Raw genomic sequence first — 144,179 nt, 5'->3', positions numbered from 1 at the left:
ATAAACAGCCCACTCCCCCGTAAGACACAGAACCTTACGTTTTGTATCGGTTAAACAGAAATGCTACAAATGTGAAAACGCACAAAAGCCTCTTTCCCAGCAAATATATTTTTCTTCTGTAGTTACATTACATGCATCACTCATTTTCCCTCCTACTGCCAAAAATGTCACCAGTTTTCACTGTCCTATTATAGAGATACGAAGACACTCAGAATTAATGGTTGTGCATTTGCTATCGCTTTGAAAATACATTTAGATGCACACACGTCCTTGTCATCTTCAGTTTTATCAAATGGTTCATGTGGCCTTCAATTCATAAAGCTTGGCTTCCCTGGTTTGAGGAAACTGATGCAATATTTTGTTATGTACAATACCTCGTTTTGTGACTGTGTTGCCTCCAGTTTCCCATTTCCCCCATATGTATACAGCATAAAGTCTTCACTAAGAAGCTTTCTGGAAACAAAAATAAACTACAGTTCTTTTAACAGTCTAGAAAGCAAGAAGAGTCAAGAATCTTGGTAAGTACTACATTCTGTTAGCACACTCATGCTAAATCATTATGAAAATCCACAGATGTGAAACAAGATACCTTAAAATGAGCTGCATTATTTGGAACATAAGTTTGAATTTTGAAACATTTTAACTAAAATACCCCTAGAGTAGGATCTGAACAGACCGCGTTGCATCAGGGCCTGGACTATTACAGGCTCAGGAAAGAGAAACAACAATAACAGACAAATTTCCTCAAATATAACATGTTTAACAACCCTCCCCCCCCCCCCCCCCCCCCAATAAAAAGCTAACACTGAACTGAATTTGAATTGTCCATAAGGATTTTCTGAAATGTACTATATTGTGCTGCTAATAAAAAATTAATTGAAATAAATTTCTTCATAACAAGAAAAAATATTACTCCCTTCTATTTGTATCATAACAGAGACAATGTTTAAGAGTAACTTTGTAATTACTACAATCTGCCATTTAAATGTTTTCCTCTGGGTTTTTTCAGTACAAAAATACTCCTCTGTATGCAATTAACTCCCAAGACGGTATGATTCCTTAGAACACTCCATCACATACTTATTTTTCTTCAGTTTTAGAAGATACGTTCCATTTCTGGTTTTAATTGAGTAAGAAAGATTGTCATCTGAATGCTCCTGGAAACAGAACAAAAGATACCACTTAATCAGGTGGTTTTTCTACTTGGTTGTGTCCCTTCCATGTTTTGTTGGAGAAGAGCAGTCCAGCTACTACGTATGATTTAAGTGTCTACCAAAACACAGATTCCTAACCCTCATGCCTTCTATATTTTGGCCTCAGCAGCACACTTTATGTTCTTCCCTGTGGAAAGTTTAAATTCTATTACCGTATAAATTTTCACTTGGAAGGCAGAAGGGCACAGCCCATGTATGCACTCCTTGTCCAATGACCACACCGTGTTTCCTGACACTCCTTATGTTAATCATTGGTAGCCGGATGAACAACTCACAGATTCTACCTTAATTGGTTTGCACAAAGATGACTAATGTTATTTCATTAACAGTCACTTCAGTAATGGACTCGTTACCTAGCACAAAAGAGAGTTACCTCAGAACTGAAGAATTAAGGCTCAGATCTTTCTCTTTTAACTCATTTGTTTAACTTGTGCGACTCTGTGGGACCGTTTCTACAAAGCAAGCACCAGCCCTTTAGGTGCTACATGGCTGAAATCCTCCGGTTATCCAAAGGCCAGGTTCCATGAGTAAAATAACACATACAGCATGGTTCAAGTTCAACATCTAATCCAGCTCAGAGGAAATGGAAATAGTCTTTATGTTCCTTCTCCCTCCTGTTTTATAAGGCTGTTAACAGCACTAGAAGCTTGAAAGGTGCTAGCTTGGACCGAAATCCCAGACATTTGGGGAACAAATATACTCAACACTAGTTGAAAACACTAAGAATCTAAAGAATGAGTGCAGGGCACATTTCTTCACAAAAATATGTATACTATACATTGCGTGTGTGTGTGTAATACAGGGCAGTATCAGGAAGAACAGCTACATCAGAAGAAAAAATCAGGTAGAATGACAAACCTCATGAAAAAATGGGTGATGTTTCTCTCTGCCTGTCAGACTTCGAGGAATAATTATTTCTAATGTAGAAAGTCTGGATGTCTGTTCAGAAGATACACCTAAAAAAAAAGTTTGAAATGTCTAAAGAATCAGAAAGGGTAAGTAAGCTGTTACGTTGGCAGCTGCACAGTGGTGATTGCCGAAAGACCATTCTAATCTGGCTGTAAATGGAGAAAGAGTAATTTCACCAGTACAGGACCTGACTGCCCATGCTTCAGTTTGGGCTGCTCTGTGCCAGAGCTCTTGGATTATGCTTGGAATGTCTCAGAAATCAACATTTTGATTCATGGCCATGTTAATCTTAATTTCTGAGTGTTTAAAATGTGGCCTCATGCCGTTTTGACTGTACTCAAGGTTACACCACTCCAAACAACTGATGTAAAGTGCTAAAACCTGCAAATTCAAGCAAAACTTTTCTTTAACAGGGTGTTCAAAACTGGCTGGCAATCTTGGCTTTGACTCTTGGTCTTAGTTACATTATAAGCTTGGATAATAGGTCAGACTCTTCTCATTCCTTCATATAGACAGTATCAAACCAAATAGATTAGTCTTTTAAAAAATAAACCCCTCAATGAATATGACACTAACATAATAGAGAATTCCAAGAACAAGAAAAATTAAAATAAAATAAATAGATGCCTTCCTGTATTCAGTGTATGTTTTGATAGTGACGAAGAAAGTTTAGGAATAGTCAAATTGATTAAAAAAAATTAACTTCAGGTTAAAGCTGGGTTCTTCTGAAGCACATAAAGAAACACTATCACATGATTTAAACAATCTTAATTCTCACTTATTCTGGATTATTAATTTTGTAATTTTGTCTATAATTTTCGAAACATTTTTTTTCTCCCATGACTTACGCTTTTAACCTGATGTATGACAAAAAAATTATACAGCTGCCATCTCTGTCCACCTATCCGTGCCATCACAGTAATTTTTTAAGTAGCTGGCCAGTTAAAATTAACTGCAAGAGATGCAAACATCTCAAATGGAATTCAGTTCCTTCAAGCTTTGTGAAATCACCTTGTTGGTGCCAGGAATACTGTGCTGATCCGTAAATCTACAGCAGGGCTCTCTAGGCGTGGCTGGCACAATGGACCTGGTGTAATTGTATGGTACAATTGTTTTCAATAGTGGGTCCAACTTTGCCAGGATATTTCAGAACTTGTTAGACAGATAATTGGAGAATATTGTATCTCCAGGAGAATAATTTCAGTCCCTAAATACACTGGGGGATGTTTCTTACTTTCTTCAACTACTTCGAGTTGCTGTTAGGTCCTGCACTTGCTCTTCTCCCTCTTGCTCATACTTCTACTTCTTTCGGCCCTTTCCTTGATTAAATCAACTCTCCCTTCAGCCCTCTCGTTCCACATAAATGCCTTTACTCGTATTCCTTCCCCCCTTGCCCTGAATGAGGAATACTTGCAGTTGTCCTCTGGATATAATTCTGCCGCCCACTGCATGTATAGTCTTGGCTCACCATGCTGCCTCCTGCCATCACCTAACGCTGCATTTTGTTTGTTCAAGTGACAGTCAAACCTTTGCAAAAGGTTTGTGGCCATTTAAATCATATCACAATTATCTCCAGAACATCATGCCAATGCAGGAAGCTAAACATGAGAAGTCTTCCACATATCTGGTTTCAGGTAAGTGGTTTTATAAAGTCAAAACCAACCTCCAGGGACTTTAAAAAAAATTGCGTGAAATTGAATTCATCTTCCTTTTTCTTGTCAGCTCATCAGTCTGGTTTGAGTGTTGACTTTAATCAGCGGAGACACAACTGTTGCTATTAAACAGGCCACAGAATCAACAACATGGGTTTTAACAACAAAAGTGGTTTCTTCCCTCTTAAATTGTTCTTTCATAAGGAAACAAAGAGATTTCTTCTCATTTATGGCAGTACAAACTCACCCTCAGCCTCCCACGTTCCTGTGAAAGGAATTCACAATTGCAAAGAAGCCACGTAATCACCCATTCAAAGTGGGGAGGAGGATTCTCCAGTGTAATGATGATCTCTACCTATCAGGTAACATCAGGGCTTTTATAAGCTAGCTGCAGGCTGCACATGTTTAACATTAAAGACTGCCATTGCAATCAAAATGTGGAAGTTGCTGTTAGTGAACAGGTCTGCAAAGAATATTGGCGCTCAGTATTTACTTCTGAATTTGCCCTTAATCTTCAATAATTTCACTACCTAAATAACACAATCCATTCTGCTTCATGAGTTAAATGTGTGTTGAGCTAGCAGTGGAAACGCAGTTCTAACAATTTAAATTCTGACACCTGAAAGCAGGTCTTTAATGTGCATCATAAAAATATCACTTTCTGAGAAATATTTCGGTTCTTACAGCTAAATCTAAAATCTGAAGACAAATCATAAATGGAAATGAGTTAATGAGGCTCTGAAACAGAACTGTAGGCATTTCCTTCACAATTCTGAAGAAGAAATCTTTTTCTACAGTCTGTACTATTGATGAAAGTGACAGTAACTGCAGTTGTCACCACCCGTGTCCTGTATGGAAGATGATGTATTTACCTACCTATACATCCTGGAGAAAAAAACCCACAACAAACACAAAGAGCTCAACTATAAAAAGGTTCAACACGTAATCTTTTCCAGACACCTTTTTCCCGAACAAGATTTCCTCAATTAGCAGGTCAGCTAATAGCCTAACAGCTGGGAAGAGCCATGACTCGATTTGAAAGGTGTGCATCGTTATGATCAGGACTAGAGCGTACAAGAAGACTTGGAGAAACTTTCTGAGTATGTAACAAAAGCTGCAACAGAAACGCGTTTTTGTTACGGGGCGTGCAACAGAAACGCGTTTTTGTTACGGGGCGTGCAACAGAAACGCCTTTCTGTTACGGGGCGTGCAACAGAAACGCCTTTCTGTTACGGGGCGTGCAACAGAAACGCGTTTCTGTTACGGGGCGTGCAACAGAAACGCCTTTCTGTTACGGGGCGTGCAACAGAAACGCCTTTCTGTTACGGGGCGTGCAACAGAAACGCCTTTCTGTTACGGGGCTCGCAACAGAACCGCCTTTCTGTTACGGGGCTCGCAACAGAACCGCCTTTCTGTTACGGGGCTCGCAACAAAACCGCGTTTCTGTTACGGGGCTCGCAACAAAACCGCCTTTCTGTTACGGGGCTCGCAACAAAACCGCCTTTCTGTTACGGGGCTGGCAACAAAACCGCGTTTTTGTTACGGGGCTGGCAACAAAACCGCGTTTTTGTTACGGGGCTGGCAACAAAACCGCGTTTTTGTTACGGGGCTGGCAACAAAACCGCGTTTTTGTTACGGGGCTGGCAACAAAACCGCGTTTTTGTTACGTGGCTCGCAACATAAACGCCTTTTTGTTACGGGGCTCGCAACAGAAAGGCCTTTTTGTTACGGGGCGTGCAACAGAAAGGCCTTTTTGTTACGGGGCGTGCAACAGAAACGCCTTTTTGTTATGGGGCGTGCAACAAAACCGCCTTTCTGTTACGGGGCGTGCCACAGAAAGGCCTTTTTGTTACGGGGCGTGCAACAGAAAGGCCTTTTTGTTACGGGGCGTGCAACAGAAACGCCTTTTTGTTACGGGGCGTGCAACAGAAACGCCTTTTTGTTACGGGGCGTGCAACAGAAACGCGTTTCTGTTACGGGGCGTGCAACAGAAACGCGTTTCTGTTACGGGGCGTGCAACAGAAACGCGTTTCTGTTACGGGGCGTGCAACAGAAACGCCTTTTTGTTACGGGGCGTGCAACAGAAACGCGTTTTTGTTACGGGGCGTGCAACAGAAACGCCTTTTTGTTACGGGGCGTGCAACAGAAACGCCTTTTTGTTACGGGGCGTGCAACAGAAACGCCTTTTTGTTACGGGGCGTGCAACAGAAACGCCTTTTTGTTACGGGGCGTGCAACAGAAACGCCTTTTTGTTACGGGGCTCGCAACAGAAACGCCTTTCTGTTACGGGGCTCGCAACAGAAACGCCTTTCTGTTACGGGGCTCGCAACAAAACCGCCTTTCTGTTACGGGGCTCGCAACAAAACCGCGTTTCTGTTACGGGGCTCGCAACAAAACCGCGTTTCTGTTACGGGGCTCGCAACAAAACCGCCTTTCTGTTACGGGGCTCGCAACAAAACCGCGTTTCTGTTACGGGGCTCGCAACAAAACCGCGTTTCTGTTACGGGGCTCGCAACAAAACCGCGTTTCTGTTACGGGGCTCGCAACAAAACCGCGTTTCTGTTACGGGGCTCGCAACAAAACCGCGTTTCTGTTACGGGGCTCGCAACAAAACCGCGTTTCTGTTACGGGGCTCGCAACAAAACCGCGTTTCTGTTACGGGGCTCGCAACAAAACCGCGTTTTTGTTACGGAGCTCGCAACAAAACCGCGTTTCTGTTACGGGGCTCGCAACAAAACCGCGTTTCTGTTACGGGGCTGGCAACAAAACCGCGTTTTTGTTACGGGGCTGGCAACAAAACCACGTTTCTGTTACGGGGCTCGCAACAAAACCGCGTTTTTGTTACGGGGCTCGCAATAAAACCGCGTTTTTGTTACGGGGCTGGCAACAAAACGGCGTTTTTGTTACGGGGCTGGCAACAAAACGCGTTTTTGTTACGGGGCTGGCAACAAAACCGCGTTTTTGTTACGGGGCTGGCAACAAAACCGCGTTTTTGTTACGGGGCTGGCAACAAAACCGCGTTTTTGTTACGGGGCTGGCAACAAAACCGCGTTTTTGTTACGGGGCTGGCAACAAAACCGCGTTTTTGTTACGGGGCTGGCAACAAAACGCCTTTCTGTTACGGGGCTGGCAACAAAACCGCGTTTTTGTTACGGGGCTGGCAACAAAACCGCGTTTTTGTTACGGGGCTGGCAACAAAACCGCGTTTTTGTTACGGGGCTGGCAACAAAACCGCGTTTTTGTTACGGGGCTGGCAACAAAACCGCGTTTTTGTTACGGGGCTGGCAACAAAACCGCGTTTTTGTTACGGGGCTGGCAACAAAACCGCGTTTTTGTTACGGGGCTCGCAACAAAACCGCGTTTTTGTTACGGGGCTCGCAACAGAAACGCCTTTTTGTTACGGGGCGTGCAACAGAAACGCCTTTTTGTTACGGGGCGTGCAACAGAAAGGCCTTTTTGTTACGGGGCGTGCAACAGAAACGCCTTTTTGTTACGGGGCGTGCAACAGAAACGCCTTTTTGTTACGGGGCGTGCAACAGAAAGGCCTTTTTGTTACGGGGCGTGCAACAGAAACGCCTTTTTGTTACGGGGCTCGCAACAAAACCGCGTTTCTGTTACGGGGCGTGCAACAGAAACGCCTTTCTGTTACGGGGCGTGCAACAGAAACGCGTTTCTGTTACGGGGCGTGCAACAGAAACGCCTTTTTGTTACGGGGCGTGCAACAGAAACGCCTTTTTGTTACGGGGCGTGCAACAGAAACGCGTTTCTGTTACGGGGCGTGCAACAGAAACGCCTTTTTGTTACGGGGCGTGCAACAGAAACGCCTTTTTGTTACGGGGCGTGCAACAGAAACGCGTTTCTGTTACGGGGCGTGCAACAGAAACGCCTTTTTGTTACGGGGCGTGCAACAGAAACGCGTTTCTGTTACGGGGCTCGCAACAGAAACGCGTTTCTGTTACGGGGCGTGCAACAGAAACGCCTTTTTGTTACGGGGCGTGCAACAGAAACGCCTTTTTGTTACGGGGCGTGCAACAGAAACGCCTTTTTGTTACGGGGCGTGCAACAGAAAGGCCTTTTTGTTACGGGGCGTGCAACAGAAACGCCTTTTTGTTACGGGGCGTGCAACAGAAACGCCTTTTTGTTACGGGGCTCGCAACAAAACCGCGTTTCTGTTACGGGGCGTGCAACAGAAACGCCTTTTTGTTACGGGGCGTGCAACAGAAACGCCTTTTTGTTACGGGGCGTGCAACAGAAACGCCTTTTTGTTACGGGGCGTGCAACAGAAACGCGTTTCTGTTACGGGGCGTGCAACAGAAACGCCTTTTTGTTACGGGGCGTGCAACAGAAACGCGTTTCTGTTACGGGGCGTGCAACAGAAACGCCTTTTTGTTACGGGGCGTGCAACAGAAACGCCTTTTTGTTACGGGGCGTGCAACAGAAACGCCTTTTTGTTACGGGGCGTGCAACAGAAACGCGTTTCTGTTACGGGGCTCGGAACAGAAACGCGTTTCTGTTACGGGGCGTGCAACAGAAACGCCTTTTTGTTACGGGGCGTGCAACAGAAACGCCTTTTTGTTACGGGGCGTGCAACAGAAAGGCCTTTTTGTTACGGGGCGTGCAACAGAAACGCCTTTTTGTTACGGGGCGTGCAACAGAAACGCCTTTTTGTTACGGGGCGTGCAACAGAACCGCCTTTTTGTTACGGGGCGTGCAACAGAAACGCCTTTTTGTTACGGGGCTCGCAACAAAACCGCGTTTCTGTTACGGGGCGTGCAACAGAAACGCGTTTCTGTTACGGGGCGTGCAACAGAAACGCCTTTTTGTTACGGGGCGTGCAACAGAAACGCCTTTTTGTTACGGGGCTCGCAACAAAACCGCCTTTCTGTTACGGGGCTCGCAACAAAACCGCGTTTCTGTTACGGGGCTCGCAACAAAACCGCGTTTCTGTTACAGGGCTCGCAACAAAACCGCGTTTCTGTTACGGGGCTCGCAACAAAACCGCGTTTCTGTTACGGGGCTCGCAACAAAACCGCCTTTCTGTTACGGGGCTCGCAACAAAACCGCGTTTCTGTTACGGGGCTCGCAACAAAACCGCGTTTCTGTTACGGGGCTCGCATCAAAACCGCCTTTCTGTTACGGGGCTCGCAACAAAACCGCCTTTCTGTTACGGGGCTCGCAACAAAACCGCCTTTCTGTTACGGGGCTCGCAACAAAACCGCGTTTCTGTTACGGGGCTCGCAACAAAACCGCGTTTCTGTTACGGGGCTCGCAACAAAACCGCCTTTCTGTTACGGGGCTCGCAACAAAACCGCCTTTCTGTTACGGGGCTCGCAACAAAACCGCGTTTCTGTTACGGGGCTCGCAACAAAACCGCGTTTCTGTTACGGGGCTCGCAACAAAACGGCGTTTTTGTTACGGGGCTGGCAACAAAACGCCTTTTTGTTACGGGGCTGGCAACAAAACCGCGTTTTTGTTACGGGGCTGGCAACAAAACCGCGTTTTTGTTACGTGGCTCGCAACATAAACGCCTTTTTGTTACGGGGCTCGCAACAGAAAGGCCTTTTTGTTACGGGGCGTGCAACAGAAACGCCTTTTTGTTACGGGGCGTGCAACAGAAAGGCCTTTTTGTTACGGGGCGTGCAACAGAAAGGCCTTTTTGTTACGGGGCGTGCAACAGAAAGGCCTTTTTGTTACGGGGCGTGCAACAGAAACGCCTTTTTGTTACGGGGCGTGCAACAGAAACGCCTTTTTGTTACGGGGCGTGCAACAGAAACGCGTTTCTGTTACGGGGCGTGCAACAGAAACGCGTTTCTGTTACGGGGCGTGCAACAGAAACGCGTTTCTGTTACGGGGCGTGCAACAGAAAGGCCTTTTTGTTACGGGGCGTGCAACAGAAACGCCTTTTTGTTACGGGGCGTGCAACAGAAACGCCTTTTTGTTACGGGGCTCGCAACAAAACCGCGTTTCTGTTACGGGGCTCGCAACAAAACCGCCTTTCTGTTACGGGGCTCGCAACAAAACCGCCTTTCTGTTACGGGGCTCGCAACAAAACCGCGTTTCTGTTACGGGGCTCGCAACAAAACCGCGTTTCTGTTACGGGGCTCGCAACAAAACCGCGTTTCTGTTACGGGGCTCGCAACAAAACCGCGTTTCTGTTACGGGGCTCGCAACAAAACCGCGTTTCTGTTACGGGGCTCGCAACAAAACCGCGTTTCTGTTACGGGGCTCGCAACAAAACCGCCTTTCTGTTACGGGGCTCGCAACAAAACCGCGTTTCTGTTACGGGGCTCGCAACAAAACCGCGTTTTTGTTACGGGGCTCGCAACAAAACGGCGTTTTTGTTACGGGGCTCGCAACAAAACCGCGTTTCTGTTACGGGGCTCGCAACAAAACCGCGTTTTTGTTACGGGGCTCGCAACAAAACCGCGTTTTTGTTACGGGGCTCGCAACAAAACCGCGTTTTTGTTACGGGGCTGGCAACAAAACGCGTTTTTGTTACGGGGCTGGCAACAAAACCGCGTTTCTGTTACGGGGCTCGCAACAAAACCGCCTTTCTGTTACGGGGCTCGCAACAAAACCGCCTTTCTGTTACGGGGCTCGCAACAAAACCGCCTTTCTGTTACGGGGCTCGCAACAAAACCGCCTTTCTGTTACGGGGCTCGCAACAAAACCGCGTTTCTGTTACGGGGCTCGCAACAAAACCGCCTTTCTGTTACGGGGCTCGCAACAAAACGGCGTTTTTGTTACGGGGCTGGCAACAAAACGGCGTTTTTGTTACGGGGCTGGCAACAAAACGCGTTTTTGTTACGGGGCTGGCAACAAAACCGCGTTTTTGTTACGGGGCTGGCAACAAAACCGCGTTTTTGTTACGGGGCTGGCAACAAAACCGCGTTTTTGTTACGGGGCTGGCAACAAAACCGCGTTTTTGTTACGGGGCTGGCAACAAAACCGCGTTTTTGTTACGGGGCTCGCAACAAAACCGCGTTTTTGTTACGGGGCTGGCAACAAAACCGCGTTTTTGTTACGGGGCTGGCAACAAAACCGCGTTTTTGTTACGGGGCTGGCAACAAAACCGCGTTTCTGTTACGGGGCTCGCAACAAAACCGCGTTTCTGTTACGGGGCTCGCAACAAAACCGCGTTTCTGTTACGGGGTTCGCAACAAAACCGCGTTTTTGTTACGGGGCTCGCAATAAAACCGCGTTTTTGTTACGGGGCTCGCAACAAAACCGCGTTTTTGTTACGGGGCTGGCAACAAAACGCGTTTTTGTTACGGGGCTGGCAACAAAACCGCGTTTCTGTTACGGGGCTCGCAACAAAACCGCGTTTTTGTTACGGGGCTCGCAACAAAACCGCCTTTCTGTTACGGGGCTCGCAACAAAACCGCCTTTCTGTTACGGGGCTCGCAACAAAACCGCGTTTCTGTTACGGGGCTGGCAACAAAACCGCGTTTTTGTTACGGGGCTGGCAACAAAACCGCGTTTTTGTTACGGGGCTGGCAACAAAACCGCGTTTTTGTTACGGGGCTGGCAACAAAACCGCGTTTTTGTTACGTGGCTCGCAACATAAACGCCTTTTTGTTACGGGGCGTGCAACAGAAAGGCCTTTTTGTTACGGGGCGTGCAACAGAAAGGCCTTTTTGTTACGGGGCGTGCAACAGAAAGGCCTTTTTGTTACGGGGCGTGCAACAGAAACGCCTTTTTGTTACGGGGCGTGCAACAGAAACGCCTTTTTGTTACGGGGCGTGCAACAGAAACGCCTTTTTGTTACGGGGCGTGCAACAGAAACGCGTTTCTGTTACGGGGCGTGCAACAGAAACGCCTTTTTGTTACGGGGCGTGCAACAGAAACGCCTTTTTGATACGGGGCGTGCAACAGAAACGCCTTTTTGTTACGGGGCTCGCAACAAAACCGCGTTTCTGTTACGGGGCTGGCAACAAAACCGCGTTTCTGTTACGGGGCTCGCATCAAAACCGCCTTTCTGTTACGGGGCTCGCAACAAAACCGCCTTTCTGTTACGGGGCTCGCAACAAAACCGCCTTTCTGTTACGGGGCTCGCAACAAAACCGCGTTTCTGTTACGGGGCTCGCAACAAAACCGCGTTTCTGTTACGGGGCTCGCAACAAAACCGCGTTTTTGTTACGGGGCTCGCAACAAAACCGCCTTTCTGTTACGGGGCTCGCAACAAAACCGCCTTTCTGTTACGGGGCTCGCAACAAAACCGCGTTTTTGTTACGGGGCTCGCAACAAAACGGCGTTTTTGTTACGGGGCTGGCAACAAAACGCCTTTTTGTTACGGGGCTGGCAACAAAACCGCGTTTTTGTTACGGGGCTGGCAACAAAACCGCGTTTTTGTTACGTGGCTCGCAACATAAACGCCTTTTTGTTACGGGGCGTGCAACAGAAAGGCCTTTTTGTTACGGGGCGTGCAACAGAAAGGCCTTTTTGTTACGGGGCGTGCAACAGAAAGGCCTTTTTGTTACGGGGCGTGCAACAGAAACGCCTTTTTGTTACGGGGCGTGCAACAGAAACGCCTTTTTGTTACGGGGCGTGCAACAGAAACGCCTTTTTGTTACGGGGCGTGCAACAGAAACGCCTTTTTGTTACGGGGCGTGCAACAGAAACGCGTTTCTGTTACGGGGCGTGCAACAGAAACGCGTTTCTGTTACGGGGCGTGCAACAGAAACGCGTTTCTGTTACGGGGCGTGCAACAGAAACGCCTTTTTGTTACGGGGCGTGCAACAGAAACGCCTTTTTGTTACGGGGCGTGCAACAGAAACGCCTTTTTGTTACGGGGCTCGCAACAAAACCGCGTTTCTGTTACGGGGCTCGCAACAAAACCGCGTTTCTGTTACGGGGCTCGCAACAAAACCGCGTTTCTGTTACGGGGCTCGCAACAAAACCGCGTTTCTGTTACGGGGCTCGCAACAAAACCGCGTTTCTGTTACGGGGCTCGCAACAAAACCGCGTTTCTGTTACGGGGCTCGCAACAAAACCGCGTTTCTGTTACGGGGCTCGCAACAAAACCGCCTTTCTGTTACGGGGCTCGCAACAAAACCGCCTTTCTGTTACGGGGCTCGCAACAAAACCGCCTTTCTGTTACGGGGCTCGCAACAAAACCGCCTTTCTGTTACGGGGCTCGCAACAAAACCGCGTTTCTGTTACGGGGCTCGCAACAAAACCGCGTTTTTGTTACGGGGCTCGCAACAAAACGGCGTTTTTGTTACGGGGCTCGCAACAAAACCGCGTTTCTGTTACGGGGCTCGCAACAAAACCGCGTTTTTGTTACGGGGCTCGCAACAAAACCGCGTTTTTGTTACGGGGCTCGCAACAAAACCGCGTTTTTGTTACGGGGCTGGCAACAAAACGCGTTTTTGTTACGGGGCTGGCAACAAAACCGCGTTTCTGTTACGGGGCTCGCAACAAAACCGCCTTTCTGTTACGGGGCTCGCAACAAAACCGCCTTTCTGTTACGGGGCTCGCAACAAAACCGCCTTTCTGTTACGGGGCTCGCAACAAAACCGCCTTTCTGTTACGGGGCTCGCAACAAAACCGCGTTTCTGTTACGGGGCTCGCAACAAAACCGCCTTTCTGTTACGGGGCTCGCAACAAAACGGCGTTTTTGTTACGGGGCTCGCAACAAAACGGCGTTTTTGTTACGGGGCTGGCAACAAAACGCGTTTTTGTTACGGGGCTGGCAACAAAACCGCGTTTTTGTTACGGGGCTGGCAACAAAACCGCGTTTTTGTTACGGGGCTGGCAACAAAACCGCGTTTTTGTTACGGGGCTGGCAACAAAACCGCGTTTTTGTTACGGGGCTGGCAACAAAACCGCGTTTTTGTTACGGGGCTCGCAACAAAACCGCGTTTTTGTTACGGGGCTGGCAACAAAACCGCGTTTTTGTTACGGGGCTGGCAACAAAACCGCGTTTTTGTTACGGGGCTGGCAACAAAACCGCGTTTCTGTTACGGGGCTCGCAACAAAACCGCGTTTCTGTTACGGGGCTCGCAACAAAACCGCGTTTCTGTTACGGGGTTCGAACAAAACCGCGTTTTTGTTACGGGGCTCGCAATAAAACCGCGTTTTTGTTACGGGGCTCGCAACAAAACCGCGTTTTTGTTACGGGGCTGGCAACAAAACGCGTTTTTGTTACGGGGCTGGCAACAAAACCGCGTTTCTGTTACGGGGCTCGCAACAAAACCGCGTTTTTGTTACGGGGCTGGCAACAAAACCGCGTTTTTGTTACGGGGCTGGCAACAAAACCGCGTTTTTGTTACGGGGCTGGCAACAAAACCGCGTTTTTGTTACGGGGCTGGCAACAAAACCGCGTTTTTGTTACGTGGCTCGCAACATAAACGCCTTTTTGTTACGGGGCTCGCAACAGAAAGGCCTTTTTGTTACGGGGCGTGCAACAGAAACGCCTTTTTGTTACGGGGCGTGCAACAGAAAGGCCTTTTTGTTACGGGGCGTGCAACAGAAAGGCCTTTTTGTTACGGGGCGTGCAACAGAAACGCCTTTTTGTTACGGGGCGTGCAACAGAAACGCCTTTTTGTTACGGGGCGTGCAACAGAAACGCCTTTTTGTTACGGGGCGTGCAACAGAAACGCGTTTCTGTTACGGGGCGTGCAACAGAAACGCCTTTTTGTTACGGGGCGTGCAACAGAAACGCCTTTTTGATACGGGGCGTGCAACAGAAACGCCTTTTTGTTACGGGGCTCGCAACAAAACCGCGTTTCTGTTACGGGGCGTGCAACAGAAACGCCTTTCTGTTACGGGGCGTGCAACAGAAACGCCTTTTTGTTACGGGGCGTGCAACAGAAACGCCTTTTTGTTACGGGGCGTGCAACAGAAACGCCTTTTTGTTACGGGGCGTGCAACAGAACTGCCTTTCTGTTACGGGGCATGCAACAGAAACGCGTTTCTGTTACGGGGCGTACAACAGAAACGCGTTTCTGTTACGGGGCGTGCAACAGAAACGCGTTTCTGTTACGGGGCGTGCAACAGAAACGCCTTTTTGTTACGGGGCGTGCAACAGAAACGCGTTTCTGTTACGGGGCGTGCAACAGAAACGCGTTTCTGTTACGGGGCGTGCAACAGAAACGCGTTTCTGTTACGGGGCTCGCAACAAAACCGCGTTTCTGTTACGGGGCTCGCAACAAAACCGCGTTTCTGTTACGGGGCTCGCAACAAAACCGCGTTTCTGTTACGGGGCTCGCAACAAAACCGCGTTTCTGTTACGGGGCTCGCAACAAAACCGCGTTTCTGTTACGGGGCTCGCAACAAAACCGCGTTTCTGTTACGGGGCTCGCAACAAAACCGCGTTTCTGTTACGGGGCTCGCAACAAAACCGCGTTTCTGTTACGGGGCTCGCAACAAAACCGCGTTTCTGTTACGGGGCTCGCAACAAAACCGCGTTTCTGTTACGGGGCTCGCAACAAAACCGCGTTTTTGTTACGGGGCTCGCAACAAAACCGCGTTTCTGTTACGGGGCTCGCAACAAAACCGCGTTTCTGTTACGAGGCTCGCAACAAAGCCGCGTTTTTGTTACGGGGCTCGCAACAAAACCGCGTTTCTGTTACGGGGCTCGCAACAAAACCGCGTTTCTGTTACGGGGCTCGCAACAAAACCGCGTTTCTGTTACGGGGCTCGCAACAAAACCGCGTTTTTGTTACGGGGCTCGCAACAAAACCGCGTTTCTGTTACGGGGCTCGCAACAAAACCGCGTTTCTGTTACGGGGCTCGCAACAAAACCGCGTTTTTGTTACGGGGCTGGCAACAAAACCGCGTTTCTGTTACGGGGCTCGCAACAAAACCGCGTTTCTGTTACGGGGCTCGCAACAAAACCGCGTTTCTGTTACGGGGTTCGCAACAAAACCGCGTTTTTGTTACGGGGCTCGCAATAAAACCGCGTTTTTGTTACGGGGCTCGCAACAAAACCGCGTTTTTGTTACGGGGCTGGCAACAAAACGCGTTTTTGTTACGGGGCTGGCAACAAAACCGCGTTTCTGTTACGGGGCTCGCAACAAAACCGCCTTTCTGTTACGGGGCTCGCAACAAAACCGCGTTTCTGTTACGGGGCTCGCAACAAAACCGCCTTTCTGTTACGGGGCTCGCAACAAAACCGCGTTTCTGTTACGAGGCTCGCAACAAAACCGCGTTTTTGTTACGGGGCTCGCAACAAAACCGCGTTTTTGTTACGGGGCTCGCAACAAAACCGCCTTTCTGTTACGGGGCTCGCAACAAAACCGCGTTTCTGTTACGGGGCTCGCAACAAAACCGCGTTTTTGTTACGGGGCTCGCAACAAAACCGCGTTTTTGTTACGGGGCTGGCAACAAAACCGCGTTTCTGTTACGGGGCTGGCAACAAAACCGCGTTTTTGTTACGGGGCTCGCAACAAAACCGCGTTTTTGTTACGGGGCTGGCAACAAAACCGCGTTTTTGTTACGGGGCTGGCAACAAAACCGCGTTTTTGTTACGGGGCTGGCAACAAAACCGTGTTTTTGTTACGGGGCTGGCAACAAAACCGCGTTTTTGTTACGGGGCTGGCAACAAAACCGCGTTTTTGTTACGTGGCTCGCAACATAAACGCCTTTTTGTTACGGGGCTCGCAACAGAAAGGCCTTTTTGTTACGGGGCGTGCAACAGAAACGCCTTTTTGTTACGGGGCGTGCAACAGAAAGGCCTTTTTGTTACGGGGCGTGCAACAGAAAGGCCTTTTTGTTAAGGGGCGTGCAACAGAAACGCCTTTTTGTTACGGGGCGTGCAACAGAAACGCCTTTTTGTTACGGGGCGTGCAACAGAAACGCGTTTCTGTTACGGGGCGTGCAACAGAAACGCGTTTCTGTTACGGGGCGTGCAACAGAAACGCCTTTTTGTTACGGGGCGTGCAACAGAAACGCCTTTTTGTTACGGGGCGTGCAACAGAAACGCCTTTTTGTTACGGGGCGTGCAACAGAAACGCCTTTTTGTTACGGGGCGTGCAACACAAACGCCTTTTTGTTACGGGGCTCGCAACAAAACCGCGTTTCTGTTACGGGGCGTGCAACAGAAACGCGTTTCTGTTACGGGGCGTGCAACAGAAACGCCTTTTTGTTACGGGGCGTGCAACAGAAACGCGTTTCTGTTACGGGGCGTGCAACAGAAACGCCTTTTTGTTACGGGGCGTGCAACAGAAACGCCTTTTTGTTACGGGGCGTGCAACAGAAACGCCTTTTTGTTACGGGGCTCGCAACAGAAACGCGTTTCTGTTACGGGGCTCGCAACAGAAACGCGTTTCTGTTACGGGGCGTGCAACAGAAACGCCTTTTTGTTACGGGGCGTGCAACAGAAACGCCTTTTTGTTACGGGGCGTGCAACAGAACCGCCTTTTTGTTACGGGGCGTGCAACAGAAACGCCTTTTTGTTACGGGGCGTGCAACAGAAACGCCTTTTTGTTACGGGGCTCGCAACAAAACCGCGTTTCTGTTACGGGGCGTGCAACAGAAACGCCTTTTTGTTACGGGGCTCGCAACAAAACCGCCTTTCTGTTACGGGGCGTGCAACAGAAATGCCTTTTTGTTACAGGGCGTGCAACAGAAACGCCTTTTTGTTACGGGGCTCGCAACAAAACCGCGTTTCTGTTACGGGGCTCGCAACAAAACCGCGTTTCTGTTACGGGGCTCGCAACAAAACCGCGTTTCTGTTACGGGGCTCGCAACAAAACCGCGTTTCTGTTACGGGGCTCGCAACAAAACCGCGTTTCTGTTACGGGGCTCGCAACAAAACCGCCTTTCTGTTACGGGGCTCGCAACAAAACCGCGTTTTTGTTACGGGGCTCGCAATAAAACCGCGTTTTTGTTACGGGGCTCGCAACAAAACCGCGTTTTTGTTACGGGGCTCGCAACAAAACGCGTTTTTGTTACGGGGCTGGCAACAAAACCGCGTTTCTGTTACGGGGCTCGCAACAAAACCGCCTTTCTGTTACGGGGCTCGCAACAAAACCGCCTTTCTGTTACGGGGCTCGCAACAAAACCGCCTTTCTGTTACGGGGCTCGCAACAAAACCGCCTTTTTGTTACGGGGCGTGCAACAAAACCGCCTTTCTGTTACGGGGCTCGCAACAAAACCGCGTTTTTGTTACGGGGCTCGCAATAAAACCGCGTTTTTGTTACGGGGCTGGCAACAAAACGGCGTTTTTGTTACGGGGCTGGCAACAAAACGCGTTTTTGTTACGGGGCTGGCAACAAAACCGCGTTTTTGTTACGGGGCTGGCAACAAAACCGCGTTTTTGTTACGGGGCTGGCAACAAAACCGCGTTTTTGTTACGGGGCTGGCAACAAAACCGCGTTTTTGTTACGGGGCTCGCAACAAAACCGCGTTTTTGTTACGGGGCTGGCAACAAAACCGCGTTTTTGTTACGGGGCTGGCAACAAAACCGCGTTTTTGTTACGGGACTGGCAACAAAACCGCGTTTTTGTTACGGGGCTGGCAACAAAACCGCGTTTTTGTTACGGGGCTCGCAACAAAACCGCCTTTCTGTTACGGGGCTCGCAACAAAACCGCCTTTCTGTTACGGGGCTCGCAACAAAACCGCGTTTTTGTTACGGGGCTGGCAACAAAACCGCGTTTTTGTTACGGGGCTGGCAACAAAACCGCGTTTTTGTTACGGGGCTGGCAACAAAACCGCGTTTTTGTTACGGGGCTCGCAACAAAACCGCGTTTTTGTTACGGGGCTGGCAACAAAACCGCGTTTTTGTTACGGGGCTGGCAACAAAACCGCGTTTTTGTTACGGGGCTGGCAATAAAACCGCGTTTTTGTTACGGGGCTGGCAACAAAACCGCGTTTTTGTTACGGGGCTCGCAACAAAACCGCGTTTTTGTTACGGGGCGTGCAACAAAACCGCGTTTTTGTTACGTGGCTCGCAACATAAACGCCTTTTTGTTACGGGGCTCGCAACAGAAAGGCCTTTTTGTTACGGGGCGTGCAACAGAAAGGCCTTTTTGTTACGGGGCGTGCAACAGAAACGCCTTTTTGTTACGGGGCGTGCAACAGAAACGCCTTTTTGTTACGGGGCTCGCAACAAAACCGCGTTTCTGTTACGGGGCGTGCAACAGAAACGCCTTTTTGTTACGGGGCGTGCAACAGAAACGCCTTTTTGTTACGGGGCGTGCAACAGAAACGCCTTTTTGTTACGGGGCGTGCAACAGAAACGCCTTTTTGTTACGGGGCGTGCAACAGAAACGCCTTTTTGTTACGGGGCGTGCAACAGAAACGCGTTTCTGTTACGGGGCGTGCAACAGAAACGCGTTTCTGTTACGGGGCGTGCAACAGAAACGCGTTTCTGTTACGGGGCGTGCAACAGAAACGCCTTTTTGTTACGGGGCTCGCAACAAAACCGCGTTTCTGTTACGGGGCGTGCAACAGAAACGCCTTTTTGTTACAGGGCGTGCAACAGAAACGCCTTTTTGTTACGGGGCGTGCAACAGAAACGCCTTTTTGTTACGGGGCGTGCAACAGAAACGCCTTTTTGTTACGGGGCGTGCAACAGAAACGCCTTTTTGTTACGGGGCGTGCAACAGAAACGCCTTTTTGTTACGGGGCTCGCAACAAAACCGCGTTTCTGTTACGGGGCGTGCAACAGAAACGCGTTTCTGTTACGGGGCGTGCAACAGAAACGCCTTTTTGTTACGGGGCATGCAACAGAAACGCCTTTTTGTTACGGGGCGTGCAACAGAAACGCCTTTTTGTTACGGGGCGTGCAACAGAAACGCCTTTTTGTTACGGGGCTCGCAACAGAAACGCCTTTTTGTTACGGGGCGTGCAACAGAAACGCCTTTTTGTTACGGGGCGTGCAACAGAAACGCCTTTTTGTTACGGGGCTCGCAACAAAACCGCGTTTCTGTTACGGGGCGTGCAACAGAAACGCCTTTCTGTTACGGGGCGTGCAACAGAAACGCCTTTTTGTTACGGGGCGTGCAACAGAAACGCCTTTCTGTTACGGGGCGTGCAACAGAAACGCCTTTTTGTTACGGGGCGTGCAACAGAACCGCCTTTCTGTTACGGGGCGTGCAACAGAAACGCGTTTCTGTTACGGGGCGTGCAACAGAAACGCCTTTCTGTTACGGGGCTCGCAACAAAACCGCGTTTCTGTTACGGGGCTCGCAACAAAACCGCGTTTCTGTTACGGGGCTCGCAACAAAACCGCGTTTCTGTTACGGGGCTGGCAACAAAACCGCGTTTCTGTTACGGGGCTCGCAACAAAACCGCCTTTCTGTTACGGGGCTCGCAACAAAACCGCGTTTCTGTTACGGGGCTCGCAACAAAACCGCGTTTCTGTTACGGGGCTCGCAACAAAACCGCGTTTCTGTTACGGGGCTCGCAACAAAACCGCGTTTTTGTTACGGGGCTCGCAATAAAACCGCGTTTTTGTTACGGGGCTCGCAATAAAACCGCGTTTTTGTTACGGGGCTCGCAACAAAACCGCCTTTCTGTTACGGGGCTCGCAACAAAACCGCCTTTCTGTTACGGGGCTGGCAACAAAACCGCGTTTTTGTTACGGGGCTCGCAATAAAACCGCGTTTTTGTTACGGGGCTGGCAACAAAACGGCGTTTTTGTTACGGGGCTGGCAACAAAACGCGTTTTTGTTACGGGGCTGGCAACAAAACCGCGTTTTTGTTACGGGGCTGGCAACAAAACCGCGTTTTTGTTACGGGGCTGGCAACAAAACCGCGTTTTTGTTACGGGGCTGGCAACAAAACCGCGTTTTTGTTACGGGGCTGGCAACAAAACCGCGTTTTTGTTACGTGGCTCGCAACATAAACGCCTTTTTGTTACGGGGCTCGCAACAGAAAGGCCTTTTTGTTACGGGGCGTGCAACAGAAAGGCCTTTTTGTTACGGGGCGTGCAACAGAAACGCCTTTTTGTTACGGGGCGTGCAACAAAACCGCCTTTCTGTTACGGGGCGTGCAACAGAAAGGCCTTTTTGTTACGGGGCGTGCAACAGAAAGGCCTTTTTGTTACGGGGCGTGCAACAGAAACGCCTTTTTGTTACGGGGCGTGCAACAGAAACGCCTTTTTGTTACGGGGCGTGCAACAGAAACGCGTTTCTGTTACGGGGCGTGCAACAGAAACGCGTTTCTGTTACGGGGCGTGCAACAGAAACGCGTTTCTGTTACGGGGCGTGCAACAGAAACGCCTTTTTGTTACGGGGCGTGCAACAGAAACGCCTTTTTGTTACGGGGCGTGCAACAGAAACGCCTTTTTGTTACGGGGCGTGCAACAGAAACGCCTTTTTGTTACGGGGCGTGCAACAGAAACGCCTTTTTGTTACGGGGCTCGCAACAAAACCGCGTTTCTGTTACGGGGCGTGCAACAGAAACGCCTTTCTGTTACGGGGCGTGCAACAGAAACACCTTTTTGTTACGGGGCGTGCAACAGAAATGCCTTTTTGTTACGGGGCGTGCAACAGAAACGCCTTTTTGTTATGGGGCGTGCAACAGAAACGCCTTTCTGTTACGGGGCGTGCAACAGAAACGCGTTTCTGTTACGGGGCGTGCAACAGAAACGCGTTTCTGTTACGGGGCGTGCAACAGAAACGCGTTTCTGTTACGGGGCGTGCATCAGAAACGCCTTTTTGTTACGGGGCTCGCAACAAAACCGCGTTTCTGTTACGGGGCGTGCAACAGAAACGCCTTTTTGTTACGGGGCGTGCAACAGAAACGCGTTTCTGTTACGGGGCGTGCAACAGAAACGCCTTTTTGTTACGGGGCGTGCAACAGAAAGGCCTTTTTGTTACGGGGCGTGCAACAGAAACGCCTTTTTGTTACGGGGCGTGCAACAGAAACGCGTTTCTGTTACGGGGCGTGCAACAGAAACGCGTTTCTGTTACGGGGCGTGCAACAAAACCGCGTTTCTGTTACGGGGCTCGCAACAAAACCGCCTTTCTGTTACGGGGCTCGCAACAAAACCGCGTTTCTGTTACGGGGCTCGCAACAAAACCGCGTTTTTGTTACGGGGCTCGCAACAAAACCGCGTTTTTGTTACGGGGCTGGCAACAAAACGCGTTTTTGTTACGGGGCTGGCAACAAAACCGCGTTTCTGTTACGGGGCTCGCAACAAAACCGCGTTTCTGTTACGGGGCTCGCAACAAAACCGCCTTTCTGTTACGGGGCTCGCAACAAAACCGCCTTTCTGTTACGGGGCTCGCAACAAAACCGCGTTTCTGTTACGGGGCTCGCAACAAAACCGCCTTTCTGTTACGGGGCTCGCAACAAAACCGCCTTTCTGTTACGGGGCTCGCAACAAAACCGCGTTTCTGTTACGGGGCTCGCAACAAAACCGCCTTTCTGTTACGGGGCTCGCAACAAAACCGCCTTTCTGTTACGGGGCTCGCAACAAAACCGCCTTTCTGTTACGGGGCTCGCAACAAAACCGCCTTTCTGTTACGGGGCTCGCAACAAAACCGCGTTTCTGTTACGGGGCTCGCAACAAAACCGCGTTTTTGTTACGGGGCTCGCAACAAAACCGCGTTTTTGTTACGGGGCTCGCAACAAAACCGCGTTTTTGTTACGGGGCTCGCAACAAAACCGCGTTTTTGTTACGGGGCTGGCAACAAAACCGCGTTTTTGTTACGGGGCTCGCAACAAAACCGCCTTTCTGTTACGGGGCTCGCAACAAAACCGCCTTTCTGTTACGGGGCTCGCAACAAAACCGCGTTTTTGTTACGGGGCTGGCAACAAAACCGCGTTTTTGTTACGGGGCTGGCAACAAAACCGCGTTTTTGTTACGGGGCTCGCAACAAAACCGCGTTTTTGTTACGGGGCTGGCAACAAAACCGCGTTTCTGTTACGGGGCTGGCAACAAAACCGCGTTTTTGTTACGGGGCTCGCAACATAAACGCCTTTTTGTTACGGGGCTCGCAACAGAAAGGCCTTTTTGTTACGGGGCGTGCAACAGAAAGGCCTTTTTGTTACGGGGCGTGCAACAGAAACGCCTTTTTGTTACGGGGCGTGCAACAGAAACGCCTTTTTGTTACGGGGCGTGCAACAGAAAGGCCTTTTTGTTACGGGGCGTGCAACAGAAAGGCCTTTTTGTTACGGGGCGTGCAACAGAAACGCCTTTTTGTTACGGGGCGTGCAACAGAAACGCCTTTTTGTTACGGGGCGTGCAACAGAAACGCCTTCTTGTTACGGGGCGTGCAACAGAAACGCGTTTCTGTTACGGGGCGTGCAACAGAAACGCGTTTCTGTTACGGGGCGTGCAACAGAAACGCCTTTTTGTTACGGGGCGTGCAACAGAAACGCCTTTTTGTTACGGGGCGTGCAACAGAAAGGCCTTTTTGTTACGGGGCGTGCAACAGAAACGCCTTTTTGTTACGGGGCGTGCAACAGAAACACCTTTTTGTTACGGGGCTCGCAACAAAACCGCGTTTCTGTTACGGGGCGTGCAACAGAAACGCCTTTCTGTTACGGGGCGTGCAACAGAAACACCTTTTTGTTACGGGGCGTGCAACAGAAACGCGTTTCTGTTACGGGGCGTGCAACAGAAATGCCTTTTTGTTACGGGGCGTGCAACAGAACCGCCTTTCTGTTACGGGGCGTGCAACAGAAACGCGTTTCTGTTACGGGGCGTGCAACAGAAACGCGTTTCTGTTACGGGGCGTGCAACAGAAACGCCTTTTTGTTACGGGGCGTGCAACAGAAACGCGTTTCTGTTACGGGGCGTGCAACAGAAACGCCTTTTTGTTACGGGGCGTGCAACAGAAACGCCTTTTTGTTACGGGGCGTGCAACAGAAACGCCTTTTTGTTACGGGGCGTGCAACAGAAACGCCTTTTTGTTACGGGGCGTGCAACAGAAACGCGTTTCTGTTACGGGGCGTGCAACAGAAACGCCTTTTTGTTACGGGGCGTGCAACAGAAAGGCCTTTTTGTTACGGGGCGTGCAACAGAAAGGCCTTTTTGTTACGGGGCGTGCAACAGAAACGCCTTTTTGTTACGGGGCGTGCAACAGAACCGCCTTTTTGTTACGGGGCGTGCAACAGAAACGCCTTTTTGTTACGGGGCTCGCAACAAAACCGCGTTTCTGTTACGGGGCGTGCAACAGAAACGCCTTTTTTTTACGGGGCGTGCAACAGAAACGCCTTTTTGTTACGGGGCGTGCAACAGAAACGCCTTTTTGTTACGGGGCTCGCAACAAAACCGCGTTTCTGTTACGGGGCGTGCAACAGAAACGCGTTTCTGTTACGGGGCGTGCAACAGAAACGCGTTTCTGTTACGGGGCGTGCAACAGAAACGCCTTTTTGTTACGGGGCGTGCAACAGAAACGCCTTTTTGTTACGGGGCGTGCAACAGAAACGCGTTTCTGTTACGGGGCGTGCAACAGAAACGCGTTTCTGTTACGGGGCGTGCAACAGAAACGCCTTTTTGTTACGGGGCGTGCAACAGAAACGCCTTTTTGTTACGGGGCGTGCAACAGAAACGCCTTTTTGTTACGGGGCTCGCAACAAAACCGCGTTTCTGTTACGGGGCGTGCAACAGAAACGCCTTTCTGTTACGGGGCGTGCAACAGAAACGCGTTTCTGTTACGGGGCTTGCAACAAAACCGCGTTTTTGTTACGGGGCTCGCAATAAAACCGAGTTTTTGTTACGGGGCTCGCAACAAAACCGCGTTTTTGTTACGGGGCTGGCAACAAAACGCGTTTTTGTTACGGGGCTGGCAACAAAACCGCGTTTCTGTTACGGGGCTGGCAACAAAACCGCCTTTCTGTTACGGGGCTGGCAACAAAACCGCCTTTCTGTTACGGGGCTCGCAACAAAACCGCCTTTCTGTTACGGGGCTCGCAACAAAACCGCCTTTCTGTTACGGGGCTCGCAACAAAACCGCGTTTCTGTTACGGGGCTCGCAACAAAACCGCCTTTCTGTTACGGGGCTCGCAACAAAACCGCCTTTCTGTTACGGGGCTCGCAACAAAACCGCCTTTCTGTTACGGGGCTCGCAACAAAACCGCCTTTCTGTTACGGGGCTCGCAACAAAACCGCCTTTCTGTTACGGGGCTCGCAACAAAACCGCGTTTCTGTTACGGGGCTCGCAACAAAACCGCGTTTCTGTTACGGGGCTCGCAACAAAACCGCGTTTTTGTTACGGGGCTCGCAACAAAACCGCGTTTCTGTTACGGGGCTCGCAACAAAACCGCGTTTTTGTTACGGGGCTCGCAACAAAACCGCGTTTTTGTTACGGGGCTCGCAACAAAACCGCGTTTTTGTTACGGGACTGGCAACAAAACCGCGTTTTTGTTACGGGGCTGGCAACAAAACCGCGTTTTTGTTACGGGGCTGGCAACAAAACCGCGTTTTTGTTACGGGGCTCGCAACAAAACCGCCTTTCTGTTACGGGGCTCGCAACAAAACCGCGTTTCTGTTACGGGGCTCGCAACAAAACCGCGTTTTTGTTACAGGGCTGGCAACAAAACCGCGTTTTTGTTACGGGGCTGGCAACAAAACCGCGTTTTTGTTACGGGGCTGGCAACAAAACCGCGTTTTTGTTACGGGGCTCGCAACAAAACCGCGTTTTTGTTACGGGGCGTGCAACAGAAACGCCTTTTTGTTACGGGGCTGGCAACAAAACCGCGTTTTTGTTACGGGGCTGGCAACAAAACCGCGTTTTTGTTACGGGGCTCGCAACAAAACCGCGTTTTTGTTACGGGGCTGGCAACAAAACCGCGTTTCTGTTACGGGGCTGGCAACAAAACCGCGTTTTTGTTACGTGGCTCGCAACATAAACGCCTTTTTGTTACGGGGCTCGCAACAGAAAGGCCTTTTTGTTACGGGGCGTGCAACAGAAAGGCCTTTTTGTTACGGGGCGTGCAACAGAAAGGCCTTTTTGTTACGGGGCGTGCAACAGAAAGGCCTTTTTGTTACGGGGCGTGCAACAGAAAGGCCTTTTTGTTACGGGGCGTGCAACAGAAAGGCCTTTTTGTTACGGGGCGTGCAACAGAAACGCCTTTTTGTTACGGGGCGTGCAACAGAAACGCCTTTTTGTTACGGGGCGTGCAACAGAAACGCCTTTTTGTTACGGGGCGTGCAACAGAAACGCCTTTTTGTTACGGGGCGTGCAACAGAAACGCCTTTTTGTTACGGGGCGTGCAACAGAAACGCCTTTTTGTTACGGGGCGTGCAACAGAAACACCTTTTTGTTACGGGGCGTGCAACAGAAACGCCTTTTTGTTACGGGGCGTGCAACAGAAACGCCTTTTTGTTACGGGGCTCGCAACAAAACCGCGTTTCTGTTACGGGGCGTGCAACAGAAACGCCTTTTTGTTACGGGGCGTGCAACAGAAACGCCTTTTTGTTACGGGGCGTGCAACAGAAACGCCTTTTTGTTACGGGGCTCGCAACAAAACCGCGTTTCTGTTACGGGGCGTGCAACAGAAACGCCTTTTTGTTACGGGGCGTGCAACAGAAACGCCTTTTTGTTACGGGGCGTGCAACAGAAACGCCTTTTTGTTACGGGGCTCGCAACAAAACCGCGTTTCTGTTACGGGGCGTGCAACAGAAACGCGTTTCTGTTACGGGGCATGCAACAGAAACGCGTTTCTGTTACGGGGCGTGCAACAGAAACGCCTTTTTGTTACGGGGCGTGCAACAGAAACGCCTTTTTGTTACGGGGCGTGCAACAGAAACGCGTTTCTGTTACGGGGCGTGCAACAGAAACGCGTTTCTGTTACAGGGCGTGCAACAGAAACGCCTTTTTGTTACGGGGCGTGCAACAGAAACGCCTTTTTGTTACGGGGCGTGCAACAGAAAGGCCTTTTTGTTACGGGGCGTGCAACAGAAACGCCTTTTTGTTACGGGGCGTGCAACAGAAACGCCTTTTTGTTACGGGGCGTGCAACAGAAACGCGTTTCTGTTACGGGGCGTGCAACAGAAACGCGTTTCTGTTACGGGGCGTGCAACAGAAACGCCTTTTTGTTACGGGGCGTGCAACAGAAACGCCTTTTTGTTACGGGGCGTGCAACAGAAACGCCTTTTTGTTACGGGGCGTGCAACAGAAACGCCTTTTTGTTACGGGGCGTGCAACAGAAACGCCTTTTTGTTACGGGGCGTGCAACAGAAAGGCCTTTTTGTTACGGGGCGTGCAACAGAAACGCCTTTTTGTTACGGGGCGTGCAACAGAAACGCCTTTTTGTTACGGGGCGTGCAACAGAAACGCCTTTCTGTTACGGGGCGTGCAACAAAACCGCCTTTCTGTTACGGGGCTCGCAACAAAACCGCCTTTCTGTTACGGGGCTCGCAACAAAACCGCCTTTCTGTTACGGGGCTCGCAACAAAACCGCGTTTCTGTTACGGGGCTCGCAACAAAACCGCATTTCTGTTACGGGGCTTGCAACAAAACCGCGTTTTTGTTACGGGGCTCGCAACAAAACCGCGTTTTTGTTACGGGGCTCGCAACAAAACCGCGTTTTTGTTACGGGGCTGGCAACAAAACCGCGTTTTTGTTACGGGGCTGGCAACAAAACCGCGTTTTTGTTACGGGGCTCGCAACAAAACCGCGTTTCTGTTACGGGGCTCGCAACAAAACCGCCTTTCTGTTACGGGGCTCGCAACAAAACCGCGTTTCTGTTACGGGGCTCGCAACAAAACCGCGTTTCTGTTACGGGGCTGGCAACAAAACCGCGGTTTTGTTACGGGGCTGGCAACAAAACCGCGGTTTTGTTACGGGGCTCGCAACAAAAACGCGGTTTTGTTACGGGGCTCGCAACAAAAAACGCGGTTTTGTTACGGGGCTCGCAACAAAAACGCGGTTTTGTTACGGGGCTGGCAACAAAAACGCGTTTTTGTTACGGGGCTTGCAACAAAAACGCGTTTTTGTTACGGGGCTTGTAACAAAAACGCGTTTTTGTTACGGGGCTTGTAACAAAAACGCGTTTTTGTTACGGGGCCTGTAATACCAGCTAGGAATGTTAGCAGGATTTCCAAGGTCTTGATCACACAATGACTTCTGTAGGATAGTCTCACACACCTACAGAAAGCAAAGAGTTGCATTCAGACACAGAGGTCTGTCCAATTGCAAATATATTGCAATTGCAGCATCTTTACAAAAAAGAAAAGGTAAATGAAAAATACTTATTTTACAAAGGACTAATTAAAAGAATTGACATTTGCAGTCATCCACATATATAATCAGTCAAAAATCCATTCTCAAAGCACACTATCTCTTTCAACATATGTGTATTATTGCATTCCATGCTGAATGAATGCCCTAATACTTACATTTGAATGACATTCCTATTCAATAATCCGTCTGCTCAAATGATGCTTCTAGCAACGGCTCTCAAGTTTAGTTTGATAGATCTAACTGGCTATGCCATCTTTCCAGGGACACCCCACCTTGGTGTTTTCCACAAGGATTTAGATGGACTTCTGTTTATCTTTGGCCTTTCTCAGGGAACATGGTGGGAAAAATGGCATGCCTAGGCTCACAATGTAGACTGCACAGAAGTTTTGAAGTTCAGAAGTCTTTTCTGGAGAAAGCTCCTGTCACATCAGTTTAGCAATTTTCCCATGAGGGTCTCCATTCAGACCTTCTTAGAGACAAATCAGGACAAAATGTACAGCTCTGTTGTTAAAGCAGGACATTTTTCTCAGCATATTTTATAATCTATTTCAAGAGTTTCTTCAGGATATGCATGTTTTGCAAGAGCTGTATAGACATCTACTGAAATGATATACATTTCAGGAATCAATACTGACATGCCTAGGCCATAAAATAAAAATAGGACAAATAACTTCAACTGAATCAAGTTTGTCTAATTTTTTGAAAGGTCTGATTTTATTTACATGTAAATATGCATTGCATTAAAGTTGTCAGCACTGACTATCTATAGTTCTTAGGCAAAAGCTAACAAAACAGTATTTGCTTACAATGAAATTAATAATAATAAAAAAGACATTAAATTTAATACACTCCAAGAAGAAAAATGAATAAGCACCCAAGCATAGTTAAATATGATTTTCTAACGAAGGCCATGTGTGATTTCAAGATGGCAGTGTATCAAGAGTTAAAAGACTGACAGCAAAGTTTGGTGGTGTACTAATTTGTATCCATTCTTGAAATGCAGCCTTTCACTGGAATTATTTTATCTTTACAACTCTCAGAACAAAAGGTCAAGAACAGAACAAGAATGAGGAGCTAGCATGGACCTTCCTGATGCCTATTGTAAATTAAAACATGGTTTTTTGCTTATACTTTTCAGGCTAGATGACAGTGTATTCACTCCAAACAACTATACAAGGCTCATCCCATTCCTATTATTTATCATATTTCTTGATATAGCTGGTAATTGCTATAGAACATTTTCCTACTGACTACCATACAGAACAATTTTGTTATAGTGTGTCCCTGTGATTTACAGTGTCTCAGTAGCTTTTTTTCTTGTCCTAGACTGTATTCTCTAGCTCAGAGAATATTCTGTGCCCTTGGACGCCCAATACACTGTTTTTCTGGTCCACTGGATCAAGTGCTACTTAATGTAAGGCATTCATTTGTTTAGTATTATTAAATAAACCCTCTCGCCCCCCCTAGATAAATATTCTGTGTTCATGGTAGTGGAAGAGTTAGCTGAAGGAGTGCATGAAATATTGCGTTTACCAAATTGCAAAGTACATTTGTAATGTGCAAATGTTTTTGCACCCTAGAAAAATTCTTCAAGCCAAATCTACATTGGCTGCTACAGAAGGTTGGCTTAATACCTAAAAAGAGAGGCCAGGGCACTTGTTCAAATGGATCCAGTACCCCTGGCTTTAGCACAGCTAGCACAAAGGAGATATAACCAGGCTGTGTTTTGAAAAGCAGCTGTGAAGTGAGGGGTTATGCAAAAGGCATGTATTCTGATTCTCATCTTGGCAGAGGTGACTTCCAGATCCTCAGTTCCATTGCACTCCACCTAAATAGATTCAAGCTACTTGAAATTTATGTGACTAGACCTAATTTTTCTCAAGCTAGCTGAACAGCCGTGATGAAACACAACACTAGTCATAGTAATATTATCTTCATTGTGTGTATCTTTAGCTTCCATGTCACATGCTATAGAATTTGCTTTTTGTTTGCCATATTAACATGGTCTTCTATTGGTTGTGTCATTTCATCTTTACTGTCTACAATACAGGCAACACGGGATTTCTGAAATTATACTTTATAAATTTTGTCTTCCTTGTACACACACTTGTAGCTGTATCACACTGTTCTACCAGATAAACTTTGAAGTTCAGTGCTAACTTGTCTGCTTGCACAGAAAAACCTGGTTTACATTCACATTTTTCAAAGATACAATTAGTGTGTGGAAGACAATAGAAAGATTTCAAGTGGCTTTCAATTCTAAAGGCATGGGATAGACTTTGGACTTCTGAAGTCATACAGGCTGAAGAAGCATGATCCTACTTGTCTGGGTATTTTCGAGTGTGGTTTTGTTTGTCTGTTTTGGGTTTTTTTCTTTTTTTAAGAAAGGAAAATGAGTGAGATCTCATTGAAATACATCTTGGATTGCTACTATGATGGTAGCAATTTTAACTTTCCCAGATATTTGAGAATTACAACCTATGATTTCTTTTTATTTATTTAAAAATAATAATACTGGCTTAGTATACCTTATGGAAAAGAGATTTCAGAAGCTGGCTTCTAAAGAGAACATTTTAAATACAGAATTCAAAGAATTTTTTTTAGGAACAGTCTAGTTAAAATCCACCAGAACTGCTTAGGCTGAAAATAAAATTTATCAAAAATGTTTATATGGAAAGACAGAGTTCAAACATCGATAATGAATATAGCAGGTGCTTGTGTTGCACAACCCAGTATGGCAGCTAAGGTTCTTTCACAGTGAAGAAATTTCCAGGTAGTGTAGAGTTAGTATAGCTTTTTTGTATAATTTCCAGCCAAAGCTGAATATCTACCAAAAGTTCTAGTTAGGGAGTGTTTTGCTGTGTGAATAGCCAGAGGCTATCTTCTCTTAATGTCTTTTTTGAAATATTTGTGAGCATAAAAAAAATATCAAACATCTTCACATTATTATTGCCAGTATTCTTTCTGGTGAAATCTCTGGTAGCCTCACTAGCAGTAAAGTACAAAAACAAGTGAGCAGATGAAAACATTAATTCTTGCTTCAGTACCAAAATTATTTTGGTACAGAAATCCTTAGGTGATTTTTTTTTTTTTTTTTTTTTTAATCAAAACAACAAAGAATCCTTGGAACTAAAGAAATCCCACATCTAAAGTTAAGAATGTGCTGAAAAAATAATAATTTTATCCTTGAATCAAAATCAAGAAAATACTGAATCAAGGCTTAAATGCTGAAGATCTAAAAACTGAAATACTACAGAAGCTGGGAAATTTTTTTAATTTATTTTGAAAGTAGAAAGACACTGAATTAAAGTAAGATCTTAGCTAACAGAAGTTTTCCAGAACAAAATAAATATGTGAGAGACGACGTAAGAAGTGTGAGTAGCTGGATTGAAAACATATAAACAGCAGTTTATAACAGTTTTAAAAACAGGAAAAAAACATCTGGGCTTCAAAGAATCATGCTGAAGAAAGGAGACAAATCTAAAACCTGTTTAAAAGAGATGACATTTCAGCAACTTTCTAGGGTGGTTCCTCAGCCACAGCTCCTCCTGAGATTGTCCTAGTTCGGCTGATTTTCAACTACAATAAACACCTGCCAAAATCATCCTGAAATCTATCTTAGATACTAAATACAAGATTACCAAGTGAGTTAGAAGAACAAACCCAACAAAACGCTTTTAAAATTTCAAGAACCATAGTATTTTGGATTCTATCCATATGAAATACTGCTCTTTTTCAAGTATGTGAGAGCATTTACTGGTATTAAACAGCTCTGGGAATTGTCACTGTCATGAAGGAGATTAGTGTCTTGTGCTCTCCTTATGGTATTTTCAACTTCTGAACCAGCCTGTGACTAAATTTTTATAATTAATAACGTTTGCAGTACTAACGCTGACCTCATTTGTCTCTTAAATACTAAATGAACTTTAACCTTCGGAATCTAAAAATTCTTCTGTAGAAACAGAAATCTGATCATTAATACATATAAACAGCAAATACTGGGCTTTCTAATAGCCAAGTAAAATGGTGTCTGACATGTTCTGGCATTCAGAAAATGAACAGGTGATAACACTATTTGCATATCTCTCTCTTCCTTTTAATCTTGGAAGAGTCTTTCCAGCAGGTTTATTTTCAGTTACATGAACAGAATGCAAAGGAACAGCCTCCCTCAAAGTTTTGTTTATTCTAGAGGAAACACTACTGTCTGTCACCCCAAAACTGGAGGTTTGCAACTAGGTTAATGTGAATATCTGTTTTTACCAGGTAAAATGGGGTAGTTTTGAATATGAAATATAAATACAAATGCCCTATTCTGCATACTTTGCATGTCTTAGTCATCATTATCAACAGTTGCATTTCAGAACTGAGGACACTGAGGAAGGAAAAATTAGAATAAATTTATTCTTCTGGGGGACTAAGTATTAAAGCTCTAGTCATTCTTTTGCCTGTTAATAAAATTATCTATGTATATATAAGTTTTTGAGTAACGGAAGTGGGTACAAACTGAAACACAGGAGGTGTTGTCTGAACATCAGCAAACATTTTTTTACTAGTAAGATGACTGAGCACTGGCACAGGTTGCCCAGGGAAGTTGTGTAGTCTCCCTCCTTGGAGATATTCAAAAGCCTCCTGGACTTGGTCCTGGACAATCAGCTTTAGGTAACCTTGCTTGAGCACTGAGGTTGGACAAGATGATTTTCAGAGGTCTCTTCCAAACTCAACTATTCTGTGATTCCATGTGGTTCTGGGTGTATCATGTTTGTCTGTTTCCATAATGCTTCAAAAAAAAGTGGATAACTAATAATTGCAGACAGCAATTGTCTTTCAGCCATAATACAAGATGAAGAGATAAATGTCTCCCTATATCATTTATCTGTTACCATTTTCAGTACTGTCATCTGTTTTGAAAACTCTTCAGATTGAGTGAAAACTGAATAATTCTCATTAATAGCTATTTTGGCTGCAAATAAAAAATTAATGCTGTTTTGGTTTGGTCTTTTTTAATGCTGTTCATAAATACTACAGTACAATATGAACAGTGCAGACAGTTGTATCTGTCTCTTGTTTCAAGTTCCTCTGAAGTTAACGTTTTGAAAAATGTTTCAGAAGTTCAGTCCAAAATAAAAGTATTTTTCAAAATTCTAGCACTTAATCTTTTGCATTGGAAATCCTTTGAAAGTTAATTGGGACACATTTGGAAAACTGGCCAAAGCCTAACTCTAAGGTTTTTTTATCTGTTTTCAACATGAAGACTTTAATCATTACCTTAGTAGTTGATGAATTTTGATTAATACTAATCAATCTCAATATATTTGTTTTAAAAAATAGAAGTTTTAAGTTAATGAAGACTTATCAAAACATCTAGCAAGAATGGACAGAAGGCCTCATTTCCATTCAGTTTAGCTTTAACTGGTGTTCATTGATCAGATTCTGTCCTGAACAGTTTTATAACAACAGTAGGGAGTTTCTGATATGGTTTTCCTCTTACACATGGAATATTACAACCATGGACTCAGCTTATACACTAGCATGAACAATTGGAAGCTGCTTTAAATTAAATCAGTAATCCAGAAAAATAATTCATTTTCTAAGTGTTTTTTTCCAATTCTGCTGTCAGTAGACGAAGATATACTTCATTACAGTAAGCACTAGCTGATTGTCAACCTTTTCTGAGCATTCTCAAAGACAAGTTAAAATCTAACTGCTCATAAAATCTGAAGTTTCTCCTGCATAGGGAGTAGGTCTCACTGGGTATGCTGGAGATGTGCTAGCAAAAAAGGAGTAGGATATTTTAAGACTTAAATTGTGTATTATTATTCATTAAAGACATTGCAGAATTGCCTCTGAGTCAAAACTAATGACCAAATTTTCACTTCTATACCTGATTTATCTTCAGTAGCACTCTCCTGGCCAGTGTTCGTACTCCAGGGGAAACCCAGCTGTACTTGCTCCTAAATGTTAATACGATATTGTCCCGTGACTGACTTAAATGACTTAAAGCATGCCAGACGGGATGCTTGCCTAGGAACGTTCCCAGGGTCCTGTCCTAGGAGAGCCCCTGGATCATTTCTTTAAAGGCCATGATGTATGCCTCTGACATAAGGCAGGCAGGGTTTTCTTTTCTTTCAGAAAGCTCTTGTCATTCATATTTCACCAGTTACAGAGGGTTTGAGGGAAAAAGCATCACCATTCACATGTTCCTTCAATAAATTTAGGATCAGTTACATATGGGGTTTTCATGAGAACAGAAAATATTTATTGTGAAATGCTTTCTTTCCCCATGGAGAAAACATTCTTTCAAGTTGTCAGTTTGTGGCTCTTTACATCAGTTTCAGTACTGAATATGTTGTTATTTGTAATGACAATAGCACCTGAAAAAAAAACCCAAACCCACAAACATATTTAAGCACACTTTTGCATGCTTTCCTTGAGATCTGAAACATGATTTTTCTTTAAAATAATATTTTAAAGTCTTTCACATGCATGCTAGATAGTTTGTAAGTTCACATTTATACATACAATTTTTGTGGAATGCAATTAGACAGAATAAGGGGAAAGTCCACTGTATTACACAAAGGAAGACTTATGGGACACAAATGGGAGGTAAGGTTTCCATTTTCTCTTGGTGAAAGTCACATGTCTTTGCTTTGGACTCAGCATCAATGGCATAGTCAAGCTTAGGTTGTTCTGGATCAGTTTTCAATTATAAACTGCAATTTTAAACCTATCTTGGAACCTCATGTTCTAAGAAAGTAAAACTCCAGGAAGTGCATGAGGGCATGTAGAACTATGAATCAAAGGAACTTCTGTTTACTTCTAGTGTCAAGTCTGCATAAACTTATTAAAAGTTTCCTTTATTGAAGTACATTGTAGTGGAATAGAAGCATGCTCTACTTGATTATGCTTGTGGAATGTCTTTTGTAAAAAGAAAATATTTTGGAAGCTACATCCATGGAATGAACACAGATTCCAAATCTGACTCTATCCAGTGAAGATGCTAATCAGAAATGTGCTTAAATGATTGAGTAGAAAGAAAATTAGGAAGTCACTCAAATCAGCAGTGAATTCTTGCAAGTTGCCAACAGTTAGGTAAGATTTTTTTCCTGCCAACAGCAATAGGATCGTAAGTTTGTCTTAGTTCTCTGGCAACAAGTTTGATCTTAATGAGATTCACCAAGTTAGTGGTAAATACAAGATCAGCTGTAGAAATCAGGTGTAGATTACCTTAGAAACTGAAGTAAACAAAGAGACTGGAGCAAATGAAAACCCTTTTAAAGGCAGAGGAAGATAATATCTTGGTAACACAACAACTGAACTGATATTCACTGTTAGAAGTTCTTCCCTCTAGCATTAATTGGGTCTCTTAGCTGAACATCTTATTTAGGCACTGACTCCCATGCACCAGACCAAACAGCTGCATCAGTTTAAGGCATAACCCCCTCATCTTTCTACTTTGTCTTCCTGCCAGCCAGAAGTTATGCAATGGAACTGGGGTAATAGATGAAAATGTGTTTATGCCTCAGTACAGATTAAATGGTGCAGCTCTGCCACTTCTAGCTTCAGAGGTGCAAACATAGTTTTCTTCTGTCACCCCTTTTCAGATTGTCCAGCAAAGTGGTAAGGTAAAAAATAATCTCCAATGACCACAGTTTGATTTGCCAAAGGTTTTAGTCCTGTTCTTTTTAGTGACTCACTGAAGTCATCTAAATCAGTTTTTTTAACATTCCACTTTTTGTATTGTTTCTCTTGCTAAACAAGGCATCAGTTTGATTGCAATTTTCACCAAAAGGATGCGATGACAGGACAATTCACAAGAAAGGAAATTTCCAGTGTAATTTATGCAGATCTGTTCTCTCTGATATTACAATCAGAAAATTAATAAAGTTTTTATATCCTGGCAAACTCATTACGTGCTTTATGACAAACGGGGACAAAGTGCGATGTTTGTATTCTCTATTTTTTCCTCTTGTTTAGCTATCAAGAAGTTAACTTCCAAAAGTGAATTACTAACTGCCCCCCCCCAAGTTAAAAGTGAAGAGGTACACCAGGAATCTGCAGAGAAAAAAGAACAAGCTAAAACTGGTTAGCTATTGTCTCCAAGTCTTATCTTATATTGTTTCATTCTCAAAATATCTACACTTTGATAATCAAGATTAACATATATTCAAGGCCTTGTTGTCACAGATCTAAAGCACTTGGAAAAAAGCAAATATATTGAGCTAGGTCCTAACCAGTGTTTAAAGGAAGGAAAAATAGCTTGTTCCAGCTCAACACATATTTCCTTTGGATGTTTTTAAGCATCACTTATATTCTTCCTTTGGACATCTAGTGATATTCTGACCTCAAAATGCAGCTAAACTAGCCTATTAATATTAGAAAAGCGAGAAAAATAAACGTTTCAAAACTTCATCCAAACCCGCTCCTGATTGAGATGCTCAGAACAACTCATTGTGAACTTGTATTTTCTCCTATTTCTTTTATATGAAATTGCTTAGAAACAGAACATAGTTGAAACAAACATTTCAGTAAGCTCCTTGAAGTGACCCAAAGCCAGACATATTTTTGCTGAAGGGCTGCAAATACTTAGGTCTTATTACAGTTGATAGCAGTTTGTTTTGTTTTTCTGCCATAGCTGCAGATGACAGAGATCCAAAACCCATTGACTTGAATAGGTTTTGGACTGACTGCGGGGAAAGGATTTCCACTGTAGACAGGAATGCTAAAAACACAATCAGTTAAGGCTCCAATTTCAGAAAAATTATTTCAGTCTCTCTCTGTCTTGCACATGCACACGTTTGCTTAGGATCAAATTCTCTCTCCATTGTTCATGTTAGATAACTAAAATCACTGAAGCCATTCAAAAAGCAGTGTTATCCGATGTGAATAAAGCTTTAAATACTTGCCTAGAGGTGGGTATTTTCTCCTCAGGCCTTGTTGAAAAGCTATCAGGCACACCCTCAAATGAGGTCAGCAGATTCCTACATGTTTTTACATAAAAAATTGGCATCAAAACCCTTACTTGTATTAAAATCACATTAAGTTGCAGTCAGGTACTCCATAACTGGAGTATGCCAGACCTGGAGTTGCTTTTTCACCAGACAGAAACAACCTAGCCTCAGGCTGGCTGTGCTTTTGCAGGACTATAACTCACAGACACAGAGCGACTGGTCCAGACAGCACTCACCAACACATGCATGTCTCAAACTTCCTCAGAACAGCTGAAAATAGGATTGACTCAGTTACCAAGAGAAGAGGACCAAGGCAGAGCAGCCAAGTAGCTTGTGCTATCAATCATTTATTTTCAACTTTCAAAAGAAATCATTTAAGAGGGCCGGGGTGCATGAGAGGAGGAAAGTAATGAAGAGGGAGAAAGGAAAAGGAGCTCTGACTCAGACAGTGAATCACTTTTTTTTTTTTCCCCTGAACAAAAGTTCAGGCCTACCATGAGGAATAACTAAAGATCCCCTGAAAAAGTAACTTAAGTATCCCAATGAGACAAACAGTAATTTTCAATTTATTTTTGGTAGTCCTTTTGATAGTTATAGATAGATATAATGATAGTCCAAACAAATTATAGATATTGGATTCATTAAACCCACAGATTTCCATGTTAATGAGATACTTATCTATCAAGATAATATATAAATTAACTTGGATTTTTTGTAAACAATATTTCATACTGAACAAAATAAATGCTATTTCCAGAATTACCTTAGGTGACACAGAAATTGAAGACACCCAAAGTGACTGAAGCCCTTACAGGGTGACTTGGTGCATCCACCAGGACGTGCTGGGGCTTCTGGAGATTTAAGTGCTCTTCCTGGCCATATCACTGGCCCACTGAATATGGATTAGCCACTTCTACTTCTGTCAGTTTACTAATGCCCTTCTGATAACTTAAGGATTGATGGTAGAGCAACAATATGCGAGATATTTTTCACTCAATACTTTAAATTATCTTTTCCTTAAAAAAGCAGCAAATGAAAAGGATGTTGTTTTAATGTACATGAGGCATGTTACTAAGACATGTGATATGTGACAGTCACTGAAGCAGACAGGCAGAGGAAACTGGAGGCAGAATCCATCCTCACAAAGACACCTAGATATAAATGCTAACAGGAGTGAGGTAAATAAAGAGCTAGTCAATGGAATCTGGAGAGCTATCTGGGATAAGACCCATGAATAGGCATAGGGAAGTAGTGCCATTGGATATTCTCTGGGGTAACCCACCTGGCCTTCAGCTGTCAGAAGGATATGGATGTCCCAGAAAAGCTGCATCATATTTGCCAGCTCTATGCAAATAACCAAGTTACAGTGTTAGATGTTGATGTTTAGCCAACTGGGTCTTGCCACATATCAGTGTTTAATTTGAAAGTATTCACATTAGTAAGACTTAAATAGCTCTTAGGTGTCACAGACTACACTGTATGAGGACCCAGTTCCATAGCACTAAACAAACCAATATAAGGGCAATCTGAGATGCCTTCAGGTATCCTACCTGGAATCCAGTCAATGGTCCACAAAGGCACAGTGTTTCCATGGGTCCTGCATCTTACCAGTCTCATCCATGTGTGCATGTGAGACACCCTAGGGCAGCCATCAAAAAGAGTACTAGAAGCTCGTGTTTTGTTAATAAATGCCAATGATTGTAATGGGAGTTGAGATGCTTATTTCAGCTGTAGACACATTTAGATGCCTCAGGCTATGAGGTGGGTCTTATTTTCCAAACTCCATTAGGATTTAAACTTAGTATAGTTCTCAAGTTTTTCTGCAGGGGCATCAAGACAGCTCTGTGGAAGCACATCAGTGAAATGTGGCACTTGCAACATTTGGGGACTGAAAATCAAAATATCCAGCACGTGGTGATTACCATAGTTAAAAAGCTATAGAGCTGTAGTTTCCAAAATTAAGTTTGTGTCTTCAAATTTCAACTTAAAACCTCAAGTTATTGTGAAGCCAATTTTTTAAGTCTGATTCTAATTCATTCATGAACTAACGACCATTATTCTATTGGACCTGTTAGCAATTATAGTTTTAAGTAACTAAGGTTGGCATAGGTGTCAAAATTTCCCAGGTTTTATACTTCAATTCATAGATATTTTTCTTCATTTCAGACTGCTAAGATTTCTGTTTACTCGGAACCCTTTGTGAAAACTTTTTGAAATTTATATTCCCTGCAGTCTTTTTTTAATTTCTGACTCTATAAAAATGTAAAAAATATTTATCACAAAAGTACTCCCATTCTTATCACATCTCTCAGCAAAATAAAGAGAATGGATTGAGAACTTTAAAAAAACGTGTGTTCTTATTCTATACGTTATTTTGTGAGAAAGCATACTCAACCAAAGCTTCCTGATTAAAAGCCAATGTATCTACGGCATCCTGGTGATAGTTACACTACAAAGATATATGCTTTCAGTACTATATACAACATATGAATTAAACATCTGCCTACTACTGTAACAACATTAATATAAAAGAACTATTAGAACTGATGCAATACTTGTTCTTAGCCAAGTAAACTCTGTGCTACTTTGTTTCATTATGTGTAAATATGTACATGCATTGTTTATAGACTGCGTACACTAAGTGAGGCTAGGCCTGACTCACAGCTGAGGGATTAATCATGCTGTATGTACAAGGGATTTCAGAAGAGATTGTTTTATATCAGTACTCTGACTCTTCACAGTGTTCCTTTTCTTGTGTGGTAGGGCTTTAAGGCCAGGCAGCCCAACTGGTAAACTAAATCTACAATTATGCAACAGGCTCAAAGAACAGAAGATTAAAAGCACTAGCAAACTAAGGTGCACAATAACTTAAACCATATATTGAAACATAAACATACGTAACAAACTTATGCTTCAAGGCGTAAGTCAACAGCTATGTATTAAATATTTGGCATGACAAAGACATTTACACTCTAAATGATTCCTTTAGCAATCTCCTCTGATGCAGATAGCAATGAACAACATGGAAAGCTGGAAGTCCTGCCTGAATGTGCAGGTGGCCGGAGCTCAAATGGAACAAGATCAAGGGGTACCTCTCAAAGTGTAAATCCAGACTGGTTTTTGAACAACTTCCATGCATCATAACAGCAGCAAATGCCTTTTGCTTGTTCATAGCCTGAATTGCTGTTTATAGAGCTGTGTCAATGGTGATTGTTTAAAATTACTTTGACCCTGAGGCAACACAAACCAAAGAGGTTAAGATTTGTATTTGTTTTACAATCAGAGAAATAGAAACTCAGGGCTCTGAAAACGAAGACAATTTTTTTTGTAAAGTAACATATATATCTTTCAAATGTGGAACAATTAATGCTTTTTACAGGAAGATCTAGATTCCTGATTGCAAAATAGAGTAAAAAAAGAAAAGTAAACCATAACTTAACAGCTGAAATTTGTAGAACTCATTGTTCCTCCTGAAGGCATAGGCACACGTAGGGAACAAGAGATCATTAAACTTAATAATTTTCCATACTAATTTTAAGGCTTTACTGCTTCAGACTTTTGAAGCCAACTCATATTAAAATCATGATGTGCCATACAAAATAGAAATTAGAACATGCTTATTTTGTTGGCTCATGACAGTTAAGTAGGTGAAATCATCCTGTTTTAATTACAAAGCAACTCTCCTCCCCCTCCCAAACTATGTTTCTTATTGTTAATGGCTTTCCCCTAATAAAATGCAAAGATTATTACTGTATAGAAAAATTTATGTTACTTCTTGACAAAGAAGGAATATATTTCCTGTCTACCATGTGTCTAAATATTATTTTCTTTTCTAGTTCAAACAATACCACTGAGTCAAAAGTATCTTTTGCATAAAGCAGGATTTATCCTCATTTAGGTTGATCCTGAAAAAGATATTAAGGGAAAATGAGTAATATGATGAGAAATGTTAGACTGAAGTCACAGGACAGGAAAAGTGGTTTGTAGCAATCTTCCTCATGAGTAAATTTCCTTTTATTTAATTAAAGTAAGATGAGCTACTCAGAACCAGGCTATGTTCCCCATTAGACTGGAAATATCCTTACAAACTGAGGAGCTATGCCCCATCCTATATGTCAAGTACTCATTACATGTTTTTGATTTACACCTTTAAGTGCAAACTGATATAAAAGACATTATACAAAACATTTCTCATAATTGTTGCAAAAGCTTGAATCCTGAAAGTGCTATTTCTTGGGCTCGGAGAACACACAATTCTACTTAGAAGTGCTGACTTCTGCAAACACAAATGCCATGGGCATTCACTCAGAAGGACAGCTGTCAGAGAAGAAGAACTTATGTTCTTTTCTTGACATCTCTCTTGGTGCCAGTTCATATACTCAGAGGCAAGAAACTTTGATTCAAAGCTCCTTAAAAGTGAACTCTACAAGATATTTTCCTCTTGCAAGAAGAGAGCTTGAACTACCAAACTCTTAAGATGTTGCCTGCTCCTCCTGGTGGAGCTTTTGAAATACCATCTGTTCAGATCTGGAGCAAAAAGCTTGCTCCTCCCAGTCTGCAACACTGTTCAGCTGAGGGGACCTGATTCCCACGATTGTTTCTGTGTTTTACATGATTCCTCTATGTAAAACAAGCATAAAGAGCCCCGGAGAAGAAACTAAAATTTACAAATTTTTTACTGATGTCCAGAGTGGTAGATCATATGCCTTATTTCACATTCAACAAATTATTGAAGATTTCCCTGAAAAAAAATAGAAGATGCTGACCCTTTCGGTAGTAGGAAAAACACTGAAGTGACATTTCACCTTACCTGAAACAATGCTTCAGCTGTTGCTTTCTTAATGACTATTTTAATCATAGAATCACAGAATCATTTAGGTTGGAAAAACCCTTAATATCATGGAGTCCAACCATTAATGTTTATCTCAGTTTGTTTTAAATCAGATAGTTCAAGGAGTTTTCCAAGCCATGAATCCAAATCTCAAATATGGTGGAACACATGAGCATCTAATACAAAATAGTTTTTCCTCAAATATGTTTTTAACAGAAGTCTGCCTCCCGCACGTTTTGCAAACTGCTTACAGGTGGCAAGGAAATAGTTTTAAAACATTATAACAAAGATTAAGAATAAGCTTGTACCACCTACCCGAAGAGACCTTAAAAGATCCCCAGAAAGTAATCACAGAAAAATAACACAGGGTATTAGAAACAGAAGGGCATGCTTAAAGAAGTGGAAAATGCTTTCCAGCAAGGGAAGTAGAACTAAGCATAAACTCTGGCAAGTCGAGAAAAAGATAGGCCAAAAATCACTTTATTAAATGATTGCATGAGGGATAAAAGCTACAAATAAAACTTCTTTAAACATATCGAAAGCAGGAAGCATGCCAGTTTGTCTTCAGGGTTCATAGATTATATAAAAGGTAAAAAAAAATTCTCCAACAAGATGCAGTCATAGCAGAAATTGTGAATTATTTGCATTGGTGTTCACTGTAGAGGAATGTAGGTAAGCTCTGACACTGAGTCTTTCCTTATGGCAGACAAATCCAAGGCAAGAACTCAAACTGAAGGGTTCTTAGAGGAGTTTTAGAGTTCTGATGAGTTTTTTATCATTGATAACATGAAGCAAGCAAAATACTCTTTCCTTGAAAATCCAAAATTGGATTGTATTTGCGATTGTCAGAATTGCTCAAATCAGCTTGGATGCTGAAAGACTGAAGGTACTGAATGAACTGGTGTGTTTTCAAAGAACCTGTTAGGATATATCCAGGAAACTACACACTGAGTAAATCTTTTTCTTCTTGGACCAAGTAGCTGGACTGCGTAACTAACCACATGAATAAATATGACATTATTGTGAATAATCAGCATGAGTTTTGCTGAAAGAAATTGTGCTTCACTACAGACCGCTTGAGAGAAACAAGTTACAGGTGAGCTCCCTGATGTACTATTCCTGGGCTTTCCAAGAAATTTCAGAAAGCTCCTTGTCAAAGTCCTTAATCTAACAGGAAAGGTTCCCTCACAGATTAATGATCAGTTAAAAGCTGAGAAACAAAGAATGAGAACAAATAATATGAAATGTTACTAGTGGCAATCCATCAAGATCTGCACTTCAATGCATGTGGCTAAACATAAATGGCCTAGGGTGAAGAGGAACACAGAAACTTTGTTGATACCTTTTCAAGGCAGTCATGGCAGAAACAGACTTTAGAGAGTTGAAGATATCATATGCAACTGGGTGATTAGAAATTAAAAGGTCAAATGAAAATTTAGTGTGATAAGTGATAAATACAAAATAGTTAAAAGGAAGTCCAGTTGCTCATGTATCGTGATGGACTTAAAATAAACTGCTTTCAATGAGGAATGGGGTTTTTGGATCATTGTTATTTCTGTAGAATCACCAGTTCAATGCTCATCAGCAATCAGAGGAAAATATGATGCTAGTAAAGACAGAATAAGACACCTTGTACCACTGTAGAAATCCGTGGTAAACACAGGTCTTCTATGTCAAGTACTCCTCACTGGCTCCTCCTCCAAGTAAATATAGTAAAATTTGTAAAGGTATAGAGATCTATGATAAGGGTGATGAGAGGTAAGGAATGTTTCTCATGTGAGAAGATTTTAAGTAGACTAGAACTCTTCTCAGAAAAAAAAAAAAAGGAACTGAGAGTGATTTGATAAGTTGTAAAATCATGAATGGGCTGGAGAAGGTGAAGGTGGCCGAGAAATAATTATCCGCTGTATTTTATAACACGAGGATGAGAAAGCACCAAGTAGAATTATCAGGCAGTATGTTTGAAGGCACGAAAGGAGTATTTTTTCAAACAACATTTCATTATATTGTGGAACTCACTGCTACAGATAGCTTCCATTGCCAGAAGTGTAAATGGGTTCAAAAACACATTAAACAAATCCAGGATTGGAAGATCCATCAAAAACTAATAAACCTGAAGATGTAGTGCAATCTTCAGTTTGAATAAACCACAAAACATGATGGCTGGAAGCTGCATGGCTGTGCAGTTACCATAGCATTTGCTGACCGCTATTGACAGTATGATATTGGCACAGATTAGTTTTAAATCTGACTAAAACCAGATGCATTTATATTCTTAACTTTTGTCTCAGTTTCTAGTGAGTTCCCATTACCCTGCACACAATTCCTTAGGTACATTACCCCTGTGTTCAGTCTTTAGTGACCATCTTCATCCAACTAAATTTATTTGGGCCTATATATTAGACAAGGACATCCCCATTCATCTTCGACCCTTGGATTATACCCATGGAGAGAAACTGACATTCGTTTATGATCAAATCAGTCCAACCAGGACCACATTTCTCCTTCTGGAAGTACATGTCCCTTTTCCTTGATGAGCTAGGATTCTAAATTAGGCATGTTAGTTCCATCATAACAGTTAGCTAGGACAGGTGTGGATGGTAGAATAGTTTTAGATTCCCTTGGCTTATTAAAATAAAAAAGGTGAAAAAAGAAAAAGAACAAAGGAAAGGATGAGAAGAAAGGTGAGAAGACATCTAGAAACAAGGAGGGAAACTAAGAACACTAAGTTATAAAAGAAGTTGAAATAATTTCTAATGATTGTTAAAACTTGAAATGGCCAACAAAATCAAGATGTAGCATTTTTTAAGTGTGTAAGACATTTCTGCATGTGAAAATTTCAGTCTTTAATTTTGTTTTAAACTCACCTTTTCCAGCCTCTTAGGTTTCAATAATATGAATAAACCACTGAAAATTATTCATCCATTGAACTCTTTCCTTGTCATTGAACTACAGAGTAATTATATTGAAGGGAAAACAAAAAAGTCACAGTTTATAAGAAATTTTACTGAAAGCACAATGAAGACTTTTTCATATTTTCTAGTGTTGGTTTCAATCTGTTAGGTATGCCATAAGTCCTGTCTTTTCTTATTTGGCCCAGGCACATCACTGCCCCTCTCTTGTACAGGGGTTCAGACATATGCTTTTTCCATATATGGTTAAAAGTGATCTGCCAAATAGACATTTCCTTTGCATTATAATACCTTTTAGCTCCTTTGTAACATTTTCAGGACTCCTCTAATTCCAACTCAAATTCATCAGGGAACTGGTGAATCAGTGATTTAAAAATTGTTAATTAACCTATACTTACATCATAGTATTGCTGTCAAAGAATGTAAGAGAGGCATCAGCTTTTTTAGAATGTGCTTTCATACTCACTTCATAGCCAAGTCCAGTCTCATCTGAAACTACTTAAGTCATTAAGTCACCCTTATAGACTGAGTATTCACCCAATTGGCCAGTTTGCATATGTTTAGGTTCCAGGGGCTACAAGAGTCTCTTAGACCCCAGAGGCCAGTTACCAAACTCTGTAATCCATAAACCAGGTAATACTTTGTGTATAGCTGTAATTTCCAACTCTGATTAAAAAAAAAAAGCTTTATTTACAGAAAAGTGTCTGAATTTTCATAGGTCCCATACAATAAGTCTTGACCAAGGTTTTCTAAAAAAAAAAAAAAAAAAAAAAAAATCAAGCCTGAAGCAGGCAAGTCTTGAGGTGTTTCAAACAGCTCAAAATTACTTTATTTTTTTAAAGGACCTTCTGTGAGAGACATTCTGCCTGTACGTCAAAGTGAAAAACAAAGTAAGCTTTGATAGTAGCCTGCCAAGCAACAGTCCTGTTGCTGCGATGCTATTACTTTGTGTTTCAAACAGTTGGAGACAGAAAAGGTGTTGCCTTTCAGTACTCAAATTTCATGATTCTCTGCTACTTTTTTCCCCATCACATGGGAAATCCCACACAAGGGAGAAGATATATACGAGTACAACTTGCAGTTACTTTGAGATGACAAATACCATGATGAAACAAAAGAAATTTCCCATTAAAATAAACCACATGTCAGATTTCAGCTCAGATTCAGTCAGGTCTCAGCTAAGGAAATATGCCTTAGCTGTAGATCATGAAGTAAATACATATCTGCTTTACTCAAAGTGGCCCATAGAGAAACGAACAGAAATATGAGCTGGCGTTGAGTATGAGAATAAACAGAAAAGCCTTCCAAGAGCAGGCCATCTCATACTTTTACCAATGTACCCCTGAAAGAAAAAGATACACACATCTCCTTGCCTTAGGCAATGCTTAATTACCTTATATCAAAATAAGCTGTGGAATTCAAGGCCAAACATTTCCAGTGAATGCTGGACCTCATACTGCTTAAGGTATTCCCTGTCACCGGATGTAAAAAACATGAAGAACTGATGCTTGCCACAAGGTCTAACAAAATACAATTCATTTCCTTTGTGTAGCTAAAAAGATTTCTCAGGATTCCTATTTATCAACTTAAAAATAATAAAAATTAGATTTTGAGAGTAAAGAAAATACTGGAAATAAGGAAGAATAATAGAAAACTCTCCTGTTACAAGTGATTAGCTTTCTCCATCCTTTAATTAGCCAGACAAGGGAGATAAGCTACATGCTTAGTGTTCAGTTTAGTCCCTTCAGACTGATTTCATCCCCACAAAAAGCAATGATGAAGTGCTCAGGAATTTTTTTAACAGTTTGTTTGTTTTTTCCTTAGTACTGCATTGTTTCAAGGAAAGGAAAAGATTTTTTTAAAATGTATATATTAACAAATTTTCTCTGGGCAAAATTTCATGTCTACCAGGAAGAAAACTGAGAGCAGGAATGATATTATTGCTTCTACCTCCCCTATCTTTCTTTCACTCCCCCTTAATCATACTCCATTCTCAATTTCATAAAACCCAATTTTGTCTTGACTCGGACATTCAGCTAAATCTACACAATGATTGCTTTCAGTTCAGCCTGCTTTGGTGTAATTCCCTAGATACACACTGGGGAATAAAGTAGTCCAGAAAAAACAGGTGAACTAACTTTCTTGATGTGAGAAAAAAAGTCTTGAATGGCTGACAGGGTTTGAGGCCTGATATTTGAAATGTCCTGGCTGTAAGGTAGATCTTGTCCTTCTTGGATGAGAAGTCAAGTTGCATATTTTTCTAAAATATTTATTTCATTCAATCCAAGACCCAGCCATGAGTAAATTATATAGGCCTTAGTAGGTCATCAAATATTCTTTTCTCAGCTGAAGTAGTCAAACAGCTTCTAGGGAGCTCTTTTATGAATGGGACCGTAATTATCCATACACTTAATTGCAAAGAAATAGGAATAGATTGTTGGAAGGGTCCCAATACATATGTAAAGCTCCCATTCCAGTTAAAACAAGCACTATATAGTAACAGAAGTAAAAGCAATTCCGTTTGAGGTTGTCTTTAGAAAAAAAAAATAAAAAATCATCTCATATATAGTTGTATTTCAATGTAAAACTAAATAACTAAAAATTTCTGTTGAAACTAAATTTAAACAAAGGTCAGACAAGGCAAAATGACTATTGTATATTTAATGGATATACACTGATGCTTCAATATTCACTGTCCTAATTGCAAGGCTATACCTGTGAATAGTTGGATGACAGTAAAAGTGACCATTTCTATCATGATGTTGACTTTACATTTCTGTAAAAGTTCCATTTGGTAACAGTTTTACTATATTATATTTTTGCCATGAACATACATTTATTGGTAGCATTTCTATCTAAACAACTTGGGTTTAAACTTCAATAATAAATGTTTACTTAATTTTTAAACCATTATGTTTATTACACTTTAAAAGCACACACATGCCCCCAGTGATCCTTTTTGGATGCAGATTTAATTAATATAGAATTTAACTTTTTAAAAAGAATCTGTACACACCATATATGCCTTGGGAATTCATTTGATTCCCTGTTTTAGGATGGTTTATGCAACCTATTTATGCATACATTTGATACAAAGTAGAAGAATCAGCTATATAGGTAAAACAAGGTACAGGAGTCATGTAAGGTAGAAGTATTTGCATAGTTAATGCTTCAAGGTTTCAGTCCAGTTTTTGTTTAAAAATAGTTTCTTCTTGATTTTTCATCTTAAGTTATCTACATTTTCCCTCCTGGTCTTCAGTATATATTCTAATATGGGATACCTTAAGGCTGTGGAATGTCAGTAGTCCCTCTGGCTCTTGTCAGGTAGGCACAGATTAATGCCAGTAGGAGAGATTTCACTCTGGGTAACTTATATGATGCTACTAACCCTGGCTTCATCTTGCTGGGAAACTCGCAGCTGTTTGCTGTTGGATGCAGTGGTAGTATCCACAGCACTTTTACATAGACTTTTCACTTGCGAGGCTGAAAATAGAAAATATTCAGCTGAGTTTGCTTTAAGAATGAGACCTCAGAGAAGACTATCCAGCTAGAGTAGATTTAGATATAAAATTGGAAATCAAGATACTAAAGTCATGAGCAATAATGAAACCATTATTGAATCCAAAGTCCATTGTAGATCTTGTTGAACCGTAAGTATGCAGATCATGTGATGGCTCCTCTGCCCATAGTGACTTTCCCCTTGAACGTTATCACTTCCTCAACAAATAGTTTAAGCCGACTCCAAAACAGAAACCATATGGATTTATATTCTTATAATCTGTTTTTCTGGCCCATATTAAAAAGTAAAAACTTGAAAATTGGTTTTAGTCTAAAGGCCATAATGCTCTGAAAGTCTTTAAATGTCTTCCTCATATTTCAGCTTTCATTGCACCCCATGATTTCCTGTATTTGCCAAATTTTATATTATGTTTGGTTTTACCTCTCATTATTATTTCAAAAATGATTGTTTCCCATTAATATCATGACATAATATCTTTCTCTTCCATGTCCTATACATGGTAAGTCACCTATCTCTTTTTTTCTTTCCCATATAACATAGCTAACTTAGTATTCCCTGCAAATACCTCATCCCTCATCTTTGTTTCATAGTTACTAATTACCTTTTTTCTCAAAAGGTTAATGAACCCTGGAGCAGTCTCTTTCTGACTTTGAGGCCTGCACCATTTCAGACCTAAAGAAAAGCTGCTGTGCTGAAAACTCTGTTTATTCAAACTATATCAAAAGCTCTAATAAAAGTGTTCCCTTACAGGGATCTGTCTCAGCAAGGACACCAATTCACTAATAAAGAAATCTGGTTTTTGTTATCCACAAGTCTATCTTTTATTTTTAGGTCAATAATAGAAAATAGATGAAATGTGACTAGCAACTAATGTAGTGTTAATATAATGTGTTTAGTGCAGTATGATTGGAAATTAATCACGTCACTAAGAATAAATAAATCATGACTTTGAATAACCACTTAAATTTAATGTATTCACAAATAAAACAATCACTGATAAATAGAAGTAAAAGCAGAAGTACATAGAAGGTAGGATCAAGGATTTAGAAAAATAAAAGAATAGCTTTTCAACAAACAACGCAGCTGAGCTTAGCCTATATGAAAAAATCGGAGGCATCATTACAATAGATGAAGCAGTATGATTTCACCTTTTTTGGTATTATATTTCAAAAAGTCTTTGTTGAAAGAAATGGCGTGATGGAGACAGAAGTGATGAATGCACTGAAAAATTGTTTCCTGTCATAAATGACTTTATAAACCTACTGGGAAATTTTTCATGTCTACATCTGATAGATGGTGACTAATGCAGGATAATCAAATTAGAAATCATTCAGCCAGTAGGGACTAGTGACCACACGAAGGTCCAGTGACTAAAACAAGATTAGAAGTTGATATGTGTAAATCACAACTGATTCTAATCAGAAGCAGATGCCTGATTTCAGACAGGTCTTCATGGACAAGATGTCAAAAAAGATTAGAAATAATTGAATAGACAGAGACAATGAAAAGCAGACTATGATATAGTACAATTGATAGAGTTCTATGCAAATAGGTATGCATAGTTTAAATGTGCAGTGTCCACAGATAATATAGATAAAAAATAAATTACTTTCTACCTGATGACTGTGTAATTTAAATGAATAATATTTAGTGTGTATGTCATGTACAAACATATTGTGAAAATGTGGAATAGTTGATTAAATTGGACATATGAGAGAATATTCCCATTCTCTGATTTTCTGTGGGCTAGCACCATTAGAATCAAGCATTTGTTATTAATTTATAGACAAAAAATATGCCTTTAAGGATTACATGTTTATATTTATCCTAAAAAAAATCTAAACTGTAAATTTACATTTAAAAATTTACTACCATGAATATCAGTTAATAATCAACAAATAACTGCAAAATACATTTGCTGTGGTATTTTTTAATCTCAATTTATTTGTTTTATTTTGGAATTTTTACTGTAACTCCATGAAAACTTTCAACAATCACTGATATATACCTTTACTTTTATTTTACAGGTCCTATGTAGAATGTGTATCAATGCCTAATAAAGAATATAGGAGTTAAATAAAGGGACAGTATAATTTGCTCTATTCTTATCATTTTCACAATCCATTTTCATAGTTTAGAAGTACTGAATATAGATACATGTCTCCATCTGTACTTTGAAGAATAAATACTAAACATACAACACCTACTACTACTACTACCTTATTCACACAGGCATAGCAAACTAAATATCGAGTCATATGTTGAATTACACAGGGTTGAATTTATGCAGTACGTTTTACATGGATAATGTTCTAAACTGTATCTGGAAGGAAATGTTTTGCCATGGATGTCTTTCTAGTGCTAGCAGAAGACAATATGCTCTATATAAAGCCAAGAGAATATTTTACTGCTAATGAGCACAACAGTGAGCACTGAGAAAAGAAGTCTGACAACAGAGATTTTAGCAAGCTGCTTGTGAGAAGCCAGGGTATAAGTTAAATAAAAGTATCTTATTTAGTAAAATTAAGTTCTTTACTATTTAAGTTCTTAAATTTTTAGTTAATTTCTACTTTTAAGTTAGTTTTCAGACTGATTGTTTGCCAGCTGCTCAGTCTGAATATTCATGTGACTCATTACACATCACTCATACTTTTTGATTGGCTATCTAGGACTCACATGGCTCCATCTCCTGTCTGGATGATTATTTTACAAATTATGTTTGCTGATATTTAATCATAATTCTGTACATAAATATGCCTGTAGGTTGAGATTTAGAGGAACACATACATAAACACTACAATGACATAAATGTTCCTCTAAGCCAAAGAATAATTTAGACAAAGTAAGAGTGGGGGAATATTAGTAAAGATGCTAGTCAGAGGCTTTCCTGCAAAGTAGGTGGGTAGGTAAGGTTAATGGAAAGAACTTAGCTTACAATAACTTTGTACTTTTGCTGACTGAAAAGAGCCATAAAAAAAAAGATTAAATGGATTTTTCTACCAATGTCTTCCAGCTTAATATTTTTAATTTATTTTAATGTCATGGTCTTCATTATGAGTTTGAGCATGATGCAAAAGTTTGTTTCCACTATCACATTTATAATATGTCTGGAATCCTTGCAGGTAAATGTGAGTAACTATTCTGCGCCACTAAAAACAATGTCAGTAAGAGCATGCTTAAGCTGCTGGCTGCTACTAGAGCACATGTAAGTCATGTATATTAAACATAGCATCACTATTCCAGGGATGAAATCATATTCCAGTACAGAAAATAGGAACTTCAACTTAACCAGTCATATACAATACATTCCCAAAAATCTGTTTTGATCTTTAGGTTTGTACGGTTGTACAATGATAGACAAAAAAAAGAATTTGTGTAAGTGTATATAACTTATTTAGAAGCATAAATTCATGACTCAAAGCACATGGGTAACTAACATCTAAACCCTTTTCAGCTTCTGAATGCAAACACCTAGAAGCAGGAGAAATTAACAAAACCAGAAAGTATATTACACACTCAACAGACATTTTTGAGCATAAAAAACCCCCACTCTTTCTTTAATTCTTTGAATCAACAACATATGTTGTTTACTTATTGTTGCATCTTGCAGAAAAAATAAAGTTGGCTTCAGCAAATAATGAGCAGATGAGTTTTGAAGAAAGAGGACTGTGCAGCTAGAATTACGAATACCAGACAGTAATGCCATTATACTGTGGGCTTAAGGTTTTTCCACAGCAAAATAGCAGCCTGTCAGGCAGACAAACAAATTAGCTGATGATGGACCTCCCTTCCACAACTAACCTTTAATCCAAGACAGCACATTTAACTAATGAGAAGTCCTCCTCTTGTACTACTATGATAGTATGAAAGCGGTGTGGAACTGATAAGCTGAAAAGAGTCAGTCAAGTTTTTGACCTTTCTCAGAAGTGCCTTTGACATCAGCTAGATGAGAATGTGAGGACTCAGCCATTTGAGTAAGTCTCCAGTGATCTAGCCCCTAGAAAGTCTCAAATAACTTTAGTCATAACAGGCACTTTGGCCTGACTCACAAAACAGACTAGCATGTAAGTTCAACTCCCACTTAAAATTCATCTCACTTAGCCTTAACCAGTTTAAATATAGCATTCTAGTCTAAACTAGTCACTTTCCAAGATCCCCACATAAGCTTCTAAAAACCTTTCAGTTTCTGAATTTTCTTTGTGAAGTCCTTATAATTCTGCTCTAAGGCATGTGCTTATTTTGAGTAAAATATTATAAGTTTGCTTAGAGACCACCACATACTTTACTCCTTCTAGACTCACAAAACACTTTTTAAACTCTGACATTTGTTGACCAGCAGTTTCAGAGTATATGCAAATTCTTACAGTGGTAAAGGCGAAAAAAGTGCTGCTCTTCCTTTACACAAACTTTTTACTATTCAATTGCTCAGATAATTGAGCATGCGGCCTTTTATTTCACAGTCACATAATATGGCTTAAACTCACTTCCTTCACATTACTAGGACTGAGAAGTAGTAAACGTGCCAAATAGAAAGCTCTTTTGAGAGAGCGCAAAAAGATAGAACACAAATTCTTTGTTCTTCCATTTGTTACTCGAGCTAGCCTAATTTTCACAAACTTAAATAAGAGTAAGCCAAAAAGCAGGTGTAGGTATTTTGCCCTGAAGGCTGTGGAAACCAGTGTGAAAACTTGTATAAAATGTAACATAAGTCTAATCAGAATTTGCACAACAAAAGCAAGCTACTGTAATGGAATTGGCAGTGTTACATTAGTACTGTTCGAAAATAATGGACAGATTTGTGAATAGAAAGTACGTGTTTTGGGACAGATGTTCTCTTTACCTCAATTACCATTGAGTGTAATATTTTCTCACTTTTTAGAAGCATTGTAAGAAGACTTACAGTGTCAAAAAAAGACAAGGGATGAAAATATGTAGAGAATTTTTTTTGCTTTTGTTTAAGTCCCATTATAAAAAAAATCCATAAAAAAGAACAGATTTAAAGTAAGGAAGATGGAATCAGGACTTTTCTTCAAAATCAGCCCTTGTGTCTTTGGTATCCAGAGTTAATGGCAAAAAGGCTCAGCAAGTCATTAATTTTTCTCATGGAGTCACTGTGGATCTTCATTGAATAAAGTTAATATCATGCCCTGATAGGAGGAACATCAGGACAAAGAAGTAAGACTTTTTTTGTACAAGAGTACACATCAACTTTTGTACACATCAACTGCTGTGATGACTTTACCAGTCCTGGTTTGCATGACTTTGCTTCTAATTTCTGAAGCTACATTTAGCCACTCAGCCCAGTACAGCTATCTTTCCAACTACTTAAAGGCAAAGAGCTAGGCAAGCATATAATGACAATGACAGTGCTTTTGTCTTACTATTTGATATAATCAACAGAGCTGTAATCAAATACTACTGCCATTATTGTCCTCAAGTTTTGTTATAATTAAAAATGTTATGAATCATCAGAGCAAGACCTATTTATTCATATACTCCTCTCATTCCCATAGTACAATATCATTTGAAATGATGTGTTCTCCCTTGAAATTTCCACGATTCCTCTTGGCCTGCTGTTTCACACTCCTGCAAATCTCATGCTAATGAAATTTGTGATTGTGTCTTGCTCTTTAATTTTGCTATATGTTACTCAAAATCCTTCTCTCTGCCTCATGCTTTCTTTGACAAGGTGTTGCTTGGGTTTCATAACTGGTAGTGGAGGTTGTGAGACGCATTGTCATTAATGTTTCTGTGAGCCAGAGGTGATCTGAAGGCAGGTTGTGTGTCGTTACCAAACTGCAAGAACAGAAAGTTAAGGAAATAGCAGGGCCCATAGATGAAGCAGGAATTATCTTGGGTTTTTGTAGTGTTGGTGCATCAGAGTCAGCACAACAGAAGAAACAATATTCCAGAGAGCACATACGGCCACAAAGTGCCTATCAGTCTGTTAACAAGTGTCCTACTTTAGTATTGAGAGAGGATACTGCGAATGTATTACAATCCAAAATCCTTATAACGCTTCACGATGTGTGAAATACACATAGTTTATACTTGTAGTACATTCACTTTTGATCCAGCCCTGCTTTTACACATTTTTCTATAATACCAAGCATGAAACAAACCACGTTTAGCTGCAGTTGTGCCCACCCTGTTACTTCTGTGCTAGGCAAACTTTCCCTGAACCTCTGAGGTTAATTTGTGGTGTCTAAATTTCAATGGAACTGTGTTCTCAAAAATCAGAGCAGTGCAGAAATAGCTTTGGGATTTCATCTTCTGCCCCTTTCTAAACATGCTAGGACAACGATGATTTCAGAAGGATATTCCTTGAGAAGACACATTTCCCAACCAAAGTAAATCTTATACTTTGATAAAATACTTCAACAGAACAGTTTTATTAACAATAGACCATGAAGTTGACCCCAACTTTGTTTATGAACTTAAAAGCTCTAAGACCTTAAGAGCTAAAAAGTGATCTCAGCATCTCATTACATAGATTATTTCAGAATCTTATGTAACACGTAAAACCTCAAGACTGCCAATCAGTTTATATAATGACAAACAATCAGTATCACATTGTCATAGTGAATGGCCATAAAAAGTAACCACGTAAATCTGGTCAGCTATTACTAACTTTATACTTGTTCTTTTCTCCAATCCCTACATTCTCAAAAAAACTGTGTTCCTCCAAGTCTGAAATGATTCTGCAGTATTTTATGGATAATCTTGATATACTTATTATGTAAAGAGCAGCGCATCACTAAAGAGCCTCTCCTCAAAAAGAGATGTCTTGGCAACACATATAGCATATTCATTATACAATCAGTTTTCATACTAAATGAAGTAAAAAGTAGTAAACAGTACAGGCTTGAAGAATATAAATTATGCTCTTATTAATTGAGAGGAGGTGATCGCATGTCATGGAAATGCTAAAATAGGATGTGTATTCCTTCACGGTAGGTTACAGAGGCACAATTTTCCCTTTACTCCATGAATTTCCAGCGAGTAGAAAGTGGATGGACTATGGCAGCAAAACAATAATCCAGGTAGTACAGAACTATGTTGTGGGGTTTTTTTTTGGTTTGTTTTTGGTTGGTTTTTTTATGTGTGTGGTTTTTTTTTTAAAGAAACCACCTAACAAAATTGAATATTATTTCAAATGTCAGAACAACATGGGCTGCTGGAGAAAAAAATCCTCCAAGATTTCTCAGACAATGGCAACAGGAAATATAACAACTGGTGACCCAAAATATAAAAAAAGTTTTTTCAAGTAGCTGCATGGTTTTGAATGGCTAAAGGAGAAAAGGGTCTTAAGAGATTTTGATAGAAATTCCCTTCAAAGTTGGTGCAGACAGACCACAATAGTGAAAAGCTGGGAAGAAGTAGATTTGGGTCTGGAAATCCTTAAAGGGAGCCATATGAACAGCAAACACAAGGATTTGCAGTAGAAAGCAGCATAAATGAAAAAATGACATCTCCTTTCTTAACACACATGCGTTCCCTCAGTTTATCTGATTTTATTAGGAAAACAGTATTTTTATTACTCTTTTTGATCCACTGGCCTAAGCCCTGATGCTGTCTGTAGATGCTGTACCCTGCTGTGTACAACTGAATTAAATACAAAAACATAGTCAGCTTAAACCTGTCAAAAGTCTTTCTAGAAAGCAGGCTGTGCATGCAAGGGTGGCAGATAGAAAGTTTTCAACTTTAATGAATTAATTTATGCCCAAATAATTCAATTCTGTCAATCAGCTCTGCAGAATCATTTTTCATAAGTATGTATCTGAAAGACACTTCAAGATGGACTCAGACTACAAAGTAATTTAGAAATGAATGAATTATTGTTTTAAAAGACTCTTTAAAGAATGCAGATTCTTCCTTTCTCATACACAGATGTCATCTACAAGCATTCTCTGTTCTGCTAAAATTCTGTCATCCTTTGAGGCATCAGGAGTTGGCTGTTATCGGAGGACAAATACAAATGTTGATTGTCCTCTAGATGGATAGGACATGACAAATTTTGTTTTGATTTGCCTTGGGGCATAGGAGATTTCAGTTCTTCCCTTAAAAGGATGCAATGTAAAAGTCTTGATGTGAAATAAATTGGAATAATTACAATAACTGTCTAATTATACATGGCATGAAATAAACCTCAATTTCAATACAGTTCACAAAAATCTAATGAGGTCTGATGTTTACACCTATTTCCTGGCTCCAAGCCAAGTTAATGTTCTCATCAAATCTGATTGGCTCTGGCAGGATCAGAATATCTGGCATTATAGTAATACAAACATTTAAAATGAAGTTTCATAACAGAGTTGAATCCATATTTACGCTATAAGTAACAAGTTTGTCTGTCTTCGCTCTCTTTTTCTACTACTTACACTTTTAACCCATATTTTTAAAATTGATTTTCACTCTCTCAGCAATCCTAATGTCTAAGGGTGTCTTACTTAGTTGGCAAATGGAGAGTTGTGGCACAGGATAGATTAAATGGTTTGGTTAAGTTATGGAAAGTATAAAATCCAGGAAGCTCAGTTCTGCTCAGTAGTATTATTTGACACACCTGTACTCATTATTCATACCTGACTAACAAGAAATGTATCAACTGGCAGCAAATTTCTTATGAGGAAGGGTAGAAGATGCAGTTCTGTTCCCTCTTTCATACAAACACCACCATGCTATCTAGTGCTGGAAATAAAGGACATACAAAATCTTTCATCAAAAGATGAAATCCTAAAGCCATAAGTCCCATACCAGCTGGGACTAGTGTTCCACATCCAAAACAGAAGCTCTGTTTTCCAGGACAGCCTAATTTTGTGTTTGTGATCCATCTCCCTTCACAGCCTTAAAGCTTACCTCAGGTTGATCGCAAGTACTTCTGATGAAATAGCAGACTTTTAAATATCAGCTAAAGCTCTGCTGCAACCCAGTTCATGGCCAGCTGTTACAGCACAAGCAAGCCATCAGGCTGCAACAAGGATTTACTGTTGATCAGATTCTACTGTCCATGCTGTTTCTTCCATCCTCCAAAAGCCAAACCACACTGCTGCTCCTCCTCTATCCAGTCACCTCTCCCACAATCCTCAGGGCTATTTAACTACTTAGTGAGAAGGAGCTACAGCTGTGTAACATTCATGTCAATCAACCCACCGCCCCTGAAGCAAGCCCACAGCTGCATATTATCAATGTTAATTAACCCACTGCCTTCATTCCTCTACAGCAAACCACACTAGAAATCTGTCTCAATGTTCTGGACAAGCCCTGAAAGTTTTATGTTGTCGCATTGAAGGTAATTTTGATAGTGGACAGATGGTTATGTATGGATGAGGTACCATATGCTCATTGACTGCTCCAGGTCAGTGCCTGCAGAGTGATTCTGGTCAGCAGACCATGGCCTCAGGGAGGGAAACACTGCTGGGCTATTTGATCATATCCTGAGCAGTGCCTAGAGTCCTGCAGATACAAAGTCTTATTAATTTTGCAGATTTGGAGATTTCCACTTTTGCACAGAGAAAATTAGTAGGGTACATCCTAAAGGAACGGAGGAGACAAGCATTTCCTGTTCTTTCACTCTGTTCTCAATGGAAAAAGATAGACACTGGATTAGTAGCTGGTATATATGTATATACAACCTAAGTTGCATATACAGGCCATCAAGAAGACATATGATTTCAGTAGACTGGAACTCCATCTGCAGATCTCACAAGTGCCTATTTCTTTTCAAAAGTGTTGAAGTGATGGAGAAAGCTACATTAGAGATGCTCAGATATTCCTTCTTCCCTTTCCTGGGGACAGGCACTTCAAACTGGAAATGAGCCAGTGCCTAAACCATGTAAACTAGACACCACCACATTATAGCATTAAACAGGAAATCCTGAAGGAAGGAACTCTGTAAGGGCCCTTTCTGAGAAAAGGCTTTATGCACGGTCTGTATGCCAGGTTGCAGAAGGATTCTGCCACACCTGGCTGCAATGAGGGGTGTGCCTATCATTCTGTGCACACCTGGCTGCAATGAGAAGCATGCCCAAAGCCTCCCACATCTTAACTTTTGGCGAAGGTGAGATCTTCTCAGATGAGCATGGAGGAAGCAAGCAACTTGGTGGAGTGTGAACTGGCTGCAAAGGTGCTTTGTTGCACATAGGTATGTTCTGGGGCAGAACTTGGGTGGATAAGCAATTGTATATAACCAGCACTTATATATGCAATGGGGGATCTCATTTAGGAACTGTGCCTTCATATGCACAGAACTCAAGTCTTTGGCTCACATGAGAGGCACAAGGTCCTTTTCTGGAAGGGAATTTCACAACTGTGGATCATCCTGACAAGTCCTAGCATAAGTCATGGCAAGAATAAGATTATGCATTTGAAAATAGGAAAATCTGTCTGGGAACCAAGTAGGCAAGTTTGATTTTATGCTAAAATATGAGGAAAAGGGTAAGGCTAAGCCTCAGCTTTCCATGGGCTGTAATTTCCTCTCTGTCAGAAAAAAAGTATTTCTTTAGGGTTCAATTTCAGAGTTGAATGCAGATTCGAACTTCATCTGGGTGTTGATGCTTTCACAGGAATGAATCAGAAGGAAAACTGTGCTTCTTCACTACTCTGTAGTTAGGGTGATGCTTTGGCAGATGTGTGTAGATAAATTGCAGAGGAGTTACCTTATAATAACCCAAACTTCCTTTGCCAGCCTAATATTTCCCACTAGATCCCTACCCTTGTCTTGCAGACAACAGTGAACTAATACAGAAATCCCAGAAAAGTGTACTGACATTAACTTGTCATTGTAAAGTCAAGTATGAGGATAGGCTGTAGGAAGCACAGCCTGAACAGGACCTGAGTTTCATGAGTGTCCAAACTGGTTTCCAAGGAAAATGTGCAGTAATCCAAGCAAAGTTGATTGAGATCTGAGGACAGAAGTTGGTTTCGTGCAGAAACAATGGGAAAATCAAGCAGAACTAAGACTCTCACAGTCAGAAGGAAGACTTTTAAGTGGTATAAATTTTTACCCCTCGGAAACCAGATGGATTGTTGCCACCGTTTGTCAGATAAGGCTTTGGTCTTGTAGATTTGGCTATTCATATTTCCAGGAGAAAGTTTTAGAATACCAGAGATAGTGTGCATGGTGTAGACATTTTCAGAGACCTGGGGGAGATATTTCACAAATACAGGAGGCTTCTTTCTTGACCAAATGGGTCCATGCAGAATTTTAAAACTGCAGAACAGTGTTTTATAAACAAAGTGAGCACACTGAAGATATACTACAAATTGAATTAGAATATTTCCTTGTTTGCCTTATTAACTAAAGCAGACTTAAATTTACATCGGAAAACTTTACAGAAACTTGGCAGAAACACACTACAAAACCCAGAAAGAGTCAGAGTCAGTCTTATGTAATACAATGAAATACAGTGGTAATGAGTCAGAAGGTATGATAGAAGTCTGGATTGCCCACGTAATTTCAATATATTTAAGAACAAAAAAGAAGCAAAGAGAATAGTACTTCTCAGTGAGGACAATTTTACTGTTCCAGACATCACATGGGAATAACAGATCTGTAGAAACAACAATAACATTTTCATAACAAGAAGTGTAATCTCACTGCTGTATTGTTGGAACTAAACTATAGTTTTCTGAACACTGTGATCTCCATGGATCATTTCTTCCAAATGATTACTGTGTGTTAGCCAAACAAGATTCCTTCAAATGTTACATGTTTTATATCACTGTGTGCATATCTTTGTGCAAGTGAGTGTCCATGTGTGTCACTTAGATTTTTTACAATAGTCTCATCTGAAGAAAAAACTCATTAAATAGTATCACAGACACTAAAGAACATCTTTCGAATGAACAGATATTGTTCTTTTTTTTTGACTAACAGCTGCTTTTAGTTTAAGTAGCTTACTGCAGCTAAAAGCTCTGACAATCCAGATACTTTTTGCTATAAAGGTTTATCTCAACCTGCTAAAGTCTAGATAAGGGGTTGCCAGTTTTGCTGCTTCAAAGGAGACAAAGTAATTGGAGCTATAAACTCTCCCATTCATCATTAAAATGCACATTTTTATAGAACCACAGAAAGCATCTGTATCTTTACTAAGGCATGCATTAGTTTTAAACTGAGACTGCTCAATACAGCAGATCACTTGTCTGACCTTTACAGATGTTAATGTACACACACTCATTTCAGAAGAAGGGGGGGAAAAAAAAACAACCCACATGCTTAATCAGAAGATTATTTTACAGAGCAAGGTCCTCATCCTGCACAGTGCTTTGCTTTAGCTAAAGCCAAGGGCCCTTAGTCCTTCAGCAGAGTAATTCAGTACCTTCCACCATCAGGCTCTATAACTTTTTCAGTGCAGTTTCTCGCACTTATGCTTTGGCATAAAAACAGTTTCACATGACTAGATCCAAGACCTATGCAATCCTGAAGATGTTTACAAACACTATGCCTTAGTCAGTTGTAATAAATGCTTATTTACACAGTCCATTAACAAAAAAGTGGAATCAACTTAGCAACTAAATAGCCCTGGTTTGTGTAAGATCTACATATTTCTTTACAGTCATTTGGGTGGAATCTTCACTTCCTTTTTAATAGCTTGCAAATTCATTAAAGATAGAAACATTTTCACGGTGAAATAAGTTTATTCCTACAGGCTTCCATTAGCATCAGAATATATAAATTCCATAGTCTAAAGTAATGTTTTGCCAGACAAAAAAAAAAAAAAAAAAAAAAAAAGAAAAGAAGAAAATTTTGTTCTTCTCTCTTGTGCTCAATAATTCTAAAATGAGTCCCTGCCTGTTTCCACTGGAACACTGTAAAGAACGTTGCCTGATAAGGTGCCCATTAGTTTCCCTAGTAAAAGGTATTTTAGTGTTATCATAAAAGAGGATTTTGGTTAACAAATCACTGACAGATAAAGACAGATAAACATATGGCACTTCTAACAAATCTAGAGGTTTCCAGCAAGTTTTTTTTTCATTCAGATGCTCTCTCTGTATATTCTACAAATGGTGGGTTTTGCAGGACATGTGAGTAGCCTCCAGTAAGCAAAATTACTTGATCCATTAGAATGAGTGAACAAGAACCAGCTGCACAGATATTTTGAAGATTTTTAATATATGTGTTTAGATGGATCTTCTAAGGAAACAAGATGATAAAATCACAGAATGGTTGAGATTTGAGGGGATGTTTGGAGGTCATGTTGTCCAGCTCACCCTCTCAAAGCAGGGTCACCTACATCTGGTTTTCCGGGACACTGTCCAGGTGACATTTTAATATTTCCAGGGATTGAGACTCTACAATATCTCTCGGCAACCTGTTCCAGTGTCCAAGCACTCTCAGAGTAAAAATGTGGTGGGAGTGGATGTATCTTTACCTTAAAATGTGATTTCCTGTATTTCACTTTGTGCCTATTGCCTCTTGTCCTGTCACTGGATACCACTGAAAAGTCTGCTTCTATCTTCTTTACACCTTCCCATGAAGTATTTGTATTCATTGATGAGATACCTCCTGACCCTTATCTTCCCCAAGCTGACCAGTTCCACCTCCCCCAGCTTCTCCTTATATGTCATATGCTTCAAGACCTTAAAGATATTTGTGGCCCTGCAGCACAGGAGGCTCTTGGTCTGCTTTGCTGTGTTAGTATACTGCTGGCTCATGGTCAAACTCCCACTGTTCAGGTACCTGCTGGTCCATCCTCTAACAACTTTTGCATCCTCTGATCAAACTGACTTTAAAGGAAGGATAGGAGTTTAAAAAACAATTATGTTTCAGCAGATACAGAGCTCTGGACAGCTCACATCACTGCTCCTTGGTGTTCGGTGATGCAGATTTGGTGTTGCCCCATAGTAAGATATTTAAGGAAGATACAGCCATAGGAAATAATACTTTCTTAATTACTCTGTTAATAGAACATCATCTTGTTTATTGTAATTTCATGGGCTATAAACATAATAAAGCCACACTTGACAGGTTGCTCAAGTCTGCAATCCAATCATGTATGAATATATACCCTAAAATCAGTAGACTTTTGGAGGATTTAAAGAGGATAAGGAAACTACTCCTAAATTATTCTATAATGAATATTATTTCTTGCACTAAACAATTTTAATGAGCCAAAACCCTTTGATGCTTTAACCTGAGCCTTAAAGAAGATTTTATTTTTGAAAGATCATCAGAAAAGAGAAGCCCTACCATTGTTCTGCAATTACTTGATACATGTACAAGGTCCTGCATGTGCCTGGCACTTCATATATCTGAGAGCTTTCAGAACAGGGTTTGCGGTGGTTTGTTCAAGGATACTAAAAAAAGTCAGTGCTGAATTTCCATCCCTCAGAGAGCTGTTGAATGGTAGAACTGAATGAATTTAAAAACTCATTTTAAGATCTGGCAATATGAACAACATTGGCATATAATTTTCCAGCAAGATGAAATATGCGTGTGGAAGAAAAAAGAAAAAAACCCAAGATACTTGCAGTCTAATCCATTTAGCAATCTGTCTCTAATTTTAATGATGTATTTGTCATTTTATTACTCACGAAATGTCATTTATATGAAACTGTCACTATGATATTAGAGAGGAACAGCTTGTGTTAAACTGTGTAATGTCTTTGCCAACTTTCAATGTTACTTGCATTCTACCTCTTTAGAATTTCCCTTACGCTTTTAATTCAGCTTGAATATATTACTTCATGTACCAAACTTTTGTACAGAACTGCTGTACAAAACGTGTGCATTTCATCTTAGGGTGGGTACAGCAACTATTTTGTTTAGTTAATTCAACAATATGGAAGTTATTTTGAAAATCAGTTTATAGAAATGGCCTGATGTGAAATGATAATCCTGCAGAATCCTGAAATATCTGTCAAATTTCTTAGCGTTAATACTGAATAGGGAGAGTTGTAGTCACTTTCAAAAAGAAAGACTATTAATAACAAAAAAAGACAGTGAGAGTGCTTTTCCTTTTCTCTTAAAGATGCTTATAATTATTATATTCATGCCTAGTAATCACTGAGCTGGAGGAAAGTTAGGTTTCCTGTTTCTTTTTTCTTTTTCTTTATTTTCTTTTTTTCTCTCCAAAATTTGTATCAGTAACTGTGATTTAGAGTTAAATGCAAAAAAAAATCAGAACTGGTCAACAATTCCCAAATTTGTAAAATTTTCTTCAGGAAATACAGGTAAAAAACCACAAATGCAAAGTTTGTTGTTTTTTTAGACAAATAAGGGATGTAGGGGTCTTTAGGTTCTCATCTGTCTTCTTCGAAATCTGTACTAGTTTTCTCACATTTTTCATATTCTTTGTAAAATTGTTGCTGCAAGTAGCTAGAAATAGCTGAAAACTTACAAACAAAACATAGCTTCATCTATGTTTTATTTAGTAAAATCAAGGCAATATCTGCTAATTACCTTTCTATGGTCTTGTGAAGATTCAGAAGAAAGCAACAGTATTTTGTAGAGCATTTGGAAGCATTAAACATAAAGGGGTTGTAATGAAGTTGTGTCATTGAAGTTAATACACTCAAACCCAAAATAGAAAGTGTTTTTATTAAAATTAGATTAAATTATGGCTGAAATAAGATTAAAGATATTTGTTAAAAGGGGAGTGTTTTTTAAGAAAAAACCCTTCAATTTAGGTAGCTATGAGCAATTTTTTCCTGCATTTTTCTAATGAGCAGTCTTTGATTTCCATTTTGAAGCAAAGTTGTCCATAAGAAATTAATGATTTTTAGTAGGAAAAAAAGGAATTTGAAGAGTTAAATTACTGAATGGTGAAAAGGTGTGGAGGACATTTCATATCAAACAAAGCAATTCAGGCCGACACTCCTTTTTGCAGGCACAAAAACTTGACCACAGCAGGAAGGATTATCAGGAGATTTGTTCTTGATTTTGCACTTCCGCTAAGCTGAAAAGAAACTACTACAATTATTTACAAACAAAGAATCAATGTTATCCCAGCTCTGGGAGGGCTGGCAGTTCACTGGGCTGGGGGTGGTGGGGGCCAGGGCAGCAGGACAGGGCCTGTCCCTCGCAGCCAGGCAAGGAAGGCCAGGTGGCTGCTGGGGCAGACCCAGCCCCGCATGTCAGGCACCTCCTTGGGAATGAGGGCAAGCTGGCACTGGAATGGGCCAGGACAGGCGGAGACAGCATCCTATGGCCTCACTGGGGCAGGGACTTGTGGCCCCAGGTGCTGGAATGGGGTCCTGGGTCATGAGTAGGGCAGAGTGAGCCCTGGAGGTGGGCAGGGATGTCAAGGGGCCCTGGGTGTGCTGAGGGTCTCCACAGATAATCAAAGACAAAGTGACTCTTGACAAGCCAGAGGCAGAGACAAGAATTGAATACAACTCCAGTAAATTCCAGTCGCATGATCTGTATTGTCATTAAAAAAAAAAAAGTTTGATGATAATAAAGGATTAATACATACCTGTATTGCAAAGGACTATTTAGGAACTTATTCTTCCTCGGATAGGAATAGGGAGGAGCATGTCCTCAGGTTCTTCCACGTGATTCCTCACTTGTCATCAACATTTGGTTTTAATCCACAAATTTTCTGTGCTAATCTCAAAGCAATTGCCTCGTTTGCAGAGCTGTAGAATTGAGCTTTGCTATATGACTAAACTTAATTTCTTGAATATAATTCAATTAGGTTGATCAAATAATTTATGTGACTTAAGTATTTGTAGTACACTTTTCAATTGTACTTTTCAAGTCTTTTTTTAATCTTCAGAGTTCCTTCTGAGGATGGACTAGAGTTTAATTTATAGAAAAAAATGTTTGGAAAGCCAAAATCTGGGACTTTGGCACATATGCACTTTTATTTTATAATGTAATCATAAAGAGGTTTTGACCCCGCCACATGTGAATGTTTGGGGCTTCATTCTGATCTTAGATGAAGCAAGCAGGTATCAGATACAGTTATCATCATGTTATAAATATGCCTCTATATTCTATCAAATAAATGTCAGACCTCGTATACGATCTGTCATTTGTAATTCTGAATCCTCAGAGATATGTCTAGACAAGTAATACAGATGCTGCAGAGATACATACTCTAAATCCAGCTTCAGAGCACAGGCCAGTTATAGATGCTCCCAATAGACTCTCAATAATTGGACTGAATGCCGTTAAAATGCAACCATATTAAAATGTTCTCTGCACTAGCTTTCAACTACACAAAGACATATAATAAGGCAACTAATAAGACTCTGAACCACAACACCACATCTGTTTTCACAGGAGTTACACAAACTGTGGTTAAAGCAGAAGTAAATTAGAATGTCCTCTCTCATATAGCTGCAGTTGATGAGCCTTTGAATGTCATTTTAAGCTGTTATTTTAAAAAGAGAAGAGGAATGAAACGGAGCCATTAACATTTTTAATGTCAGTTTTGGAAGTCCTTTTTATGTTTATGGTGTTGCTGGCTTAGGTACTGTATAAACAAGTCCCATACTCAGCTAGAATCCTTACCCTCATTCAGCCAGAGTCACAATGCTTTATAAATTCACTGGATTAATTGTGTCTTCAAAGGAAGGCACTTGTCAATGGATTTAAGTTTATGCTTGAAGTTAAACATATGTTTAATTATCGTCCCAAATGAGGACCTAAACTGTTTGTTACAGAATAATCTATTACATGTCCATATTATGGTACTAAATATGTCAGAAGTGGCAGTCTACCTACTCTGCCTGAATTTCTATAGGTGCACTCATTACTTTAGGAATAATGTCACAAAGTCTATGCATACAGCACTTTGAACATTACGGTAGAATTTGAAAAGCACAAAAAAACACAGCATGATGATAACATGTACGGATTCATTTCTTGCTACAAGTATGATGGTTCCTGCTGTGGAATTTTTAAATTGTATGAAATGTAATCTGTTAGTTAGCTGGTTCAGCTATCTTGCACACTGTAAATGACTGCCTTCTCTCATGCAACTTCCCTAAAATGAGTTATGTTAAGATTCACATTAAAGATATACTGTTAGGAAAAATACCTACTTTTGATTCTTGCCCTCTTCTAGCTACCACAGTTTTACCCAGCTAACAGACTCTAGGAAATATTTCCTTTTTTTTCTTTTTTTTTTCTTTTTTTTTTTTTTTTTTTATGGTTTGTTAGACTGCACTGCATCTGCCCAGAGAGAAGAATTATTCAAATGAAATATCTTTGACAAGATTTGCCAGCTGATTTTGCCTGCTACATGGCAGTGCAAAAGTGCTGTAAATGCAGCAGTTGAAGAAAGGCAGCTCTATCATCAGAGCAATGCAGAAAAGACAAAATCCTCAGTTGAGCCTGCCCTTGGAATATTTCAGATTATTTTTATTCTTCACATCATCATGTAACTGTTTCTTACAGACATCCTGCCTACAGAGATCACATGTAATGTCACATCGGTAGTAGTCTCTCTTATATGATTCAACTGACCTAGCACCTATTCTAATAAGCCCTAAGTAAGGTTACAGTATCTCCTGTAATCAGATACATTCTAGTTCATGCTATGTATTTCAATGGAATAAAAATTAATTTCGGAGGGAAAACCAAGCCTAGTGAGTCATACTCTAAATGGGCTGTCCATCTTTGCAGCTGCAGTTCTGTGCCAGATTACAGACATGCAATCTCTATTGTGCAAAAATCATCTATGAAAGGATAGTTCTTAATAATGTGAAGTACTGGATGATATCCTGAAAGCTGTAAAGGTGAAATATTGGGTACTTAGAAAACTTGTTAGTTTCTATACTCTATGAGATTTTTTCTTTTCCATAGAGCTGTTTTATTTGTCTTGAATGTAAGACAAAACATTAGGAAAGGCCTGGAGGGAAGTCTAGCACACAAGTGACTACTAACAGTCTAATTTGCCTCTACTATTGGGGGAAAACATGTTTTGGTTTCTTTCTTCTTAGTCAAGTAAACAGATAAACATATTTTCCCTGGCTTCCATTGCAGCAAGTTGGCAGTTACAGAAGAATTCTTTCAGTTTTGATTTCCTGTCAGCTTTACTAACAAATGACCAGAGTATAGTATTCTCTTGGTGTGGTTTTTATAGACCCTGTGCCTTAAAAGGAGTATTTCTGAATGAAATCACTGTATGTTCTCACTTGGATGGCTTGGTTTGTTTATGTACATTTCTATATTTCCTCTCTTAATGGATGTGTGAAATTGGGAAAATGATAGGAAGGATGTGGCCTGAAAGAGAACATTTTTGAAAAAAAACTTCCCTTGATCTTCATCTTCTAAGCTGGTGTCAAAAGACTGACTAAATTCAGATACAAACATAAACTGGTTCAGGCCACTTTTTCAATCTGTCCATTGCAGGCAGAAAAAACAAACCAAACAAAACCAGCTCCCTGTGCAAAGGGCTGTTCTTGGGAAATTCAGTGGCACACAGCAGAGCTTGCTGAAATTTCTCACTCAAAGATGAATTTCTTCTCATAGGTTGATCTTCCAAAGAAAGAGACCTGACAACAATAGGGGTCATGAGTTGTGGTCAGAAGCTGCATAATTCCTAAGCTCCTCAGTGACCACTTCTGTGTGTTGGAACCTAAAATTATTGCCCTGCTTTCTCACACCTAATATTCCCTGAGGATAGTCTCTAACCTTATCATCTGTCTCTACAGAACTTCTCAACTTCAAGCCAGGCTTGGATTTACTACTCATGTGCAGGCGGTAGCCCATCTTGAAGAGCAATCAGAAGCCTACTGTATGGGCAGCTATTTCCCAACAGGTTTTCTCTTTTCCAGAGTTTTCTTTTTCTGCTTTCTCAACTACCACAGAACTATGTTTTTACAGCATGATCTCTGGAGAGAGTAATGCAGATGTAGAAATGCCGCTCCACTCAGTGCATTTCTATATTTTGTTCTGCAACACGTCCATGCTCAAGTAGCCCTTTTCTCTGTTTTTTGGAGAGGGAAAATGTACTGCAATGAAGTGCTCAGTACTGTTGCTGAATCTGTGCTGAGGTACGTAGATAGCAGTGTGGGACTGGGAGGAGGGGGGAAGAGAGACAAAGTGACTTCATCACTTCAACTCTTAGAGACGATAATGAGGAAAGCACTTTCCAAATAGTGAAAGTGAAGTGTCTTCAGACAGCTGAGGAGGCCAAGAAAACTGCTGAGAGAGGAGTGAAGAGAAGAACATTCCAAAAAGCTGTCCTTAGCAGACCATAAATCTTACCCAGCAGCCAGTTCAAACACATCGCTTGCACCAGCCCTACTCTTCCCTGTTTATTTTCTTCCTGTCAGCATTAAAACAGAATAATAAAGTACCAAGTAAACAAACAAGACAAACAAGAAAATAAGCAAGAAAACCCAGCAGAGAAGAAAAAGAATCAGAGTCCTTGTCTGTCATCAGTGTTGAGGAGTCCCTTGGATCGCGCTGTGCTGCAGCCTGTGCAAACACCACTGCCTCACCACGTTCAAGCCAAGAAAGGAATTCACAAACTCTTCTTAAGTGTGTGAAATAACCATTCAGAGGAATACAGGGATTCCAAGACTATATTTAAATATTATAAAGGGAAGCACATCCAAAACTTTTGTTTTATGCCCAAGTGAGGTGTCTTCCTGTAAGTTTTGGCTGCCCAAGCTCACATCAGCTTCACAGATTCCTTCTTGCATTTAGTTGGAAATTGCTTTAAAGGTAAGGAGTATATTACACTCCTGAAGAATTTGTCAGGGAAATGGGAAGTCCATGCTCCCCAGCATGGAGTGGGAAAGACAGGGAACTCTTCTGCCAGTTTTGAAAGGGAATGCACGGTCCATACTCAAATAGGCAGTGAAATACCTCTTTGGAGCAAGCTGCACAGAGCGGGAGCCTGGGGAGGTAAGAAAGCACACTGGAGGGAAAACAAATGGATTTCAGCTGGAAACCAGCCTGGTCTCTGTCAACCATACCAATAAAACTGACATGTTCCTGCAGACGGAGTTGGTAAGATGTGGGAAAAAGTACCGATAGCAAAATTTAGTAGTAGTAATGCAAAGGCCAGCTAGAGAAAACTTGAAAAGCCTCCCCCACTCCACACACACACACCCTGTTCCCTTTTCCACCTTTTTTTTTCCTTTTTTTCTTTTTTTTTCTTTTTTTTTTTTTCCCCTTTTTTATTCCCGCTCCCTGCCCCTGCCCCCAGCACGTGTATAAACCAGGCAGAAAGGTAAAGCTAAATTAAAAACTTCAGTAGAAAGTTAAAGGAATTCATGCTCAGGGATTAGTGTTAGGGAGTTATATGAACTAAACAGTTGTTAACACTAAGTGGTATCAGAGGGGATTAAAGAACGCCATGCTTACAAATACATCCTGGCGTGTTTGCTAAGATAAACTGAGAAGTCAGCCTGAAAAGCCCATCCAGAACTTTAGAAGAGACTCCCAACCAAATTAACTAACATTACAGCCCAGGAAGAGCTCCAGTAAGGAAGCAGGTTTCTACAGAAAAAATACTTGCTTTTAAGACAGCTTTAATGTTAAGACCACCCTCTGGTGATACCTAACAAAATTAAAGTGGAATAAAAGAGGGGGGGGGGGAAGCATCCAGAAGGGTCTTCAAAGGCCTGTGCACCATTTCAATTAGTAGTGTACATGAGGTGTTTAGCATTGATTCCCTAGAGTGTGAGCACCTGAAAAGCCAAGGCTGAAGAGCCAAGGCTGAGCTTTTTAATACCTAAATTTTGTGTCCTTCACATTCAGATTATAGTTATACTGATGGGTCCAAACCAGTACACAGCTGGCCAAACACTAATCAGGTCTGCTTCCAGGACAACAAACAGCAATGCCAGAGCTTCAACATTGCTTCAGGCAGAATAGATACATGTGTATATGCACACATAAACACATACGTACAGAAAGACAATATGTAAACATGCTATCACTGCAGAACTGTTTGGTTTGGATATAGCTAGTCCGGAGCATGGGCAATGGAACTAAGGTATTTCCTAAGACTTTTCCTCCCAATTCAGGCCTACACTACAGAAGTTTGGTATCACAAATGTGCAAATTCAGGATGTGAAAAATTCATACTTCTGGCTGTCACCACTAAGCTTTCCCTTGTTATTCTTGGCTATTTGTCAAAGTGAGATAAGTGATCCTGGTAGGAAGACCTTTCTTCTTAGGCTGTCCTGTTCCTATACTAAGGTGCTTCAGTTAGCACAGCTCTGAGGGACAGGGAAAATCCAGGGCTATAAACCTTTACCTGAAGTATCTGTGTAGGCCAAGAAGTTCTGAATTAGTCCACTAGGCACCATTGTGAAGGTGCATTTATGTGGGTGTGGTGTGCATTTGTTTATGTGTCCATGTGTAATCTGTGTACTTTAGTGCTTAGTCACATCAAACTTCTGGCTATGCATGGACAGGTTGGTATAGAGGGCAGTAGAGCACTTCCTCAGATATAGTCAAGCCTCACTGATGTGGGATGTGCAGAGGCCATCTAGCCTTCTTGCATATTCCTCTCCTTGTGTTAATGTACTTGATGGCAAGCTAGGAAGGTCAGTGTGGATAGTCAAAGGCTGGTATCTGGATATTTCAGGACTGCAATGAGTTTTCACCTCCTACAGGTATTTAGAGACATATTCTGAACATTTTCATCAAGAACAATTAAGGCTATGTGGGGACTTTGCCCACAGAAATCTAGATTTCAAAAAATTATAGGATTAGGGAATAACTGGCACTCAATTGCCTTGTAAGGATGCACAGCAATGGAAAACCGAGGCTTTCAAGTGAATGTTTAATGCAAAGCTTCCAGAACTTGTGAACAGCAAATTTTCTGAGCTTTCATTTAATTAAAAAAAAAAGGAGCAAAGAAACTATGTGATGGCAGTTTTATAACTGCTATGTGAAGTTACAGTACTGTTAAACACAAGGCTGAACAGCAGATGGCATATATACGCCCAAGACATGAGACCATTGTTGACATGGTTTGTAATAGCAATGTCGATGTAAATGCATATTTGCTCAGTCTATGTATCATGCTGGCATTAATCCTCGAGGAAAGAAAACCATCTGGAAAATTTTCAGTTAGTATAATCTGAATTAGATTAAACATTATAAACTCATATGTTACTCAAGGTAAAACTTCTCTCAAATGGACAGAAGGATTATATCCTTGTTTGTGTGTTACACTAGCCTTGCTTAATCCAATGCGTGCCTCTAATGCTGTATTTCCTTCCCCATTTTTAGTAAGCTGCTATGAATTGCACTGTCCTATATATATTTTTTCTCCCGGTAGAATATATCAAATAATTGAGGACAACACTAGCTTAAACAGACACAACCTGAGGTATCTCAAGCAATGCCAACATCTCTTGGGCTTTGAAGTGGTACGGTTTTTTGCTCTACTGTAAAGTTTTTTTTCCCTAAGGAATTCCCTTAGGAATTTATTATTATCTTTATAAAAGGTACATTAATAGTAACTACATCCATAATGGTTTTTTTAATATTATTATTATTTTAATGAGAAATATTTTAATAGTAAGAAAATTGACTAATCCTTATACTTAATTAGACTCTGACTAGATATGCTTTGACTGGGCAAAGTTGATAGTCTGCAGTGGAACTTTGATGCCCAGGTTTGAAGTGAAACAAAACATGTTTTTCTCCTCTGTCATTCCGTACCAGTCTGGAAAGTGCCCTGAGTGCTTGTTTAAGTCAGGATCTGAAACAGTTCCATGACAAGGTCCATGGGGTTCAGAAGGAGGATTTAGGACCTACCCATTAGCCCTAGATGGAGTTTTGACAGTAATTTCAATGCAAGTAGTATCAGGTCCTCAGGCACAGAAGCACAATTTGCACTACATCTTCTGTGACCATATGGAGAAATCATTGCACTTTCCCAAGTGTTCTGAACCAGAGTGAAACAGCTTTAGGAAAGCTAAGGCTATTAAGCTATTCTATTGCAGCTTTTCACACCGTATATCCTACATTATAAAAACTTAGACAACATGAAAAAAAGGTTTATCAGTTCATTTTAGGGCTTACTTTGGTATTAACCTTTTTATGGTTTGCCTTTTCTCTCCCAGCTGTTTTATTTCCTATTTATTGCACGTGCTTTTTATTGGAACTGTAGCCGTCCAGAAATCGGTGCTTTTGAAGGCAGAATAGTTATGCAACTGAACTCTACTAAATGGCCTCCTTTGTTTACATGAGGCTTGTTAAGTAACAAAGAGCAGAAAGCAAGTACTGAACATCAATGTGGGTTTTCATCATTTATCATCTGCAGATTATAGTGTTCTTGCAACTACAAAAGATAAAGCCATGACAGAATGTAATATGAAGGCAATATCAATTTATAGATCTCTGTTGTGCACAATGCTGTACAAACAGTTAATTCTTATGGCTTCCAGGAGGTAGAGAGGTCACCTGAACATCCTTAACACTTTGAATGTGAAACTATAGCAAGATATGGTTTTGACAGATGGACTATTTCTAGATTTTTATAACTTTGGAAGCATTCCTACATGGTTGAAGTTATTGGCAAGTTTCTCATTGATTTCATGAGTTCTTGATAAAATCCACTGATTCTATGAATCAATTAGAAAATCCCATTTTTTGGACTGCAAACAAAAAGAAAGCGATGTTTACCATGGAAAATCCAAAATCAAACTTCAAACACTGCATATGAGTTTATTTGAAAAATGATTCACTGTTGATATAGCTGCAGTAGTTAGTAAATATAAGTTTAAATCATCAAAACTGCAGTGTAACCAGAAATGCATAGAACTTTGAAATTTCAGCTGGATAATGAAAAAGAAGTAATGAACTTACTGTCCCTTGTTTGAACTTACTGAGCCAGCATGCTATGACGCTATAGGAGTTTGACAGAACTTGGCTGGACAGAGGTATTAAATGGGTTGGGCTAGTAATAGTGTTGCTTGTTTCCTTTTTTGCTAGCTATTGCTGGCTGGTTTTGATATTAAGTGCAGCAGCAGCACCTAGGTTTGTGCAAGTTATTAGTCTCCTTTGCATCATCTTTTGAACTGTCACTAGTACTAAGTAATACAGTGAGAAGAGCCCTTCCCTGAAGTGTAAAGTATATTATGAGAAATAGTTAAAATTCCAGGCTTCTCAGACAGAAATTTTTAGGAACTACAAACCTCTTGGTAAATATTCATGTTAAGTCAAGCACATCCTTTTCACCGCAAATATATTCTCTCTGTAATATGCTTAAGCCATTCTCAGTGCAGAATCCCACCAGGAAGGTCTTGGGGAGACTTGGCAGGATCACAGAATTGAATTGGATGTATTTTCCATTTTATGTGCCACTCTGCTTTTGGACACATGAAGATCTTTAAAGTACCAGTCCTCCTTACTCTGCACACTAAAATCTCTAATTGAAATTAGAATTGGGAGCCTAGCAATGGAGTTCCAAACCTTCTTTAAATAAGAAAGATAATGCTAATTAATTTGTTGTTTTTTATAAAATACTTTATTAAGAATAATAAGAGTAAACAAGGTTACAAAAATACCAACTTTATTAACTAATGAAGATGCCGTTAATTACAGAAGATTTTTAATACAAGTTATAACCACAGTGTTCCCTTTTCATTAGGCATTCAGGTAGTTGAATTTAGTAGGAGCATTATTTTTCCCACATAAATATGAAAAAATACTCTTATCATACACTGAATTCCACAGGCAGCTCCCTGAAGTTAGATCCCATGCAAGGAAACACCATACATAAATGCCCAAGTGTATGTTTAAAAAGGAACACTGTAAAATTTTAGGGTGAAAAGCCATGTTAGTTCCTGCCAGCAGCCCCAACATTCATAAAACAATAATATACCAGTGCACATGAGGGAGGAAGAAAATAATTGATAAAGAAACAAGGCTAAACAACCAATCCAATAGGTTTCATACAGTTTCCATGGGGGTCAACGAGTTTACAACCAGCCTTCCAGAAGGGTGGCGATAAAGCCTCACTTCCTGTTGCAGTTGTCTTGGAGTTGAGAATCTATGTGCTTTTCAGTGTACAAGCATGTATGTAGTTCAGTGCACGGCCATAGGGAAAAGCACTGAGCAACTTTCAGCCCCCGCTCTTTTGACAATCACATTCACTGATTTCAAGGGACATTTTGCCTGAGTAGACTTTGACCCTCAGAGATATATTTGGACCTTCATCTGAAAAGCTCTAACTCCAGTGAGTAGCTCTGTCAAGTATATTGGCATTACCTGCAGCAAGAGTTTGCAGAACGCCTCAGAGAATTTTAATCTTAAACTAGAGAAAAAGATTTCAGCAGTAGCAGCAAAAATCTAGACCAGTACATTCCCAATGAGAGCTACAGTTTCTCTGAGGGTCATGAGGTTTATAAAAGAAAAAGAGATAGAGGGACAAAACTTTTTTTTAAGGGAAATTTGTTTTCATTAATGAAAGGAGGAAGTGTCAGCTAGTTCCAATGACCAAAGAAAATCAGTAATTAAGTCAAACTAACTTCAGTAGCACAAAATCAGCTCTTAGGTTTTAATTCCAAACTTTTATATCCAGTTACATCACTTTTCAGAGACCAAGGATTAGTTACAGCAAGGAAAATGAAGATGAAACTCAATGGACTTTTAAGAATGTCCTTAGATAAGAATTTAAGTTCTGTACCCTTCAATTCTAATATGAATAAAATCACATCTACAAAGTAAAGTCCAGATCCTACTGAAGTTAGTTAGAAGCTTTCCAGCAATTTAGATGGGCACTAGTTCATGTTCTCTTGTTATTACAGAGACAAAAATATTAGAGCAGTGAAAAAATATCTATAGAGTGTCCTTTCTTAAGAGAATCCTGTAGTTATAACAGTTGCCTGGTACGGTACCATTGGTACCAACAAGAAATATTCACAGGAATAAATGAAGTACAAATTCATTACCACATATCATTATTCTTCTCTTCCCTTGCTCTTCAGAGTCTCACATGCCCTCCATACTGAGATAGGGAGGGCAAGGGCACCTGATAAGCAAGTGCATACAAACATGTTAAGTTCTGGAGCATCAACTCTGTACAATTTATTTTACTGAGGCGCTGCCCAGAACAAACAGGTAAAAATCCTTACACGTTGTCTAACAAAAAACAGTATTTTTATCATATATATATATATGTGTATATATATATATAAAAATCACAGTCTTCTGCACAGCAGAAGCTTTTAACTAAAATATTTTAGGATTTGATTTTTTTTAGATAAGACATAACAAAATGCCTGCAAATATAATACAGTAAGCACGTAACAATTCTTAGAATACAAAGAGTGAACATGGAATTACATGTTTTATCCACATTCTACTTGTGACTGAAAACAAAACTCACTTGGAGTTTTTTAAAAGTCTTTCTTAAAAAGTTAATCCTTTCAGTAAGATATGGTCAGTATATACTTAGTAAGAATACACTCTTCACATACATGGCAATAATTAACTGTAAATACAACAGGCTAAATCCTGCCCTCTTTAGGCCTGGTAAGTAAAAGAGCTCAAAAGGAGCATGAAGCCTTCAGAGGCAGCCAGAATAGGTTGAGACAGACTATCTGTGTAGCATCCACAGCCTCAGTTCTGCTATACAGAGAAGTTGCATCCTGTCCAAAGAGACTATTTACATCAGGAGGGGTTTCAGAAGCTCTGCTTGCTGGAAGACGTCTTCCTATGTGCCAGTAGAATCTGCTGGATGCTCGAAACAAATCTCAGCAAGCCAAGCCACTTAAGCATGGCCTGAAACACATCCCAGTTCACCAGGATATGTAAGCATATTTGAGTCCCGCTGAAGTCAAGTGCACTGCTGAGGAAAATAATTTGGCGAGTCAGCATGAGGGCTGCCTCCCAAGACAGCTCCCCTGAAGTGGTTACTTTCTGCCAGGGCAGAATTCAACCCTGCGTCTTCTGAATGAAATGTCCTTTTATATGTCTACACCATGGTGTCAGCTTAGTGGCTATGCAGTTAGATATGATATGCATAACGTACAGTTTGCTACTGGAAACATTTACAATTATGTAGTCACAAGTAAAGTAACAGTAACTTACGCAATTACAGGTACAGTAGTAATACTAATAATTGGATATATGTTGTATCAATTTTTCAGAAATTACAGGGTAATTGGTGTCACCTCTAACAACATATTTGTATAATACTCCCAGCCATACAAATAAATGCCTAAAGGAGAACAAGCGCCTGTCATAGATGCTGGATATTTGCTCCCTTTTCCAGTCAACATAAGGGAAAAATGATGGTTCTAAATACAAGTAAGAAACACAAGCTATTAAACTATTGGTGATGTTTTCCATATTGCATACAAGATCATATAAATCTTTGCAATAATTTTACTACCCTGAAAGGAATTATACAAAGGATATAATTTTGTCTAAATCTAGGTAAGGTTTTATCAAAGATCTTAAGTCTCTGAAAGACTATTAATGTATAACTTACTTTTCCCAGTATTAAGCCTCTCAGCCAGGTGCCAGATTCACCTATTCTTTTTCCTGCTGTAAATACAGAGTTTCATGAAATAACTAGAACCAACTGAACTTTGAACACTTCTCTTTTGAGAAAGATTTGGACATATTTGATTGAAATTTCTTTTAAATGCCAAAGTCTGACAGGAACTCATTAGGATTAATTTTTCAAACTGCATGAAATACTCTCTTCAGCATTTTAAATTCACAGATATTTCTGGATCTAACTTCAAATAAATGATTGATAGTTTGCTAACCAACCCACTTCTGTGTCTCTTCCCTCATCCGAAAGGGGTTTTGAGATATCCGTTAGGGGACCACATATATACTGAAGGAATCAAGTACAGAACTAGTATATAAGCACTGTGTAAAAGGAATTGATATTGAATTTGATGAGAAATCTGCTTATGACAGACTTGTCAGAGTCCATCAATAATTAAAATATTATTTTCTAAAGAGATTATTTTAAATGAAATATTGAAATCTTTGACCTCTATAAGGGGGGGAAGAGAACTATAATCACATGTGCTGTCCTTAACAGATGCATATTTCTCTCAGTAGGTCTTTCATCTTATATGAAGAGAAATATATGGCTCACAGAAAGAATTAGATGTATTAAATAAAACCACAATTTTTTTCTCCTTCTAAGATAATCTGAAGAGCAGCATTAAAGAGGTCATATGATTTATTTCTATAAAACCATTTATCATCCAGTAATAATATCTTCGCAAAATTGTTTACCCATTCAAGTATCTTCAGGAGATATGTCACCATACTTGCATATACTGTAAGTCACTCCAACAATTATAAAACAACACTGGTAGACAAAAACACCAAAAAACACCCATAAATATTAAAAGAAATTCAACAAATGTGACTATCAAGTAGTAAAAAACCTGTTGATCTTTACATTACACATTAATTCCATGGTGTCCAAAATTTTTCTTTGAGTGGAAGTTGATGAGTTTTTCAGGGTTTTCTGTAGGTCATCATAATCTTGTGTATCCACCGGGAATAATATGAGACCCGTACAAAAATTCCAGGACGATTTCGAATGGCACATCCACGGCCAGGAACAATGACACCAACTACTATCTTGAGCCTGTTTTGTTCGCAAACCAAGGGACCCCCATAATCTCTCTAGAAAAAAATAAAGAGCGTCACTTCTCAAAATGCTTGAAGACACAGCTCCCACCTGTCTCTCACCAACTGGTTTCTTTAGTGGATGACCTAGCTTAATGAACAGGCAATAGTTATTCTTGCCATAGAACAAACCCCAACTTCCAATATGTTTTTCACAACCTGAATTTACGAGAACTAATGGCACGTTGGCCTTTGACCTTTGGTTGCTTTCCTGGCAAACTAAACCCTGCGATCCATCTTTAGATGTAATTCTAGTGATTTCACTACCAGATCTTACTCTCCTTTTTCAGCTACCTGCGAGCATAACATTTTTCAATGTGCATGTAAACCAGGTGAGCTGAAAGTGTGTTGACTGATAAACATCTCTGTTATAATAACAGGCTTTGCATCAGACTGCTGACAGAGCTAGATTAACATCTCTCTGTCATTCAATCATCTTGCAAGGCCCCAGGATGAGAATCTATTTTTCACAAATAGGCAGGTGTGTGTGGGGAATCCCAATCATAATAAAGGGTAATATTTTGTAGACACAATTTTCAGACATAACTTGTTACTCTTTTTCATTATTCTGAGTGAAGGAGACATCTATGCACTAGTATATATATTTGGTGAAAATTTGGAGTATGGCCAACTCAGATCAGGGTCTTGTTTAGCACTAAAGTACATTCAGTTTAAATTAGATTGAAACAGTAATTTAGATAGATTCACACAGATTTGGCACTTGGACGTAAATGCTGGGGGTTTTACCCAGGTAAAACTTATACTGAACCTGGCAAACTAGCTTCGAAACTAGACAGTAAATGTTCATATCAGATAACGAGACACTGTTTCAAAAAATAAAAGCTGACAATTAGCATTGTTTTTTCTCTGGATCACCAGAGAAATAACAATGCTTGACCTTTATTTGGTTTGGGGGTTTTGTTCTGAGTGGCTGCAGATTAGTTCCCACTTGAACAATGAACTATGTCAGTACCATCAGAGCAGCTCAAAAAACACATTCAGGAGTGAAGTTTCACCTGCCAATCTGATTTTGTTTCTCTGCCTGTTCTCTGCTGAGGAAAGAAGCTTCAAAGGGGAACTCAGGGAGCAGGAAACCATGCAGTGATTAAGACTGATTGCTAATATTAATTCGGTCCATTTCTTCTTGCAGAGGAAAACAAAGTGCAGGATTCCCAGCAGACTTCCATGCAGATGTTTCATTTGTAAGCCTCAACATGTCTAAGAGCTCATTTATGATTAAATATTTTATTTCAAGAAAATATTTTGCAATAACAAAATAATCCTGTGGAATATATAATAATAAATGGAAAAGGCCTCAGCCTGATGAAGACTTCATTTCCCCATGATTAGGTAGCACTCTTGGGTAGGGAAATTTTCACTACTTGGTTAACATTGGCATAAAGAAATCATTTTTTCTACTCCAGGTATTAAATGCATAATAATGTTCACAACCATCCTCCTTCTAGACATCACCTCATCTCATCAGGTAGATTTTCCATATAAAAAATTATATCTTCCTGTAATAAATGATTTAGAGAATTTCTCCTCAGATGTCTTTTCTCCATCGTCAAAATTAGCCCCAAGCAAAACAACTGTATGAAACTATAGTTTCATTGAAGCAGTTCTTCTGTCTTCACTAACATGTTGCTCAGGCCTGATTAGAGATATCAAATGGTTCAGCCTTCTGACTAACACTGAACCTCAGTATGTTTTTGGATCTTTGTCTTTCCTTCATAACTTTTATCAACTCTGTTGAGCAGTCTTTTTTGTATTTTGCATGCAAATTTTCACCTAAGTAGTTAAATTTGCTCCAGCCTTTGCTTTCTACTCAAACTGCTGTTGTTAGCACACAGTCCACTTTAACCCTTATCATACAGAACAAAAATTTGTCCCACTCTAGCAAAATGTTTAGTCTTATGAATATATTTAACATTCATGTAAAGCCCTTACTGGTGTGGTGGTATGATGAAACTGAACTGGAGCAAAGGAACCTCTTCCTGCATTCTGGAAGAAAATAGATCACTAGAAACACAAATTGTTTTCCAATGCAAAAGACTAAAATATTTTATTATGTACATCTTCAATGCAAAGAGAATAATTATAAAAAACTCTATTATTTATTTTTTCTGGGAAAGAAATAGACAGGCTGATGGCTCCTAAGAATGAACTAGGAACTGTAATATTTACCTCACAAGGTCCAGCACCAATGGTTTCAGCCACAGCACAGATTTCTGACTCATTCACAGTGATCTTCCCTTTGAGATATTGGTTGCATTTCTCATTTCCCAAAATAAACAGGTTTGCTACCCGGAGAAGGCCATCATAGTTCATTACTAGGATTGAAAAGTGAATGAAAACATTATTTTGCTTTAGGGGAATAAAAATAATTGAAGATACAGTCTGGATAAACTTATGCACTTCAGTTGTTGCACTTTCTCTCCAATACTCACATTTTTGTCCATCCTCACTGTTACCATGCATTTGTCTTTTGGATTTCTTATACTTGCTACAAATGAGATTTTCAATAAATTTGTTTGGTGTGCATGTCTGTTCAGTTCTCCGACAAGATCTGGAGAAGTTTTTTGTATTAGAAGAAGGGGGTAGGGAACTGGATTTACTCTACAGTTCACCACCAGCTTGCCCTGTTACACCACAGAAGTCGGAAAAGTGAGCCTGGGAATATTGTTACTCCCGTTAGCAGAGCAAGGATTTTGCTCCCTGCCTTAAACATGAGTTAATGTGCAACAGTGCCTGCCATGGCCTAGGGAAGGATGTGTGACTTGAAAAACACTGTAGCAGAGCAGAGTTTTTCTCATTCTGTGCTGGCTCAGCTACACTGAATGACTTTGTGCCTGCAAGGGCAGACCCACAGCCTTGTGCAATCTCCATTCATCAGTGTGAAGGTCAGGAAGCAGGAGCCCTGTGGAGCTTACTCTTGTTCTACACGTCGAAGACAAGTCTGTACAAGCAGCAAAGATAAATAAAGGGCCTGGATCTGCCTGTTCCCTGTCCAGCCATCAAAAGAAAATGCCAAGCTTGCCCTTCACTGGCTTATTATCCTATTTTCTTGAAAAAAATGGATGTAACACTTCTTCCTTCCCTGACCAAGACGCTGTGAGCATTATAAGTAGTACATAAAATATAGTACGAAGTCCTTGGGTGACAGATTTTAAATATGTACTGTATTACATAACTCCACCACATTGGAAATTCCTTATCAGTTCTCTTAAGCTAAGCTTTCCTCTGATACTGCACCATGTTCCAGCCCAACTTCCCTGTCCCCTAGACAGCCATCCCCCCCCGGAGGGTGGCTAATATGGCCATGCTGGGAACATCAAAGGCAGTCATCTGGGACAGGGCTGGTACAGATTATTTGCCACTCACAAAGAAATGCAGAGTAATGGTTACAAGGAAGAGAGCCTCAGAATTACAGTTTAGTTTCTGCTCTGCTTCCAGGGCAGTGTGAGTATGTTGCTGCTGCTTACTCAGGGTCTGTGGCAAAATGACATTTGAGCACAGTAATTATTGGAGTAATTATTGTCAACTGGCAGCTATTAACTTTATCATCAACACATAATTAGCCAGATACAGTATTTACCAGACTAAATAAATGTCTGTTCTCCCACATACTTTTATTTACTTCACACAAAAACTGTGTTTAGCAAACATTAGTAAGGTTGTAAAGTCAAGTACTCAAAAGTTAGGAAATGCCAGACATAGGGCTGCCTGTGCATCCTTAGTTCACCACATTTGTGTCTGTTAATTATGTCTTTGATTACATGATTCCATATTAGTTTTTCCACAGAGCAGCCTACTTTGGAATACAGAAAGAGACAGCTCAAGTAGATGGATCTCAAAACGGGTTTAGAACTCTACAAACCATTTCTGCCATATTTTTTAAACATGTAGAACAATATTTTTCTCTAGTTCATTCTTTGTAATGCTTGAATCATTTTGTCTATCACTGGAACAAACAAACAAACAAACAAACAAAGATGCACTAGCAGAAAATATTTCATATTAAATGATCTTAGATAAAATGCTCAAAGATTTACAAAATTAGAAAAAATTTTGAAACTGTATTTCATAACAAAAAGTGTTGGACAACCGTGGCATCAGGCAATACCAGCAGCCTCACCTATAATGACAAGAGGAAGTAAGCTGTCAACGTATTCATTTAGTTTTTAAAAATAGTTTCTTACATCCAGTGTATCCCCATCCATAAACACTGCAGCTGGTCTTCTCTGGAATGGTACATCCAGAAATGGGCAATCGGATTATTTCTACAAAATTTGTCAATATGGCAGGTCTGAAAAGAGAAAACAAATAATAGATGTAGTGGATTTTACTTAACATTCTAAAATGTATCTTAAAAAATGACATTAAGTCTATTATAGACCACAGCAATTAGAAACTGTGCCAATTTTTTTCCTTTCTTTTCCATCTTTGAAGAATATGACGGATTTTTCTACCTATTTTTTTTTTTTTTTGCTACAGCTGTTAACTGTCAAAAGATTTCTTGAAATGCTGTCACCGCTTTTATGCTCTTTAACTTGGGTTTTCATCTTAGAAATAAGTAATGATGGCATTTCATTTGAATATATAGTTTTGCTAATATGGAGAAAGTTTGAAAGCTCATATATACACAAGGATCTCAGTTACAATCTGATGCTTATTCTATAAATTAAAACAATATACTTGTCAATGTGGGTTAGTTGGTTGGTTGTTTTTTAAAAACACAAACCCAACACTAAAAAAACCCCAACTCCCAACAAACCTAAATTGGGTAATCAGGGAAAAAAAAAAACATGTAGGCACAATTTTTTTCAGAAGTAACGTCTCTTTTCTTAGGAAAGAAGATGAACCTGAATTTCTGCATATATCAAGTAAAATTTCTTTCAATTCAAAGTTTACCCCATGGAGACATCATCTGCAGTATCAGACATAGTAGAGAACTCAATTTGCAAATCTTACTCAGGAAGAGTCTCATTCGTCACTTGAAAGTTCTGAAATTCATAATATCTACTAACCTGCTAAGTTTCAGTAAGACCAAATCTGACCCTGTGGGGCCATATACCAACTGGGAGATATTCAGAATTTGTCTGTGCTTTTCCTCTCCCTTTCCTTTGATATTGTGGACTCCAAGCCAGGCTTTGTAGTCTTTCAAATCTTTGTACCTAAATGAGGCAAAGTTAGTTAGGATTTTACTGAGTGTATAATAAAATAACTCAAAAACCTCTGCTTAATATGAATATGCTAGAAGATCTTAACTAATACTCTTCACCAGAAATGGGTTTATGCTGCCAACTGCTATTCCAAAATCAATATGCTCAGTTGTAAGTTTTTGGTCTGAAGCCACTACACAATTTTATCTTTAACTGTTACTAAAATCTATTTTTTTTCCTAATAGTATACAAACATTTAGATCCTTAAACAGTATGAACCTTTGAACTTTTTGAGAGTTGTCCAAGTTTTCTATTTTATTCTGTCCAGTTAAGCAGAAGCATGCGATTATTTTTATAAAGAGTCAGTTGTCTAACCATCACACTTGGAAAATATACTTCTATGTAAAAATAGCCAGAGGACTTTGAGATTGACAACAATGCTAACAGAAAATATCAAGGTCCCACAGGACTTTTATATCAGAAAAACAATGTTAAAGCCAAACAGGAGGGAAAACTGCTACATTTAAGTTGAAGAATTATTGTGTTGATAAGTTCCTGAAAATAGATGTATTTCAATATTGCAAAGCTACAGGCTACTGTACCGAGAAGGGAAACACTGCCTCGCTGTTAGAACCCATTCTTCCTTTATCAAAGTACCTCCACAGATATGTTTATTCCTGGGTAGGGGGGGAAAGAAAAATAAGGAAAAAACATTTTAAAAAAATATAATAGTATTAGTCTTTATGTAGTCAAAAAGTTTAAAGAGTACTTTTGCTCCCCATGTATTTTTGCTAGTGAAAAGTGGCTGACTGACAGCCTGTGAAAACATGTCTCTGTCCCTTTGCTCTACAGTTTCAACGCTTATAGTAACACAAGTTTGCAGAGATTTACTCCAATGTGTAAAAACTAGGAGGAAAGAGAAATTCAGTTATTCTGTTCATTTAGTGGTTGCAAAGCTGAATTTGTAATAAGACGCCTAATTAAAAAAAAAAAAAAAAAAAGGCAAGCTAATTCTTTGTAATAGGAACATTCAAGCAAGTCCCCAAACTGACACCAGATGTAAACAACATTTGGTCATTATTCATGTAGGTATTAGTCAGAGCATTGACCTCAAGGTGGAGAGTTCCTATTTGATTACAAACCTTATGAGATTTCTATCCCCACATACTTCAGTTGGAAACAATCTGCAATGTATGACATCCTACATTTGATTATAGAAAACCTGAAGCATAATATATCAAGTAAAATTAAAGCAATTAAGCATGACAGTTCTTTCAAAAATAAAGATGTCTGTGGAATGCAGATTAATTAGTTTCCTTCTTTGTGCCTCCAAAATCACATTTATTTTCTGCAGCTCTTTGGAAAGTGAATCAGAATTGTCAGCAATTTGGGAAAAGCTTAAAATCTCACAATTTATAAATTCAAATCACACAAATGTTGAAAGCTTTGCAAAGAACTGCTGGAAGGAGCCCAGACTCTATATGGAGTTCAAAGACAGCAGAATAACACAGATGCTTGCCTCTTTTTTTTTTTTTTTTTTTTTTTTTTTAATTGTATTTTGATTGAGGAACAAAACATCTGAGCCAAAAGGCTGGGTTCTTCTTAAAATATAGATTGTGCCCAGTTTTATTATAAAAATGTCACAATCAGGAGTACAAATGTGTTCTTCTATGTTATGTTTACATCACTAATTATCAAAAGGAATTTACAAGATTGCATCATCTGCTTTAGAAGATTGACTAGTACACATAGGAAGATTAAGCTTCTTACTTAAATGGGGGACAAATCCAGAGCTGATTCCATGAAATAGATGAAATTCATCCAAATATGCTTAAATATACCTGATAACAGAATCTGGATCAGATATGTAAGAAAATATATCATTGATTAATTTAAAGTTTAGAGGTGGGCCTTTGTTGCCAAATATGAGTACAAGTTTCTAAGTATCACTCAGCCTTTACCATTCAGACATGGCAATTTCATTTTGAGGTGTACAGTTAGTTTTTCGTAGAAAGTCCTGAAGTTATAAAGATACTTTTTTCAGACAACATTCTGTTTGCTTCCTTGGTAACAACACCAAACAAAACTACATTTTTATGCCCACATGGAATGTTTAAAAATATATTTTGCGTCTGGAGTATTCCAGGAATCCCATTTTTGTAAAAGAATCTGCACTTATTTAAGCACTCATCTACTTAATGGAATTTTGTTGCACAGCACAAAATAAAGGTTCAACTACCTTAACATTAGCTATTTAACTTTTTAGGCACCCAGACTGGATGCACCTTACCTGTCTAAAAGTTCCTCAAATATCACGGCTGCTTTAAAAACAGTGCAAAGATCAACTTTTCCAGAGAGTGATTCAGCCCATGTCTCTGATCGTTTAGTCTAGGAACAGAGTGATGTGCCTCTAGAAATGTCTTTCTGGACTATCCACTACACTTCCAGAAAGGTCTAGTTCTGATTGGATCAGATCTTATGAAATGCAAAGTTTACCAGAGATGGGAAGGGCCTCTCAAATTTCTCTAACAATAAAGCAATGTAGGAAATAGGGGGTTTACCTTTTCCTTTACTCCATTTTTTCATTTAAAACCTATTTTGCAACATGGTTTAAGAAGAAATGACAAATTGTAAGCTAATGGAAATGAGCTGTACTTCAGTCTGTACTAGCAGACAAAAAAGACGTGGGTTTGGGGTTTTTTCCATGATAGAAGACGCAAGCGATGTATCTCCTGTTATACATTAATGATTCACACTTCCAGCTGATGAGTTATGAACCAGAGTAATGAATGCAGGAAACAGTAATTCAGTGTTCTGGCTTTTACACAGTAGCAAAGTAAGATCTACCATAACGTAATACACATTTCCAGCTGTATATGTTAGGGTCTTGTTTTACAGAATGAAAAAGATTTCCTTATAGATCCTGCTTAGGTTTTTTAATACAGAATAAATTTTAATTGCATGCAATGATATAAGAAGACAGCTAAATTTGACATGGGTATAAATTCTGAAGCCAACACTTCACAACTAAATGCACTGCTGTTAAAGTGAAAATATTGATATGAAACTCTTTTTTTTTTTTTTTTTTTTTTTTTGGTAACAGTCTCTAAAATAAACAGTTGAATGCTGGATGCTAAGCCAATCTTATGAAAAGGTCTGCAGTAGCTAATCAAAAGTGCAGAATTCTATGAATGCTTTACAAGCCCATAAGTTCTTGATAATGAAATATATTTAACTGATGGAGTGAATACTATGAAATTGCCTGATGTTACAGGAATGCTGGTGTTCTGCTTTCACATAATTTAACTGCAATTTAGAAGTATTCTCATTATGGTCAATATTTTCTACAGTTGCAAAACAAGTATCCTAATAGATGTTTTTTCTTTCTAATCAAACTGATATTTACCTGTATGTCAAACTAACCACCCATCCTTCGTTAGTTTGTGTTGGGATTCCATTTACAACTCTCAAATGTTTTGTTGAGGCACAAGGAATGACAGTATCTGAAAGCAGGTCCAGAGATCACATTTTACTAAAAACAGCGGTAGGAAACCTGTACAGTTGCACATAAGGACCACAAGAAGGTCAAAATTTATTACAGATTAACTTTGCTGCACTAATGAAATATATTTCTAGAGCATCAAAACTACTTCAGTGAACCTGGATGAGTCTATATAAATATTCATAGAGAATATAAAAGATACATATTTAAATAGATTTTTCAGAGATTTACATAGCTATAATATACATTGAAAATCATTATAATTCACCACTGGCAGACAAGACAGTGAGAATAGATAAAAGAGTATAGTAAAGCTATTCTACATTTTCCTATTGTAAAAATATTTTTTCCCAAGCTGTATATTTTTTTTGTATCTTTAACTAATCTTTCTTTTGTTTCTCAGTTGGAAAGAAATGGGTAGTCTGAAAAGATAGAATACATGCACTGCACAGTACATCTGCAAAATTACTTACCATCCAAGCTGGTTGTAGTAGGAGTTGTATCACCTTCACCTAGGCAGACACATGAAATAGCCATAATACAAAATTAAAATGCATCTAAAAATTGAATGGAGTAAAGATAAACAGCAAATGGCATATTGTTAATTTTAATAGTTCTTAAAGTTTTAAACTTCAATGATTTCTTTAACACTCTGCAGAAGCACAGTTCGGTAAGGATTAACAAGAAGGCAGAATCTCATTCCAATAGAATGAAGTAAGAATTAAACATTTTGCAACAGTAGTTTCAAGCATTTTTTTTTCTTGTCTCAATCCTGAATACATTAGGCTATCTATCATGTTCAATTTAAATGTTCAAATAAGCAAATGCTGAAAAATTAAGTTGTGACTTTTCTATAAGCTTTCAGGAAATGTAGAAGTTGTGATTAAATCCAAGTCAGATTTAATGAAAATTTCTTATTTCCCTAAAATGTTTGAATCTTCAAAAGTCCTTTTGTATTGCTGTCAGCACAAACTTATCCTTATCAAAACCTGTCCCCCAAAATTTGGTTTGGTTCTTCCCTCCAGTCCAACTCAAAATACAGTTACAACAAAGTTGCTTAAACCTGGTTCTATGTTTTTGCCTTTAGTGAGGTCTGCAGAGTGACCCAGCATTATGAACTGGATGTACAGGTATAGCTACTGAGAATTTGCACAGGCAAAATTTAAAAAAACTCATCCGAGTAGATTTCCATCATCAAGTGATAAACAAATATACACATATAAAAAGATATACAGTTATATGCACAGTTAAATTTCCATGTGTATGTATACACATATACATTATGTGTATTTGTACTTATGCATGTGTGTGTGTGTATATATATATATACATATGCACACAGAGATAGATTAATATAAGCACTGCAGTTTGAGGAGACCAGTTAAAGGCAGGAGGTAAGTACACTTGGGAACTGCCAACATTTTTTCTGTACCAGTTGAGCTGGCTATCAGTACCTGAGTGAGATGCTAGTGGTTTAATACTAGTCCATTCAAGTTACAATTGTAAAACAGACATATTCCAGCTCTGGAGTTTGATTTCAGAAATCATAATACTGACCATTGCCACATACCCTACAAATATTTCCTTAGGAATTCATAGATCCAGTTAATAAACTTAGAGTGAGTGAATAAAATTTATGTTTCTTCAGCTGTCGGTCTTTATCTACACTGACACAACTAACCTTTTGCACAGTTTGTTTACTCTTCACATAGATGCCAAAATATCACCTGAGACTTCAAATATCACCTCTTAGAGGTGCTACAGTTCAGACTGTGAGGAAATGCAGCAGATTGCTGCTAAGAATGAATGTAACATTATCCCTAACCTCTAGAGATCACAGACATATGTTCAAAAGGTTGATTTACCATTTAAATGTTCTCCCAGTGTATTCAGCACAGCAATTTAGAAATAAGAATTGAAGAGAAAAAATTTGAACATAAATGTGAATTGCACATTTTTCGGCATAAATCTATTTTTTTCCACTGAATGATGGTTTATTACTGAATTCCCTAGGATTTTTAATTCTGTTTATTTAAGCTATTTAGATTTTAACATGCAACTTTGGAGATGTGATGTTTCTAATTATTGCCAGGAGTTAAATCATCCCATAAACATCCGAGAGCTGAATCTAATCTATATAGCACGTATACACTTCAACATATATATAGTGCGTTACCCCAACTTTACAAACACAGATCACACAAAGAGACTATGAAGCTTTTAGTACAGAAGATACCTGTCCCTGTGTTTCTTGAGGCCACAGACAGCGCTCTGACCACTAGAAAATTCTTTGTCTCTGTCCAGCCCTCTTTCAATTGCTAGATCTGATGGAAAATGTTTGCTCATCTATTATAGCCCTGTTATGCTCCTGCTGCATAAATAAGCCTTGAAATCTCCAAGCTGGTCAAGGAAAAAGGACCCCTTGTTCATATATTGCACAAGCACCTTCAGTCCATTCCTTCTTAATCATGCACAATTGATTCTTGATAGAATTATACATTTTCTGCTGCCACAAGTGACAACAGAAAGGTGTGCATACACATCTGACACCATGGCTTCACTGGGACTGCACAGTTGACAACGCCTGAGGCATACCAAGTACTCACATCGAGAAATAGGACAGTAATCCCAGGGAACGAGAGGATCATCTGTGTAACACCAGGGACCATGAAAATCATCATCTGGATTGCGGCAATAGTTTTTCTTCAGTTTACTAACATCTGGTTCTCTGAATATTTGTATATGCCTACAGGGAAAAAAAATTCAAAGTGCTGAAAAGCTTTATACTATAGCCTAAATTTTCAAAGGTTAAGTGTTGCATTGCTCCACATTGCAGTATTAGTTGATTGAGAAGTCTACAGGTCAGGGTTTAGGGCTGGTTGAAATCAAAGAGAAGATGAGACCCAAATATTTGCTGGATCTGGGTCCAACTTTCCTCCAGTTAGTATTTTAAGCACTGTGTCCACTGGACATCTGGGAGGTTTCTAGATCTCCCACTGGAGCTAAAATCCCTGGATACCCTCAGGCGGGATCATTACACTGATTAGAAGAATGTCTGTGCTGCCCTCAGTAAATCTGCAGGCCTCGCTGGGAGCCTAGGTACCTGCTCCCAGCAGATTAACAGCACAAGGGAGCACTGAATCTGCAAAGAAAGCTGAATCTTCAGCAAAGACAAACACAAGAAAGTTAACAAAGCTGAGCAGCAGGCAGAGAGAAGGATGAATGGCTCAGATAAACTGCAGCAATAGGTCAACTAAGTTGCAAACCTACACAAGGAAAGGTGAAATTTTGGGGTGCATATCCGAAGCAGGGAAAGTTGTTTATTTCTGGCTTGTCAGACAGAAGCACACAGGCTTCCTAAATTAAAGCTGCACTGCTCTTTTAGTTCATAACCAACCATGCATGCTGCTTCTAGCACATCCATAACCAAAGTAACTGCTAGAGTGAGACGGATAGCTTCCCAAAGAAGTTCCCAGATGGAAGATTTGTGGGAGTAAGAGAAGGAAGGCTGGTCTATGCTGATTATAAGAATGCAATTTCATCAAGCATCCAATAGGTTTAAACTGTCTCATTTGTGGCGATCTGAAGACTTATTGGAGTGCTCAAAAGTCATGATCTTAAACTTCTGCCTCCCTCACATGGACAGCACACTGGAATATATATGCTGCCTCCGACCCTGTGTGGGGAAAAACATATAGTCCAGTTGGTGAGTTCAGACAGTGCTGCTGAAGTCTTTTGCAACACAGCTTTCCCAAGGCTGACTTACCGACTTACACACCTTCACCTGACTGACCATCAAGTCAGCAACAGGAATCAGGGACAGCAAAATTCAGAGGGCAATGGCTGGTATGTTGGGCACTATGACTGTGGTGATCACGAGCACTAACTCAACAAGTACTAAAAGTAATATAGACACAGTCACATCAACTTCAGAAACTAAAGGAAAACAAAAGGAAAACTGTTTCCATCTGCACCACTAACATGTGTAATATTTCATACCTGGTAAAATTTTTGATGAATCTCTATGTGCAGTACCTGGAAGTCATTGTTCTTCTCACTCCTGAGATTTATTGATCTACTGTTCTGAACCAGCAGAGGCAACACTGAGGATCCAGGTGTGACTGGAAAAGTCTTGGAATCTCACAAAATTTTTTTTGTATATGCTGCTGATTTTACTTTAAAAAATAATGTGACTTGCCATTTCCACCACTTGAATATGAAGCCAAAGTAATGACAGACAACAGAAATTCCAAGTTGTTTTAATGGCATTTAATGTCAGTGTCATTAGATTGTAGACTCAAGGTTCAATATCAGGCTTGAAACCTGACCTTAGGTGATTTCAAGTCCACCCTCCTGCTTGAATCAGCATGAGCTGTGAGATCATATTGATGAGACAACCATATCCTACTTGATTCCTATTATCCTCTCATAGAACAAAACTTCAAGGACAAAGATGGGGTAAACCCGGCCAGTAAACTAAACACTAAAAAACATCCCAAAGACTGCAATTAGTGGTTAGCCTGACAAAGACATGTTGTGTAATATATTTAAACACTAAGAGAAAAAAAGAAAAAAAAAATAGAAGATACTAAAAGCTCCAGGGCATAAGGGCTATTTTAGAATCACTGGAGAAGAAAAAGAGATGCCATCTGGAGGCAGTATTTATTCAGGACTCGCTGAACCATCTCTTCCTGTTTCATATGTACACACCTACGTAAGTCTTCAATATTCTTGTCCCATGTGGAGCAAGTTAGCCCAAATCTTGTCTTGGATAGATTCCCCATGTAACTCTTGCCATTGCCACGATAACAATCTGAATAAAGAATGTTGAGACAAAAAGAAGTAGAGGGTGATTGTGCAACACTGAAAAGAAAACTCTTCCTTTCCATCAGTAATCAAAATCATTAAAGACAAGTATTATATTTAGCAAACACTATACCATATAAATCAGACAACTGTATAAATAAGAAAGGAAATGGGTAAAATTTGCCAAATTTAGATACATATCTCCTGCTTGAGGCCTTCATTCTCAACACAGTAGCATTTTAAATTTTGTCTTACTTAGATAAACTGGGAAAATTCCTTTCATAAATAGTTAATTCATGGATAATTTGGAAGAGCCACACAGAATGTTCTAGAAGTTTTCAGGAGCTGATTTATACAAAACAAAGTAAAAATACCCCTTTGTTTCTCCCTCCTCAAAAACTAGGCACTCTTAGCCCGTTTGAAACAACTTACCTTTGTATAGATTCTGGATACTGGCAACAGTATATAGTTCTACACTTAAGTTCTACTTTGGCAAAATCAAAAAATCAACATGAGTTTAATTGTAATGTAATTCAAAAATGTGCCTGTTTACCCCAGTAGAAGTCATGTTTTATTCATCAGCTTTTATCACAAGGCTTTATGAGATTTTTCAAGAGGATACTTTAAAATGATCACTACTGTAAAAACTTTTTGTATAAAGCATTTTATTTCATACTAATCAGTATTTTTACTTTTTGATAATTCCTGTTTTACAAAAAAAAATAGAATGAAAGTCAAAGTTTAATCCTTTCTCTGACATAACTCTTTCAAGTGCAACTCTTGAATTTAAGAGAAAATATGGCTGAAATTTAAAGATGGAGATCTTCATGTAACCTGATTAGGGTCGTAGGTCTGAGTTCTTAGCCTCAGTTGATGCTATGATTGGCATCAGTTCTCAGTATGCAATCTCCTTAGAGTAATGTGAAGAGCTCATAGGAAGAACAATGTTTGCTTGAAGACTCAGAGTGGACTTTACAGGCAGAGGTGACAGCTAGAAGATAAGAGGCTATATGGGAAGTCCCATGTGGGGTTTTTTTCAGCTCAACTCCTTTTAGACATGGGGGTATATGGAAAAAAAAATTAAAAATCACTTTTGGTGGCCTCATATGTAATTATAAAAGGACTGTGAACCAAGGAAATAATCTCAAATCACTTTTGGTGGCCTCATATGTAATTATAAAAGGACTGTGAACCAAGGAAATAATCTCAGCTCTGGAAAAATGCCTTTCAAACTAAGAAAGGTAAAACAGTGGAGCAGATCTCCAGCTAATACAAAATGGCACACAGATTCACCTTGTCTAAAAATCAGATCCAATAGCAAATCTTTGCTTCAGCTTTCCCTGCTGGAATCGAAATATGAACTGAGAAATGAATCTCATTTACACCATGATGAATCCCAAGTATGCAAATAAAGCCAAAGCGGAACTACACAGGTGTAATACAGATGTACTGAGTCCAACTTCTTCAGTTTTTAAGCCTGCCTATCTGCCATTTGGAACAGTGCAGCATTCACTTATAATCATGTTATTGCCTTTCCCTCTGTTACCTTGTTCATTTGATACATCACACTTAGGAATCTGGGAGCAATAACCAATACGGATGTTTGGGTCAGTGGTAAAACACCAGGGTGATTCAGATCCATCTGGATTTCGGCAGTAGTTCTCCCTCAAATCCCTATAAAAATAAATATGTTAGCTCACACAGGGATAACCTAAAACCATTGATGCATTCTATTGCTTTTTATTATGAATTAGCAATAATATAGGCTCCTTAAGGTCTGTATGTTACTGATCAGTGTCAAGTGCAAGGAGATTAAGAGCCAGTAAGAACACAGCATCCAGAAAAAGATAGCAATTGTACAAAAATATGGTTATGGGAATTAATTTTCAGTGGACGTATGTTTTAACTGGATACAAGACATCATTTGAAGATTAACAACATTTTCAATGTAGCTTATTTTTATTCAGGATTCTCCATCAAAATTTGCATGCAAGCTCACATTGGATACACCTGCAATCCATTACAAGTGCTTTTAAACACAAAGATTACTGAAGTGTTTAAAATTCCCTGTACTTTGAATGGTTCTGCTGAGTTTAGAGAAACAGTTCTGTAGACCGTCAGCAATTCATTTAAGAAACTGAATCTTGGAATACAAAAAATGTATGTTGAAATTCTATACAGCTGTTACCTTTAAAGTAAAAGTTAGTCACAAGGGAACATCTTTATATGTCTCTTGCAGCTTGCATGAAATAGTCAAACCTCTTAAAACCTAAGTTTTATTTTCCCATCTCCTGGCAGCTGTTGCCATGTTCTGTGCATCTCCATATTTCACTGTATTTTTCCATCTGCAGCACTTACTGATAACAGACTATTGAAGAAATGGGCCTAATACTGTAATTCTAAGTTATGTGAGTTTTGATCAGTAGTACCAGCAGTTCTGTTGATTTTACTCAAGCTATTGGCCTGAATAGCCACTATGCTCTCAAGCATCAGTGTAACCAGCCATCCTAATATTCTTAGACCCTCTACACTGCTAGGAACATTGTTAATACTGCATGAGGGCCTAATCCTGCAGCAATATTATGTAGGTACAGTACAAATTAGTTTAAGTGACAGTTTGTCTGAGAAAAAACTGTAGTATCAGGCTCAAGCAATAACTTCCAGGTAAATTCAAGGTGGTCCTGAGATTGACAGAGGAGGCTCAGGATCAGTCATATTTTCCATTACAATGATAATTGTTACATTTTCAGTAGATTTGTTACAGTGCACAGTATTTAATCAATAAACTGAAGAGTAGTGAAGGGATTAAGACAACAAACTTAACCATTTTGCTCACACAAGCTGTTGTTAAGAGAGATAATCTGAACTGAGACAAGAATATTTTATTTGCCTTGAAAGAACCATACTAATAAATTCCAGCACAAGTCCAGACTGCTATTTAGCCATCAATAAAGACATTTAGTACAAAATGGGCTTTGGGTCCATGCTGGTCAGCCAGGTTTCTTCTATGCTTAGTGAAAAAAAGAACTGAAAGACTGTGGCTAAGGTAACTGCCTAAAATAAGTACATTATTGACATCCTGAGAGTTTTTGAACTATACAGAAGGGATAGATGACAAGTAAAAGCAGTCCTAGTCATGCAAGCACATTTATTAATGAGATAGAAAAAGGATTAAAAAGATGGAAAATAAAAGAAGTGTTGTCAAATATTAAAAATGTAAAGTATTGTCAGGGAGATTACGCTTAGGTAACATTTAGGACATATTAAGTTAATGTCAGTAACCAAACTGCAAATGAGTACTTACCTTCATGAAAGAAAAACAATAGTAATGTACCAGCACTATTGGGATTCGGGTCCCAGTCTGGAAAACATCCATACACTTCACAATTGATTAAAATGGTGAATACATGCTTGAAGAAAAAGTTCGTAAAAATCCCTACAGTTTCACACAGGTTCATCTAGAACTAAAACTTTAAGATCTGAAGAAGTGATTTTCCCATGTTCAAATGGTCTCCAGCATCAGCAAGTAGGACGAAGGTACCAGGTTGCAGAGCAGGAACTGGGATCCTACAGTCTACTTAGGCAGCATGAATTTCTAAACATTTGAAAACTAAGCTCTTTTCCCACTGCAGTGATATCTGCATGTCTCTACTCACTTGCACTTGAAGTTCTCTGGAGTAATGTTGTGCTGGTGAGGAAACTGGGAGTCCCACCTCTGGCACTGGATTCCACTCCATATGGTGTTGACCGTGCCACGGTAACCCTCACCCTGTCCTTGAATGCATGTTGTCATCTCAGCTGCCACCTCCGTGCTGTTCATGATACTTTCATCTGCAGACCCAGAGAAAAAGTGCTGTTTCATTTTCTTAAGACTGAGCCTGGATAGGATTTCAGGTTTGAACTCTATATTGCAGTTCAAATCGTGGAGTTCTTTGGTGAAATTGCCAATCTGATGTCTTTTACAGAATACTTTTCTCCTCTTCACATTTACATCCATGAAATCAAAAGAGGTGTTAGACCTCATGCTAGTTTATCCACCTGCAGACAAAGAATCTGCAACATTTAAGAGCTTTTGTTTAGTGAGACACCTGGCCTATGCTATACCATCGGAGGTCAGGAGACACTCTTGGTTACTTTTTCCAGTTCAGCAAATATTTTCTCATTTGCTTAGCTTAACAAAACTGAGTGACCACCCATGTGCACACTGTTAAACATGTTCATACATGTTTGCAGGATTAAAATACTATTGGTTTTCTCCAAAGAATTAAAGAATTCCCAGAATATTTTCACAGGAAAAAAGATGCAGATTAAAAAAAAAAAAAAAAGGGGGGGGGGGGGGGGAGGAAGATAAATCCTATTATAATGTGCTAAATCCTCCTTGAAGTTTCTCTTTTTATACCTCATATAGTTAGAGGGGTGAAAAAACCAAGCCAGCTTTTGGAAATCAAAGATCAGTATTCTCTACAGAGAAACAAATGTTTTAAAGACTAACAAATTCATCAGACTCAAGATCTTTTACAGATGTTGATATACTCTGCATTCACCCTGGTGTGGGCCGTCTTGAACTAAATTCAGAAAAACAGTGGTTTTTTAAATGACTCAGTCACATAACTTGAAAGTCTTTTTGTATTTCTTAGGCAATTTTCATAATTGCAAATTAATGGCACAGATATTGCATCAGATATATACAAAGTAGTACAAAACTAAAGACACTGCAGTAAGAACAACACTTCTACAATGTCCCCAAAAACTCCCAAGGTAATATTTTTGTAAGTAACTGCCCATCTGATCGTAATTGCTATTGCTCACAACACTAATTTTATTAATTGCCTTAAAAGTATTAATTGCTAACAATAAGTATGTCAATAAAGCTTCTAAATTAGTATTCCTCAAATTGACCAGTGATTAGAACAGTATTTGTGTGTTACTCATAATACAGTTCATCCCTGGCAACTTAAGCCAGTTCTATGAACTTGCAGAGAATATGGATCTTAAGGAAACCAAATGTCATAACAGATGGGTTTGGATGATTTGCTGTCTAATCTTCTACATTACAGATCACTTGCCTGTCAGTTGATAACATCAAGTTGTACAGCTGAATTATACATTCAGGCATTAGAACAGACTGCCCAGAAAGGTGGTGGAATCACCATCCCTTGAAGTACTTAAAAAATGTGTAGATGTGGTGCTTAGGAACACAGTTTAGTGATTGCTTTGGCAGTCCTCGGTTAATGGTTGGACTTGATGATCTTAAAGGTCTTTTCCAACCTACGTGATTCTATGATTCTCTGATTTTATGATTTCTCCATGCTAGAGCAAAATTCCCTTTCTCTCTTCATCTGGTTGATGTTCTTACATCAGAGTTTCACAGTCAAATTAATTTCCTGTCCTTCCTTCCCAAGGTACTTTGTCTGCAAAGGTTGTCCTGTTCCAATGAGATTGTGAGTTCCAAGCTCATTCCAGCGCCAAAAGGACATGACAATGCAAATATCATGAACAGGCTTCTTCAGGCTGACAAATACACCCTTTCTAGTGGATTCATCAAGCAGGCTTGCAAACTAGTAACTATATTTTTAATCATTATTGCTCACTTTTAAAATAAATTGGACAACAAAAGGACAAATTCATACCTCTAATAAAAATACATAGCTGCATATTTCAGTTTTCCATCATAACTATTATATGAAAACAAATTGGAATTACATTCTAAAACAGCTCCTAAGCTGGAGCTATTAGGACTGAATATTGATGTGTCACATTCAAATACATATTAGTGTTTTTAAAAAATACATGCAATGCTTTTATTAAACATGAAAGATATGTGGTCTATAATTTGGAAAAAAAGAACAGTTACCTGTCATGACAAATTTCAGCATACATATGCCATCTTGGCTGCATAATATTTCCTAAGTAAATCAATAAATCACAACTATATAACTCTAGCAAAAATTCTTCTTAAACAATAGTAATAATGCATAAAAATTCAAGTGAATACAAGCCATTACAAAGACTTTATACACAAGAAGTTATTGTTTCAACTGTAATGAACTGTACAGCACATCTACTCTGTGCTCAGTCATACTAGGGAAAACGTAATCAGGATGTAAATCATGTGTATTATGTATCACATTCCTGAAATGAAATAACTAATGCATTGATTGATTGAAGCAAGGCCATAAAGTCATTTTGTAGAGCATTCCTTCTTATACACCCATAGACACACAGCTCATCACTAAACCTTACACTATGTGTCTAGACAGTGACCTCTATCTGTAGATCAGATTTTACAACAATTTGTCAGTATCAAAATATCCTATTTAAAGGAACCTGACAGACTGAACTTTCACATTGTCATGAATATTTGCACAGCCAAGCCACTACTGGAATGGCTTATATTATAACAGCTAAGAGAGAAATGATTTCAAAATGTGCAATGTATGATGGATTATCTGCTACTACTACTTTGTGGCAGGTCTCAGTAAGAATCCTAGTGATGAAAAGGATCATTCAAATATTTTTATTTGATTTAATAAAGCAATTCTATCATTCCAGAAGCCCACAGAACCCTGCTCAAACTCTTCTTGCTATCACCTGCATTTCCTACTAATGTCTACTTTTCAAACACAAAAAACGAGACTCCAAAATAGTTTTTAAACTTAATTCTGAAATTTATTTCTGAAATTCTGAGGGCTTGTACCTTCAGAAACAACCTTTCTTATTCTGGCTCTTCAGCCTCACAGAAAGCCCAAAAATTATCAAGAGGCTCAAGAAATCCTTCATTCAGTCGGTGATTTACACAGACAGGCATGATGGGAACAGTCTCCCTGTTTATGCTAATGAAAGGTGGGCTGGGTGCGCACAGGGACATGCAAGAGCCTGAGGAGCAGTACCCGTCTCACCAGGCATTACAGAGATGCTCTGCAGACTCTAAGGCTGTTGCCAAACTTTAAGAAGTACCCAGGTTGTTCAAGCTTACAACTTATATAGTCATCTCCATTCAGTGTTTTTTTCTTTAGGCTAATTGCTCTTGTCACCCACATAGTCAATTATCTAAAGTTTAATAACTCTGAGTATGAACATCAGATGTGCAGAGCACTGGTGAAAGAGCCCTGAGACAAGACTCATCAGTTCTCTTATAAGGTGCAAACAAGATCAAGCTAACAATCAGTAAGGCTGAATTCCCATCCTTATCCTAGCAATTCCTCTCAAATATAAATTAAAACCTGCAACTCCAAAGGCTTCGTCCAGTGAGAAAGACTTCATGAATTAAGTTAGAAGATTAATCTAAATTCAATAAGCAATACTCACTATGCAGGCGAGTACTTTAATTCCATCCTAGAAGTACCCTTTTTGTTGTTGTTCCAGTTCAGATTTTATAGCTCTGAACTGAGATAAAGAATATTAATTATTAATTAAATGTTGCTCATTATTACTGTATGAAGTTAATGTGAACAGAAGAATTTGCTAATTTTCTAGCAGCATTTTGTTACTTTTGAATTTTGTTGCAATTTTTATTATTTTATTATTATTATTCTGGATGACAAATTAACCATGAAATTCAGACAGCTACTTAAGGATTTCCTGTTAGTAGTATCTCCACCTTCACATGCTCACTCTGAAATCCCCAACCAAAGTGCAATAATGCAAAGTTTCCATCTTTTCCATAAACCCCTCCTTATTTTGATACTTTAAATATTTAAACTTATTAATAAGGGCCAGCTCACGTATTCATAGATGCTTAAGTACAGGGATGAAACACTATCCAGAACTTCATCTGTAAAGCCACAGATAGTCTTGTCTGTTCTGGTTCTCACAGTAATGCCAGCATGAAGGAATCAGCAGGGGCCCTGAGTCATTCAACAGCTGAAGTAATCAGTTAGAGTACTAACTTTAGTATTCTAAAAGTGAAGTTTTTAAACCAAACAACCTAGAAGAAAATCCTGCACAAATTTTAGGTCAGTGGTGGAACTCTTACTGACATAAAAGAAGGTAGGTATTTGCTGAAGTATTCTGTTCCTTCATAGTAATTCTATGTATTTTTGGAAAAAGATATAGTTGGAAAAGAAGCAGAGTCCTAAATTACCTCATCAGGAAAATTCCCACTTTTGCTTACATTGTTACAATGTCTTTCATGGAGTGTCAGTCAAAAAAAAAAAAAAAAAAAAAAAAGTGCCCTGATTTGTAACAAAATATTTTTAAAGTAGCTTTTAAACATGCCTAACTATGTAAAGAAAGTGTTCTAAACACAGCAAAGTCCTCATTAAACATGATCCACGTAATTCTGCAAATATCAGTAAGAAACTTGAAAGATGTTATGGGGAGAAGCTGCTTATTCTGTTACACTGTCTCCAGACGTCCCTACCTCAAGCAATAACATCTACAGTTCTGGGCAGTATGATAGTGGCAGTTCTTTTCTTTCCATGTTTCCTTCAACATACTATCTCACAGTACATGACACGTGGAGGGAAAAAAAATCTCATTAATTTCTAGTGTTTCAGGGGGTGTGGGTGCGTGTCCATAAAAATATATGAGAAAGTGAAGAAATAAATTAGACCCAAGCTCAAGAATCACAGAACTGAAGAACTCACTGTCACCTAAAACCTGCACAATCAAGTCCATCTGTCCTTGAGCACAGAGAGATCTTTCCAGGTTATTCCAGTATCTACAACTAGACTTTAAATCTGAACAAATATAAGTTTAAAACCATTTACAAGAATCTGGATCTCTTCAGGTTCAGAGTTCTTAAATCTTACTTTCAAAACTATCACAGAAATGATGAAAGGGATCTATGAAAGATTCCTTTTGAGGAAACGCATATTAAGCCCTTACATATCCAGTGACTGCTGGACCCCCATGTGAAGTGAGGTGTAAGGTAACACTTTTATTAACTACTAAATATCAGTCTGTTTTCACTGCCTCCTTTCTACAAACAATTTTACCTTACACAAATGTTAAGCTTAAACTGAGTGGCACATGTTTGTTTACATACTATGATTCAACAAGTAACTCTTTAATCAGAACTTCACATTCAAATGGACAGTTGAAATCTCTGCTTCCAACAAATGAGTAATCTAATATTGACTTCCCAAAAGTCCTAGATTCTCAATTTTGCTATTTCATTACTTGCTCTTTCCCATCAAACCCAAATCCTATTGAATTCTCTCAGGGCTTTCCAGGCTGCAGTTGCTGCTGCCTGTAGCCTATGAGTACTGACAGCAAGGGCTAAATCCATGGTAAAATCAACTGGGTTGGTTGGAAATCAGGTAGGCAGCAACCACTGTCCCTACCATAGTAATTCCATATAGCTCTGCAGCTCTCAAATGATTGACATATGTCGCTTCATTTCTGGCCCTCAGCAGTTCTCTCATAGCCCTATAGCTCATCCACAGAAATGCAGCTATCCTTTTTCTTTTTTTTTTTTAAAAAAAAAATTAAAAAAGTGTGTTAGTTCTCAACTCCTGTCTTCTCTGTAGTCCATGTCCTCATTCATGCCAAAGTAAGTAATTTTCTTTTTTTATATACTTGCTGTCACTGCTTCCATTTCTTCATTTCATCCTACACTTCTTTTTTTGCTGTTATAGTTGTCCTTTTATCCTCTCTTCTAACTAAAAATTGTCTCAAGCCAAAACCACAGACACATATGTGAGCAACTTCAAACCAATCCTGAGGTCCCTGAAGTCTTAATCCAGATCCAATTTTTGCAGCTTGAGCCATCTCTAATCCCTAATTGCTCCTGTCATCTCTTTCTCACAGCCCTGGCTGTAAGCCACAATGTTTTATGCTGCTTTCTGTGCTTGGAAATAAAGTTACAATGCCCTCCTGTCTCTTCAGTCTTAAAAACATATTTATTTTCTGAACGCTTCCTTCCACTGACTTTTTCACCGAAAATTTTGTATATGAGCTGTTGTCAGCATTTTGGCTATAGAGCATACTAGCACTCATGACATGTAGCAAAAGCCACAAGCAGCATGCTGCCTTGTGGTCACTCCCCCAAAGAGAGGACACCTACGTTTTTGTATATAGTCCAAGGACTTGGATTTGCAAAGCATTTTTTCTAATTAGTATTTCTTGTAAAATATATAAACAGTCCTCAGCCTAGGAATTAAAAACCTGTGTGAGAATCCAAACCACAAAGCTATAAAGACATATAACTCATGATGTTCTCTTTTTAGTGAGATTGCACACAGCCACAGCTTCAGAAAATGGAGCAGCCATTGAAACCCAGAATGGCCCAGTGTTTTGGGATCCCTGCTAGGAGGTGGGGAAACCATTTTTCTACATGCCTCAAGAAAAACAGAAAACTGAAAACACGGCTTTGAGATTTTGAGTTGGTATTCTGGTCACCAAGCTGGTGATACAACAGTAATATCAGCAATAAACTCCTTCTCTGGGTTATAAAGGAAAGCACTAAGAAGCATCACATCCATCCTATGTAGAGGGCAGTACCATACCTATGCTAAACAACCTTTGAAAATATCTGCCGGATTAAGCACTTTCAAGATCACTATTTTTGTATTCTTCTTCACATAGATTGCTTTAGTAATTTCCAAAAATCTACAGTTTTCTGCAGTGAAAATACAGTTTTGCATCTGAAATTTTCACTGCTCTTAATATACCTTCTAACTGAAGATGAAAAAAAGAATTTGTAGACAATTCAGTCAGTGTTTACCTAGAAATGAGACAAAAGGCTCTCTCATCACAACATTAAAATCATTACATTGTGGACTGTTTTTTTTGAACTTCATTTGGATGATTACTTTTCCTTCAGGAGTCTAATTGTGACTTGGGTAGACAAAGGTGACATTACAGTAGTCTGCAGATCTCCCATCCAACTATTTTATAAAGCTTAGGCCAGACTGTAGATACTGAAAGTTGCATGGACTGTAGAGCTTACGTGACCAACAAAGCCAGATGTGAATCCTCAGAACACTGACACATCAGCTCAGGAAATGCCAAAGGATAAAGGTTTATAAAAGTTGCATTTGTGAAAGTCAGCTGTAACTCTGTAACTTTGGAAATTTTTTTCCATAATAAAACCACTTCTATCAGAGGAAAAGAACAGATCTAGTATGCTACATATGATTAATATATTATCTAATAATTAGATAAATGCAGGAAGCACAGTTTAGTTAAAAAAAAAAAAAAAAAAAAGGCAAACAAAAACCCAAACCAAACCAAAACCAACCACAAACCAAAACTTCAAAACAACCCCTAATTTCATGAATTGACTAAAAAATTGGGAAGGTAGTTACAGAGCTAAGCAAGACTGTTTACAATGGGAAAAGACTGATCTTTCCCCAAGACCAAACATTATCAATAACTCCAGGTACAATTGCATGAATTAATACTATAGCTCACAGGCAAGACCTTCAACATGGGTGCGGCTTCACGGGTGCTTGACACAAAATAAGCAGTAGTCCTGTTGAGTTTCTTCTGTCTGGAGGATCTGATCACAGACATTGCCCAAAGTAGCAAAAAACCCTTACTTTTTTACAGTGTAATAATTTTTCTAATTTTAACTACCTATATTGGATTTATAATGACATATGATAGTGCAGAATAAGTTCAAATACTCCGCATAGGGAAGTACATTAAGAGTATTCTTACTCAGCCTTTGGATTTCAAACACTTGACTAATTGATAAGAAGTGACTGACACTCTAAGACATTATACTGGCCTAAACAAAGAACAAGCAAGGAGAGAAAACTGAACTCTTGCTGGTGGAAGCAGAGAACACAGCATAATTTGGTTTGGTAAGCATTCCAGGTGAAGATGGTGAATGCCCTGCTTCCCCCTTTAGTTAGCAAATGCTCACACATAAAGGTTCATGCCAGAGCCATTCCCTCTTCTCTCTCTGCCCTCAGTACTTATATACATGCTAACTTTATAGAAAAAATACAAGATTACATTATGGAAACACTTTCTGTAAGATTCACGACTGTGTCTATTTTATCTGGTATTTAGAAACCCAAGTAATGTTTTACATAACAACAAAAAATACAGTGAACCCTGAAAATTAAACAGTCATTAAAAATAACTCTTTTTATGCTTATTATTTTTCTTGTCCCCCCCCCCTCCTTTTTTTTTTTTTTTTTTTTTTTTTTAATTCTCACGTAAACCCAGTTCCAGGAGAGCTTTATTGTTCTTTTTAATAGAATCTAGTCTTTTCTTTTATCCACTTCCCAAGAAAGACAAATTAACTTTACAATGACATAAGCCTACTGGAGTGACACTTAAAGCTAGATGAAAAGCAGAGTGTCTGATTTTGGGGATTTTTTTTAACATTTAACATCAGTCAAAACTGAAGCAGGACAACAAAGGAAATTGTAGTTTCCAACACTGCAGATCTAACCGAAACTGACTTTCTCATGAGCTAACATGACACTGATTTTCACTGAGCCCTTTTAGAAGCTACCCTTTGCCTCTCCTTGACAGAAAATCAAAAATACTCTTTTCCCCTTTTCTGCCAGTTTTGCTGGGGGCTCCGCCACAGGGCTGGGGCACATGAAGCTGACAGGCTTCTACAGTATGGATTCAGTTAAAGTCATGCCTTATTTTCAGAAATTGCCTTTTTTTTTTATTCTTCCAAAAGATGTTATAAATAAAGTATTTTGAGTAAAAAGAATAAAATAATCTGCCTAGGTATTATGAAACTGCCTTTAATATCATGCTTGTGCATTGGTTATTTCACGTCAGTTTACTAAGGGCAAAACATTGGACCCCAAATCTGGCAGTAAGAAGGATGGGACATAAGTAAGATGGGAGATAAGAGAGAAGACTATCAGTTGTAAATCCCACAGGCTGTGAATGAGGCAAGCAATATCAGGGGTGCAAATCTCAGTTTCCTGATTAAAGCATGTCCTAACAAAACTTAACGCTATCATCTGCCTCAGCCCCAACATTACCATGAGTGTCTAGAAAAATCGGTTTACTCATGTTCTCAAGGGAGGTCCAGTAGTTTTACATTTCTCATTGCCCCTGTACTGCTCATTTAAGACATTAATTATCAGTAGAACAGAACTTTCAGAGCTACCAACACAGTTAGGAGGATATAGGCTTTGAAGATGGAACATGAAGATGGAAAATTCTGAACTAAAGCATCTCAAAGTGGGCATCCAATATTTTTACACCTTAATGTCACTTTGATTCTATTCCCTGTCTGTAAAGTGAGGATAACAAAACCCGGCATCTTGTAGTTGACAGATAAAAAGAAATTAATTGCCTGTGGAGTGCTTTGATACTGGAGTACTGAATAACACAGAGAAACCCATGAGGAAATTAATAATTCTGTCTTCAGCACAAGGCTGAACAGTGTGTAGGAACTGAGGCCTAGAACTGCACAACGTGCAAGAGGAAAACAAAGCAATGAATGGTTGTTGGAAAAGGAGCATCGAGTAGGGAACGTCCACATGCACCTACTCCCAAGTTGTAATGCAGATGACCAGCATGGCCAGACTAATACTCTCTATATAGAGAACTTCATGATAATGTTGCCTCAGTTTTTTTAGTTCTTGATATTCCTACATTTTAATGCAATTTCCTATACATAAAATATAAACATAATCCAGTGCTAAGTAATACACAACTCTTATTTCCTGTCCAGATTAAACATAATGTCTTTATAGGACATCCTCTTTCAAAGCTATGTTTTAAAAATCAGTGAAGGGCAATGAATGAACTAGCTGTGGTCCTACATTGCTTGAATTATCTGCATCCAGATTTTGGAAAAGAAAAGGAAGTAATAAATTTTGCTTGAACTCACCACACGTTTTAATTGCACAGAACTCCCAAGGGGTGTTAGGGTCAAGAGTGTAGCACCATGGTCTCAGCTTGCCATCAGGATTGCGGCAGTAATTATCATCAAAGCCCTTGTCAGGATATCTGCAAACCACAACGAGAAATGTGTCAGGGAATTCTTCCTGGCAACACTTCACTGGCTTGTACAAGGTACCTAAAGGACAACCTTCGGCAGAGGCAAACAAGAACCAGTTCCTATTAACCTTGGGTCTGATCCTGTGATATGGATGCAAAGACTCTTTTAAATTATTAGAAAGTTAATAACATAAAATCTCTTTCCAAATACGCAGCAGAATCAGACCTCCACTGAAGGGTTTCCCTGCTGTGCTAATGCACAGGATACCGGATGGGGTAACTCTGCTAATTGCTACACTTGTGCTCTTGTGTCTGTCAACTGATGACCAGTCTCTAAAGCCACTCATTTTTTTTTTAAACTGCCCAATTAAGTGTGGATTATATAAACACTGCTTGGCATGCTGGACTCATTAAGAAAACAGGTTCTTCAGTGCAACAGCCCTGGGTTCAAACTGGAAGCTATTTTGAATAGCTATGTTACTAATGATAGCTCCATTTTTGTAACAGAGCTCATTCTAGGTCATGCCCTCATTTCAAGCATTGGGGGAAAAAAAAGGAGAAAAATAAGGAATTGACTTCCATCTCACTTTATCTCATTAAGATTTCAAACTATTGTGCCATTTAATTGTTTCCATGTCCCTATTGCCATCACTGAACAATCAGGCAGGTATTCAAGATAAGGAGGTTCTTTTTATATAAATGTGCTGTAGTAACATCTATAAACTAAAAGAGAAGGAGATAAATGCATACTTTTTTTTTCTCCAGTGAATACAAATTGTCTTGGATTTCCAGTTTTATTGAAACATGTTTGTAAAAGAAACAAAAAATAGATTACCCTTGAGGGAAACATGAAAAGTATGTAAGAGAACAATAAAGTTAACTACCTGGGAACCTGAACCCATTTACAACTGCAAGCAGATGTGTTTTGTACAAGCAGAGGAAAATATGATTTACACGCATATGTTCTTCCTAGGATGCTTTTTCTGTCAAACAATTATCCCAGTTTTGATTCGTGTATTTACAACTTGTTCTCCCATTCCTTGGGGAAAAAAAACAAACCCACAGGTTCCTCCATCTATACAAGGGACAGGGACAGGATATAAGTGGAATTAAAAAAAAAAACAAACAAAACCACAAAAGACAAAAAAAAAACCACCACAGCCTAAACAACTCAAAAAATCCACCACTAAGGAAAAACCTCACAAAACTGAGAATTTAAGGACAGTAAAGAATGTGGTAGTTTCAGATCTAGCAGCAGTGCCCTGTTTTCTGTTAGGTAGAAGACAAACTGTAAAGGAACACACTGTGTCCAAGGATTTAATAAGAAAACAGTTAATGGGTTAATAACATAGCAGAAAATGAGATGGATTTGGCCACCCAGTAGGTGCAGTGATGACTTTTGATGTTGTCAGCACATGCTCCATGTCATGTAGCAATGGAGAGTTCATGGAACTACCCAGGAACCAAGGTGAGTCCAGAAATGGCAAGGTATCTGCAGTCCTAGCTCTCAAAAAACATTCAAAACAACTGGGGATGTAAAGAATTCACTTTCTAGAAGGTAAGTGTCTTTCACAGCACTAAATGCTCTTTCCTTCCTAATACTATATTATATGGTTCCAGTATGACACAAATGTTTTGTTTGCTAACTGAAACTTAAGTAGAGATGTAACAGTTCTTCCAGGATCAGGCTCTGAGTGTCTTTGTGGGATGAAGTAGTGTCCATGAACTGTCTCTTTCCACCTAACATAGCTATATGCCCTTATCTAGAGCAACAGCAGCCTTCCTAGTCACTGCTTCTTTCGACAATATTCAGGCATGCTTCTGCCTCCCTTCATATCCAGCAAGCAACAGTTCCTCAGTTCCTACAGAAAAGGACAACTAACACTTCTAAGACACAAATATTAGGGAAAAGATGTGCAACAGGGCTTCAATCTGTTCCACACAATTCAAAGTGAGGTCATGGAGGATTCCCTGAAAGCTCATCCCTTTGCTCTGCACAGTGCTCCTTTCCCGGCATGCTTGAGCAGAGTTCTCTTATTTAGAGCCAACAAAGAGCCTAAGGTTTCCAAGATCTTTCAGAACCCTATATATATCTTCCCCCACCCCCACCCTTGAAACTATAGTAGCTGTACTCCACTGCTGAAATTGAAATGAAGCATTAAGATACACATCTGGTGTCAAAATCAAGACTTTTTCTCAGTTTCTAGGGTGGAGAAAAAGAGTTTTAGACAGAGATAACATTTATTCTTTTTAAAGAGACAGGTGCTGATATTTAGCTCTGCTGGAGCTTTAGTGTCTAAAATTCTTCACCAATATTTCTTTTCCCCTTTTTGTTTTAAAAGACATGCAGAACTAGAAACCTGATTTTGTACAAAGTAAATGCTCATACAAGAGATATAAAATAGAGTATTTTAATAAAAGGATACCTGCAGTTGTTAAACTCTTATACCACACTTCAATCCTACTTTCCTGCACATAATTAGCACCTATTTTTACAGCATATTTGATATTAAGCAGAAAATACGAGCAGAAGAGCAGAAAACTCTTGCTTCTTTCTGCTGCTTTATGCCTATCTAAGTCACTATCCTCAATGGTCTTCTGCAGGAGCGGGCTACAAGCTCGAGCACATTCCCCTCAGCTAACTGATTGCCACACATGGTCCTAGTTTCCAGCCCGCTCCTGCATCTCCCCCTTCCTGTTGCACAAAAAGAACCTTTGAAACCGAACGAGTAAAAACAAGGTATAAGTAATAGAACAAATAAAAAACCAACTGAGACATATTATCAGTGTCAAAATAACCCACTGTCTCTGTTCCGTACAATTATACAGTCTTCCTTCCATACTCAGACATAATCCTGCCTGTGAAGAGTACATGAGAGAACTGGAACTTCAGAATACAATCCTGTATCCACTAGTAGCTAAAACCGGGTCATGAAGAAGCTGTTTGAGGGGATTCCTACTGCTACCTTGAATTACATCAGTAAACAGGTATTATCAATTTTCTTTAGTAACTGACCTCTGAAGGGAATAAATGTGGAACAATTCATTGAGGTGACAAAAAGCGAAAGTGAGTTGTATTCACCCTGAGCTGAAAAAATTGTCCAACAGCAGATAGACTGAAGCATTTGAAAAATTTACTATTTTTACCTCTCTTTCTTCATTATTGTAACTGATGAATCCATATATGAAAATAAGTTTAAATATGCCCGGCTAATCCTTCCTGGTTTCCAGGTTATTCACATTACCCCTCGATGATCTAGTATAAGCCTCTCCAGAGATTGCTGTGCTTTAATGGATCATTTGTTCCAGATCTCCTCTCTTACTTTCAGCATAAATGACTATTGAAAAAGCCTAAGCAAACCAAAGCCCACAATGTTTTTAAAAGCTAGTATAATCAAAATATAGTTATCACTACCTTTAGTGACCATTCCATGAAGTTAATTAACATCAGTGTATTAGAAAGGTACTGTACCCCAGTTACTCTTCTGAAAGCACACAGAAATCAATTCATTTTGGAAGGGCCACTTCTTCATAAAAAAGCATTTTTATTGCGGTCTGAAAACTATCAAGAAGACATTTTCTGAAGGAAATCTTTCAAGGAGGAATGCAGTCATTTGTGAGACTGCAGTTAGTCTGAAAAGTCATTCTGCAAACAATACAAAATTAACAGACAGAAGAAATTTCCTCCTGACAGCAAAATGATCATTGTTTGTACCCAGAAGCTCTATAGACGTTTCACTCCCAAGGAATAAAGTTCTGACTTACTCTAGACTGCACAGCAAGCACATGGCAGAATTCAGAAACAGATTACCTTCCCAGTCTGCTAATACAAAATATTTATTGTAGCAGAACTATGGGGTAGCCTGCTATTATTCATGAAGATCACCTGAGCAAAGAGGAAAGAGATGTTATATCACATAAACTCCAAAACTTCGGATCCTTAATGTTTTACTGAATAATCAGGCTTTCTAAAATCTACCAGCACACGCATTTCAGAGTATAAAAATGATGCTTTATTTAGTGGAACAGTTAAACATATATAGATACTTTCAGTGGAAGGTCTCAATCATTCTGAGTTCGTTGATTCTTGTAATCTTCCTCTGGCACTTTAAGTTTATACAATCTGCTACATACATGGAGATCATCCAAAATCCAGAGTAAAACTAAAATGAAACTTTAGTTCAGTTTAAGAGAAGCACAAAGGCTCTCCTGTGTGGCCTAAACCCCCACACAAAATCCTTCCAAAAGGATGTATTATAGATGACCCTTTGCGGTCGGGTGAATTTTACCCTCTAGGACAAACCCTAACAGGGATGCAATTTGTCTTGCTATTTCTGACTCATCTTTTGGCATTATGTATATATGTCTAAATTAAAAAAAAAAGAAATAAAAAGTATAAAATCTAAATCCATCTGCATAAAACACTAAACAGAACAATGAACTCCTTTCCCAAGCTGAAAAACACTAGTGGGCAAACGTTTTAGTCAACTTGGATACTTAAACCTGATTACAAGAGAACACCATCTACAGCTTTAAAGCTGTTTATTTTTAAAAAAGGAGCATACTCTGACTTGACAATGCTGAAAGTCTATATTCATTAGTTGTGTTAGGAACTCTAACACAAAATTACGACTTTAATCTTTTACTTTGTGATTACTTTAAGGTATTTTAAGCTGACTGAAGCTGCATAACAACATATACAGAAACATTCAGAGGTTAACTTTTTACTGTCAATGAAGTTAGGGAGGGAATTTTGATCAATTAATGCAGCACATGTGCATCACTACACTACACAGCCATGGGATGTCACACAACTGCACAAAACAGCCTCTAGTCCCCATCCTGCATCTCCATCGTAACAGCAGCCACCCTGCACACACCATGGGCCAGGAGCACAAGCCACTAAAACTGGTGAACTCCATAAACTTCAGTTCAACTAATGCTGATTTTGCCCAACTGGTTCCAGAACGTGTGTAATTTTCAAATTATAACCACATGGATTTGTTTGGGAAGGAGGAGAGGTTACCTCTCTGGACGAAATTTGTGCTTGTGTGGTCTCTGAAGATCCCAGCGCTGACACTCCTTGCCCGACTCGGTGTGATCCATTGGCCCTCTGTAATTCTCTCCATTGCAGGTCATGCATTCAACTAGGAAAAAAAATAATAAATAAAGGTACGAGTATTTTATTACACTGATGACTTGTAGCACCAAAAAAAAAAAACCCAAACCAAAAAACCAACAAAACTAACAAAAAACACAACAACAAAAAAATTCAGTCATATCCCTGGTGTTATAAATTGAAACAAACCTAAAGAGGTATAAAAAAGTGATCCTTTAGTTAGTTTGATATAGGAAATGTCCTTTGGAATAGAATTGCATCTCTTTCTCAGATCTAATACAAATGCTTAAATCTGATATCACTTTATAGGACACTTATGGTTTCAAGGCAGGTAGGTGAGAGCTGCTAGAGGCATTCATTGCTCCTAGCAGATTTTTAATCTTATTTATGTTTAGTAACAGAGAGACACATATCTAAGGAAGGGGTATTTCTTAGAGGTGATATTTTCTAATTAAGTAACATTCAACATTCTAAATCATTCTAAGTCATAGTATAATTAGAGCGCAAGTATAGAATAATGGCTGAATCATAATTTCAATGAAGTAGTCTGTCTTCCTAAATTCCCAGCACTTTCAGCTACATATGATACTGTTTCTTTTCGATACTAATTCTTTTTGGCAGCTTAAACTATGATACATTTTCAGCTCTGGTTTGGGAAAGTGGGGGGTGAAGGGAAAGTGGGCAAAAGCTACCAAAGGGATTTGAAATCACTGTTGAACAAAATACGCTTCATAATTTAGAATGAGAAGTCTTAAAATATAAAATAAATTCACCATAATCATCTATAGCCACATTTCTCAAGTTCCCACTAATTAGAGTAATTGTAATGAAGGAGCACTTAGTAAATACTAATTTATGCAATTACATATCTTGCTCTTCAGTCCAAACCTCTGCTACCAAAGTCTTCATCCTTCAGTGAGCTCCAGGTCTTATCCCATTTGAAGCTCACTTAAATTGGTGTTTAAATGTTAACTTCCAATAGATTTTCAAGCTACTTGTAAATCATTCTGTTCCTCCTTCCCTCCCCTTCTCTTTTCTTCCCCCCTCCACTGCATAGCTATTGCACATGACACATAAGTAGGAAAATTAAAGGCATTCTATCTTGAGAATGTAAATGAGTTGATTGGAACTGAATTGGCTGATTAGCAAGATATAAGAGCTTAGTTTGGAGGTTAACAGAACTTAAAAGTCAACAAATGCAATCATGCACATGAAGTGTCTCTAGAATTCTGTGACTTGAAAGTTGAATGAGATTTGAGTATTCATTTGAAAATCCTAATGCATGTTTAGACTGAGCTTTTGTCCTGTAATTCAGTATCTGTTTTTTTTCATCCAAAAAATGAGTTTATTTTACCATTGAATGTCACTAGATGATTTTGTCACAGAGTAATGCTGAAATCATTAATGGATTCACTACGGACTAGACAAGTGAAAAAAAGGGTACGGTTGTGCGACCAGCACAACTTCATTGATCCAGCTCCAGAAAAAGAGCTGCAGAGCATGAAAGCTTGTTCAAGTCTTCCAGGGAACTGGAACATAACAAGATCTCCTCTTTCTCTAATAACTTGTCTTGCTACTTGAGTTATTCTTGCTGAGAAATCACCTATTCTTCCTCCAAAGTCCGTGAGCAAGTGTCACTGAAACTATTGGAAATTCTGCGTACCTGCTGTCAGCAGAGAAAAGGCAACTTTCTGTGTGAGCCGTGGCGGGTTACCTTGTGAACAGAGAGGGATGTCGCAGACCTCATGCCGTATCTCCGGGCTAGTGGTGAAGCACCAGGGCCCTCCCTCTTCCCCTCGGGGGTTTCGACAGTAGTTTTCCCGCAGGTCTTTACCCCGATAGCTCGAAGGCAAAAAGCTAGTTTTAAAATGACAATCATTACAGTATAAGAGCATGCAAACTTTGGTCTTATGCATATTATTTTTTACAAACAGAAACAATCACATTTCTGCTTCCTTCTCCCTCCCCCCTGCCTAAACAAATGCACACATCCGAATATCTGTCCATACACAAATACACAACTTCAGTAAGGATTACTCAATCAATAGCCTAAAACTGGGACAATTTTTTGAGCCTTAGCTTGCTCTAGCAAGTATTACTCCCAACCCTCAGGCATCCAGAGCCAGCTATCTGATGCAGAGCCAGAGGCAGCAGCACACTCCCTGCCAACCCACACTGCACTCTCCTTCGTGAACTCATCCCTGCTCACACAACGGTGGAAGACCCTTGGACAAGAGCGAAAAATTTATTGGGTGCATAGGGGGAAAATTCATTGGGTCCATAGCCATGTCAGACCTGCCTTTCCTATGCATGCTGTGCACATGTAGCAGGCCTGGCTGGGCTTAGTGTGCACCTTCGACCTAAAGCCCACAAGCAGAGAAACCTCTTCCAGTCACTGGTGAGGCAGCAGCCACAACTGGGCATCAGAAGCATGTGAGCGTGACCCGGAGGTGTGACACACCACAGCCAAGAGGCTTTCACCACCCAGAAACACAGACTGCTTTGCATTTCAGCATCAGGAATTTCTCCAGATCCCACTTTAGCTGTCTTGCTTTATGTTCTGCCACAAGCCCCACTGTTGCCACCTTGGGGTTTGCTACTTATAGATCCACTCATCACTGTAATTGTACAAGTCAAGTCATTTAACAGCAGCCTAGCTGACTTAAACTGTCCAGGGTCAAAGGTTTGTGTTCTTAGATGTCTGTAAAATTATGTGCTTACCTCTAGAAAAAATCCAGAGATATATGTAGGCATGTGTGTGTATATATATACACATATTTATAGATAAAAGTGATACTAGTTATTTTTCACCACAAACTAGAGAATAGCTAACATACTAAGGAGCCCAACCCCAGAGCTGGTCTTTTCAATGGCACTGCTAGAGCTCATGACCATGCTCAGGCTGCACATTGCAGACAAACCCAGTGGCACTTCACTGCCAGTTTCACTGCAGTGATGCTTAAACAGCAGCTAAATCCCTGTGGTTAAAAAACACATTAAATTCAGAGTTATGCTCAATTCCATGAAGATTTTTTTTTTAATTGAAAAGTTGGGCAAAATACATAGAGGATAACATAATACCTATAATTCAACTTAAAAAAATTACATTTAATTTTTGAGCTAACATTTGTTTTGGGTCTTTTGCTGCAGCATATTTAAATTCTAGTGGAAATATCACAGATAAAGTGCACCTTTTAATCTGAAAATGCCTAATACTTTATTTTGGGTGTTTGTTTGGGGTAGTGGTGGTGGTGTCTTGTTTGTTTGTTTGTTTATTTCATTTTAGTTTGGTGTCTTGGTTTTTGTTTTGGTTTTTTTTTTAATCACCAAGGGGATTCAGATGCATCTGTATTCTAGATGAGGGAAAACAGGAATAAAAATTCACCTGATTTCTTTTAAAAGACTGCAGAAACTTGCAACTTAGGAAACTAAACAAAGCACTTGGGACAGTCTTTATACACAGACACTGATTTAATTTATATACAAAAGCAGAAGAGAAATGTATGGTTCCTGCTGTCCTTGGCAAATTGTATGTTACAAATTAATAAATAAAAATTAAAACAGAGAGAGAAAGAAAGAGAAAGAAACAAAAATAATTTTATGACACTTTAATCATGTTTTCTTCCCATTAATGAAATCTTTGAACTAACTGAAGTGGAAAATACCTCTGTTAATCACATTGTGGTTCTAGTCAATGCAATGTGGAAGCTTTACTTAAAAGTGCTTTTCTTATTTTCAGTGCTTGAAGAGAATAATTTTTATGTCATTACTGCTGCCTATAAAATTGTTGCTTCTGTTTTTCCTCTGTAGTCTTGTAATATAAATCTTTCAGATTTTTTTTTAGCTAAAGACAGCCCTAAGCAAACTTTTCTGATGGGACACTGCAACCTGCATATGCGTTAATCTCATATGTCAGTGCATTTTAAAATATTCTATTTAATTTTCCTGCTGGAAAATCTTTCTGGACATTAGAAAATATAGGGAAAAGGCATTTGAAATTATGTCAGATATGCTGTCAGAACATTAAAAGAAAAGAAAAAAGTCTAAATGAACAGCATTAAAAACTCAAGATGAGTCAGATATACAAATGGCTTCAACAAGTACTGAAGCAACATTCTTGAGGGAGTGAAGACATACCTGCAGTAAAGATCCACCCAGAAATGGAAGACAGAGCCACACCTAAAACTGTGTGCCAATTTAGTTCAACTGTATTAGGTAAGGGAAAAAAAGAAAAAAGCCAAAAACTAAAGCCAGTAAGGGTAAGGATAAAAACAGATTCAACCACAGCAAGTATCATGGAAACTAGCAAAAGCTTCTGCAGTACCAATCTACTCTTTGACCATTTCTCTTTGAATCTTTTTTGCACTGGCTTTATCCATTCAGATAAAAAACCACCTTGGAGGTCGGGTGTGTGTGTGTGTGTGTGTGTGAAGATAGTCTTGTAATCTCTACTGGGGTGGAAGGGATGGAGACAGAAATAATGGAACCCTGATTTCAGCTGGGAGTCTCCAGGTTCTACTGAAATACAAATAAATACAAATACATTTTTTTAAGTACAAGTACAAGTTTAAAGTCTGAAGTTATTTCATTTCTTTCTAGAAAGATACTGAGAATTCAGTATAGTATATGAAAAAGGGATTTATTTTTCAGTGTCACTTTGTGATAATCAGATGTTGAGAAAAACTGACCTAAAAATCTAAGCCTTTCATACTAATAAGTTCCAAACACACCACTACTGTCTGCTTCTTCCCATCTCTCTCATGTCTCTGATGATGAAATCATATTTTCTGATGTTGAAAAACAAAATTAGCATGCAGCCACCTCATTTATCCAGTGACCTTTTAAAAATTAAACTTATTGCACAAGGCAGGAGAAAAGTCATTCTCATAAAATTCATCATAGAAGAGTGGCTGTCCAAATGTATTAGATAAAACTGTGTATGTTGTATATTAAAATGCAATTTAGTGATAATATATACTATCCAGACACTTTTCTTTCTTTAATTATATAAAGTCATAGGTATATCATATAGAATAAATGCTCATTCTTGCTTAGGCTGTTATTATTGAGAGTTCTTTCACTTCTAGAAGATGAGGATTGTATACTTTCAGGTGTTGAGCCTCAAGAGGTCATTGCTGTGGAAGCTGATGGTATTTATCTTATGTTCACAATTAAGTAGAAGTCTGGTCCCACACTGAAAAACAAACACACTACCATCTATATTATAAGCAGCCAAGTCTAATCAAGTCCAAGCCTGAGGCTCAGCTTTCTAACACATCATAAGAGGAGAGAACCCAAGTGTCCTTTGCCTTTTAATGTTGTTCCAAGATATCATCTTGCACACTGGATAGATTTAGTCAGGACAGGACTAAGCAATCCACAGCCCAGCTCCTCACTAGCAATCTCCAGCTTGACTCCTCCGAAAAAAAGTGCTGATGCTGGGAGTCCAGAGCAAAAGACAGCAACGTGGATAGGGAGCTTATGGGTGAGGGTTTTGGCTCTTAAGGGTTTATGATCTAAATGGTGAAAGCCAATACAAAAAGGTTCAAAGAAAAATGGTCAAAGAGTTATAGACCAATACTTCATAGTCCTTTTGCTAGTTTCCAGTAACGTTTGCTGTGGTTGAATCTGGTTTTACCATTAATCTCACCAGCTTCAGCTTTTTGCTTTCTTCTCTTTTTCCTTAGCCGATATATTTGAACCAAGTCTACTCTCAAGGTGTAGATATGGCCTCAGTTCCTCACTACATCTGGTCTTAAACTCAAAAGCCTCATACCTACTGCATCAGACTTTATTTATTGCTTGCATGATCTGAAAACAAAAGGGTTTCAATAATCTGTTCAGTACTGCCCATATATTTGTTGCCTAGTCTAAGTGTTTTATAGTGTTTAACATATTCTGCAAATAATAGAGAATTAATACTGACTATGCAAAATGTAGTAACAATAAGCATATGCTGATCAAATAGATGGGCTAATACCCCTAATATCCCTCCCTTCCTAATAATGCATTTTTTTAAATTACCCATTTCCTTGGAGTCATATTGGAAAACAGTGATAACCTTCCAGACCCCTGGCTGCAGTTCCACAGATGTTTTATTTCTGTCAGTAGCTAAGAGAACAAAAGGATATAAGCAGCTAAAAAAGCTGACACAGGAAAGAAAGAGATTCAAAGACACAGGCTGGCATTAGGAGAGACTTCTTTGGAGAAAGCCCAAGAAGGTAAGGATTTTCTGGGCTCTGGAGAATGGCATCTCTGGGGGACAGGCAAGAATATACCTAAGAGATTTTGTTTTCTAAAGTCAGTTTTCTCATAAATTCTTTTTCTGCTAATAAGTCAAACCACGCTTTATGGAAGCTGTCTGGACACTATTCCCATTGTCTCTGCTCCTGAACTCTTACCTGTGCTCATGGGGGATCATTGAATTCCAGGCTTGACACTGGATACCACTTTTGGTAACAGATATCGTTCCTTTGTAGTCTGCTCCTTTTCCAATGATACAATTCCTGACATAGTCTATTGAAATAAAAGGGAAGAAAATTAGGGGGTTTGTTAATGCATTTAAAATTTGATCTCATCATCAGTTTTCACATTAAAATAATATATTTTTGATAGCCTTTAAATACTTCATTATTCAAAATACTGTTTAATTGCCCATGTACATTCTTGTCTTTTTTTCAAAATACTGATCACTAACTTCCCAACGAAAGCTACTGAAAATATTTCCAAGGTGTCTGATTGACCAAAAGTCCATATCTGAGGACTTAAGTCCCCCACTCATTAATGAGGTAAATAACAACAATATTAAGTCAATAACAGTAATTCATAAAACTGAGCTTTTATGTAGTAAACTGAAGTAGCGATTCTGACTAGGACATAAGGTGGCAAGCAAAGATCTAGGTTGGAAAACTGAGTAAGAGTAAATATGCAGACAAACTTGCATGACACCAAAACCAGGATATTTGTAAATAAAATTGTAGGATACAGCTTTCCAAATGCATAAAACCATCCCATGCCCAGGATGCTCCTAAAGCCAAAAAAGTCACTGACTGGCCTCAGCCTTTTTTTCCCCCTCCATAGCTGGAAAAAAAATAATCAGTAAATAAATCAGTTACCCTTCTTTTCATACAGATCAAACGCATGGTCTTGCTTCTTTCTCACACCATTTGTCAAGCTGTTGAAGGATAACCAATGGCACCGTTTTGTAACTCTGTCATACGCAAAGGCCCTGCAAAGAAAATCTGGATGAGAAAAAAATCTGTGTGGTTTATAATAATGACACATGGCCTGCCAAGGACCATGCAATGACATCAGATTTATTTTTACTAGGAAAGTCAGAGAAACAGTCCAAATTACTATTTAAACCCACAACTGTGCTGACAAGAACAAAGAAACAAAGAAATTAAATTGATGTGGCCATTACATTAAATACCAACTTGGTTGTTCACACTAATCTAAGAGTTCCCTTGTCATTAGAGATCTTTATTTTAAAACTGAGATAAATGTGACTGAGACACCATTTGTGTCTCCAGTTGTGCTGCTTTCGGGGGGGGGGGGGGGGGGGGGGGGGGGGGAAGACTCTGAAACATCTTTGCTGGGCTTACAGTATGTGCCTGAAATAGTTAAGTATCTCACACCGATGGCTTAAGGAAAATTCAAGCACAAGGTGTCTTGTTTCTTGTCTAAAGCAACAGAGCTGTTTAAAAACAAGATTATTTTTATTTTTATGAATAATCTAAACTATGATAGCGTACCTACAGCTTGTCCTTGCTTTGCTTTTGGTTTCTTTTTTTCTCTGATTTTTAACTGTTTTCAAGGACAGTGTACAATGTGTGCTTGGATTGAGTGGATTTGAGGGGACAAGAAAAACAAATAGATAAATAAAATTACTTTATTTCAATATTTTAAATGAAATGTGCAAACCTTTTCCTCCCAAAACCATTTTGAAAGGAAATTCCTTAAGTGTAGGTAAAATATTTTAAAGTATTTTAAAAACACAGTTGACTGTCCAGGTAGGTGGAACAGTTATTCCAATTAAAAAACAAACAAACAACACACACACCCCCAAACAAACAAACAAACAAAAAAAAAACCTAAAAATCCTTTCCCCTCCTTATTTTCTCATTAGAACCAAATCACTGACATAATATTACTTTCTCCAACCCACCACCAATTCTACCTTTCTGTCAGTCATCCCAAGCCTTCTGAAATATTTTATTCTACCTTAGAAGGCATTTTAGCGCTAGTTGATATTACCCAAAATACATACAGATTTCCTACACTTCATCCATGCTTTAGTTGTGCCATATTCGGGCGTGCTAAATGCCTCAAGTCAAACTCCTTTGATCTTCCTTTAATTCACCATACAAGTTTTTCTGTGTGAGATCTTGCTGGCTTCAGTTAAAGATACTACAAGATGCTATCCAACCTCCCCACTCTTCTCTCTTTAAAACATCCTCTTCATTATCGTTTCCATCACCAAACAGATTTTTCATCCAACTGCTCTCTCTACTCTGTTGACTCCAAATGTTTCCAACCTGCTAACCTTCATCCTTCTGCCCTTGTTCAGCCTTCTGTTCTCTCCTGGCTGGTTCTCAAATTTGAGTGTATCCAAGTGCCTCTAACTCCATCTTCACAAAAATATCCTTGACCTTTCCTGCCTTTCCAATTACATTCTCTTTTCCTCTCCTCCCTCCTAAAGTGGTAATGCAGAATGCACTGTTTACAAACATTTCTTTCAGTTTTTGCCTTTCAGTTGCCTTTTGGTTTCTTTCCAGTTTGGCTTCAGCCACTTCTGCACATAAAAGTTTCTAATAACCTTTTCTTGGACCCAAATCTGGAGGGTTTTTACACTTCCAAAGTCAACACAGTTAAGAAAATCCTTGGACTTTCTTCTACTGATACTGCCGATCACAACAATTTTGGTTGTTGCTCTTTGTACTGAGATAATCAGTAGATTTTCTGAAAGTCCTGTGGTCTGTACTGGAATCCCTTTCTGTCTGCATACAAAGACACTCTAGAAATTAAGCAGATAACAAAGGAAAAAACAGGTGCAGCTTTTTAGGTAAGGCAGTGACATGTCTGCAAATGTCATCTGCATAGCCAATAAAATTGTAATTATATTAGCTTTTTCTCATCCATAAGAAATGTAGGGGGGAAAGCTGCAAGGATGACTGAAGGAAAACTGAGTAATGGACTGCATATGGTGGTGAAACAAAGGAATAAGAACAACTTAGCAGCAGGTTAACGAAGCTGAAAGGGAAGCCAGAAAAACATGCACAGAGGGTTATGAGGTCAAAAAGACAAGGCAAGTGCATCTAAGCAGTACTTTGATGGGAGATTTTAGGAATAGTGTTATGAAGAAAAAACAAGTCTAGATAACGATCTTGTAACTAAGTAGGAAATGATCAAGATCTGTGCAAGCACGACAGCAAAGGAAAAGTCCATTCTGAGAAGTGATATGTATTAGCTCCAACAGAAAGGTGTCAGAGTTAAAAACAGCAAGGATTAATCATTACCAAAGTTTACTTGCAAGTGATACAAAAAAAATCATGTCAAAAGTGGTCTTAATATTATTTCCACCCCTCCTGCCCAGAAAATAAAGTGTGGCTGATCCTTTATAAGTCTGTAATGCCTGGCATCTGCTACTTTACCACTTTCTGGCAGAAAAGAAGCCCAACCCTCTTCTTACTTGTGTGCCTCACAGGGCACAGACCTAGGTGTCACTGTTCCCAGTGCTACTGTCACAATTATGTTACGAAGTGTTTCTATTTTATTTGACCTTCATGCTAAAAAAAATGAGATTGCATCCAGAAAACAAGACATCAGTGCTGTGACACAAGTGGTGGAGAGCTACTGCATGGATTTGGAGTATCTGAGTTGAGCCATGAAAACATCAATAACCAAAGGAAAATCCAAGTCTTATATTTAAAGTACTTAAAATGCCATTTTGCATTACTTTTCTTCTTATTTTAGAATGCCCCCACAGCAACCAGTAAACTAATTGGTTTTACTTTGTGATAGCAACAGATTTCACCTTGTAGTAAACATATCCTGGAATGAAATTAAAGACTGGGGATCCTAGGAATAAAAGGGAAACATTACTAATCACTGGTTCCTTTAAAAGGGAACACATGTCAAATATGTGTTTACAGTGGCCTCAAAGAACTATGCACACTACAACAGGACCCATCTGGGGCCAAATGGGAAACCACAAGAATGTTCCCAGATAGAGAAATCCCTCTTGCTCTGCAGCATAGTGGTAGCACAGGCAAGACCTAATCACCTACACCTCTCTTACTAGCCCTCCTTGCTAAAACTTTGTCAGGAAAAATTGGAAATTCAGAGCATGAGTAGCCAGATTTCTAATTTATTTTTTTTATCTTCAGTGCCAAATAATCACATGACTGACTGCAATTCTGCTGTCTGTGACTCTTCCAAGCTGTGTTCTCAAAGTCCCTCATGGCTCCTTTAAGTTGCTTTATTGACTGATTATGGCAGGGAGTATTTGCCCCTTAACGAATTCATCAGACACTGTCCCAATAGCAAAAAATGTCTTCACAGGTGATAAAGTTTTAAAAACTCAGAGATTCTAGGTTATTAGTCATGTAAAATAGAATCAACAAATATATTAACTTTTTTTTTTATTATTTTCAGAACACAAAATATACCATCCAGGCAGCTACAACTAGCTTGAGACAATTTGCCTAAGCAGATATTGGAATACAGAATTATTGTTTGCTTAGCATCATTCAGAATTGTTTTATACTGTGAATTCTAGTTTTATAATACTTCTTGCTGCTGACCATCAGAACTCAAGGATCTCTTGCTGTATTGAATACAACCTGATCCACTTGGCAATGCTACCAGTGGAAGCTCTGCCAACAGGAAAATGAGTGGCTTGCACCATGTGAAAAATATTAGTGCCTGGAAAATATTTTCTAACAGAAATAAGTAAACTCTGCTTATTGTTTACATATATAAATAGTTAAAGTACAAAATGATACAAAACTAGATCTTGCAACACTAGAATTAAAGGCTTAAAGAAGGATTAAATTACAGTCAAGGACCTTTTCTGCCGAGGAAGAGCTTTTGTTATCATATCTGGTCTAGCTTCCATTTGTAGCAACTGTAAAAACTTACATTTCAAGATCAGGCTCAGCTTTAGCCCAGTACTCACCAGTACAGAAGTCACCCATTCTCTCCAAGATTCTCCTGTGTTCATGTCCTTTCATTTATTGCTAATGGTCTAGACTAAGAGAGGCCAGGGGAATAATTTAAGCCCAATACATGGGAAAAATAATAGTGATTTGTTCCAAAAAATAGTAGAGAATATGTACAAGGCAGACAAGCAATGATGTGTTTCTAAGAGACAGCAGATGCTGAAGAATAGCTATCATATACTGTGCAGCCCAGAAGGTTTGATTTCATTGTATCAGATCATAGTACTTGCCAGTGAACTTCAGCAGTGCGTGTATCTGTGCTCCATGTGTGAAGTTCCCATTGATTTCAGCAAGAGTAATGTGCAAAGAATGAAGACAGAATATGGTCTGAAGTGATGCTGAAATACTGCAGCTGTGATGTATGACAATAACCATTTTATAAGAGACATAAAAATCTCAGAAATGTTCACCGAACACTATGGTGCAGCACAAGTCAGCCACATCTTAACATGAGTACATTTTTTCAGCCATGTTATGGAAAAGGTTACACATCGACAAGCTAACAAGACAGAACAACTCAGATAAAGCTTCAGAAAAGACTGACACTCTCTGGACAGTTAGAACAAGATCATGGAAATCAAAAAGCACAGGCTTTAGGTTCTCCTCAGTACAAGCTACCACTGATGACGATTACAGAGACATCTTTGGTCAAATAGTGCTATAGAGGTTCTACTAGGAAAAAATGATAAAAATAATAGAGATAGATAACTTACTTGCAAGTGAATGAAAGGCCTTTGTTCCTGCTGCATCTCTTGGCACATTGCTCAGTGGTATTTAACAGCTTGGTTTTTACTTCCAGTGTTTTGTTTACTTTAATGAGCATCAACTCTCCTGTTTTTTTGAAGTCATGAAGAGGATTTCTCCTTCTTCCTTTACCCTCTAAGAAAGAAGCAAAGAAGAAAAAAAAAAAAAAAAAAAAAAAAGAGCAAAAACCCACTGTAAAGAAGAGCGCTGAGATTAAAGGTGGCATTAGATATGAATAACATTTATCAGGAATTATAGGAATATCAGTACCTAAAGCATAAAGAAATTCCCAAAAATAAGGTATAAGCAGATACTGAAGAAGTATTGGTTATTTTTTATTTGCTATCTCCATTCTTCAAGATAGGAATGATAGGGATTACAGGAATACTATTTTCAAATAAAGCCTTGCAGAATGCTGGAAAAGGGTAAGAGGAAAGTTTTTCATCTTTTGTAAATTTTTTTTTGAACCCCCAAAATAGACCTGATAATAACTTGAGATCTTATAAATATTTCCATTAAAAATGTGAATAAAATCTAGAACAAAGGTCTTTTTTGGATGGACAAAGTGGAGTTACAATCAGAAGGAAAAGATATAGAGAATCACTATCTGTGATAAACTGTTCTTAAAACAGTAAACTTTTTATCAGGAATTGTGAAAAGTGGAGCCTGGAAGTGACACAAAATAATCATTTCTCCTCCCTCTGCTCCAGTGAGGACTCAGTGTGAGTGTTATGTCCAGTTTAAGTACGACCAAATTAGAGTTGTTAACCCTCAGAAAAGATGACAAGGGCAGGCAGAGGCTGTAGCATGGAACAGTCTGCACTGTTGCAAAGATTTCTGCAAAAAAGAATGCACTGATCTGGTTTCCTTGACTATGGAAAGGCCCAGAGGAATAGATATAAAATGGAACAGGGAAGATTGGCTAGAGATGCTTGGCTGAAGTGAAAGACAAAAAGTCTTTGATTTTTGCAAGAAACCCCCACAATTTTGCCCAATATATATGCACAGTTTTATTTTTGTTCCATAGAAACCAGTCTGCAAATGTAGGCTGCTCCATCATCAGTGAAGACAGATGAATACATCTGGAGAGTGATTCTCCCTACTCTGACAGATGAGTAACACAGGGAGGACAAATTGCCCTTTGGATCTATTTTTCCTGTTTTACTCAACGATCCTGGATGATTTTTTTTAATTTTTTTTTTTTTTTTAATCCAGGTAAGGTTACGTGAACAAACCCCTCCTTAATTTATGAAGTAATAGTATTTTTCATAACTTCTTTACATAAAACTGTTTTCAGAGCTGTCTTTTTATTTTTCTTTACAAAATCTGAAATTATAGAACATGAATGCACAGGATCATTTTATTAAATTTTGCCAGAGTGTTTAAAACATATGAAACCTCAACCTAATGCTCTATTATCCTGAATAGATAATATCTCATGCAAGTGCAGAGCGCACTTAGGTCAGTAAATTTTTGCTCAGCGCACTCTGTGCAGAGCTCAGAATATTTCTGTAAATTGCAATCATTTAGGCTCTGAAGGAGTTACTGACAACTCCACGTATTGTAACGCCAAAGAGGGTTCCCTTTGCAGAACTTCCATCCTGATCACTGAGTGAGCTGACATTTCCACTGGATTCAGCTAAATCACACCTCTCAGTGGTGAGTTATCCCTAAGACACCTAAAAATACACCAAAGACATTTAAATTAGATTTCATCAAGCTTCAGTCTTAAAAAAAAAAAAAAAAAGAAAATCAAAGGAGTAGAATATCTCTGCTGCAATGTCCCTATAAAATAATTTTCACCCCATACTACTCTTCTTGAACTGCTGAAGGTGAACTATGCTATTCCTCTGCACTTAGAAGTTCATGATTTTAATTCCAACTACAAACATTTTCAGAAAAAAAGATTTTATTTACATCCAAATCCATATTGTTATTATATGAAGAAACTGTTGGTAAAAAGATCAAATATTAATAGTTTTGGTGCTGTGTTAGGGACTCATATCAGCTCTCTTAAGCATTTTCAGTAATGTATTTGTGCAGTGCACATGCACCCACAATGAATCATTATGTTTAGGGAAATGTTGTTAGGATGCTCTTGCCTAAAGTATCAGCACTCTGTTGCTGGAAACTGTTGCATCTGCACTGAAGCTGCTTCATTTTTTGCTGTATCTGTGATAGTGCCAAAATGCTGCAAGTGGGATTGCATCTGCTTTTTAAGACAACCACAGAATAACAAGTCTTCTATAAAGCTTTTATAGTAAATTTCTCAATCTATTATCTTACAAGACATATTTGTCAGTTCTATGTTGTCTCAGTCAAGACTTTTATGTCAAATGGAGGTAAGAATCTGTACGGAAGTATCAAAGTATTTTTTTTTCAGTTCCTGATGATAACATTTCCCATCTACTGATAAGTGTCATTATCCTAATTCGGGATGATAAGCATTTCTTAGACTCACCAGCTAACATGCAAGAACATGATTAAAAAAACCAATAAATTCTGTTCTGCCTGAGAAACATGGTTCAGAGTTCTGTTTTATTTTTTCTTCTTTTCCTAGCAGTTGTCCAAAGAGGATTATGGGTTTGATCTTGCATTTAGCAATTCATAACAGCCTGATTTACTTTAGCTTTCAAACAACATTCTACAACTTGCCTATAATCCAAAAGGCAAAGGGCCAAATGCATCCATGGTGTGACTGTTAGAATCATCAGAATAATGCAAAGCATTACTTTTACAACTCTAACAACAAAATAATTAAAAATAATTGAGCCTTTTAACTTCATATTAGGTGGGTTTATTATTAAAATCTTAAATCAAATAGTGCCCTAGAAAAGTTCTACATTAAACATTATCATGCAATGTGCTATAACTAATGTTCCTAACTTGTGATTGTCATTCCGTTTGGTTTCCTAAACTTTGATCAGTCAGGATTTTGGTTATCTTGTGGGCCGTGTCCTCTGATGTTTCTTGTAGTTGAATATCATATTACTAAGGAAGTCTGACATTCCACTTAGATTGGAAAATAATAGCAGCTGATTAAAACACAAAAGAATACAGTCTAATATGAATCAACATTTTTTTTCTTCAACACAAACAACGACTAACTAAAAATATTTCTTCAGTTGTCTTAAAAAATGCCTCAAGAAGGTGTGGGTGATGCCTCTTTACATTTCTGAACATGATAGCAACCTTGATTAAAGAGAAAAAATAGCTCAGCCAGTGCTCAATGAAATGGGAACGCCCACATTTGCTCTAGAATGATGCAGCATTGGAAAACTACTCCATAATCTCATTTGGGATTTCCACAGTCTCCCTGCTGCAGCTCTTCCATTTTCGTAAAATGCAAATATTTACTGAAGAAATGTTCCTCACAGTGAAAGATATTTACCTGGGAGCTACAAGAACTCAACTTTGGGTTCCCTTGGTACCTGTTTTGTATAAGGTGTCTGTACAATCTTCTCAGACATGAACGATGAACTGAGACTGCTCAAACTATAGAGTGTCTGGGGGAGATTTCCAACACCTTTTCTTGGAGCAGTTCCAGTCCATGTCAAATCCATAATCAGAGATAAACAAAATTTTTTTTCTACAGCATTTTATTGAGAAAACTCACTATGAGGTTGCAGTACCTGTATTCCAGAACATAACTGTAATTTTAATTATATTTATACAAAATGGAACAAGTAAAACACCAAGTACTGAGAGTAATGGACACCACAATATTCAATATCATAGAAATTAAGACACTTCCTTAATTAACAAAATAAATAGGTTGAATTCGCAGAAGTGTTTGCATTTTGATCCCCTGCTCACTAGCTATTTTCTAATCATCAGGCTAATGGGAAAATGGCAGCAAAATAACTTCCTTTTCTTTTCTGGCCCTGTGTTCCACACCAAAAAGGGCTTTGGACTCCCACACCACCACACCACTCTGTCCCGGAACTACCTGATTACGTTCTATATCTAAATAAAAAAGTTGCACCTTGCAGAAAACAATAGGTCTGATATTGAGCTATATGAGTCAAGAAATTCAGTATAAGCCTAATTTCAGGACACTTAGAGTTCAAATACCTATGCAAGTTTCAAACACTCAGATTTTAGTCTGACCATAACAAATATTTGGGTTTTCATTATCTGTTTAGCAGTAAAAAACTAATATAACCAATATGATATCATTGCTTTGGTAATCAAAATAGCATACAGGACATCAACAGGCCTAAAGATCACCTTTGTCCGTTATAATGAGATCAAAACAATGTTTGTATTGTCTACAGCAAGATTTTACAATTACATTATCTGACTCTATATACCTCACTGGTAACCCCTTTATCCTTCCTCTGCCAGCCCAGCTTTTTCTAATACAGATGTATATTTAGGCTTCGGAGTTACAGTCTTATAGAGTACAAGCAGAGCATGCTGGCTGTCTCCCCTAGAAAAATCACTACTTTTATGAACCTGCCATAGACTCTAGAAAGGTTTTATTAAATAGGAATTATGATGCGTTCGGCATGTCAGCTTCCAGAGTTTCCAAGTTTCATTCTAGTCTATGCAATAGTTAGTGCTTTCTTAAAGGAACACATCGTGAAGTCTTGTGATAATGTGAGAAGCCACATTCCTTTCATTTCTTTCTAATTTTACATCCCACTTTATTATACAGAACAAACATCATAAAACTCAAGACCAAATTTTCCAAAAGAGAAGACAAATACATTCAAATTAAAGGTTTATGGTTAAATAAAACTTCTTAATGAAATCTCAATGGTTTGGTATCAGGGTTTATTTCCTTATTCTGTTTGTTTACACTTGCAGAACTTCAGCTTTTTACTAGGGAGTTATTTATTTTCTTATGCTAGATTTTCAACTGTGTGTGGTAATGATACTTTTTTAATTTATTATCATATTTACCGATGTAAGTAAGTTGGGTACAGGTCTTCATAACATGGATGGAAAAAAGACCTTTTATAATTTTCAGTTTTGAAAAGAATATGAACAGTCACCTAACAGCACCATTGTTCATTATGTCTGTCAGATGTCAGAGATAAACTAAATCTTTGGGAAAAAAAAATAAATCAAGAAAATGAAGATACTTATATTCCCTAGGCTGGCAGATGCTGTCAGAGAACTGCAGGAATCAACTGCTGCCCTTCAAAATAGAGAATGAAATACAAAATAAGATGGCATTGGGAAAAAAATTAAAAAAGGGGGAATTGTCCACACACTGTAGGAAGATCAGAGAAGTTGAAGATTCAAAATATATTCCCATGAAGAAAAAGGGTCATAAAAAGTGACTCAATTATTTGAGAAATATAAAAGAGACATAGTCCCTTTCTTTAGTATCTATTGGCATTTTACATCTCTGCTTAATATTTTGCAACATGTTTGTAATGAGGTCCCTTGATCTTAAGCAATTAACAGATGCACTAATTAGAGATTGAAATAGTTGTGTTACAACAAAATATGAAAGCTGAATTTCATGTGATGTGATTTAAAACTTAGGGGGCGGGGAATCAGAAATCTACCATCATATGAAAGACCTTCAAGAAAAAAAAAAAGGGGGAAAAAAAAAACCACCCTAACCCTAAATATATGTGAAATAAATGCAGGAAAGCACAGCTCAACACAATAAACATAGCAAACATTTTATCAGAGAACACCATACTCAACAAAAATTACATAGCAACACCCAAGAAAATGTATTCATAAGTATGTATCTGAATGGAAAAAAAAAAGAAACAAGCAAATGTTAGATCTCAATAAAATGCACAAAGCAAAAATATGCAAAACCATGGATTATCATAGTGTCAGACAACACTTTTTAGAAGAGATATCACAGCTGAATGCTTATCTCAGTATAAATAATGACAATTTAATATGAAAACAAAAAATAAAGTATGTTTAACTATACGCATAAAATTGCATTTGGCAAAGCTTGTGTAAGAAGAAAAATCAATGAGTGGGGTTTGAAATAAAGCAACAGTTTTCAGCGTATGTAGACTGAAAAACAGTATGTAAATGCAGTGAGGTGTTTAACTTGTCTATAAAATGTGGTTCAAGGGATACTTTACTATATTTCAATAATGTATTTCTAAGACAGTGTTTTTCAAAGGATATAAACATCAAGAATAAATTGCATATTGGTCCAATGTCCAATATACTATGACAGTATAAATATACTGGCTTCATTAAGGGGAAAAAAAAAAACAAACCAAAACCAAAACCAAAACCAAAACGAACAAAACTTGACCAGATGGTGAAAATAGTTGTTACTAAATGGTTTCAGACACCACATGCTTATTAAATAGTAATTAACAGTATGGTGACAGTAGTAAAAGCAAAGATGTTAAAGGTGCATGTTGATAATAAAATCATTAATAGGGTCATCAAAGTATTGTTATCTATGAGAACAGTTAGGAAGCACTTTTTAAACAAATACATTAAAGGCAACTTTCTCTCTTAAAGCAAGTCCTAACAAAGTCACTTTGATAAAAAAAAATAATGCTCAGCACTTCTAACTTATTTTTAACTTACTTTCATTTACTTTGACTTCTCCTTATGCCTGTTTCAGTATCAGAAATGCCAGATTCCTGGCTAGAATGCAAAAAGGTTAATACCTTTTCCAAATGACTTCTCATTTGGAAGAAAAAAGAAAAAAAGGAAGAAGAGAAGACCAGCATAAGGAGAAACTGAAGCAATTCTGAAATGTGCCCAAGAAAATAACTTTGTAGACTGAATAGACTTTGATGCCAGATTAAGTTTAATGTGGTTATTTATGTAAGACAATAATTTGGCGTGAAAGTTTACCAACCATACCCATAAATACTGCAGTCAGCTGTATAGATGGAAAGTCACCAAAATAAAACCAGTTGTACAAGGAGGCATCCCTTGTCTGTCACAATTACAGTTTCTCAGAAAGGTATCCAGATGATGATGTGACTATTTTAACTTCTGAAATTTATTTCCTTGTCAAAAGAGCCATCATGGAAAACAATAATTCAATTTTAGAAAGTAGCTTGAACTGTAGATATATAATATTCAGATATTTTTTCCTTATTTTTACATTGTCTTTCATTCCAGTTGTTGAGTAGATTCATGAAATGCAAAATGGTATTTCTTATTAGCCTTACATTGCATATTACCATGCACACACACAGACCACATGCACACACACCCTTTATTAGCAGCTGCAAAAACTGCCATGTTTCTTGGAACTCAGCTTCATGTTTATGCTAAGTCCTACGTTTGTAACCCTCTCCTATAGTCAGCGTGAAAGCTCAACAAGCTAAGGATAATGCTAACAGCTGATAGTGTATTCTAAAATTGGATGGTAGATGCAAAAGACAGCTCTTTTTCTTCCAAGACAAGGTTATCTGCCCTGCAGGATGCTGGGACCCATTGGCAGAAACAAATGTTCTGTAGTTTGTACTCTGACTCGCTGTATCTAACCCCTGGCTAAATTACTGAGAGGATTTTCCCTTTTAATGCATTTTGCAAAAGAATTAAATCCCCACCATTTTACATGGCGTTCCACAATCTTTACAAGCACTTGGTGTCTCCTCCGAGGCACCCAGCACGTTGTACACTCCTTTTGCAACAGGGTCTCAGCCACCGCTGAGGATGCCTGGGCATACAGTGAGAGAAAGAGAAAAGCACAAGCAGGCAGGGCAGGGATTTGGGCAAAAAAAAAAGTGATGGACTGCTGAGGGCAGCAAACCAGCCCTGTGAGGAGTGATGAGAGCCTTGCTGCATGTTGTATACATAAAACCAGTGCTGCTGGCCAAGGCCAGGAGTCGTAAGAGCTGGAGCTGAGGGGAGACAGAGGGAGCAGCCAGTCCCCAGCTGGGTCAGCAGCACTGAGGACTGCCAGGCATGGCCGGGCTCATCAGACAACACATGGGTGGAGGCCCACAAGCCATTGAAAGAAAACTGCAGCTAGATTTTGCCAACACATCTGACTAATCTGGAGCATGTTCCCAGCTCTGTTTTGCTGTAGTGCTGCTTTACGTGTAGGTACTAACCATATTCAGGAACAGCTGTACTATCCTTTAAGTACACTGCCAAAAAAACCTACAGGAAAAAGATGGGGTAACAGCAAGGATGTCCTCACCCCTTCGCAGTTCTTTGTGGTTACCATACTTCCCCACTGCAAGGAACAAACATTGCTTACATGATTCCAGTTCTACTATTCATGTTTCCCAAGCAAGCATGGAGATCAATCTTTTCTCACCTCTATGATCAGTCCCTTCTCACCTCCATGCTGCCTTCTACTGCCCTTCAACCCCACCTCAGCGCCAATGGGGAGAAAGTGAAATTCTAACACTCCACCAGTACAAGTAATTGCAAAATGTTCAGGGCAACACTCTCCTCTCCTCATCAAGCTTTTACCCATCTAGAGGCCCAGTCATCCTGCTTTCAGATCTTGGAAAAGTTTGAAATGCTTAGGTGGCAAACTAATGTTCAGCGTAAAGATCCAAAGGGGAGATACTACACTCTCTGAGGGAGACTGCACATTTCCCTTCCAACCCTGGCCTCAGTTGAAGTATTACAATAATGACAGATGAGCTTCTCCAATAAGAGGCTTTCCTTTCCTTGACTTCAGTGCACAATTTTCCAGAATTTTATGCAACATTTTAATCTCGTGTCTTTCAACTCTATATTTTCCTGCTATGTGGCTTATGAAAATGGCATTAATAGAAACAGAAAATCTGTTAAGCAGAGTAAGTGCTGTATTACATGGGAGAGCAAAACAAGCAGTCCCTGGCACTGAGCACCAAAAGGATTCCATTAAACAGAAGGAATACAGTCTTCCAATAGGCAGAGTATCATTTCGATTTGTTGACAGTATATAGTATAATGATTATCTACAGATGGGATGGGAAAGTATAAATCACATTAAATTTTTAAAATATACTTAGCTATGCAGACCACAGGAATACGCAACATTCATACATCGATTATGGCTATGGGATTTTTTTTTTTTTAAGCTATTGTTATTTATAGGAACTAAGTGCAACTCCCAAGTCTTCATTAGCAACTGCTTCAGATAATCCAAACTACAGAAAGTGTTGAGAAATTTGGATAAACAATTTGGCTGACAGTGTCTTCACAGACAAATACATATTTAACTTAAATACATCTTTAACATTCACTCTTTTGCAATATATTGATTTACTTTTTCCTTTGGTTAAAAAGTAATTTTTAGTTTGGCTACATTAACATTATTAAATACATACTGCCTAAGAATACTGAATAATAAAAGTATCTGAAACAGGGAAATAACCTCCCTGATAGAGTTTTTAGCTACAGATTAATTTCTTCATGCACGTGACAGAGACTTATAGGATATTGATAATAACCAGGCAAGTAGTCTATAGGAACATTGCACATTTATCTTTTGCCAATCACCATTTCATCTTTTATATGTTAAAAAGAAACTCAGAACTTGATAGTGTAGACAACTTGCTGACATTAAAATTTCTCAGTGTTTTCTTTACCCTCCTTATTCTTTACCCATTAATATAACCCAAATGTATTAGTCAGCAACCTCAGTTGCACAGGACATTGTCTTCACACAGAACTTAGGGCATGGGATTCCAAACCTAAAAGATCCATTAACGGAAGAAATAACATTCATTATTATGTACATTTCAAATCATCTTTGACAGAGCAGTAATAGGAGTATGAACATACATTAGTAAAAGGCTTGGGTTTTTCCTGTTTTTAAATTATGTTTTCAACATTTAGCTTGTTTTTCATTTATAAAAATAATAAACAAATAGGCAAATATTAATCTTTCTTAAAACATCTTAGTAAAAAGAATTCAACATTCTGTACAAAGATAGCATGTATATTTAGAAAGAAATCAATATATTTTCAGAAAGGAATGGCACAACTTCCCCTTGCCTGCATTGTAAAAATCCAGACTGTTGTTTGTTGAAGAACATAGATTCTTAAAAAGCAAAGGTAAGCACAATGGCAGTGTGGTAAGAGTCATCTTTCTTGCCCATAAGGCAAACAATAGGATTGATTAATATTAAGGCGAGTGAGGGGGGAAAGTTAAGAAAGAGAGGGTTGCCAAGAAAGTGTCACTATGAAAGTTGGCCAGAAAACAAGTTCTACCGTGTGAAAAATTCTGAAGTTTTGGAACTCTTATTTTCTTCCACATCAAGATGAACCATCTACTCCTTAACTGGAGAGCCCATTGGCTAGAGCACAACCCTATTCATCAGCCTACTGACACTGGCAGTACTGAGGCTGTCTCTCAATCTCTCCTGTTGGAATATTAGATTAAAAAAACATTGAGCTTGGTAAACTACAGACCAGCGCAAAGAGCCTACAGTCAGGGAGAACAAGAACTTTCATTCAAGAAAAACATCCTGACTATCAAGAGAGTAAGCATGAACTACCTTCTTATGAACTTGGCTATAACCCAGTTTCTGTATCTTTGGCCTATAGAATAAAGTTAGGGAGAAGGTGTTTATTCTGGGTTTGGGGTTTTTTTGTTTGTGTTTTGGGGGTTGTTTTTTTTGGTTTTTTGTTTTTTGTTTTTTGTTTTTTTTTCAAACTAGCCCATCAGTTGTTGAGTTTCTGTCACAGGTTAGGGTTTCTCAACAGCAGGTACCACAATCTATTGTGAATGTCTCCCCCTGTAAATTTATCTTTCATTTGATTTGGGAGACCCAAGCCAAAGAAAGTTTCTGTTTAAAAGGAATTATTTTTGTGAAAACTTTTAATGAGTCAGCATTTTCTAGTAAGAAAAAACACAACACATGTCCTCAGAAAATTCTTAACCAGCTCTAGTCATCACTTTTCAGAGAGGTCGCATGTCCGTAACATGGAAATCGCCATGTACATGGAAAAAGAGTTCAGAAAAGTGTAGTAGCACAGTCTTGATATCACTGTGTCACCTGCTCAGAATGCCCACAAAACCAAAATCATCATTGAGCAGACTGAGCACAGAAGCTCTGGTGAGATGCTTAGCATCCTACAGAATCACACTTCTGATGTAGGGGAAAAATGACAGGTTTTACTGCACGTGATGCTGCCAGTCTTTTTTTGACTTGCCCACTCAGATCACAAAACATTCCATTTTGAAATCCTGTTTCAAAATATTATTATTTTTTTTTTTAACCAGAAAACATAGTCGTGTCTTGGAAGCCATTAACATCACTTGCCATACACGTTGCTTGATGCCCTCAGACCTTGCCCCAGGACCCAGACACCGCGTGTGCCTGCCCTGGCTCTGTCAGCTCCTGGCAGATCCTTTCCCTGAATTGTGGCTCTCTTTTGTTTCTGTCTGTGCAAAGGTCTGACCTTAACAATGTTGTCGGAAGGAAGGAAGGAAAGGTTTGTAGAAACCTTTGCAAACTTTTTTATTCCTGAAGCGGCTCCCCAGAGGACCGATAGAAGCACTAAGTTAGCTCTTCAGATATCCAGTCCAAGGGGGACACTTCAGGAAAGAAATTCACCTAAAGAGCTTCCAGCACTTGATTTCTTATTGTTTGTTCCTTCTCTCCTGTCCGCCTCCTGGATTTCATCGGGAATGTCTAATGAAATTACAAGTATGGAAATAGCACATTCATGCTGATGAACTTCAGCAAGGACATTCCCTCTCAGCAGCCTACCATCCTGTGCTTTGGCTATTCCTTGTCAACTTCTGTTATTTAACATTTATTCTACCCCTTGGAAATTTAAGAATACGTGTTTGCGTCCTAGTAACGGCCGGCAGCACCTATGGGCAACGACGAGATTCCCTTCTCCCGCCGTCGGTGCCTGCGGGGCTGCGCTCCCGGAGCGACCCCGCACTCCACTTCAGCCGGGGAGGAGGGGGTGGCTCGCAGCGGCCCCTCCGCAAACCACCGAAACGCGCCGCGTCTCCCCGCAAAGCTCTGGGCCGCGGGGCCGCTGCCGCAGGCAGAGCGCGCTTGTCCCGACCTGCCGCGCTGCCCCCCGCTCCGCTCGGCACCGCACCGCTCCGCAGCGCAGCGCTCCGCGGGCGCGGGAGGCGCTGGGCGGGCACCGGCGCACCGCAGCCCCCGCCCGGGCCGCTGAGGGGCGCCGGAGGCGGCGGGGTCTCCCCGCCTGCCCCACCTGCGGGGGGCCAGCCCGGTGCGCCGCCCCGAGCGCCCACCCGCGCCGCGGCGGAGGGAAGGAGCGGGAGGATGATGCAGCTGCGAGGTGGAGGAGGGTCACTGGCGAAGTGATAGCAAAACTGACCTGCCACAGGGGTGGTGGTGGGAAGCAGCAGCAGCTGGTGAAGCAGCAAGGCTGGCAGGAGTTGGGTGGCCCGCATGGTGCTGGCGGCCCCCCCGGCGGCTGGCGGGGAGGAGGAGAGGAGATGGCTCCTCGGAAGGACCCTGTGCACAGCCGGTCACTAGAGGAGGCAGAGTGAGCCGAGCTGGTTTTTATTGCGATGATCTAAGTTTGTTGTGTGATTAACTGGAAAGATCTGGGTCCCAACTCCCTCTTACGGTAAGAAACTGTTTAACAACATCCCCTCTCTGCCTCCTCTCCTCCTCCCCTCCCCAGGAGTTGCCTCCCCTCCCGCCCCGCGGCCAGCCCAGGGAGAGGGCTCCCACCGCCTCATCCCTCCCTCCCTCCTTCCCTCCCTCCCTCCTTCCCCTCTGCCTCCCTCCCTCCATCCCTTAGGAGCTCAGGAGGAGCAGCCGGGCCGGGGCCCCCAGCTCTTGTCCCGGGGCTGGTGTCTGCTGCAGCGCAGCCCCGCGGAGCCTCCACCCAAGCCCACAGCCCCCTTTGCTCTGTTACCTGCAGCCAGGGCAAACCTGTCCCTCCCGGCAGCCGTTCTCCTTCACAACCTGCCCCTTCCTCCGCCTCCCCCTCGGCCCCATGCCCAGGCAGCACCCTCATCCACAGCCATTCCAGCAGGACTCCCCATCCCCAGGCAGAACCCTCATCCACAGCCATTCCAGCAGGACTTCCCAAACCCATGGCCAGGGGCAAAGCATCACCAATTTCTCAGTAAGGAAACACCGTTCCACCAACCTGCCCACGGCTGCCCCTGGCTACCAGCCTGGCCTTTCCGTCACCCTCTTTGGCCATCTTCCAAATGCCACTTCCCCAAAATTGTGGCAACTCTGGGGAATCTAAAGGTCAAGTATCAGCTGGCTGGCATCGCTCCACAAGACAAGCCTCAGCCCAATGCGCAGCCTGACCTTCTTCTGTCACAGGCAAAGTGGTTGTAATTCTTCTGTTGCACTTCATTTTAACCTCATGGAAGCAATGGCGTTGGTTTTTGTTTAAAAGTCATGAGACCGGCCTTCGTGACACACAAGTGTTCAGAAATAAACACTTCAAGAAAAGTTCTGCCTTAACTTAAACAGTTCCTTTCTCCCATGCACCCATCTACAACATGACTGTGTGACAACACAGGAAACCGTTTGCCTCCATTTTCCACAAATAAACCAGAGACCTGCATGTGGTCCCGTGCCATGTGAGTCAGAAAACAGGTCTCCTTATCCAGCCCAGACTCCTTTGCCCAGACTCACTGTCCATACAACTGATGTTCACCTTGGAGTGAAACAACTTTTCTCAAAAATGAGTGGTTTCCCAAGCCACAAATATTCATTGTTAAATTTTATTTATTTTTTTCCTATGTTCACAAAACATATAGTTTTCTTTTCACCCAATTTATGCCCAGTGGTAAAAATTAAAATTTCCATTTGGGAATGACTGCCTTGGTAAGTGAGACAAAGGGGACAGAAAGGAGTTGAGAGTCTGTGAAGAAAATATTTTGAACATTTGGCATTACAGGAAAAACACATTTCTGTGAGAAAAAAAATGTTTTCTGCTGCAGAATGAAAATTATTTCTAGGTTGTGTTTTGGTTTTGTTTGAGTTGGTTTTTTGGTTTTTTGTTTTTTTTTTTGTTTTTTGTTTTTTGTTTTTTTTTTTGGGGGGGGGTGTCCTTGTTTTTCTCCAAAGAATAACAGTTAATTTACAGGGGTTCCTTAGAGATGCACAAACATGAGAACACAGAAAATGTATTCCACTGGCCAACGACCTTGTGTGAAATCTGCGTCCACTGCAACTGATGGAACATGGATATCTCAGTTTTTGTCTTCTGTTTTTCTCCCTGTGCTTAAACATAGACATAAACAATATATAAACATATATTTAAATATATTTAGATATATAAACAAATACATAAACATCAAATATATATTAAAATATCAACAAAAATAATCATAGCAAATCATAGCACCATGCTGAGCCCAAAATAGCCACATTCTATTAACCAGATGTATTTGACGACTTGTCCATGCATGTGATGAGTGACCTTCTTTTTGTATAAAACAGAAAATCATACACCCTTACAGTCAGGCAGACTTTTTTTGCCACTGACTTCCCTGAGGGGAGTATTTGGCCTGTAGTCAGATTTCTTCTGAGTTTTAGGAAGGTTTCTGCAGTCTCTTGAGGACTAGGGTGCACCCTAATGGAGAAAATATTTTGCTATATGGATTCCTATTATTAATACATGGTCCTGTGTATTATTCATGATGTATCTGGAGTTCTGCTTGAGAGCTCAAGCCATGGGCATAAACTTCTTTGGCTGCAGGTGCAACTCAATAGTCCTGGTTCTCCATTTGTCCAATTTTGGGGAGCTGCTGGAGGACAGCTCTGCCTTTTGCATAAGCCCTATATATCTCCCCTGAGTGGAAACTGGTGCACATGCAGTGGAGGGCCAGGGACAGAAATGAGATTAGAAAGGGAAAGCTCCTCTACATGCTGTATTCAGATGCTCTGTTTGCAGGCAGTCAAGACAAGGGTTTGCATCTGGATCGAGGAAATGAAAATGCTCTTTGGTCCCGCATCATATACTGCAAAATGTAGTATGATCCTTTTTCTGTGTCTTCTTGCCCCATGTATTTTACAACTGAAGCATAATATTTTAGTTCGGTCAAATTTTACCTTGAAATGAATTTCAATATGAAGGAAGGCTGCAAAAATTACATTTCATGCTTAAATTTTCCAGAAGAATTTCATGTTAAGTTTCAGTCTGTGCATAGAGAAACTAAAGATCTAAATATGACAATCAATAGTTGTAGGTTTTATGCAACAATATTCTGTTTTGTTTTCTGACCTTTTGAGGGCATGTTTTCTGACTTACAGATCTCTTCATCTTTCTCTGGTTTGGGGGCTTAGCTGAGAGAGGGGGTTTTTAGTTTTGTTTTGTTTTGTTTTGTTTTGTTTTTTTTCCATTTTTTTTGGCAGCTTTGCAAACTTGCCCTGATAACCTCACTTTCAAATCAGTGTAGGTCTGTATTAGGAAAGTAGCATAACATTTCTGTATAAGATATCTAAAAGAATAGAGTTACTGCACAGTTACCAAAGATGTATTTGCTCTGGACTGCCTACATGAGTAAAAAAGCTTGAAAAACTTTATTTTGGTTGGAAAAGTAAGCAGACATGACCAAATACATAGAAACTGCTATTTTTATACTCCCTTTTCTGACCATAACCACAGTTGGATCTGTTTATCAGATGTAACTTGCTATTCAGAAATGTTAGCTATTCAGTTTTGGCAGGAATCTTCACACACACAGAGAGTAATACCAAGTCACAATTAGCTTTTAAGAAAGCTTTTCTAAATGAACCAGCATCTGTCATGTGAATCACCTCTTGTGTTCAAAATAAATGGTTTTACCTCTTGATTTAGCTGGTGAAGGTTAAGGTCCTATTGGATAATAAGCCAAATAAAATAAGCAAATGCATGTGTTAATTATTGTTCAACACTGAGTTAATTGATTAAATGTCTCAGGCTGCCCAAGAAGTCTAAAACAAAAAATTGTGCTTCATGTTTCAAGCAGGATAAATTTTTATATATATATATATTTAACAAACTGAGCTTGAGACTAGAAAGGGAAAAGACTGAGGTATGGGCTATGAGATTCAGCACTGCTGGAAAAGGCAGAGTTTAAGCAGCAGATGCCAGGGGTCAATACTTGCTCAGTCACCTCAGCCAGAGCCCCAGCTGGACACATGGCACCTTCCAGCCTAATCCCCAAGCCTTCCTCATGCAGAAAGACAAAGTCACAGGGCCAAAAAGCTGAAAGAAAGAAAAGGAAGAAGCGGATAACAAGATCCAAGCATAGGGATTAATGTCTAGTTGAAAGCAGAAGCTCAGGAACTCCCCTGAGTCCCCCATTTTAGATTCAGCCAAAAGGATTTTGCCTGTCATCATACTAAAAGCTGCAGATCTGAAGTGCTAGTCCCAGCGAGCAAATTCACCACACCAGTCAAGGGTTTTGAGCCCCATGCAGTGAAGTGGGAGAGTGTGGCACCTGAGATGAGGCTTTCTGTTGATTAGCACCAGGGAAACCCAAGGACCAAGATGAGAGACACCTCCCTTGGCAATGCAGGCTCTGACCTACAGTCCTCAGGCAATCACCTCTCCAGGGATGGCACTCACAGGTAAAATTCCATGTGTATTTAATAACCTAAACTGTATAGCTTTAAGAAATTTCTTATTTCTTCACCTCCTATCAGTGCTTATGAATAAAAATTAACCAGGGGCTACTACTTAGCTTTGTAGGCACAAGGTATGGTACGATTTGGCTTGAAACTATACAGTTGCACTTTCCTCTACCCCAAAACAGACCTGTGCAAGCAGCTTCACACCTTGACTGAGCGCTTTCATGGTACAAACATGCAAAATAATGCAGGGCATATGCAAAATACAAACCAATCTATATTGTCATTATATACACAGATGCATTCTCCTGGGGAATGAAAAGTATGGTTTTTAAGTTGTTGAGGTTAAAAAAGAATATGTGCTCCAAAGTGACTTGGTTGTGCTTGGTTCTGCCCCTTAAAATTCACAGACATTCATAATATTCAAACATACACAATTCACAATTCTCCCCACACCCAGAATCCCAGGTGCTCGGGTCTGGGTCCTAAACCCTGGTCAGGTAATCCAGCATTTATTCCTGCAATCAGATAATAGCATAAATCCTGTATGGTTTTCCTGTGTAAGACATATATTGTAACTGCTCTTTACATATATGTTATATGCTTACTAACAATAGTTAAGATTAATAACAAAACGATTCTTAAGTTACAGTATGAAAGCCATTTAAGCCATTTATGGCATAGTGCCCAGCAGCAGCGGATGATAATATAGCCCTTCAGGATCAGCTTGGAAAGAAATATTTCATATATTTTGGGGAAAAAAATAATTGTTTAAAAAATGCAATAACCTATATACAGCACATTGCTAGTACTAGGAATTATCTGTCCACATTTTATCTGATCAAAATTTAGGTATTTCCACACCTAAATGCTTTATCTATAAAGGAGATAAATTTTGCAAACAAATGTGCATGCAAAATGGTTATTTTCATAAAAATTCTCAGTAATATCCATTTGAAGCTTTTGGGAAGGTGCTACATTGCAGCAATATATATGATTTTAGGAATTAAAAATCAATTCCTCACTCAGAAGAATTGTTCCTTGTATATACTCAGAGGTTTATTGACTGGGGATGTTAAACTTTTTGTTTATGTTTGTTTGTTTCCTTTTCTATTAGTCTTTGCAGCACCAAGATAGTCTGGAAAAGATAAACGTCATTGGTGGTACTGTTAAACAGATTCTAATGTGCTTTGCTTGTATTACTCAGAACCTAATTTGATCTGCAAAACCCTTACAAAAACTGTTTTGTGCAAGAGTGTAAGAAAAAATTAACTTCTCCTTGACCTTGGTCTACTAAAATCAAGTTGTGGTACTGGCCTTTGGAACCACCCCCATCCCCATCCCATCCTCGAAGCTGAATAAATACGATATGAAACCACAGCCCCAGAAGCCCTTAACGTACATGCTACAGTGACTGAGCTAGTTCTCTGAGGGCAGTTACTTTCGATACTATCTAACCATTCAAATACGAATCCACTTGTGCTTCTCCATAAGTGTTTCATTTTTAGCAAATAAAGAAGCTTTTCATGCTTATTAGAAGATATATTCTCTAGGACAAAGTAGTCTGAAAATCAAAGATTTGTCCAAATTAACCTGTGGTTGTCACCCTGATTTCATATTTCCTTGTTTCCAGCTGTTTTTCTTTTTTTGATTCAGAAAGCCTTCATTCCTTTGCATTTTTAGGTAAGCTACAAAGCTTAATTACAATCAAGTGAATCTATATTTGTACATGTATTTTTAAGTACATTTCATCTTTATTATTGTTGAAAACCTTGAAAATATCAACCCAAACTATTCAACCACTACGGAAATCTCCAAACTACATTGATCTTTAAAACACCTGCTTTTTAAAGCAGTTCAATGATTTTAGTGCCTTCCCTCTGCATTTTTTAAGTTAGTGAAAAACCAAGGGTGTACTTAAGTAAAACCACTGAACATACCTGACTGAATAATTTTTCATTTCACTGGCTAAACCAGGGTAGTTTTTCTTAGATCTTTTTATATGTTAAATCCCAAACTGCAGAGCAATTTTTGGATTTCCTGCAGATTTTTTTTTTTTTATTTCCAGTAATTGCTCTTATTTTAAAAATAAAATATTTTTGAATGGTTTCAAATCAGTACAGCATTTTTACTTATAAATAAAACCATAAAAAATTAGTGTACAAAAAGAAAATAATATCTAAACAAAGAAATAAACAAACAAAAAGGATTTCCAGGAAAATTTTGACAAAAACAATACAGGGATGTCAATGCAAATCCATGTATTGTTTTGTTCAATTTAAATGTGTGCTCTTAAGTAGGGAAAAGCTTAAAACAGGTTCTCTGTAGTACACATTACCTTTAAAGGATGTAAAATGGTTAGCCGACAGCTTCCAATATGATGCTTCTGTAAAAGAAACATCATTAAGATGTTGAAAAGACCCTACCAAAATTGATGCTGAAAGACCAGCTACAAATATTAATATAAAGAGGTTTAAAAAACTGAGGTATAGCTGTAGAAGTATTTTTAATATCTCTCAGACTGGTAGACATTTTAAAATGTATTTTCAATATGTTTAGAGCAACAAAGAATAAAATTAAGCTGGTCTTTGACTGTGAATTATACGTTATGGAATAACTTCAGCAATTTGAAAATCCAGAGACAAAAGCATCAGCCCTTTGAATTCCAGAGGATGAAAAGTTCCAGAACTTGCTTGTCAAGGGTAAATTCTCCAGGATTTCATATCAAAGAGGAGAACTTCTGCCTAGGGTCCTGTTAAAGATTTTAGAAAGCAACCTGAACAGAGATTCATCAGTTTCCTAGCAATCTCACAGACATGAGGAAGTATTAATAGCAGCTCAGAGAAAACACAAACAAGAAAAAAGAACTCGCAGCTGATGGCCATAAAGCACTGATCTTTCCTGCTTGAAGGTTTGCAACCCCAGATACAGGAAGCTTGCCAAGACATCAGAAAAGATGTTATCAGAGAAGGAATCTCAGCTTGACTTCTTTTCAAGAACAAGCTTTTGGGTACTTTATTTAAATCAAAGTCTCCTTGTTTGGGATATGAGCTTTGTAATGCAGCTACTGGAAAATAGTCAAGTAGGGAAAAGGGACGTGTGGCTGCAGAATCAGAACAGGAACTCTCAAAGGAAGACTAGGGCAAACTGTTAAATTTCTTTGCTGTTTCCATTTCTTTATATGCTAAAGAGAAACATTTTACAGTACAGTTTTGTCTCTTAAAGATCTTACCACAGGTATTGCAATGCTGGTACTGAAATGACTCTGGTAACAGTGATTGCTCTATGTTTGCTGTGCCAATATAACATACGCACCTTTTCTCTATGGTATTTTTAGTATTCCATACCTCAACATTATGGCATCTATTTTTACAAAGTACCCAATCACCGCTTTTCATAGAGATTAATTGTTGCCAGTCTTTTCCCTTATAGGTGAAACTTGAGCATGGATGATTAGGCTTCACTGCACATTAAGCAGTGACAGAGTATATTCTTGCCTTAGCATATTCTGCTGAGTTTTTTGGTACTATGTTCAGCAAAAACAAGACTGAAGCAGAATTTAGATATCTATGGGCTAAAGTTACACATCTAAAGCTGTCTCCTTGTTCATGTGCATCAGCTTTTCTCAGCTTTCCCCAAAGTTTTAATCCCATTCTTCATGTCCAAAATGAAACTTAGAATTAAAGAATAAGTTTTTTAATTTGAACACCACTGCTAAGCACTCTGGTATGATGGTCTATTTCAATGTTTTTTATCAGTTTATTAAATAAAATTATCTTCTTAAAAAATCAGATTGCTATGAATTCACATAAAGCAACAAATGCATTTACAATAGAGGCATTAAAAAAACCTTACAGAAAAATACTTTTTTTCTTCTGAATAGCAGTTGTGGTTTATCCTAAACTGAAAAACATTATTTCTGACTTTGTATTATTACTGTAAATTTTTTTCACGTTTTTCTTAAAATAATGATATGCACGTTAATACTCATTGTATATTTAACTCCCCACAGCAGTAACACTGGTTTTTAATTTAAGAATCTACAGACTAGGTTGAAGGACAAGTCCACATACACAAGAAATTTTATCTGACAGTAATCAATGAAGGTTGTCTAGGGAAAAGTATAAAAACAGAACCAGTTTGCAGTCATAGTTTCCTTAGAATGTTTTCCAACCTGCCAACATTTGATGGTCATCCAATTTTTGCTGCTATGAAATTAATTATCTTAATTGCAATTTATTACTTTTTTCTCTCTTTATGCAGCCTACCAAGGTTCCGATGTAAACAGCTAAACAAAAAAAATGAGATAAATCAGCTGGACAAGGAATTTTCAAATATACAATCTTGTGAGTTGCTTTTTATTTTTGGTACAAAATGTTTTATATATAAACCCCTGGAAAGCAATAGCTTTTTCATATACTATGGAACAATAAATGTTCAGTGTTATATTTTTTTTTACTTTTCCTTAAGAAGAAAAAACCCAACCAAACCAACCCAGAACCCAAGAAACCTTCTGTCCTTTACTTGATTTTCATGTAAACACTTGAACAAGCAATTTTTCATAAGAAAATAAAACCATCAGTTCTGAAAATATGTAGATTTACGTGCCACATATCTGATTAGCTATTGTTTACCATTCCAATGTATTTATTCCCAGTAGATAAAACAATGTGGTTTCAATTCCTATATTAAAGAGCAATGGCAACATACTGTCTTTATTTTTGCCTGAGATTATTTTATGCACATGTCCTTCAGTTATGGAATCACTTCAAATAAACCACTGAGAATGTGCATTGAGCACCCACAGGAAATAGAAGGCTATGTCACTCAGCTTGAGATGATCAACATTTAAACTACTTTTCTTATAGTTTCTCCAGGGGAAAAAAAAATCAAATCTGGTATTTGTTTCCAAGATTAAAATAGCAAGTACACTATCTACAATTAATCTGTATTTTATGACAAGGATGTCTGATATATTCCCATTGAAAGCACTGGTGTAGAAAGCTGACTCTGTATCTGGAAATAATCTTCTGATTTTTAATGGGAGGCATAATTAACCAAAATTTGGAATGCTGTATATCACATTTAAAAAAAAAAATATTTGAGCACTAATTACTCTGGTAAACCACTTATATGCCTCATTGGCAGTAGCTGACAATGTATATGGAATATAATATTTTATTTCCTTTTTTTTCCTTTTTCTTTCATTCTCTCTCTTTTTCTTTCACTTTCTCTTTCTTTGTCCTGACCTCTTTTCTATTTTTCTCTTTCTTTCTCTATCTTTCTATTTCTATTTCTTTCTCTCCATCAGCCTCTAACTTTCTCTCTGCCTTTCTGCTTTTCTTTCCTTCCTCCCTTCTTTCTCTGTCTATTCCTCTCTTCTGAAAGTTTTATAAAACATTTACAGAAGTCTTCCTGCCTATTGCCAATTTAAAAATACAGTTATATGGGCTAAGACCTATGAATTAATTCTAGGGCTATGAAATAAACACTAGAAGAAAAGTTTACAAAGTATCATGTATCTGGGGGCAAAATTTGGCAACTACAACCCCAGCTAGTAGGCATTTTACATGGCATATTGAGATATGCTAACTACCATCCTGTTACTTGCCTTCTTTCCTGACTTTGCAGACACCAGAATGACTGTTGAAGTATGAAGTTATAGTAGAACCAGAGAAAATATGTCTCCAAAGTGCAATAGATTGTCAAA

At 39.4% G+C, this 144,179-nt stretch overlaps 1 protein-coding gene across 4 annotated transcripts; it reads right to left on the bottom strand.

Annotated features, from left to right (window-relative positions):
- Nucleotides 1-63,609: 63,609 nt before the first annotated feature.
- Nucleotides 63,610-135,921, bottom strand: HGF (hepatocyte growth factor). Of its 4 annotated transcripts, XM_080392270.1 has the most exons (19): nt 134,805-134,875; nt 134,256-134,412; nt 122,009-122,174; nt 117,189-117,301; nt 116,475-116,589; nt 111,788-111,930; nt 109,981-110,101; nt 104,845-104,963; nt 94,739-94,913; nt 92,629-92,756; nt 90,987-91,089; nt 88,883-89,022; nt 86,750-86,788; nt 86,181-86,277; nt 83,377-83,451; nt 82,640-82,786; nt 81,812-81,918; nt 79,797-79,942; nt 63,610-77,606 (listed from the first exon to the last, which is right to left on the bottom strand). In XM_080392270.1, the coding sequence occupies exons 2-19, from the start codon at nt 134,329-134,331 to the stop codon at nt 77,436-77,438; spliced, it is 2,181 nt and encodes a 726-aa protein (XP_080248396.1). In that variant the 5' UTR covers nt 134,332-134,412; nt 134,805-134,875; the 3' UTR covers nt 63,610-77,435. The 4 variants fall into 4 exon arrangements, with proteins under 4 accessions (XP_080248396.1, XP_080248397.1, XP_080248398.1 ...); XM_080392271.1 differs by having other exon boundaries at nt 111,788-111,915; nt 134,256-135,919; XM_080392272.1 differs by lacking the exon at nt 83,377-83,451 and having other exon boundaries at nt 134,256-135,919.
- Nucleotides 135,922-144,179: the final 8,258 nt, after the last annotated feature.

Source organism: Falco punctatus, assembly GCF_963210335.1.
Source record: "Falco punctatus genome assembly, chromosome: 6".
Lineage (NCBI taxonomy): Eukaryota > Metazoa > Chordata > Aves > Falconiformes > Falconidae > Falco > Falco punctatus.
The sequence above is the reverse complement of the archived record's forward strand: the minus strand, read 5'-3'. Positions and strand labels throughout refer to the sequence as shown.

Excerpts from the sequence above, each read along its gene's own strand:
- HGF (XM_080392270.1), bottom strand. The coding sequence starts at position 134,331 with ATGCGGGCCACCCAACTCCTGCCAGCCTTGCTGCTTCACCAGCTGCTG. Across the intron at positions 111,931-116,474 it reads ATGATCCCCCATGAGCACAG|CTTTTTGCCTTCGAGCTATC; the intron begins GTAAGAGTTCAG and ends TTTTAAAACTAG. Across the intron at positions 79,943-81,811 it reads TGGATGGGGATACACTGGAT|TAATGAACTATGATGGCCTT; the intron begins GTAAGAAACTAT and ends TTTCAATCCTAG.